Here is a 114188-nt window from a genome sequence, read left to right as displayed (position 1 = left end):
ATAAATGTATGATATTGGTTAGTATCTTATTAAAAAAAAATTATTTGTAAATTTTAAGATAAATGCTTGAACTCTTTAAAATCTGGAATCACTTTGATGCTTTGGATTATAAGATAGCGACTAAGCATATCTCTAGTGTTTTAAGTCAATTAAAACCAAGAAGACGAAGCTCATTTTATCTTATAGTTGATAACCATTTAGAATGTTAGTACACCTGACCAGACTTGGATTTGCGCCTGGGTTTATGGGAAATATCACCCTGCCCCCTTTTTCGCAATAATGGCTTTTATTTGGGGTGGGAGTGTAACAGTAATATAACTGTTGAAATACTAAGGAAAGACAACTCACAAACATGTGAAGATAACTCTTTTTGTTTCTTTCTACATTTCAAACAGTTTTTTTTTTTTTTTTTTTTTAACTCTTGTAACTTCCTACAAATAATTTAATCATTGTTTATATTAATATAAATATATACCTTAACTTATTCATGCTCATAGTCCCATCATTGTAGATTCATTGACCATATTTGTAGTTTTAAACAAATATTATTCTTGTTAGTCATTACCTTTTTTATTACTACTGTATGTTTGTGAGTGTGTTTGAGCATAATATAAAAGTGTTATATACTGCAACTAGAAAAAATTAATGCTTGTCATTACTGAGTGGTTCCATGTTTTCTTTTTGCCAAAAATGTAATTATTTTATCTAATCCATAATGCAACCTGGTATAGTAGTTGAAATGTAGATGATAGAATGTCTATCAATATATCTACAGCAGTTAGGAAGCGGTTATGGATTACCTTGTAGAAATGAAAGCCTGGGCATTAGGTATGGTCCGTACAATATCAGTCAAGGCTAGCAAGCGCCTCCTGCCCAAAGATGACTGATTTAATTAAGCCCCAGTTGCTTGCCTTTGCACCCTGTGCTGTCAGTGATAACAGGCCAGGAACTGGACTGGTTGTCATAGGCTTCTTGAGATATGTGCCATTTGAAGCATTTAAGGTAACGGAGAGTTTATATCCATTACCACCTCCTGCAATAACAATCTGATAGAAACCTTATGTATATCATAAGGAAACTGGGTGAAATAAATTTTAAGACTTAGAATCTACAGTACAGAGTTGTTAGAGGTAAACATTTAGTTTGGGAGGTTCACCAAAGAAAAAAATAAGAAAAGGTAATATCAAGTAAGGTGTAATGAGAATGATGTATGTGGTTTCATATAGGTATCAAGTAGATACAGCAAGCTTAACAAAAAGTGTGAATACGTTTTACAGACAAGAATGAGTTGTAGTTGGATAGTTTCTTTGTTTTATTTCATGTGCAGATTTTTTTTTACTTGCTCTATGAACAAAGTTTTGTTTCTTTTCATTATACATTTTAATCCCATTTTTTAAAACAATATTTTACATCAAACAAACAACCAAATTGCAACCAAATGTGAACATTATTCCCTGTTCTGTTTCAATCATATAAATGTCAACATTATTCCCTGTTCTGTTTCAACCATATAAATGTGAACATTATTCCCTGTTCTGTTGTATTTTGTAAACCAGTAAATGTTTTTAAAAAAAACTTAGTTTTTAACTGTATTCTGCATGTATGTATTGAATAGAAAATAACCATTAGCTTGTAAATCATTATCCAATGCTCACACGTGAAGAAGGATGGCTGCCTGGTCATTTGGTATACACTTCAGATCACCTTCACAATGGTACAGAGTTTGAACCTTGCCAGCTGATATCCCCTGTCCTTCAGCAGAAAGTTTGGGCGAGAATGCGAAAATCCTTTTTTTTGTTTAGACTTTGCAATCAAAGCAGATATTGTAAAGCTTGTCTATTTCTATGGGTGATATTTAATGAGGGTGTCATGTGACCAGCACCACGACCAATTAATTTTACATCTCTACCTGTACCCTGTACATGTCCTGTACCCATTAGAGTTGGGTCAACTCAGGGGCATCTTATCCAGAAATTCAAAATCCCAATCTTTACTAGGATTTAAAGTCAAAACCCCTGGTTTGGGAATCCAAGCACGTAACCACCACATCCCATTGAAGGAATGTACAAAAGTTAGAAAACAAAATGACGTCACTGGTTTCTCTTTAAGTCTGGTAGTTTTAAGTTTTAAATTTGTCACTGTAGATAGTGTCACTTTTTAACTGGTCTCTCTTTAAGTCTGTTAGTTTTAAATTTGTCACTCTAGATAGTGTCACCACTAAGTGGGTATGTGGCAATCACATTTACATAATTGTAATTGTATTTATGGACAGACCTTAATGGCTGTCTTCTTCATTTAACCAGTGGTGAACATTATGATATCAAGGCACATAATATTGGTGACATAATCAATTTGTTTCTAAAGATAAAAGAGAGTGTGTGACTGATTTGTAATGAAAGAGAGTGTTTGTCTTTCTGATTTGTTTCTAAATGAGATAAAGAGAGTGTGTTACTGATTTGTTTCTAAATGAGATGGATTGTGTGTGTCTTTCTGATTATAGTCATTGCTTGAAAGACTTTTTTTCATCATTGTTGATATTTTAATCATTTTTTTTAAAAATAAAGTTGAGAATACTGCCAGTTGACATGTCCATAATATTTTGTTAGTGACAGAGGCTTGATAGTAAATGATTCCACTTTCATGTATGTATATAATTTTTTTTTTTCATTTACAAAAAACAATCCACTCCACATTTGAACAATTTATAATGTTTAATATTGACTACAATGAGGCCTTTGTTTTTTTTTGAAAGCTTTTATCAACTCAATCTGTCGTTCTGTTTCATATTTTGAACACGTTATTTCTCCCACTGCCCAATATCTGGTCAAGTTGAAATTGTACACAATTATTCATTGTTATTAATGAAACATTTCAATAAGAAAAAAAATTTAAAAAATTAATAATTAAATAGTGGTAATTAATTACATTTGTTTGATATTGAAAAGGGAAATAAACATTACAGTATTTACCTATATGGCTGTAAATGTGGAATTCTTCCTCTTAGATAAGCTTTGTTTGTTTGGGGTTTTTTTACATTTTTTTCTTTTTTTGCTTGTTTGCATAAGTTTAAATGATAACTAACCTGACAACTATGTCATTAATAGATATAACTTTAATGGCCTACTAAGCAAAAAGGACACATTCTGCTATTTAGAGGTGAAAATATTTTCTTAAAGCAACATTGTCTTTTATCTTGTTTTTGGCTTATTTTTTAAATTGTGATTTGAAGGTCCATAGAGCTATTGATGTTCAGGTCACATCCCTTTCATAATGTGCACAGATTTCCTGTGTTCTGATAGTCTAGTCTTCTCCTGTCTACTGCATTATGCATACAATGACATCAACGAAGGTGTGTTTCTCCATACAAGATCCTCTGGAAAACTATTTAATGTATAAAGGCCCCGGGCAAAGTATCTTCCGCTTGCCAGAATTTCGGCTTAAACATCAGTCAAAGCAAGACTAAGATACTTGTCTAAAACACAAACACTGCACCTCAAGTAAGCATTAATGGCCAACCACTAGAAATTGTTGATCACTTTTGCTATCTTGGCTCCATCATATCCAACGATGCTCTACTGGATAAAGACGTCAACAATAGGATAGCCAAAGCAATGGGCACCATGTGACGGTAACAGGGTTGCAGAAAAGAGTGTGAGACAGCATATTGCTGACTAACAATACTAAAGCCCTAGTCTACCGGACCTGTGTGATGATCACTTTGCTATACGGAAGTGAAACATGGTCAACCTACTCATGGCAGGAACAAAAGCTGAATGTCTTCCACCTCCGATGCCTAAGGTGGATCTTTAAAATAAGGTGGTAAGAGAAAATAACCAATGAGGAAGTGCTACGAAGAGCAGGGTGCCAGGACATCCGCTCAGTTATCAGCAGCAGACACCTTATCTGGCTTGGCCACGTTCTTAGAATGCCAGTAGGTCGACCTCCACAAGAAAAAGTAAAGTTTAAAGTAACAAGTGGTTCAGTACACCCTTTACTCAGCCCACAAGACGTAATCATCTTATTTTTAAGTAACGTCTGTATTATATAAGATAAGATATATAAGACTTAGACTGTGTTCGTACAATCTCATCTTCACAATAGACTATTTTTTTTAATTTCATAAATATAAACAACAATTTGATGCTTGCAGCTCCCCCCCCCCCCTCGTTTATTTTTTTCTTCTTCAAAAGAGAACACACTCAACAAGCAAAGTTACACGAAGACAGAAAAGTTACACCATGGTTACACGAAGACAGAAAAGTTACACCATGGTTACACGAAGACAGAAAAGTTACACCAAGGTTACACGAAGACAGAAAAGTTACACCATGGTTACACGAAGACAGAAAAGTTACACCAAGGTTACACGAAGACAGAAAAGTTACACCATGGTTACACGAAGACAGAAAAGTTACACCATGGTTACACGAAGACAGAAAAGTTACACCATGGTTACACGAAGACAGAAAAGTTACACCATGGTTACACGAAGACAGAAAAGTATAAATACCCTAACGGCTGGACTGTATATTACAACAGAGATAGGCCTACACCTAATGAACTCAACATGGACATTGTTTGCTGACGGCCGTTGATTTGTAGCACCAAACTGCTGGTAGACAACTAAACCGCTGTAGGCGTATTAGGCCTATAGTTTAACTTGTAAAACTTAAATCACTTTTGTGAACAAAACCAAATATAACTTATTACAATATAGACAAAAGCAACTTGAGATGAAATGCAATAAATATAGTAGACTTTAGTCCAAGTATCAAAATGGTATTCTGAACCAAAATCAAACTCACTACAATAACACGTCTTTTCAGTCTGGCGTTCTAGAGTTACTCTCCTACATAAGGCAGCTGATGAAAATGACGCTTATCTTGCATCATTCACAACCAATCGCAAACCTCCTTCCACTGTCACCATAGAAACACACACACATTTCATAAGCCATAATATATATTCAACAGGAAGTCCTCGTAGGTCCACATCGTAGTGCGCTGTTATCCACCCAGTGACTGGAGGCAACGGGCCGGATATGGTCCGCGGGCAGTAGTATGGGCATTAGCTTCTAGGCCCCTGCACTCTAGACTAAGAAACAGTTAGATAATTTGACTTACAATGTATTAGACTAAAACATTACAGTGCATCAGTAAAATTACTTAAATATTAACTAGCCTGAGCCTATAATATATCAGACTTTTCGCGGTAGATCAACATTCATGCAGAGATAGCCTACGCCAGGACTGGCGAACCTTTTTCAATCCAAGTGCCAATTAATTTCAACTAAAAAAACAATGAAGATTGTTGCGTGCCCAGTAGGTCTACTAGTGACGCCGCTATATAAAAGAAATGCTACAGCCAGAAAGTGAACTGCATGTATAAAAACAGCTTAGTTACAATATTACTTGCTCCCCAAATGAAACACAGTCTTATGAAAACATTATATGGAATATGATCCACTAGCGCTTCTTCCATATTATTTACAGTTCTCGGAAATAATTGAACGTGATTAATTATGGTAATTTGAGATATCCGTGATTTTTCCAAAAAACACATTTCTTAATATCATCGTCGTCGCGTGCCAGACAAAATCGTTTCGCATGCCACCTTGGGCAAGCGTGCCATAGGTTCGCCAGCCCTGGCCTACGTGTATAACGACACGCAAGCTTCGCGCACGACGTAGTCTTCGTTCAGATTGTACTTTGTAAACAAGCAAAATATTTTTTTAAATACTTTAAAAAAACTAAAACAAAGCTAATACAAGTGACTGTTAGAACACTGTTAGGTTTCTCTTTTATTTCCCCTTGCTTTGATCAACGAAACATTTTCTTTCAATGCTAGTATATCCCGAGAAGGTCCGAGGAACAGAGTTCGTTTGAACAGCTTTGAAATTACGAACAGCTGTTCGTGAAGAGGTCTCGGCCGAGACGGTCCCAATCCCGGCTGAAAAAGGAAGAGGGTTGAGCGTAGGGCTGGCAACCCTAACCTGTTACAGAAACACCAAAACAGCGAATCCACAGAAGTCAAGGACCTGGGAGAAGATGGACCTCCAGCTGAAATGTTTAAGACAGATGTCAATGAATGCCAGAGTCATCTGGAAGCCGACAGGCAGAAGATCCTTAGTCTCCAGCAGGAACACCACACCATCGACACATGGAACGTCTGGACCATGTATGAGACTTGGAAGACAGCGCAAGTGGCAGATGAGATGAAAAGGTACAACCTAACCATCTTAGGAATCAGTGAGTCAAGATGGACTCCTTCCGGGCAGACGCGACTGACTTCGGGCGAGCTACTATTTATTTAACTTATCTTATTTTCTTCTTATCTTATAAAATACAGACGATTACGTCCTACGCGTCATGCATCTAGTCATGCATTTTAACAAATGACTTAAATTCTGCTAAGCCATTGGTTTTACTGGCTGTCTCAGGCAGAAGAAGGAGCATTTTTACAAATTTGGCCAAGCATATGGAACGAGGAATGTGCCTTTATCTTTGTGTCTTTGAAAAATATGTTTCAATGTTTTATGTATGATTGCAGGAGGATACTCACATTCACAGAAGAGCACTTATCGGGTGGGAAACGCGGATAAAAACACCTTAGAGGGGGACCCTAATGAGAGTTACCTATATGTATGTATGTTTATTGTGTTTTCTATACTGTTGTAACTGGACTGTTATGCTGGTCAGTGTAACCCTATGGGTAATCAACCGACACATGTGTCACAGGCCTGTGTACTTAAAAAGGACTGATGTAAACATTCTCCGTGTAGGTCAACAGTGTTTTTTGGTTATCTGACTATGAACTATGTGTTGTATCTAAGAAAGGTTGGGTCGGGTCTGGCGGACTGAGAGAGGAACAAGAAAGTTAAGGAAAAAGAACATTCATTGTTTACAAGTTGTGTATAGCTGTTTTATTCAGACATTGACTTCTGCCCATTTGTAAAGTATTTGATTGTTTTCTCTTTATTATTTATTACACTCATTAAAGTGTCTCGTTATATCAGAGCCCAAGTTGTCTGGTTCTTGAATTAGTCACGTTGTCTTGTCAAGGGTTTATAGAGAAACGTAACAATATTATGTCGTTCACCCCTGCAGCAGTAGGCATAATTCCTTTGTTATATTAATTAGCGCCTGTGGGACTTAATTAGCCCCTTCGCCACATGTTTGTTAACGCCACTGCTTATCTACCAGCCTAAACCCGAAGGCTTGCGTACACCGCTATAATTATACTAGCAATGAATGATAGTCTACATATCATATCCGTTATCACTGTGTTGAGCCTAATCAGGAAGCCTAAGAAAACAACAATGGCCAACCTACACATGTAACGATTGTGATGTTCGGCCTTATCCTGCGACCGGTCCAGAAATGTCGCGATGTTCGCCACTATTGGCAGTGGCCTCGGCGTTTCTGTTTGAGTATAACACACCCAGGATCGTACATATTAAGAGTAAGAAGGTTGGAGTCACCAACAGACTTCTACAACTGGGAATCATTTCTTACATTATCGGGTAACTATAGTCAGCGTGTTTATAACTGTTGTTGATGGTCGTTGACTTGTAGCACCCAGCTGCTGGTAGAGAACTAAACCGCTGTAGGCCTATTTTTAGCCCTATATCTTAACTTATAAAACGTGTAATAACTGGAATATGTTTTTTTTTTGTGTGTGAACAATAGGCCTACTAAATATAACTTTTTATTTCAATATAAACAAATTCAACTTAAGATCAAATGAAATTAAGTGTAGTAAACTTTAGTAATGATATAAAATGATATTCCGAACAAAATCTAACTCACTAAAATAACACTTATTTTCAGTCTGGCAATATGGAGTCGTCTGTCCGTCATTCACAGCCAATTATTATTATAGCTTTTATCTAGCGCTACTTTCATGCTTATAGCATGCTCAGAGCGCTTTTGGTCCAATCTCAGTTATGGACCAGTGGGGAGGAGGCGGTATCTAGGAGCTGGTTTTCCGTGCTGCCTTTAGGCGCTCTGTAAACACAACTCTGCCCGAGTCGGGTGTCGAACCTCGAGCTTCCAATCGCTAACCTCTTCCCACCGTCACCATAGAAACACACAAAAAATTATGAATTAAGTATTTTGCCTAATTATTACTCGTAAAATCTCTAAGAATATAAATCTTGAAAACGTAATAGATTTGGCTATGGTGAGGTTGGGGCAGAGCCGGATTTAGATTTAACACGACCCAAAGCTATGTATTGAGACCCCTTTCAAATCTACCACCACCCACCACTGGATACAACCATGTTGTCTACAGCACCAGGCAATTTTCCCTTTTGCCTTTATTCAAAATATCCCGATAACCTTTTTGAAAGGGTTGGGGGGTGGGGGGGGGGCTCCAAGAACATAGCCTGTGTTGCCTATATACAGGTAGATAGATCTTATGCCTTAAACGTCAGTGAAAGGAGGGCGGATCATTAGTCCTGTCCTGTCACACATACAAAAACAGAGGCTGATTCTGTTGTGTGTAAAGAATGCAGTGCCTATTATGTTTCTCCCCCCTCCCCTGCTGCGGTCACTTTAAAAAAAACAAAACTATAACAAGTTTACAAAGAGAGTTGGTGTTGTAACACTGCCCCATGGGTCCGCAGTGCAGATAGATTGAGATGTTACAACATTTTCAGCAACACGTCAAAAGAAATCGAAGTACGCCTACAGGTTACCAAAAACCACAATCGACCTTATCTTCTTATCTTATAAATTACAGACATGCCTTCAAGACGTCCTACTGCTATCTACAGGGCCGGATTAAAGGGAGGGCAGCCCCGGGGACTTTACAAGAAAGGGGCCTCCACAAAAGAGACAAAAATATTTACGAATTTCGACGGGGCAGAAACTTTTTTTTCTAACTTTTTTTTTTTTGCATTTTTTTTTACCTTAACCTTACCCTGTCCCTTAGTCTGTGGGACCGTTGGGGCACCATGCAAGATTTGTCGACCGTTTTTCTCCATTCCTCTGTCATTTGCCTTAGATAGAACCTCTTTTAATGGCAGCCCAATTTTTACGTCTGGCAAAATGTCGTGATTAAGAAGTGCACGCTTGTAGCATGCTTGTAGGCTAATACGTAAATACAGCTCTGGATTTACGACATTACGTCTCCCAAGGGCCTTACCTTCCACAAACTCAAAAATATACACCTTTTAAATCTAAAATATGCATAATAAATATTTTTGGAAAAAAGGAAAGTTAGACAGATTAAATTTAAATGAACTATATTTTTCTTCTAAAATATAGCATGCTTTTCATTCATAAGTGGATCTTAATTATAAAGCTTTCGAAAAATTGAGGGGCCTTCACACAATCCTGCCCTGGGGCATCCACATACTTAAATTCGGCCCTGCCTATCTATGTGTTAATCTTGTCGTGTAGGTTAATTCTGCATTATTTCTTCCTGGTTAATTAAGGCAACCCGTTCCATGCTTGAATAGAAAAAGGAGCACTTGTGTGGTTGTTCGAATCTGTCCTAGCCTACAGAATAAGAAATATGCAATAATCTTCAAATCTGCCTTTCAGAGTAGGCCTATTTTATTAGCTGCCCCCAAAAGCCGATATTAGTTTCGTTTTGTCTGTCTGTCCTTCCGTGCTGTTTAGATCTCAAAAAGTAGAAAAGATATTGAAAATCCAACATAATATTTTAGATCTTCCAGAGTTCTGACGCAACGGCCACTTTTTACCTATAATTGGGTGGACCACCTCAGCCGATTTTGAGTTTTTTTCTCACAAACTGTCTTTGTCAGGGATGGGTTTATTTAAGGGCTATAAGTCAAATCAGGGCGGTAGATTTGGGGGGGGGGGGTAATATTGGGGATTAGTAAAGAAAAAATTCTGAGACATTTGTGAAATTAACATAACAAAATTATAGAATTATGGCCTACTAGAAATAAAATAGGTACGATAAGACACGACCAAATGAAAAGAAACTTCTAGCAGGAGAGACAGGTGATTACGAAACTGAGTTAAGTGGCCGAATTGGATTTATGAATTTAAAACTAACACATACCTGGCCATCGTTGACCGATTACTTGCTGAGCTGACTATATAGATCTTTATGTCCTAAATACAAAATTTTAAAAATATTATTATCAATGAGGTCGTCAACATGAACCATAAATCTATTTTAAAAAAAAGAAGAAGCAAGATTAAGTAAAGAATATCTCGATGATTTGCCAAATGCGGAAGAATTCAGTAGTGAAAGTCAACCTTTTGTTTCAAACCTCGACATTGCACTAACATTTTCAACTATGCTGACAACGTCCTGCAGCTGCTCGGCAGATTATCATTTTCAGTTACTAGAGATCTACGCAGAATCTGAGAATGGAGAATTACCTGAGGTCAAGTATGACACACGAGAGGTTAAACTGGTCCACACTTTTTTTTCTATTGAATGGAATATATGTGTGTGTGTGTGTGTTTTCAAAGTAAGAACGAGGAAAGGGAGTTAAGCTAATGTAGAGTGATGAAATCATGAGCTGGTTTATCATAATTTATGTTAGAAAGTCATGGGAAAGTGATAGTGGAATAGAGACGACTCTCTACGCAAGAGAGTAAAGGCATGTATTTGTAGTGAGTTTGACTCTGGATAAACATTATTTCAATTCTTTACTATTAGATTAGATCTCATCTCACCCGGCTGGATGTGGCAAAAATAAGAACATAAAACTAAAATGTTATTTAACCTTGGTTAGGCCAATAATAGAATATGCATTCTCTGTTTGGGACCCCTCAACTCAAGAAAACATTAAGAAACTGGAACAGACAAAATAGAGCAGTGAGATTCAAAACAAGCGAATATTCACATTTGACTAGAGTAACACCTTTAGTAAAATCACTAAATTTAGAAAGCCTTCAGGATAGAAGACTCAAAAGTAAAATAGAAATTATACATAAAACTCTGAACCATAATCTTCTAATACAAAAACAAAATTTAATAATAATACTCAGAAAGACACAAAGATAAAGGCACATTCCTTGTTCCATATGCTAGGACAAATTTGTACAAATGCTCCTTCTTCCCTAGTGCTATTAGAGCATGGAAAGGGTTGTCTGAATCAGCCAGGAAAACCAGTGACTTGGCAGAATTTAGGTCATTGGTTAATATGCATGACACGTAGGACATAATCATTTTCTTTTTTGAAGTAATGTCTGTATTCTATACAATAAGATAAGAAATATATATGTAGGTCACAGCTGGGGCTGCCTAGCCACGGGACATACTGCATTCTTCATTGATATTCGGACTCGAAGACTATCTCATCTTAAGTTAAATCTGTGTCTAGGTCTATTATTAATAAAAGTTTCATTGAGCTTTTGTTCAGAGAAGTTTAATCAGTTAATTAAACTTCTAAAATTTAAAAATATAATAGATACCGGTATTCATCAGTTCAGTCGTACTAACTGTCTGGAGCTTCAAAACAACGACTCCAATCCTTTTGGTGTTTATGTTTACCAATCATTCTCTTGCCCTCTGGATTCCACTTAATTTTATGCTTGCCTATGATAGTTGTTGGCTACTTGCTCATTATGTGCCTCTTATAGCCTACCATCTCAAACATATCTGTCAACTCTTTCTCTCCATAAGTATTTTTCCACGTTTCGAAGATTCTTCTTTTTGTTCAATACTTTTTCACTCCCCTTATATGATTAAGCTTCAATAACTTTGTTGTTTGTTATCAGAAAATGTTGTACTTGATATAGAATTAAAGGGAAATGCATGCTCTTTTTATATAATACAAATTCAATTTTATAAAATTAATCAATAATTTGATTAAATGAGGTCAGTTCAACGATGGTATCGTCAATTAGGAGAGAAATAGTTAAAATGACAACAAATGCAATACCCAGCACTAAACAGCTTCATATGATTTTGTCTTTTCTTCAGTTTTGTGTTAGTGTACAAGAAAGGCTACCAAGACTTTGATACTGTTCAAAGTGCTGTCACTACTAAGGTGAAAGGTATTGCTCTTTCCAACCAAAGTCATCTGCCTGACATTGGCTTAAGAACTTGGGATGTTGCAGACTATGTTATTCCACCGCAGGTAGGGCTTGAAATCTTTACAAATATTGTAACATTCATCTCCCATGTAAATCTTTCAATAAAGTAAATGAACTCTATGCTCTCAAAAGATTAAAGATATCTTTCAATTAAAATATATAAATGTGTATGTAAATAAATAAATATATATATATAATATATCCCTTCAGTCATTCCTATATACTTAATCTTTTGTATGGATATGTTGAAGAGTTTACAAGATCCTAATAAATGTGGCATTTGATTTAAAAGTCACAGTATGTGCCTACTACATTATTTCATGACATATACTTGGTAAATCACATTTGAATATTTGTTTATAAAAGTCTTCTTTCTAAAAATGACATCATATAATTTGTTATAGTCCATTCATGTTGCACACAATTATTTGCAGGAAAACAATGCAGCTTTTGTTATGACAAATGTTATTCCTACGTTGGGTCAGACACAGTCCGTTTGCCCTGAGGTAAGCCACTACATAGTAAAGCTTATAGTTTATAAAGAAAAAAACAACTGATTTACAATATATAATTTATAATTAGTTAAACTTATATTCATTTCTCCGTACATTTATTTAAAGATGGTTTTACTTGAAAAAAATAACATTTTTTTTTGTTTCAGGATCCTTCCATTAAAGGCAGTAATTGTACAGATGATTCTTCATATTGCTCCGGATTAAAAGGCACAATATTAGATAAAGGAAATGGTTAGGCTTTGTTATAATCTCCATTAAAGTAGAGATCGTCTTATTTATTTTATATTTTCAATCATACAGTTTGAACCAACTGCTCACTGTTATGACTTAGAACGTTTGCCATTACTATCATATTTTCTATGTCTGATATCATTATGTTTCACCCATGACTTAAGTCCTGAAAACAGGAACTGACTTAAGTCATGAGGATGCATTAATAGTACTGCTACTATCAATGTTAGTTCCCTTCTCCCTGTGATCAGAAACCCTCCAAATTGTTGTATACAAGAGTCAGGCTGGTCATATTCTCCAAGGTGTTCAACAAGCTTCTGTGTATCATCATGCTTTCTCAATGGCACCGGGAGAATAATTGACATGTTGATTTGAAAGGTCATCTTATTATCTTATAAAGAGCAGACATTACTCCAAAAAAGAAGATTATTACATCCTTTGTGTATTCCTAGCATATGTGCCTATATCTTTGTGTTTTACTGAGTATGTCATAATTGTGGTCATAAATCTGAATAGAATAACTTAATTTAGATTATAAGCTTTGCTAATATAAGAATATTTTTCAATGCTCTATGAATGTTTTCAGGACCATTCACTGGTAGATGTGTGAACTCCACTGATGGTGTGAATAAAGTTTGTGAAATTTATGGATGGTGTCAGGTTGAGAATTCTTCTGGGTAAGTTTTTCTGTGTGTATGTTGTGTAAAATGGTTTACATGTTTCGGATGTTTCTTCAGATTCTGAAGATAGTTACATCTTTCCCAAATTTTCCACAGGACAGGAGGGGGGTGGGCAGGCAAGTTTTGAAGCCAGGACATTTGAGACCACCAACAGTCCTGAGCATATATGACCAGACAGCCATGTCTAGAAATGCTTTATTGTTCCAAGCTCATTGTGTTTTTATTTTAAACATGAAATACAAAGTTAGTTAAAACATAAATAGAAACAAACACTTGTGGTCTTCTTCTGTTGTTTTATTTTGATTTCTTTTTTTAATTGCTTTCTTCAGCATATTGTCATCTATAAAGTATTTATATTGACCACAGCTGCATATGCACTTCCTGAGGTTCGAAAGTTTCCCTATTTATTTCATTTACACTCAACTTTTATCTTTCCCCTTCTCTACTGCTGTTTACCTGATCTCTGGTTGCATGGAAGGCAATCTAGACTGATCTTTGGTGGTCTCAAAAGTCCTGGGTTTGAACACTTCCCTCTGCCATCCCCTTCAAGGATGTAATTATCTTCAGAACCTGAGGGAACATCTGAAACATGTAAAAACAAAACATCTCTATAATTGTCTTAATGTTCCTATTGACATTATATACTCTAAGCCAAGAAGAAATAATTTTTTTTAATGATACATTCATTTTTATTTAATCAGAATGTTTAAAAAATTAGTGGAAATTTTTTTTTCCTAGTTATTACTACTACTTTTATATTATATTTCTAAGATTAATAATAATTTTTTTTTACTTTTGTAGCAGTGGCAATGTAATCAATCTTGTAGGATCCCAAAATTTCACACTGTTTATCAAGAATGACATTGCATTTCCTAAATTTGATGTAAAAAGGTAAACATGTTTTTGTTCTTAATTTGTGTGGTAGCAAATCTGGCTACTGGAATAAAAAAAAATACTTTATAAAATTTCTTAAATCATATTAAAACAAAAGGTTGTTTTTTTTGTCAATAGTTAAATTAATATTCACCAGCTATAATAAAAACTGATATAAATAGGTTTACCAGATGTCCAGCAAATGAAGGGCAAGTCCTCCTTTTTTAGGTTGGGTCCTCTGTCTGGCAGGCATTGCCCTAAAATGTGAAAATGTCTAACTGTTACTGAAAACAGGAACTGACACAAAATAGAGCAGTGAGATTCATAACAAACAAATATTCACATTTGACTATAGTAACACCTGTAGTAAAGTCACTAAATTTAGAAAGCTTTAGGAGAGAAGACTTAAAAAATGTAAAGTAGCAATTATACATAAAACACTGAACCATAATCTTGATATACTAAAACAAAACCTAATAAAATACTCAGACACAAAGATAAAGGCACATTCCTCGTTCCATATATGCCAGGACAAATTTGTACAAATACTCCTTTCTCCATAAGAGCATGGAATGGGTTTCCTGAGCCAGCCTGGAAAACCAATGACTTAGCAGAATTTGAGTCATTGGTTAACATGCATGACTAGATGCATAGGATGTAATCATCTTCTTTTTGGAAGTAATGCTTGTATTTTATAAGAAGATATTACTGTGTTGTTTACTGCAATGGCTTAGTAACCAATGATCAAATTCAATCCTTTATATTGTCTGGTATAAACACAGAAACTCACTTAGTGAAATGGATGCAAATAATGATCAGTTGTTCAACCAGAACTTCAACTTTTAAATCATTTGTAGTACAGGAAGTGGACTCTTATTTTTACAACCTCCTCAATAAACTGTGGTCTTCATGTATAGTTAAGACTATTCATGTGAAACCTGCTTCTTAGAGTTCCTTGAGTTTGGTGAGTTATTCTTTTTAATCAAAGTACAGTTGTGGCAGTGGACACAATAGAAAAGTGTAGACTCTTCATTGACACAGAAACTTTCTTATTCCAGAGTACAATCTGAAGAAAGTATTTGCTTTTTCTGACACTTATCATTGTAATTTTACAAATTTAATTTGCTTCATCAACTAACTTGTAATCCTAATAAGTTTCATTTTTGTCTTTTATTTTTGTTGTTGTCTACCTTTGTAAGGCTTTGTCTTCTTTTCTGTGCTTCATTCCTGGTGTCTGTTAACACTAGATATTACGGAAAAAAAGCAAATCAAATGCTTCTAGAACTATTGTAAGCCTTGTTTGTTATTTACTCTTGTAGCCTTTTAACAATGTCTGGTGAGCTGTTTTGTATCAAAAATGTTCATTTTAAAAACACTAATATTTTTGTATAGAAAGATAATAAAGTCAACAAAAGAACATTTTCTTTATTCACCAGGCTTTTGTATTATTAGTTTACACCTTTTTATTATCTTTTTTTTTTATTATTTCAGACGCAACATCCTTAATATTTATAAAAATGATAATGATCTGAGTAGTTGTCGATGGAATAGCAGCGACTCTAAAGGGAAATACTGTCCTATCTTACTGTTAGGGGACATTGCTCTAGCTGCAAATCAAGACTATGACAAATTAGCTCAGAAAGTAAGCATTCACAGATTATTTTATACAGTACAATTCTTCTTTTCATGCATTTCTTCATAACATCTAGCCTAGTTGCTCTTTCTTGCTCTATTGAGGGTCTACAATGATAATGATCATTTGTTCCTATTTGACTCCTTTTTTTTTAAATTCTTATTATGAATTGAACATGTTTGACTTTATACTATTGTTTGTCCACCATTTGTCTATTACTATGATACTGTAAGGAGAGATATTAGTTATAACACTTTCTTTTCACTGTATTGTCTATTACTATGATAGTTGAAGTAAAGTTTCCCCTTTCAGACCTTGCAATCTATAGGGTAGATGATGTAAAGATCGTTTCTATGACCAATGGTAAATGAGAAGGGTTTCATGTGGCTAGCACAATGACCAACAACCTTTACTTTCCCCAACTCATTAGAGTTAGGTGGACACTCATGCCATGTCCAGACACCCCTGTGGTGCCCCGCCTAAACAGCAGAAAATCTAAACACTAACTCAAGGGCTGGTTTATTTCTCCTGTAACCTAGCTGATTCCAGTGGGCAAAGCTGGGCTGACTGGCATAGACTTCATGTCAGAAACAACATGTGGGCTGCATCAGGTAGTTTGATTGTACTTATGAGAACAGCCTGTTTCCCTATCAGTATGAGGTGGTTTAGGAATGTATCACCCCAATGACAGTTCTGACATTAAGATATTGAAAAGGCCTATAGACCCACTTCTCACAGTAGGAAACACTTACCTTTGTATACATTAGTCCATATACAGTTATGAACTTGACTAGACTACAAAACAAAGCCCACAAAAGAATTTAAATGACCTGTCTGGAATACTCAGTAATATAATATTAAAATTAAGATGCCTTTTATTTTAATTTGTCTTTCCATTTATAAGGGTGCAATACTGCAGATTGTGATAGACTGGACATGTGACTTGGACAAGAGTGTTGATGAATGTTTGCCAGAGTATAGCTTCAAAAGACTTGACAGCAGTGATTACAATGTTTCTAATGGATTTAACTTTCGGTGAGTCTCATTTAAAAGAACTTGAAACATTTTTTAAACTGTTAGTGTTAAATTGTCATATCTTTAAGCTCCATTATTGGAAGGAGGTATACCAACAACTTGAATATCTGATTGTTGTAATACCATTTCTTAAAGAAGTTATACATAAAGAAGTTTCTTATGTTATTATCACCGCATACTGAAAAGATTTTGTAATAGATCTTTTTGTAGGAAAATAGCACTCCTAATGCTGATTAAATATTTACCACAAACTATTTCTTCTTCTTCCTCATTCTCATTTTTATGTTGGAGCGTTCAGATGACTAGACCAATAAATGAGATGAATAGTGCAGCGGTATCCAAACCAGGGGGCTCTCCATATAGTTTTCTTTCTATTGAGGTGTTTTGGGGCCAGTGTCCTGTACGGACCTCATCATAAAGAGAAAAGTTTTAAAGGACATGGTCAGCATTCTCAGATGACCACAAAATATAAAAAAGGACATTTTATCATATAATTCTTAAATTTTATTACTAAACTCATCTTTAATAGTTGTTAGGAAGGTATATGGGGGAAGTGGTGGCTGAATGGTTAAGCGCTTGGCTTTGGAATCTAAGGTCCTGGGTTAGAATCTCAGTGAAGATTGGGATTTTGAATTTGGGGATTTTTAGGGTGCCCCCAAGTCTACCCAACTCTATTGGGTATCTGACTTTAGTTGGTCATTGTGTTGGCCACATGACACCCTGCTTCTTAAACATTGGCCAAAGAAACATATGACCTTAGCATCATCTGCCCTATAGATCTCAAGGTCTGAAAGGGGAAATAAAAAAAAGAAGATATATAATAAATAGCAAGGAAAAAAAAATCTTAATATGCCAGAAGGAGAACTGTAACTTTTCTTTACTTGAAAAGTTTTTCTTTTATACTAGGAAAGTGATTTTAATATTATCATGGTTCTTCCCACTTTGTGTTGTCAATCTATTGATTCTAAACATGACCAAAACTTTGTTTAAATCAATGAGATATTACTTACATTCGTGTACATCTAATGATTTCTTATAACTCTCAAGGTATGCTGATTATTATGCACTGAAAGAAAATGACACATTGAGGCAGTACAGAAATCTGTACAAAGCCACTGGTATAATGTTTGTGATCACCGTGCAAGGGAAAGCTGGGAAATTCAATGTCATTCCCCTCATTTTAAACTTCAGCAGTGGCTTAGCATTGTTGACCATTGTGAGTAGACAATCATCATTTTATTCAACATAATTCATCTTATACATTATTAAATAACTTTCTTATACAACATAACTCATCTTATACAACATATAACTTATACTACATAACTTATCTTATACAACATAACTTATCTTATACAACATAACTCATCCTATACTACATAAATTATCTTATACAACATAACTCATCTTATACAACATAACTTATCTTATACAACATAACTTTCTTATACATTATTAAATAACTTTCTTATACAACATAACTCACCTTATACAACAAAACTTAATAATAATAATAATAATAATAATCTTTATTATCCGTAAGGAAATTTGTCTTACAATTTGTGCATTACACCAAACAAAAAACATTATAACTATAAGAAACCTAAGTGTACATTCACACCAGACTCACTCATAATTTACATGTGACAAAGTTTATACCAGATTGTTCTTATTTAATGATTTGATTGCCAGGGGAACAAAAGAGTGTTTGTGTCTGTTTGTCTTTGCTATCGGTGTCTTGTATCTCTTTTGTGATGGTAGAATCACAAAATCCTGACACAAAGGGTGATTCTTTATTTCGAGGATCTTGTTAGCTTTTTTATAGATGTTTGTCTCAAACAACTGCCCAAATGGGTTTTGTTTTTTGCCAATGATTTTGCCAGCGGCATTTAGGATTCTATGAAGTTTATTATTATTTTTAATGCTCAGATTGCCTTATACAACATAACTCATCTTATACAACATAACTTTCTTATACAACATAACTTTCTTATACATTATTAAATAACTTTCTTAAAGAACATAACTCACCTTATACAACATAACTTATCCTATATTACATAACTTTCTTATACAACATAACTCATCTTATACAACATAACTTTCTTATACAACATAACTTTCTTATACATTATTAAATAACTTTCTTATACAACATAACTCATCTTATACAACATAGCTTATCTTATACAACATAACTTTCTTATACAACATAACTTTCTTATACATTATTAAATAACTTTCTTATACAACATAACTCACCTTATACAACATAACTTATCTTATACAACCCCTCACCTTATACAACATAACTTATCTTATACAACATAACTTATCTTATACAACATAACTCATCTTATACAACATAACTCACCTTATACAACATAACTTATCTTATACAACATAACTTATCTTTTACAACATAACTCATCTTATACAACATAACTTATCTTATGTATTATTAAATAACTTTCTTATACAACATAACTCACCTTATACAACATAACTTATCTTATACAACATAACTTATCTTATACAACATAACTCATCTTATACAACATAACTTATCTTATACAACATAATTTTCTTATACATTATTAAATAACTTTCTTATACAACATAACTCAACTTATACAACATAACTTATCCTATATTACATAACTTATCTTATACAACATTACTTATCTTATACTACATAACTTATCTAATACAACATAGCTTATCTTATACATAATTTATCTTATACAATATAACTCATCTTACACAACATAACTTTCTTATGCATTATAACTTATCTTATACAACATAACTAATCTTTCCTATGATTAATATCTAGAAATGTAGGCATAACCCAATCATTAAAATGTACAGGTTCTAGTTATAAATTATAGAGATAAAGCTTGTACAACTATTAGATTTGTGTTGCTTTGCATGTAAAAAAAAAATGTGCACTTTTTTTTTTCATCTCTACAGACTGTAATCATCTGTGATGTTTTGGTCCTTTACTTCCTTCAAGCAAGAAGTTACTATAGAGAATATAAGTATTTACAAGTTGAAGGGCGAGATGCTTTCCAGGTTAGCTGGTCACAGAACTAATAGGAATGTAGCTTATACGTTCAACACATGCCTTCAACACATGTGTTCAACACATGCGTTCAACACATGCGTTCAACACATGTGCTAGTTTGTCCTAGTTCACTTCAAGTTTCGAAGTTTCTCTTCCGTGTAAATGTGATATGTTGTTGTTTTTTTATTACAACTATGAAGCTAAATTGAAAAAAAAAAAATCATATTAATTTTATCTAAAGAAATGTTGATTTAACTTTTAAATAAAAAGAGTATTTTATATTTTAACCTATTAGTTGTGTCTCCCATTTACTACACATTAAACGCTTTCTCTATCAAAACATTTATATAATTCAAAAATCTGAATTATGTTTCAAAAGTTGTTTACTTTTATATGAAAATAATGTTGCTTGAATTTGAATGCTGTTGCACTAAAAAAAAACAATAAGTTAAAAACAATAACCTTAATCTCTGATTATTAATGCTGAATAAATCAGCTGTCAAAATTTTTCATTATTTTATGAGAATACTTCATTAGTATAGCAATTGGATAATATCATCTCTTTATTTTTTTAATTTTACCTTAAATAAATTATCTTACAATTAATGATAGTTATCAGGCCCAGCCTTAGGCCAGTGCAACCTATGCAGCCGCAGTGGGCCCTGCGCTCATTCTAGGAGTAAATTATAAAATTTAACCATTATATCTTATAACAAGATTCCTGCGGCCTCAATATTTTTAGGAGCTGCTGGAAATCTGAAATTGCCAAATATACACACAAAAAAAAAGTCCTGGAAATCTCCTGAAATTATTAAAATCTCCTGAAAACTCATAATAATGTCTGTAAAAATAAACAAAATTGTCATTTTGGGGTTTCATTTAAGATGGTAAACACCAGTTTATGCACAATAAAAAAAAACTGCATTTTCAGCTTTCATTTAATGTAATGCAAAGACATATTCATTTTTTTAAATACAAAATCTTAATTTTCACTTATTATCCTTATCCCTATCACTGACTCAGCCGCACGCAATCCACTTCATATAGAGCCCTGCAATGGTTAGAGCCGGCCATGATAGTTGTGTTTTTTTTTAGTAATATCCCACATCATAAGGATGTTTTGAAAGAGATAATAATTTATTTTAGTTAAATAAATTTACTAAAGGTTTTATTAAATTCTAGTATTCAATTCTTACAAAATACTTTATAAAATACTTTGACTCTTTCTCTCCATTGTTGATTAAACCTGTTATTTTGATAGGATACTCTTTCATCATTGATTCTTTAAAACTCATTTCTTTCACCCCTAAATTTTAATTTTTTTTCTTTTTAATTACTTAAAACTTAATCTTGAATAGTTTCCCTTTTGTTAAACACTCAGATTATTTTCCCTTAAACAAGTTTTGACAGTCTGTGTTTAAATGGGATGGGGGGGTTTGCTTAAATTTTCTCTAATTTATTTATTACACATTTTCCTATTGTAGTGAAATAGGATAATAGCCCTAGATTTCCATTTTATGTATTTTTACACACATTATTGTTTGAACAAAAGATATATAGCATAAAACGGCAATTTCTTCAATTTGTATCATAAAGTATTTTCTAGATCTAGACTAGATCTAGATGTCCTGTCCACATTTGGTGAGTTTAAAGTTTTTATTGTCAGAACCAAAATTAAAAATATTTTTTATTTTTAAATATAAATTGATTTGTATTTAATTTTGTAACAAGGCATGCATTTCCCTTATTAATTCTATACCAAATGTAACATTTTATGATAACAAACAAAAAAGATATTGAAGTTTAATCATAACACAGTAGTACACTACAAATGAGACATGTGAATAATTTCATCAAAATGTAGAAAATTATTATGGAGAGAAAGAGCTATAAATTAATTATCATAAAATATTCCAGGGAGGAAATTATAAAGAGTTAGTGCGAAAAAAATTAGCATATTTATTTTATTAATTGAAATTCCTCTTTGTTCTAAACTCTAGAATTGGAAGGCTGTCTTTGTTCTAAACTCTAGAATTAGAGGGCAGTCTTTGTTCTAAACTCTAGATTTTAAGGGCTGAGATAGATATTCCTATATTTATGATCACCATATGCATTATTCTCAGATCATGCCATCCTCTAAAGAGTTTACCTTTAAGATATTGGGATATTATGGCTTCATCTTCCTGGATTAGTGTTTGTGTGTGCTGCAGTTTACTGAAGGACTGTTTCCTTGCTGTCATTGTTTGTCATGTCTGTTGCTCTCAAGATTGCTCAGTGTTAGTGTACCGTAGGACATTTTTATGTTGGTCATAGGGATGATCTGTTTTTTTGAAGGAAAGAAAGTATTATCAAGGGTTGCATAGTTGCTAATTCTAATGATCCCCCTCTTTGCTCTGCAGTTGTGATAAGGGTTTATTGGTAAAGTATAGTTCTTTGTAAGCTCACTGCTTCTTGAGTGTGTCCTATTCAATCTGATGTGTCAAAATTCTTGATTACAAATTTGGAATTTGGAGGCACTGTGGCTGAGCGGTAAAGCGCTTGGCTTCCAAACCAGGGACTGGGGTTTGAATTCTGATGAAGATTAGGATTTTTAATTTCGGGATCTTTGGGTGCCTCTGAGTCCACCCAGCTCTAATGGGTACCTGGCATTAGTTGGGGAAAAGTAAAGGGGGTTAGTGATTGTGCTGACCACATGACACCCCTTATTAACGGTAGGCCATGAAACAGATGACCTTTACATCATCTGCCCTATAGACCACAAGGTCTGAAAGGGGAACTTTACTTACTTTACTTTTACATTTGAATTGATTGCTGAAACCATATTTTCAATCTAGATTTAGTTGGTGTACAATTTTTTAGAATGCTCTATATCAGTGGTCTTCAATGAGGGGGATAACGCCCCTCAAAAAAAGGGGGGGGGGTCGATTTCATGAAAATAGTAGCATTGAGAGTAAAAGGGGTAGTAGGGGCATGCTGGGCAAAAAAGGGGGTGCTGTGTTCAAAAGAGACACACAGAAAAAAAAAGTTGAATGTGCTCTGAAACAAAACAAATAAAATAAAATTATTCCAAGTTTCTGCTGTAAAAGTAAAAATAGACAAATTATAATTAGCTTACTACTAATTTAAGAACAGAAACAAGGTTAGAGAATGCATTTTTAATTTGTGTATTCCCTTTTATATATATAAATTTTTTCTTTTGATAAATAAACATGGTAATAAACTTTTTAAATTATAGTTTTTTTTAATCTACAATATACTAGTAAAAAAAAATTGTTAGAATTAATATGTAAATGTTTTGTTTTTTTTCAATGTTAAGGCTAACTTTAAAATAGAAATGTGATAAGTTAACGTTTATTTAAAAAGGAAAACTTTCACAATGTCAGCAAAGAGGTACAAGATGATGTAAATGAGGAGCTAATTTTATTTTCTGAAAAAGTCAAAACTTATACATGACACAAAAGGTGAACTTATTTTACTTTTATCCTGTTGCTAGAAATAGTAGCCCATTTATTTATTTATTTTTAAAGAGAATCGTCTTGCTCGTTTGGCTTAGCTCTTTAATAAAATTTTTGGAATTTTTTTTTTTTTTTGAGAAACAGGAGGATCATTCTGTTTGCAATGACATAAAGAAAGTATAAAAAGATTGGTTTTAAGTGACAAGCATCTAACTCAAATAAATGAAATGAACCTGGTACTGCAAGGAAAGAAATTTGCCTTTATTGATTCAAAGCTAATTCTTGGCTCTTTTTTAAGACATTAAATCTTTTTGTCCTAATGTTTCAAGAAAGTAGTTTAAAAATCTCCCAGAACTTGCTTATTGAAGACTGAATTAGGTCTGCACATGTCTATGCTACTCACCTAACAATCTTCAATGAAGTAATACAACTCGCATCTATGATGCAATAAATTTTAAAAATCAAAACATGAATGACATACTTACTGATGTTAAAATTAAACTCGCAGGAAAAAAGAGTTACAAAATAATGTCATCAATAAAAAGAATTTGAACAGAAGGCACTACAGAGTTGTAGCTGTATTTAAATGTTCCTGTTAAATACCAAAGGTCAAAAATGGAAATGTTATTTTAAGCTTTTTGCTCAACATATTTCTATAAATCAATTAAGAACATAAAACTAAAACCTTGATTAGGCCAATAATAGAATATGCATCCTCTGTCTGGGACCCCTCAACTCAAGAAAACATTAAGAAACTGAACAGACACTAAATAGATCAGTGAGATTCATAACAAATGAATATTCACATTTGACTAGAGTAACACCTTTAGTTAAATCACTAAATTTAGAAAGCCTTCAGGACAGAAGACACAAAAGTAAAGTAGCAATTATACATTAAACACTGAACTATAATCTTCAAATACAATAACAAAATTTAATAAAATACTCAGAAAGACACAAAGATAAAGGCACATTTCTCATCCCATATGCTGGGACAAATTTGTACAAATACTTCTTCCCTAGTGCTATTAGAGCAAGGAATGGGTTGCCTGAGCTAGCCAGGAAAGCCAGTGACTTGGCAGAATTTAGGTCATTGGTTAATATGCATAAGCTGAGAAAAAGAGGGATGTAGCCTTCCTTTGACTAATTTAAAGCCTGACAACTCTAATAATTGTCAAACTGTTCCCATTAGCTAAATTTCATTTTTTTAAAATAAATTTAACAATAATAATAATTATATTAAATATAAACTTAATTAAAAATTCAAGCTTAAAATACTAATTTTCAATAATTTAAAAAGGGAAATGTTGAAAACAAATCATGGCCATGAGAGAGTTATTTTACTTTTTTTAGAATAATTTTAAAATCAACGATCTGTTAGTGACAGCTTCAAAATCACTATATAAATAGAATTTTATTTTAATTTGCAATGTCACGTTTCTTTACTTTCCGGGAAGGGGGCACTGGTGTTTTTTTTAAAGAGAAAATATATAAAAAAGGGGGCGGTGGGTCAAAAAAGGTTGAAGACCACTGCTCTATATGCTCCTCAGTCTTTGTCAAAAAATGTATTCACTAGAACTTTTTTTGTTTCCTTTAAATTGCTCCGTGTTTTGTTGTTCCCATACACATTTTCATGTCATACTAATATTAATGCAGCCATAACCTTTTTTTTTTTTTGTGCTAAATTTTATAACAATTCATTACTTACTTAAAAAGTGTAGTAATTAAAAAGTGTAGGCGTAAATATCACCTTCTTTATTTTTTATCACAAGTAGGGCCTAACTGTAAAAAAAAATATTTTTTTTTTTTTAATTCTTTTGGAATCTAAAAATTAACCAATTTGGTCAGTTTTCTCTTTAACTTTTTTTTGTTTTAAATAAAAGCTTCTTTTCGCTCCAAAATATTAATAAATTCAATTTTAAATATTATTTTCTCAGATCACAGATCATAGAAACTTAAAAGTAGGTAGCCTACATTTTATATCTAATATCAGATAACACACATTCACAATACTAGAAAAATGTATTGAATAGTTTCTTTTCTATTTATTTTATTCAATTTGTATTTTCTCCTTTTTTCTTTTTTCCCCTCACTGTTAATTAAACAGGTCTGCTTTGGTTTAGGAGTAAAACCAAAATACAATTGTTTAATGCATAATGCTTTATTTAGCTTACCTAGAATAGAAAATTAATCTGACCTGTACGGTAATTTATTATCTCAGATTTTGAAGCATTGTATTATAGTTTATAAACAACTATTTATAAAATACAGGCTGAATGTTTTTTCTTTGTAGGTAAATCTTTCACTAGTAGGCTTTGTTTAAAACAAAAAGATAAAGAAAAAGAATGTGTTACAATATGTATAGTTGTATGTTAGCAGTAGAAAGATAAAAGTTTGAAAGCATTATTTGACTTACTTTTTCCATCATGCTAGCCTGAATGTCTATATTTTTTTAATGAATCAACCATGAAAACCAATGACTTAGCGGAGTCATTGAGTAACATGCATGACTTGATTGACACATGAAAAGTGTAGGCTGTAATTATCTTCTTTTTTGAAGAAACATCTGCAATATATGAGAAATGATAAGATACAGTTTGTCAGTCACAGAATTGTATTGCTTTGTATATTTAAAATCCCTTTTTATTTTTTTTATCAAATTCTTTAATTAGTGTGTCAAGTCTTTAGCCATACACGCTTAAATAGTTCAGTCTTTTTTATTCCCCTTTAGATTTGATGCATAATTCTTCGGACTCATTTACTTTTAATTTATTTCAATGAAATGGGAAAAAAAAATGAAACTAGCTGGTTGGTTAAGAAACAGTGATCCTTTAACACATTTCTAATAACTCATATTTTTTATGAACAGATATTTGATCGAGATGGTGACCATGAACATAAAGGGACATCTGTTAAAAGAGACACCAATCCCACAATAAGTGCTTCATACGATGGACATGGAACTGACACTTAAAGTCTATTAATAAAAGATGTCATCACATCAGCAGCACAGATATGAAACAAAATTCTGCTTTTGTATATTAAGAATGAAAAATTTTATATATACTTTTGTTACATCAACTTTTATATTACGAAAAAGTATCTCAACTAAACACTTCTATGACATATTACTATGCTTTTAAAAACATTTTAAATAATTAAAAAGCACAAAAAAAAAAAAAAAAAAAAGAAATGTTATTTGTGATTTTCATATTTACGGCACATTTTTTTTAGTTACATTTTTTTTTTTTAATATCAGAAAATGTTTAAATGTAAGAAGTTAAAGAGTTGTTATTGTTACATTGAATGAAATAATAAAAATTAGCATCTGAAAAGTCATTTGACTAAAAATTAAACATTCCCACCAAAGAAAACTCTGGTGATAATTGTATATATGATTCAATGTTTTTATTGCTCTGAATTTATGCATAATACAATTAATAATTAGTCCTAGACCTGCAGTACCTTCAATTTTAATTGGCAATTTTTTTATTTACTTCACACTATACAATGAGAAAGAACTCTATGGCAATTATTGGCCGCTATCTAAATGTCTTTTTAAACTTTTTTTTTTCAATTCTAAATATTTGTATCATTAAATAAATATATTTTTTTATTATGAATTCAGTTTAGCAGGCATAAATACACATACTTTACTTTATTCAAGTATATGTGTGATGTCTTAGTATATATTTCAACTTACCAACAAATAAGCTCTATAATGTACACTAGATCGTACATTTATTAGGAGCAACACAATGAATCAAAATGTCTTCATTTACATGAAAAAATGATGTAAAAAAGTAAGTGTAGCAGTGTTTGTTTATTTACAGGACTTGAAATCTTTAAAATAAAAGATTTTTATTCATTTGTTTACATCTGATTAATATGTACGTTTTTTTATGTGATCTTCTGTTTTTCTTTATGTTATAGTGCACATATAAATAATATACATTCAATCAGGTGGCCAAATTATGTAAATGGACTCTGTTGGACCGAACAAAAAAAAATCCAGCTAAAAACCCAGCTATTTTTCAATTCACACAAAAAAATCATGTATCAAATGAAAAGAAGCATTTAGAACCAATCATCAACATTTAGTTACATTTGAGAAGAGATTTGATCATGCATCTTAATCTATTAATAAGATTAACAATAATGTATTTCTAACATTGGATGACATTAAGAAGCCAATATTCACTTTTCATTTTGTTGGTTAGTGTTAAGCAACCTATGGGCTATTTTATGGCTTTAGTTACTCTGGTTTTTATCTTTTATCAAATCTTCATTGGAGTATGGTTAACAGAAAAACTGCAAAAAATCACAGAGCAGATTCAACCATGTGTAGTCATTGGTTAACAGCAGGGGTGTAGCTAGGAATTTTCCATGGTTTGGGGGAGGGCGGCTTGACCTCTTTGGGGCCCTGCATTTGTTAATATTTCATTTGTTAACATAAAAAACACTCATTTGCCCCCCCCCCCTCAAATGGGGACCTGGGGGGATTTTGATATTCTCATCCCCCCCACCCTAGCTACGCCACTGGTTAACATGGCAGATTCAGAAACAAAGAAGTCCCATATTTGAACCCCAGGGAAGACGGATTTTGTACATAGGGATTTTTAGGACGCTTTAAGTCCACCGACCTCTAATGGGTACATGACATATATTGTAAGGACTTTGCTGTGATGGCCACATGAGACCCCTATCAAACCAAGGTTATAGTAACAGATTGGTGATGACCCAATCGCTGTAGTAGCCCTGTCTCTAATCTCTTGGTTTGTGATGCGGTCTTTAAATGAGATACCTGGGATCCTTCTGTAGCATCTCAACTCCATTGCCAGGATCCTCCTCTCTAGTTCTGCAGTCAGCGCACAAGACTCACAAGCATATAAGAATGTGGCTATGACCAGGGAGCGCATCAGCTTGATTTTGGTGTTAATAATAATAATATTAAAAACATTAATATCACCAAGCACTTATATCACGTTATATATATAAATTGTTGATTAATTCAAAGTAGCACAATGAAACATTATCGCCTACATAGTCCACAACATTGACTTTGTCAAGTACACATTTCACTCAATTGTATGCTAATGTAGTCTGAACTCGTGTTCTCAGAGCCAAACCATGTTACCAGCACATACTGAACTAGAATTTAAGCAAATGAGAAGGCTGACATTCTAACAAATTGTGGAAGAACAGATTCGAAATAGTGACTAAAATAACCGAGAAATAGACAAGCTCTAATTCGAATCTAAAGGAAGACGACGCCTATAGGGGCCTATAAGCTCCCTACATGACCAACGTTCAATTTCCGTACGTGGATACAACAGAATAAGATCGTACATGTCCGGAAGCTAAAAATTGGAACTAGCTTGAAATCGAGACCATTTGGTAGATATATAACAAATGGTCTCGTTAAAATCCGCCCTTGTGGATTGTAACCAGAGAATGCTGACCATGTTCTTCAAAACTGCATTCTTTATCAAGAGGCCCGAACAAGACACTGGCCCCAAAACACCCCAATAGAAAGAAAACTATATGAAGAGATGACTGATTTGGAAACCACTGCGCAGTTCTTCTCGTATATTGAATTAATTATCTGAACGCTCCAACATCAAAATAAGCAATAAGAATTAAGAATAACCCAATCTATTTGATGGAATAGGTATTATAGGCCTACTCGATTTATGCATTTTTATCTAACAATGCCTGTGTAGGCCATCCAAATTGCACGTTGCTGTTCCAATGACTCTTTAGATCTACGATTCTAATACCGGTACTTTACAAGTGCATGTATACTGATCACAAAGGAGGAAATTCGAAACATAATATTACATTGGCGTTTGGGCTCCACGGTCCACGATGATCTGCTGAGCACAGTCAGAAAAAACTATTTATGGTCACACCACATTAAGTTCCTGAATCAGAGCTCGCAAACACCATGGAATGGGTTGCCTGAACCAGCCATGAAAACCAGTGACTTGGCAGAATTTGATCGAGTCATTGGTTAACATGCATGACGCGTAGGACGTAATCATCTTCTTTTTTTGAAGTAACGTCTGTATTTTATAGGATATAAAGACCATTCTGACGGGAAAACAATTTTTGTTTAGAGAAGAAATAGCTAAATTTGCGTCCAGTATTATTTTTGGAGTACATAGCCTGACTAGGTTTGAAAATAAATTGCGTAATTTTATTTTCGATGTTTATTTTGTATTTTTTTAAATTTCTTTTGGGGCCACCAAATTCACTTCGCCTAAAGGGCCTCGAATTATCTAAGACCGGCCCTGCAGACTAAGAAAGGGAAGTGAGCACAACATATCAAAGAATGGACTGTCCTGTCATTGGAAGGCATTCTATAATAGTCAAGGGGAAAAACAGAGAGGGATGGAGAAAGACGGTCTGGTGCACTAACGGTCCAACAGACTAAAGGACAGGGAACTGTGAAGAATCGATATATTAACTGGACATGTCCGTATGTTAGGGGCCAGACTTAGAACAGATGGTAACAGCAATGTGAAAGATATGAGGCTTCAGAAATAGCCCGATCAAGGAGTGTTGATCAACACAGTGACTGGCTTTTGTTTTATTATAGATAGATCGAATCTAGGTCTACCTATTTTTAGAATTAAGGATTTGAGAAATGACAAGTACAAAAACTGCACAAGGCAGACACACACAGTGAGTAGCGTAGCCTATAATAGGCCTACCATTAAACCGTGATCGGATAGAGTATTGAATGGGTTGCCTGAGGCAGCCAGGTTAACCAATGACTTGGCAGAATTTAAGTCATTGGTTAACATGCATGACTAGATGCATAACGCGTATGACGTAATCATCTTTTTTTTTTTTGAAGTAACGTCTGTATTTCTAAGATAAGAGGAGCTTTCAGGAGCTTAATTTATATATAGATCTATATAGGTCTGTGATTGAGACATTCTTATTTATTTACCTCTCCGAAGTTGGCAACACGGATTTCCTACTAAAAATTGTAAACAAATATCTTTATCATGTGACCAAGAAAATGTCTGAGTCCAGGATTAGTTTAGATCTGCGATCTGTATGTTCATGTGTGGCTAGTACTCTATTTGAATATTACACTCCACGAATAGTGCACATAAAAAGCAAGAAAGTTGGATTTATAAATAGATTTCTTCAGCTTGTAATTCTGTCGTATATCATTGGGTGGGTAGATCATACTTTTAACTTTAGACTACTTTAGACTAGAGTGTCTAGAGAGTAGAGTCTAGACTGTCTAGTCCTAGTCTAGTTACCTAGTAGTCTAGACTAGACTAGAGTCTTACTAGTCTTAAGTCTTACTTACTTTACTTAGTGAGTCTAGTCTGTGAGTAGTGTGAGTCTGTCTTCACTGTCTAGTCTTAGACCTAGATAAAAGAATAAACTATAAATATTAAAATAATAAAGATATAGATAGTAAGTAGAGTCTTTGACTTAGACTCTAGAGTAGTCTAGACTCTAGACATTTACATTTACTTTTTTTTTTATTATTAGTCACTATTGATTATGATTATTATCATGGCATAAAATATGGTCATGGCAGTCATAACTACATAACTCGTAGTCGTAGTCAGTAGACTCAAGACTGAGTAGTATGAGTATGACTAGACTTATGTCTATAGTCTATAGTAACTGTACTATTTTTAAGACTTATTATTGAGTATTATTATTTTATTATTATAATTATATAATTTATATTAGCATTACCAATTACAATTAGAATTTAGATTACTAGAATTCTGACTAATACTAGATTAATTAGATAGAAGAGATCTAGATTCTAAATACTAATAGTAATACTAGTGTAGTAATAAATTAATGATTTTTTAATAATGCTATACTACTAGATCTAAGTCTTACTATACTAGTAGTACTAATACTAGTGATAGTTATAGATCTACTTAGTTTTACTAGTACTACTATCCTACTATACTACTAGGACTAGATACATATAAGATCTAAATCTAGCTAGATCTAGAATAGATCTATTACGAATCTATCTAGGTAATTTCTGCATTTAGCTGGCTGAATTACATCTCTAGGTGAGCCATGGCAACCATTAGAATCTTGATTAAATATCTATATTCATAATCTAGATCTAAATCCCTAATGAGAAATCTTGATTTTGCTTACAAATTACATTCAGAAATGTCTTTCCAATTACAGTTATGTGATTGTCTACAAAAAAGGTTACCAAGAGTTTGACACGTGTCAAAGTGCAATCACAACAAAACTAAAAGGAGTCGTTTTCTCTAACCTCAGTCACCTGTCTGACATAGGTGTGCGGACATGGGATGTTGCTGATTATGTTATACCACCCCAGGTTTGAGTTTACTTTTCTTTACCATTCAGTCATTTCAAAGTTTGTTTAGAGTCATGCTTAAAAAGGTGCTGTAAAAAGGGATTATAAGGAACTAATTAAATTGTTTTTTTTTTTTTTTTTTTTTTTTGTCTTATCGGGTACCGGTATTAAACTAGTACTGACCTTTTTTTTTCTATTTGATTCATCAGGAAATTGGTGCAACTTTTGTGATGACAAATGTTATTCCTACATTAAATCAAACACAATCAACTTGTCCTGAGGTAAGTCAAGAATTTAATTAATTAATTTTTTTTTACAATTTTACCTGTTAGCTTGCATTCTCTTCATGGGTTAAAAAAAAAGTTGGAAACTGAATGGACAGGTATAATTTGAAAATGTCTCTCAATTTTTCTAGGAATTTGACAGTTACATCTTTCAGAAAAACAACATAATTGGCTACACAGTTATAATTTTTCAAAATATGATGTCTTAAAAATTAAATTTGGCTTGTACCATCTTTTTAAAATTTTTTATTAAACATGGCTTCAGCTGGGACTGCTATACTTGATTCAAATGTTTTTTGTGTATTCAGTAATGAGTTTAAAAAGACATACTTGAACATTTTACAGTCTTTAGTAGAAATAATTAGCTGAAATTTTAATAGAATTATGCAAAGCTCTCTAGAAAGACTCCTTGCTATAATGGAGCATTACAAGAGAAATAAATAGAATGAGAAACAGCTTCATAAAGGAGGAATTGATTTTAAAAAATGTTTTTGTTTCTTTGTTTGTTCTTTAAGCTAGATCTAGATGACGGAGCAGGGGACATTCTAAAGATAACTGTTTTTTCTACTTTTGTGGGGATAAGTTGCCAGAGGAGTAGAGCAATGACATGTTGGTCTCCTTCAGTCGTAACGACTATGGTTCATCTCACACTTTTTCATGTGACTGTGGAGCCCTATTTTGAAGAGACACTCCTGTCCAAATATATTGCAGGCTGAATGGCTTTTGCTTTGGTGGTAGAGGAGCCAACCATTTTTCATTTGGCGCGCTTTCCTTCCAGAGCTGAGGCCCAAGTTTTTTTTTGGCTGTCCATAGCTTTCTTGATTACCATCTCTCTCCACATAGTGTGGTCCAGGCTATGTCTTCCCAGTAGTCAGTATCAATATTTGTACTCCCATTTGATTTCATCAACATAATGGAGGTGGGGGGTAATCAGTTTTTATTGAGCCAGTCCCGAGTTGCCTATAAAAGGATGCTGTGAGCTAAAAATATTGGGTTAGAGTTTTGTTGTCCACAAAAGTAGGATAATTGTTTGAGAACTCTTCCTCAATTTTTTAATAGATCATTTTTAAGGTTTTAATGAAACATTAACTTTTATATTCACTGTAGAGTTCTTCCACTGAAAACGCCATTGGATACTAATTACAGGTTTTTTTTTTTTGTAAACTTTAGAGTTTAAATTTTAATGAAGGTTGGTGTTTCTTTAAAGCCTTAGTAATCCACTACTGGGAGGAGACTGAAGTAAAGTTCACCCTGTTTTGGTGGCCAGCCCTAAATAAGCTTTTTAGAGAGACTGTAACAAATGTTGTTTTAATGTAGTGTTGGCCACAGAAATAGTTTAAACTCAAGCCACTCATTGGAACTTAAGGAAATGCACATTGAAATTAACACTTACACTTAACAATATCTAATTTTACTTCCATTGCGCGCTGATGGCTTTCCTCTTCATTACCCTGCCATCTGAAGATTCTGCCATATGCTTGGGAGCCACAAGAAGGGCAAAAGGTTAACAAAATCTGAACACATGAAATAGAAAGATGAAGCAACAAGCCAAAATTACATACAATGCGATTAGGGTGTTGCCATCTTCCTCTGCCCACAGCTGTGTCACTGTGTCTTCTTCCCCCAAGAACACCAACTATTTCCCAAACACCAACTATTTCCCGCACACCAAATTTGAATTTATGATGCTTACAGGGAAAACCCTTTTAGCCAAAACAATAGCATATGGGAAATGTGTTTTAGCAACTAAACATCCCAACTCAGGACTTAACATTACCTGAGAACTTCCTGTATTTACTATGATAAATAGTTTTTCAATACTAATGATGCTATTGCAATGAAAACGAAAATGTTTAGTTTTCTGTTACATTCACAATTATTGTTCATTTATACTTATGTCATACTTTTATTTCTTTAGGATCCTACAATTGATGGCAGTTTTTGTATTGATGATTCTTCCTGTCCCCAGGGGAAAATTTTAGACAAAGGAAATGGTAATTAGTTATATTGTTTAGTTCAAGTACTTGTTATTGCTAAAAAAAAATGGAGTACATTTTTTAAATGTCTTTTATTCATCTTTCTTTCATTGGTATCTGGAAGCACTGGTCCATCTATTTACAGATAAAAGCCCTTGCCAAACTAACTGTGCATTATCTATTTCCTCCCCTGCACTCACTCTTATGAAATGGCCAATCATACCTACATGGAATGCCCCAATTTGATTCTCCTTAGACACACCAATTTACCACAACCCAGCATATCCAACACTCTCTACGGCAGTGCAGAACAGCAGAGAAGTATAGCAATCTACTTTCCCAAAGCTCAGACTGAAAAAAGCTGGCTAAAAGAAGTTGAAGAGTCCATGTGAAACAATAACTTTTTATATATATATATATATATAGTACAGCTAAATACTGTGATATCCAACTTTTTATATATATAGTACAGCTAAATACTGTGATATCCTTATTCCTGTAAGAGATGCTTTTAAATAAAAGAAGATTCTAAGCAAATACTAACACATTTTAACTAAAGTTTCCTAGTATAATGGATTTTTAACCATAATTTAGGCATCTAATATGCCAATAAATTAAAAAAATTGGGAATATTAGTTTGTAGACACAATAGAGAAATACTGAGAAGGACTACACATCTTTTTGTAATAAATGAATATTTGGAAACATAGAGGTTCAAATAATTTGCTGTTTATAAAAAGGTATCATGTCCACAGGAAATTAGTTTTTTAAGTTTCTGTCCAAAAAAAACAAAACTTGCTTAATTAACTTAGTAGTTATGATTTTGATTATATTTGTAAATTTAGTTTTCAACTACTTCTCATGTGTTATGAAAAAATCTTTTTTTTTTAAATTATTAAATGAGGTCCTGTATCTGCATCCATTTCAAGACCAGATTTGGAAATCTAATCATTTTTGCACTAGCTTGCTTGTTTTGACAATCAAATGATGTTTCCAACAGGACCTTTCACTGGTAAATGTGTCAACTCAGCTAACGAGAAAAGTCATGTTTGTGAGATATATGGATGGTGTCTGGTTGAAGATGATAGTAGGTACGTTGTTTTTGTACAGGTTTATATTTTCAGTTGTGTAATCATTGTCCACTTCTGACATTTTGAAAAGAGAACCACTCACTTAACTCTTTCTCTCCTAACTGACGATACCAACGTTGATCCCAACAGAATATGGTAAATAATTACGGAGAGAAAGAGTTAAATCTTAGTTGATCAGCAAATGAATCAAAGTTCAAGTGCATCCTACAAGATAAAGACTAAGGTTAAGATTGCTTTATTATTGATCTTTATTGGAAATTGGTTGCGATTTGCCCTATAGGCTGGATGTCTGAGAGGGGAACTTTACTTTTTAGAAATCTTATATCAACTCAATTTGTCTGTGTGGTAAAAAGTTTGTACACATTATTTCTCCCACACTCGTTCACTTCGCACAATTATTCATTACCGTAGACAAGACAAGACATGAATGGATAAAAAAAAAGTAACCAATTAGTGTCACAGTCTCAGTTGACATTGCCTGATTTAATGTTCACCTCGGGTTAAGAGGTTAAAAGACACTTAGAATTCCTGATGTAGAAAACAGGAAGTAGAATGATACCACTTGTTTGACTTGACTAAACTCAAAGTCAACTTTATTCAATTAATTTTTGGTAATTCATTAATTTGTTTAATAACAACAAGGGAAACTAATACTTCACTATTCACAGATATCGCTAAATATTTTGGGTTTTGTCCCCTTAAACATTTGTTAGCCATATTTCTTCCCTCACACATTCTCCGATCAAGTTGATACTTAAAACAATTATTTATTGTACCTAAAAAAACATGAATCAATAAATAAAAATACTCAATTAGTCAATTGATTATTGGTAATTAATTATTTTGTTTGATATTGAAAAAGGAAAATAGCTTGTACATTATTGGTAGATATAGTTTGAAGGTCAGAGTTGTTCCCTTTTTGATGAGCTTTGTTTTTTTTTTTAAAAAGGATTTTTTATATTTTGCTTGTTTTTAAAATATGAATAACATGTTTCTATTCTGAGATATAAATGTTATTGGCTCAAAAAAATGAAAATACATTTTGACTGCAATTGTCCACCTTAATATTACTACTATAATTGAATAGGATACTATTAATTGAATATGCTAACGTACTTCAAATGTATTTATAGTCTAGTATCCTAGCTGGTCAGAGAGAACTGTCCACCTTAATATTGCAACTATAATTGAATAGAATACTATTAATTGAATATACTAACGTACTTCAAATGTGTTTATAGCCTAGTATCCTAGCTGGTTAGAGAGAATTGTCCACCTTAATATTACTACTATAATTGAATAGGATACTAAGGATACTATTAATTGAATATGCTAACGTATTTCAAATGTATTTATAGTCTAGTATGCTAGCTGGTCATAGAGAATTGGAGACCTTAATATTACTACTATAATTGAATAGGATACTATTAATTGAATATGCTAAGGTATTTCAAATGTATTTATAGCCTAGTATCCTAGCTGGTTAGAGAGAATTGTCCACCTTAATATTACTACTATAATTGAATAGGATACTATTAATTGAATATGCTAACGTATTTCAAATGTAGTTATAGCCTAGTATCCTAGCTGGAGACTAGAAAAAGAAATTTGTGTTTGAAATACTAGAAATGTACTTTTCACATCAAAGCTGTTAAAAGAGAATAGTCTTTGCTGTTTGTTCTAGTAGGTCCTAAAACAAGACAGATCCATTTAATTATATACATACTTGGTTTGAGTCCTGGGAGAAGTCTCAAAAATCCTGCGGTGTCCTCACGCAGAGTCTGGGAGGGCATGAGGTTGAGGCTGTCCAGGCCTGAACAAACTATTATAGCTGTGGCCACTGCGGGGAAGTAGAGGCAATCATGTCTCATATTCTTTTTGACTGCCCCAGACTTGCTGATCTCCATCTCGACAAGTCTGGGAAACCAAAAGTTCTCACCTGTATGGTGACATCTATGCACTACCCAAAACAGCAGGGTTTCTGTCCAGGGCTTTTGCAAGAGAGGATTTAAACCTTTCAAAACCCACTCAAATGGAGTTTGATGATGATGATTTAATTATATTATAATTTTCATAGAACCTATTTTTCATAGCTAACAAAATGTTGTTATTTTTTCTCTGTCAAGATATAAGAACATGACGGATCCAGTCTTGTTTGGTTCACACAACTTCACAATGTTTATTAAAAACAATATTGAATTTCCTAAATTTGGTGTAAGAAGGTAAGAAATTTATGCATTGTTACTTGATACCTGAGTTACATTCTGTTAACATTACATCTAAAATCCTTTCAGATAATTTTAAAAAGTGTTTATTGATTTTGAATGATTTACTGAAAACATTTAGCTATCAATATTAAAGTTAGATTACAAGTTAAAAAAAAGAACATTTTTTTTTAAAAATCTTTTTCCTCATTCCAATATCTCTTTAAACATATAAAATATATCAGCTATACATAAAATAAAAGTTAATTTGATAACCTTTGACTCTTTTTTTCTATTATTTTTTTTTTTTGTGCTGATAACCTTGTATACTCCCCCCCCCCTTTTTTTTTTCTTTGATAACCTTAAACAATTTTTTTCCCCTTATTGTTTGTGTCCTATCCCAATATTCCCTTGAAAGAAAGTAGAGATGTTTTGCTTGTACAATTACAGAACATTTTAATCACTTTTGAAGTATCATACCTAAAAAAAAAAAATGTGATCTACTTGCAGAGAGTTTTTGTCCGTTTCCTTTTCAAACTTTCTACTGCTTGTGTTGCCCATGTGTGCTTAGAGTTCCCTTCCGCTTTCTTGAGATGAAGCGAGATAATTAAAGAAGCATATTGTGTATCTATCTTATTATCCAGACGAAACTTACCAGACGTGGCCACCAATGAAAGTACAGCCTTTATAAACAATTGTACGTACAATGCCACAGATCCGCAGGCCAAATATTGTCCTTTCTTTCGATTGGACACTATAGTTCAAGGAGCTGGTTATCCGTACAGTGCAGTAGCTGTTGAGGTATTATGATTGGTTGAGCTTATAGTCTTCACATTATTAATCTTCACAGTATAGAAGCTTTTTTTTTATTATTCTTCTATTATTGGACTAGCCAGAGTTGATGTTTTCAGTCAAACTAATTTGGTTCTAGAATTTTTTCCTTTTAAGACTAAAACTAAGACAGCTTTATTGATCTTTATTGGAATTTTTTTGTAATGACAAGGCCTCTTTTTTTCGAGTAAAAATAACAATGATGCTCTACAAACATCTTAACTTCGGTCTTGTTGTTTGCTCAGCTTCGTTATCTGTTGAGGAAAAGTGGACTAGCTAAAGAATCTAATTAAATTTTCTTTTTATTTTTAGTCTGGTGGCTCTAGTAACCAAATTCTGCAGCTTGTAAATATTTTGGCCTGCAATAGTTTGAAAATGACTCAACTTTTTTTTGTTCTGCTGAAATACAAAGCCACAGAAAAACTCTCATGGACAACTTCTTATGTTGATTTCTGGAATAAAATCTAAATCTTTTTTTATTGTGCACTAACCATTCATTTATTTTCTCTCTCTCTCTCTATTTGTATGTATATATATACATATATATATATATATATATATGTATATATATATATATATATATATATATATATATATATATTTACATATACTTACAGTTAGAGCAAACTCTGATAATATTTATATAATTTATTTAAGAAGTAATGAACAAACATGTTTATCACACACACATACGCACAATTTACTTTGATTTCAAGCAATGCTATTTAGGAGCTAATGTAATTTCTTCTATATTTTTTTTCTTTAATTGATAGCATTAAAAAGTAGATTTCACATTCTGTACTGGAAAAAAAATGATCATTAGCTTTGCTTAGGTTATTTGCGATGAGGCCACAGACCATGAAACAATACAGATGTTTTTGGAAAAAGTGTTCAGAAAAATGCACATGATCTTTAAAGCAAAATTATAATCTTTAGAGTCTGTTTACTGCTATCTGTTTATCATTTTTCTTTTTTGAAGTATCATTCTAAGTGCTGTCAATTACATACTAGCTGTAGTCTGCGAAATACAGCTTTAGATAATTAAGGTGAAAAAGCTGATTACAGTATATTTCAGAATCTATTTTTTAGCCAGGATAAATTTATGCATTGTCATGATAACAATGGGTTAATTGTTAAAGTCAGAGTTTGCTTACAATAGTAACTGTAATTCAGAACTATTTTTACTTCTTTGAGTTGTAATAGCTTTTGAAGATGCTTCAGATGGAGTTGTGGATTGGCTTTTAACTCACTTATTAGCAAAAAGCGTTGTCGTGTTGTATGCGCTTCAGACTGCCATCTCAGATCATTCCAATTTTTTTAAACCATGTACCAGCCATCATGCAGGATTTCGGAGTAGGATGTAGAAATCTTTGTTTTAGAAGGAACATCCAAAACCTGTACAACAAAACAACGAAACAAAACTGTCCAAGTGAGCACGAGTGTTTGACAATGTAGGGGAAAAAAAGTTGCAATGAATCTTTTAAAACAAAAACCCTCTCAAGCTAGTTAACAGAAATACTTGAAAAAATTGCTGACATTTTTTTTTACTTAAGAGAGTTGTTTCAAAAGAAATAAACAATGAAACGTTAAAAAAGAAAAATACCTTTTTTCAGACGAAACATTCTGGATCTGTATGCTAATGATACTGAGTTAAGTGATTGCAGATGGAACCGCACCAATGCCCTTAGTAAATATTGTCCCATATTTTTATTAGACGATATCGTGAAAGATATCAACGAAGATTATAATCATTTGGCCCTACAGGTAAATATGGGAAACTTTATACTGGTAGTCGTGCATCATTCTGTTCAATTTTGTTTTTATAAAGTTTTTGTTTTGCATTTAGTTGTTTAAAAAAAATATCCCAAGCATCAACTCTGGTTTTTATTTTATCATATTAGTTAGTATTGAACTGACATTACTAAAATTAATATATTCAAATATCTTAAATATCTGCATTTGAAATTAGTGATAATCTAAAAAAAATTTATGGATTTTTATTTACATAAAAGGCGTTCTCTAATCATATACACATTTAAAGAAGTGCCTTTCATAATTTTTTTTTTCCCATTTCTAAATAATGTTAAATGTGTTCCTGTCAGAATGTGCCACAGTAATAATAATAATAATAGTAACCGTAATAATAACAATTAAAAAAGCATTGTTTTTGAGTCACTCTAAAATCACAGTTTTTTTGTCACATCTGAAGCAACGTAAAAATAACATTGCTACTAATGTATGATTGGAGATTCTTTTACAGGTAGAAAAACTATAAATAGCAAGCTTTTTGGTAAATCCGGTGTACAAAATCTGGGTGAAGACTGGGATTTGAATTTAGGGATTTTTAAGGATGCTCCCTAGTACACCCAACTATGGGTACCTGACATTAATTGGGGAAGTAAAGGCGGTTGGTTGTTGTGTTGGCCACTTGACACCCTTGTTAATCGTTGGCCATAGAAACAAGATTATTTTTACATCATCTGCCTCGCAAGGCCTGAAAAAAAAAATGAATTAAAAAAAAATGTAGATGTGTTTGACGAGCTAGAGTTTTGTTAGCATAAATGGCCGCTTGACTGGCCTAGAATTTTAATTATTCATATATTTATTGCTGTTGTGCATTGTCTTACATTCTATTTTTTATCTCTTCATCGACCATTGATTGTCAGGGAGGTGTGATAGAAGTCGTTATAAATTGGGACTGTAACTTAGACTTCAGTGTTGATGACTGCTTGCCTGAGTACAGCTTTAAAAGACTTGATCGGGGTGACTACAGCATTTCTCGAGGCTTCAACTTCAGGTACTTACACATTCATTTTTGAAACTCAAGTTTCTAGTGTTTCACTAAAATAGTAGCCTAATAATAAAAAAAAAGACTTGTAGTTAAAAAAAAAAAGATGAAGACTTCTTGTATATTGGATTTTCTAATCTGGTGGCATCCATTTTTAAAAATCTTTCTTCAAGCAAATATAAATGTTTACTACTGGTGTGAGACATGCTTAGTAATTTTCTCTTTGAGTCATAAACTTGTGACTAATAAACCTAAGAATGTTGGTCCCTGGAAAAGTTAGACCTTTATTATATGATTAGTTCAGTTGTACTATTAGACTTTTATCCTTATAAAATCTTTTAAGAAACATTTTTTTAGTACATTAAGGATGACCTAACTTACATATTCATATGCACTTACTCGTCAATGCAAATGAACAGACATGTGAAGTGATATCTTTCCAGATAGTTCATCTCACTTTGGATCATATCAAAGAATGTTAGAGAGTCAAGTGGAAATGATTAAAGTCTTAGTTTTTCTTCTGAATAGTGAATCTTGAAGATTTTAGACAGGAAAGTTCTAGAACCAAGCTTAGTTAGAGTATATAGAGAGAAAACTTGTTCATGAGTTAGAATTTATTCCAGTACATTTCTATAGATCAAATGTTGAATTTGATCTACACTGTGCTTTATTAAGCCAACTGAAAAATGGCTGGTCCCTCTCCTACCTGCATTATATGTGGACAGAGTTATCTCTCTTGACTTGGTTTATACAGTCATTTGAAAAAGTGCTCAATGAGTTGAACCATAGTCGTTCTATCACTGAAGAGGCCAACATTACATCATTGTGGGGGTTTATTATTCCATTCATTAATATTGTATCTGGATTATTTTGTCAATTTCATTAATTCTGTGCTTCAAGTTGTCCTATTAATATTGTTTTGTTCATTGCTGTTCAGTGCATTCTGAATACATTATTCCCAGATTAGATAAGTAAGTGAAGTAAGGTTCCTTGCGATCTATAGGGCAGATGATGTTAAGGTCATCTGTTTCTTTGGCCAATGGTTAACGAGCAGGGTGTCATGTGGCCAGCACAACGGCCAATGCCTTTACTTTCCCCAACTCAAGTCAAATACCCATTAGAGCTGGGTAGAAAAATCCAGAAATTCAAAATCAGTCTTTACTGAGATATGAACCCAGGACCCCAGGTTCAGAAGCCAAGCGCTTAACCACTCGGCCACCACCCCCGGATTGCAATGGAGTATTTGTGCCTCTAGTCTTAACATCTAGAATTACTTATTAGCTATCACCACATTATACAAGAAATATTCAATATAACATATATAAACTACGTTCAATCCAGTGTTACAATAATCTTCGAAATTTCTTTGTTTTTTTTTTTCAATTGAAACTCGTAGTTTGTGCCTAATAGCCTATATCTGTCTATTATCATGCCTATCTCTAGATATGCTGATTATTATGCAGTAAAAGAAAATGATACCTTCAAGCAGTATCGAAATCTCTACAAAGCCACTGGCATTATCTTTGTTATAAATGTCCAGGGCAAGGCAGGAAAATTCAGCATCATTCCACTTTTATTAAATTTTGGCAGTGGTTTGGCACTGCTTGCATTGGTGAGTAATCAAGGTACTGTTATCATTCTGAATGTGACATTAATGCTAGAGGTTTACAGGGATGAAAAAAAAAGAATTGTAAAATGTGAAGTAAATCTACACTACAAGTTTTTACAGAGTGCCCAATCTGCTAATTCCTAGATATCTAATAGAAAATTTTAGTTACGTCTCAACTTTTCTCAAAGTTGTATTAGCATGTTTTTTTTTTTAATGCAGTTCAAGCCTGGCATGTTGTTGTCACTCTTGACTTAAGACTTAATGAACAAACATGTCTAGGTCTATTAGAGATTTAAAGACTTAATGAACAAACATGTCTAGGTCTATTAGAGATTTAAAGACTTAATGAACAAACATGTCTAGGTCTATTAGAGATTTAAAGACTTAATGAACAAACATGTCTAGGTCTATCAGAGATTTAAAGACTAAATGAACAAACATGTGTAGTTCTATCAGAGATTTAAAGACTTAATGAACAAACATGTGTAGGTCTATCAGAGATTTAAAGACTTAATGAACAAACATGTCTAGGTCTATCAGAGATTTAAAGACTTAATGAACAAACATGTGTAGTTCTATCAGAGATTTAAAGACTTAATGAACAAACATGTCTAGGTCTATTAGAGATTTAAAGACTTAATGAAGAAACACGTCTAGTTCTATTAGAGATTTAAGACTTAATGAACAAACATGTCTAGGTCTATCAGAGATTTAAAGACTTAATGAACAAACATGTGTAGTTCTATCAGAGATTTAAAGACTTAATGAACAAACATGTCTAGGTCTATTAGAGATTTAAAGACTTAATGAACAAACATGTCTAGGTCTATCAGAGATTTAAAGACTTAATGAACAAACATGTCTAGGTCTATCAGAGATTTAAAGACTTAATGAACAAACATGTCTAGGTCTATCAGAGATTTAAAGACTTAATGAACAAACATGTCTAGGTCTATCAGAGATTTAAAGACTTAATGAACAAACATGTCTAGGTCTATCAGAGATTTAAAGACTTAATGAACAAACATGTGTAGTTCTATCAGAGATTTAAAGACTTAATGAACAAACATGTCTAGGTCTATTAGAGATTTAAAGACTTAATGAAGAAACACGTCTAGTTCTATTAGAGATTTAAGACTTAATGAACAAACATGTCTAGGTCTATCAGAGATTTAAAGACTTAATGAACAAACATGTGTAGTTCTATCAGAGATTTAAAGACTTAATGAACAAACATGTCTAGGTCTATTAGAGATTTAAAGACTTAATGAAGAAACACGTCTAGTTCTATTAGAGATTTAAAGACTTAATGAAGAAACACGTCTAGTTCTATTAGAGATTTAAGACTTAATGAACAAACCTGTCTAGGTCTATCAGAGATTTAAAGACTTAATGAACAAACATGTCTAGGTCTATCAGAGATTTAAAGACTTAATGAAGAAACACGTCTAGGTCTATTAGAGATTTAAGACTTAATGAACAAACATGTCTAGGTCTATCAGAGATTTAAAGACTTAATGAACAAACATGTCTAGGTCTATCAGAGATTTAAAGACTTAATGAACAAACATGTCTAGGTCTATCAGAGATTTAAAGACTTAATGAACAAACCTGTCTAGGTCTATCAGAGATTTAAAGACTTAATGAACAAACATGTCTAGGTCTATTAGAGATTTAAAGACTTAATGAACAAACATGTCTAGGTCTATTAGAGATTTAAAGACTTAATGAACAAACATGTCTAGGTCTATCAGAGATTTAAAGACTTAATGAACAAACATGTGTAGGTCTATCAGAGATTTAAAGACTTAATGAACAAACATGTGTAGTTCTATCAGAGATTTAAAGACTTAATGAACAAACATGTGTAGGTCTATCAGAGATTTAAAGACTTAATGAACAAACATGTCTAGGTCTATCAGAGATTTAAAGACTTAATGAACAAACATGTCTAGGTCTATCAGAGATTTAAAGACTTAATGAACAAACATGTCTAGGTCTATCAGAGATTTAAAGACTTAATGAACAAACCTGTCTAGGTCTATCAGAGATTTAAAGACTTAATGAACAAACATGTCTAGGTCTATTAGAGATTTAAAGACTTAATGAAGAAACACGTCTAGTTCTATTAGAGATTTAAGACTTAATGAACAAACATGTCTAGGTCTATCAGAGATTTAAAGACTTAATGAACAAACATGTGTAGTTCTATCAGAGATTTAAAGACTTAATGAACAAACATGTCTAGGTCTATTAGAGATTTAAAGACTTAATGAAGAAACACGTCTAGGTCTATTAGAGATTTAAGACTTAATGAACAAACATGTCTAGGTCTATCAGAGATTTAAAGACTTAATGAACAAACATGTCTAGGTCTATCAGAGATTTAAAGACTTAATGAACAAACATGTCTAGGTCTATCAGAGATTTAAAGACTTAATGAACAAACATGTCTAGGTCTATCAGAGATTTAAAGACTTAATGAACAAACCTGTCTAGGTCTATCAGAGATTTCAAGACTTAATGAACAAACATGTCTAGGTCTATCAGAGATTTAAAGACTTAATGAACAAACATGTCTAGGTCTATCAGAGATTTGAAGACTTAATGAAAAAACATGTCTAGGTCTATCAGAGATTTAAAGACTTAATGAACAAACATGTCTAGGTCTATTAGAGATTTAAAGACTTAATGAAGAAACACGTCTAGTTCTATTAGAGATTTAAGACTTAATGAACAAACATGTCTAGGTCTATCAGAGATTTAAAGACTTAATGAACAAACATGTCTAGGTCTATCAGAGATTTAAAGACTTAATGAACAAACATGTCTGGGTCTATCAGAGATTTAAAGACTTAATGAAAAAACATGTCTAGGTCTATTAGAGATTTAAAGACCTAATGAACAAACATGTCTGGGTCTATTAGAGATTTAAAGACTTAATGAACAAACATGTCTGGGTCTCTCAAAGATTTGAAGGCATTTGGAATTATTTAGGAAAAGAACATATGTGGCATATTGAATAAAATAATGAAAATTACTGCTGCCATATCTTATGTTGTTCCTGATAAAAAAGGCTTATTTTATTACATTTTCTAATAACTAGCATAAGCACAAACCACATTATTTTTTTTTTGTATTTAAAAGTAGTGGTGAAAAAAAAAACGGGCCACACAAATTTCAATGTGCGACTGAAGCAGATCAACTGAACAATAGTGTTTTCAATACATTCAATTCAATTGCCGTTGTGTTATTTCAGACTACAGTCATCTGCGATCTGATTGTATTGTATGTCCTGAAAGCTAAGAAATACTACAGGGAACATAAATACTTGCTGGTTGAAAGTCAAGAGTCTTTTCAGGTATTGGAGCATTTTTTTTTTCAGTTTCTTTTTAATCAAAGAATCCTGCTAGTTGTTTCCAAGTCCATACTGGTATTACACGCTAGAGACATCCTAGATATTTCCTACTCCATCCCAGGGTGGTTAAATCATCAAGGAGATGAGAAATACTTTTTTTTTTATCAGGGGGGGTGGGGAAAAAAATCCTGTGTAATATTATGTATGGCCATGGCCAAATATTTTATACCGTACCAAATATATTTATTTCAGTTTAACTAATTGGCAGACCTCACAAAATTGTATTAACCGCTCATTTGGTTAATCACTGTTAAGATGTTGGGAGTTTCAAGCAGGGCAGGATGTATTGGCATGAGCTGTTTGGTGTCAGGAGTGGAGACAATAATTGAAAAAAAACAAAAACAACAACAACACATGGAGGGGGGGGGGGTGCTGGGCTTGACACCTGGTGAAGACTGGGATTTTTAATTTAGGGATCCTTAGTTCACCCAGTACTAATGGGTACCTGACATTAGTTGTGGAAAAGTAAAGTTGGTCATTGTGCTGGCCAGATGACACCCTTGTTAACCAAGGTCCACAAAAACAGATACATCATCTGCCCCATAGATTGCAAGGTCTGAAAGGCGGAACTTTACTTTACTCGCAAGATCTGAAAGGCGGAACTTTACTTTACTCGCAAGATCTGAACAGGGGAACTTTACTTTACTGGCAAGATCTGAATAGGGGAACTTTACTTTACTGGCAAGATCTGAACAGGGGAACTTTACTTTACTGGCAAGATCTGAACAGGGGAACTTTACTTTACTGGCAAGATCTGAACAGGGAAACTTAACAACAAACTTAAATCCAAAGTCTTGTGGACAGAAGTAACTATTGTTTTTCACTTTAAATTTGTTGGAACACAAACACACTGACCAAATACATAGATATGTATTATTCATTTTAAAGACTATAAATTGAACATATTGTTACGATTCTCTCTCCTAATCAGCACTACTGTAAACGCTGCTCAACACAACACATCTCTAACTCAAGAACTTGACAACTAGAGTTCCAAAAATAGTGTGGTAGTTGAATAACTAAATAATCAACTGCCAATACTACACTGACTTCAAGTGTTTTGTTGTACTTGACTGCCTACAAAACAATACTAGTCTCTCTGTCTACTACTGTACTCGTACGGCTACATTCTCGAGGACTCACATTGTACTAAACCGTCCTTACTGCCTTGCTGACCTGAAATGAGCTCCCCTTTCTTACACACTGTCTCTCTGGTCCACGTTGGCTCTCCATCACATGGCCATAACATGGGTTATATTTGCATGCACTAGTAATACTGTCCATTGACAGCCATTGACCTGTGTCATTTGCCTGGGTCACCTGTGTCAGTAGATCACACACACATTAACCCTATCACTCCGCCACTGGGTTTACAACAGTATGTATATAAGTTGTCTAAAAAATGCAATACCAGATTGTCCCATGTCTAAGGACTGCATTAAAATAGCTGCTCTGAAACATTTCGCTTCACTTAATTCCCATATTTTGTTAACATAATTGTTTCATAAATTATTGAGTTTGAATTAATTTAACTCAAGGATATTATGTTCAACACAGTGTTTCTTCAGCGTTTTTATAGAGGCACATCTGAACCTGCAATTGCTGCATTACTTTAAGAGGCATTAAATACCTCAGAGCGTGAAAACATTATGTGACAATATCTTTTTCTAATTGATTTTCAGTTATTATATTAACACTAGGGTCAGAAAATACTTTTAGTCTCAATTTTGACTCAGCAAGCTGTCACTTTTTTTATTACCTGTAAACTAACATGCTTGAATATTTGTGCTAAACATTGGCAACTTCCTGTAATATATGATAAAATTGATGATGTCTCTAATAAGAATGTTTTTGTTGATGATGTACACACCTTCCCTCTCCTCACTTCTTTATGTACCATTCTTCATTTCTTTTGATGCAGGCAAATTAAGTTTATTTTCTTTTTTTGGCTGTAGATGATTCTGTGAGCATTGTAACTTAGTAAATATCTGGGTTTTTTAGCTATTGATGATTTTTGTGAGCATGTCAACTCAGTAAAAAATCAGGTTGTGCCTACATTCATTGTCAGAATATGTTGGCAAGTGTTGTTTATAACAAAACATAAGGAACCAGAACTTGGTGATTCTCACCTTCACCTATCCTTTAGTCTGTTGAACCATTGAGGCACCACACAAGATCTGCTGACCCTCATTCTTCTGTCAGATCACTGCCCTATATAGTGTAACATATCTAGTTCTTCTGTCAGTTAAAATCACTGCCCTATATAGTGTAACATATTTAGTTCTTCTGCCATTTAAAATCACTGCCCTATATTGTGTGACATTATTAGTTCTTCTGTCAGTTAAGATCACTGCCTTATATATTCTTGATAAGTCTGAGTACAAATATTTTTTAAATTAAAATTTTACTACATTATGATCATTCCATAAAACAAATGTTACATATTTGGTTCTTCTGTCTAAGATCACTGCCCTATGCCCTTTGGCATTTACAAAATGAGGGCAAATTTTTCAATAAAAAATTAATGGAAATACTTGAAATACTAAATATAGTTAAAATATGTTTTACTAATGTGGCTTTTCTAAATAACTTCCTAAGTTGTATAATTTTCACCAGATAAAATGAATATGATCATTAAATTAAACTTCATTTTGATCCATATCTATAAAAGATTTAGTAGAATAAATAACAAACTATAGTCACTTGTTGAATGAAGCATGCGACCAAAGTACTATTTACATAATGTTTATAGAATACGGTATCTTCATGTTTTGTAGCCTTATTACCAAGATTTTTATTGTGCAATCCATGTAACTAGCTCAGTCCAAAGTAACTAGTGAAGGGCTTCCCAAACCTATAGAGTCAGTGTCCAACTTATCAGATAAATTGCTGACCTATACTGACCAAAGAAAACAGTAAGTCATAACAACTCATGACATACTGGCAGACTTTTGGTTGAGAAACACTGTGTTGCTCGACCTAATGGTGCCGCTTACCTTTATTAGGATGACAACAGTCATCAGAAAGGCATGGCTGCTGAGATGGTCAGCTCTCTTGAATACTTCAGGATCTCATGTTTATGAACTATAAGCCATTTATGATGAAATGTAAGTTTATATAACTTCTATGTGTTCTCCCTTCCGCAACTTAATTTAACAACACAGAGGTGACGCGCGGGAAAGGGTGAATGTGAGCTGGACACTATTTGTTGGCTTTATTCTTTCTAACTTTTAACGATTGTGATTCCAGGAATTCAGATATGTATCACATAGAAGGAATCACAGACAGAGCTTGACAGTGTGATTATTAGTACCCAACTGTACAATGCTTAGAACATGATACCTGATTTTTAAACATATAACATAATGGCTGTCCTTTGCTGCATTTGGTTGCCAATGTCAAAGTCGAGAAATTCTTGGCATATTTGCTGAATGACAAGTTTGTTCATTTTAATGTTCACTTTAGAAATGTAAAGATATTTACACATTACCTGTTCTGGTCAAACATTGCATTTATATATTATGGCCCTCACAAACTTCTTTTTAAAAATCCTTGACGGCTTGAAGATTCCCAAGAGAATTAGCAAAGTCATCTACGTGAACTTAATGAAGACATTTTCTTTCTATATTTTCGTGATTGTTTTGTGATGACTTCCTGTTACATATATAAAAGGTGTGCCGTGACCAAATACTTAACACTGGAACCGGGGGGTCTTGAGTCAAAATACAAACTAGTGCTTAAGTTTCTTAATTTGGAATTTTAGGATGTCCTTAAGTACAACTAATTGTAAAGTTTACTTAAACATCATTTGTAGAAAGTAAAAGCCTATGGATCTACTTCCAGTTGGCATGATGTTGCTTACACATCAAGTTGTTGAGCTCTTGATTTGCTCCCTGTAAATTTCAATAATGTTGGTTCAATATTTGCTGTGAAAAGATTTTATAGTAAAATTCCTCAGTCCAGCTGACTAGCAATAAAAAAGACTTCATTTATACTTAGTATGCTGTGGACTGGAGAAATTAATGGAATCCACTCAATTTTTGATATTTTTTTTTTTTTTTTACTAATTTCTTTTTAATGTAATATCATTTGATACATTTTATTTTCTTGTTTTATTAGTCTCTATTTGTGTGGGCTATTAAAAAAAATAGAATTTTTAAAGACATAGAATGCTTTTAACTTTAAAAAAGTGTATTTTTATTATTATTTTAAGACCATTTTTGTTTCTCTGCGATGTATTGTAATTTGTTTTAAAGCTTGCAGTGGCTAAGCCTTAAAGCACTTAGCTTCCAGAATGAAAAGTATTGGGTGAATCGCCGTGATTGCTGGTGGCTGTCGTTGGTTTAGTCAGCTAAGTCTTTCTGGTTACATAACATTTGTAGCCACAGTGAAACAAGTGTTAATTTATTATTGGCAACAGAAACAGATCACCTTTCTATCAATAAATATATTTGTATTTCACATCTTCATTTTGAGGCTTCTTTGATAATTTTTCATTATTTTTTAGCTTAATTATTTAGAATTTCTTATACAATTTTTAGTTGTCTTGAAGAACCAAAAAACACTATTTATTTGTTTGAGTTCTTTGCTTAAATTAAATTGTTGACATTTTTCTATTTTATTATTATAATAACTATATGTTTTGTTTTTTTTTGCAATCTATTTGCCATTATTATGAAATAGGTGTACACAGAATTAGGAATGTCTTTAAATCAAATAGATTTTCTAATCAAGCATTGTTTCATGCAATTTCAGGTGAAATAATGTATAATGTTATAAACCAGGACCGAAATGGGTTATAAATTGTCCTCTAACATCTTTTTGTTACATTTGTACTTACAACACACTTAGAGTTTCAAATAATTGTAATATTTACAGTTTAAATGGGGGGCTTGCTGGTTGATCGGTAAGCGCTTGGCTTCTGAAGTGAGGGGTCTTGTGTTCGAATCTCAGCAGTGAATGCTTGGATTTTGAATTTTATTTTTAGGATGCACCTGAGTCCACACAACTGTTATGGGTACCTGACATTAGTTGGGGAAAGTAAAGATGTTTGGTCGTTGTGCTGGCTACACAACAACCTGGTTAACTGTCAGCCTTAGAAACATATGGCCTTCACATTATCTTTTCTATAGATCTTGAGTCTGACAGGGGTACTTGACTACATTTACAGTTTAAATTTTTACTGTAGGACTGTGCTAATGTCTTTGTACATAATATTGCAGAAATTAGATGAAGATTTGACTGTTGGCGAGACTCTGCCTTTGAGTAACACCCCTTTTCATTAATTGCAAAAAATTCTTAACATTTCATTTCCAAATGTTCTGTTTTAAAAAAGAACACTCAAAAGACAATCAGATTTTCTGGTGTTGGCTTAATGCAGATCTTGTGACTTCAACAAAAATTGCTTCCATTCCAAACATTTCACAGTTCAATTTTTAACTCTTGGAATGACAGGTGCAATGTTGACAAAATTGAAGACATTTTTTTAAAAATCTTTTACTTGTGATTAGTTGTTTTTCATTGATAGAATTCCATTTGCTGTTTTGTACTTTTTTTTTTTTTTTTAAGCTTACTCTTTACTTTATTCATTTGATCAATTTTAACATAAGTTTTAGATTTAAATAGAATAAAATTGTTAAAAATATAAATGAAAGCTCAAGAGCTTACATTGTTACAAGAATTAAAACCCAACTAATTTTCATTTATTACATTCAATTTGTTACATGTATATGGCTTTATCAAGGGTTCCATAAAGGTTGAAATTTATAAACAGTTTTATATAAACAAAGAAAAAATGTCAGTAGTTCTTCTGATGCTATTCCTTTGTTGATAATTTAATTGACATAATAAATATAAACCTAGACTAACATTATATTGGTATCATATTTAAATATCGTTAAAACTTTTAAAAAAAATTATTTATTTAAAGAAATTATTATATCTCTGTACAAATAGAGTAATCTATCTTTATACCACCTCTGAGGCTGGGATTGTCGTGTGCTTCTTAGGTTTTTCTTTATCCACTGGGGGCTTCTTTCCAGCTTTTGTCTATTATAATTAACTACTTCATTAACACATCTTTCATATTCTCTAAATTATGACTGAATTGGACACATACATAAATCTAAGGTTCTGTGAAAAGAAATGCTTCTGTTACATAGTTGTTGTCTCTTAAAGGGAGACAACCTAGAGAACTATTTACAGAACTCTTGATAAAACGATATTGTTAAAAAAAAAAAACAACTTCTGTTTTATTTACAAAACTGAATAATTAGCATTAGACATTTAATTCTTTGAATTAAAAAAAAAAAGATTAATTGATTAATCTGATGATCGGACCATTTATTTAATTAGATTATCAATTATTTTTCCAAACAGCAGCAATAAATTTTACTTTTTTTTTTACTTTCTAATAATAATAATGGCAACTTTTTGATTCTACAGATATCCAAATATACAGGGATATTTTTTTAGAAAAAAAAAGTTTCTACCAAATATTTTATTCCATACTATTAAAATAAAACTTTTTTTCCCCCTAGATACTGCACGACGACTCAGACCAGGGAAGTCACAGGGAAGTAAAACGGCGGCACCATAATCCTAGTGTGGGGACATCTTATGAAGGTCATGGCACAGATACTTAGTCTTTTCTGACATAAGCTTTAAAAATATATTATTGGCTTATACAAGACTTTACAAATGAATTTGTATATGATCAGGTGTAGAGCTAGTGAAAAATAAAATATCCACCTTGTTTGTCTCTCACAATGCTGAATAATGCGATGATAAAAGCTAAGGAGTATTGTGATGTCCCCTGTTTTTTTTTTTAATGGTTGTAATTTGTACTTGCATTTATTGTTTTTAACTAGCCTCTTTAGTGTCGCAACATTTTGCGCAGTATTGTAGCGTTTACTCAATCTATTGATTGCTTGTCTGTATAATGTTTGACATGTTTTGGGGGTTCCTTCAAATTTGAAGATGATGGGAGATGGCAGCAGGTAAGGTTTGAACCCAGGACCATTGAGACCACAGAATAACAGTCCAGAATGCAAACTATACAACCAAGCAGCCATCCTGGACTTGTACATTAATTGTTCCATATTATGCTGGAACATTAAATATTGCCATTGTTTTCAAATGTGTGTATATGGAACTATGGTACCACTTAAAATTGAATCTTATGCTAATAAAAGTCTTCAAAAATCTACTTGAATTTTCAAAGTAATAAAGCTATTTATTTTGGTGTTGCTGAACCTAATTTTGTAGACTTGAAATAAAGACTTTACTAGAAATAGTTCTCACCTTTACCTATCCATTAGTCTGCTGGACAGTTGGGACACCACACATGTTCTGTTGACAGTCTCTCTCTCCAGTCTTCTGTCTTTTGACTTGACTAGTCTCTTTCAATGACAGGCCCACTCAATCTTTTATGTTGTCTTTTTATCACTCTCTTTGATTGCCTCTTTCTTTTTCCTGGTACTGTTCCCTGGAGGAAGATCTTTGTGAACCCTGAGGACCTTGTAATACGCCCATACAGTTTAAATTTACATTTTTTGACAATGGTCAGCAAGTCATTGTGGGTCCTATTGCAATAGTGATTCTGTTTTTCAATTTTCTTATTTGTGATGCCATCTTTGTAGGTGATTCAAGGATATTTTAATAATATCTTAATTCCATGGTTAGGATCCTTCTATTTAAGTAGCATCTAAATTCACAAGCAGAGCTAGATAGTTAAAGCATTTTAAAAAAACAGTTCCTCTGTTTCATTCAGTTTTTTAACAAATTAGACCTTGATTTTGATATAAAAAACAAAAAATAGCTTTAAAAAACTTATTTGATTCCTTGCTGTTTGTGCACTCATATTTAGAGGCATATTGTTGAATGTCTTTTCCATAGTATTGACGGTGGAGAATTCAAAGGGGATGTATCATATAGTTGATCAATTTAAAATTTGAAGACCAATCAATGACAAATTTGAAGGTTAATATCAATTGTATCAACAATTTTTCTCCAACATTTAGAGAGAGATTGAAATATTTTAGTTTAGCTGTTTATTTATCTCAATTGTTTACCTGTGTAAATTATTTTTTTTTTTGTAAACTTTTTGACTTTCTCATTTTGGATTTGTTTGTTTTTATTGGTGAATGAATTGACTAGTTTTACATATAGTTTTGCTAGGATAATAATTAGAAATGCTAACAACAGCACAGACACAGTTTGAGCAAAGATGTGAAGCCTATCAATATAAAATGCTGAAAAATCATTATATTCCTATTTTAAATGCCATTATTTTCATTTTTCAATCCTTACCGTCACACTAAGTTAAATCTGTGCTGTGTTTGATACCATGGTCCATTCAAAAAAAAGGAAATAAACATTGTTTATTATTATTATTAAATTATTTGTTTTGTTAAATGAGTTTTCTGCTAGTTTGAAATTAAAATGATAATTTCTAGACCATAAACTTGTTGACATTCTAAAATATATAATTGCTGTTACTAACTCAAGAGTGAAAATATATTTTTTTCTCAATGTAATTAATATGTCAATATTAAATTATTTCGTCTAGTTGGAAGAAAGATTTGTTTCTTTGTATCACTACAAACTTTTCATTTTTGAACTATTACTATTTTTCAGGAGGCACTGTGGCTGAGTGGTTAATTGCTTGGTTTCAGAATCGGGGTTCCCAGGTTTGAATCCTGGGATTTTTATTTTTGGTACCTTTAGGACGCTTCTGAGTCCACCCAGCTCTAATGGGTATCTGACATTAGTTGGGGATAAGTAAAGGCGGTTGGTCATTGGGCTGACCACAGAAACATGACCTCTTTATCGTCTGTTAATGTTATTAATATGTCACTATTGTATTATTTTGTCTATCTGCCGCATAGATTGCAAGATCTAAAAGGTCAACTTTACCCTTGCAATTTTTTCAAAGTAGAATTGGAGATTTTTTTTAATACATGGAGGCTAATCCAAAAAAATAGCAAGCTTTTTAGTATACTCTGATGTACGTTATATAAGCCAAATAATTTGTATGCACTTTTCAGTTCTGTTGAATCATATTTTTTTTTCTTGTAGCACAAAGTAATTTTTATTCATTAATTTAGTTGGCAGCAGTGATCTTTCAATATGGCTTCCTTGACATTGCTTTTTTTTTTTTTTAAATTTTTTCCCCACCACATTTCCTCCTATCACTTTCTCTTCTTTCTCTATTTTAAAGCTTAATTAAGGTAAAAAGCACACAGAAGAGTGGATTTCTGTGATTGACTTTTGGTGTGAAAATCCCCCCAATTAATGTTCAATGAAGGTCTACATTTTCATGGTGGATTGTTAACCTTGTTACCCTCTCTTATTGTACATGAGACAATGAGAGAAATGTATCATTGGGCTTGTGTCAACTTGTATAGTTTGAAAATGTGCACCTGTTGCTAGAGCTTCTCACTATTTACCCATTAAATGTTGCATGTTGCTGTACAGTGTACACATTCAATAGTGTATAACAAACTCTACAGTCGTAGCTTGTTCTATATTGTGTATATAACCTTAATTATTACTTTTATTGACATTTTGACATGTGTCCTCCATCTCATGGCTCTCACCTAATGTACATACAAAAACTGCGTTGTTGGTTTATGTCGAGTTTGACAATTAATTTGTGAGGTTGCGAGTTTTGACGCTAGGGACAAAATGCATTTGAATAGATTCAATTTTCATTTGTGAGAATTAGCAAAGTTGCATAATGATCATTTATTCCAATTTCTTATATTTTTTTTACAGTATTAATTTTTTTGTGGTGAGGAAATATTTACTTTGTCCACCGATATTGCCCCCCCTCAATAATTTGGTTTGAAAGGCTAAGATCCTGCTTATCATTCCTTCCACAGCATTGTAATAAAAAAACAAACCCTTTAAGAGTTTACGATTGGGCTTGTGTACATCATATATAAATGAAATGAAAATTAGAGTTTTGCCACAAACTTTTTATTAGATTTTTTTTTTTCTGAATTGCTTTCGTATCTTTCATGATATAGCATTCTTCGTGTGCTATGGTCTAAGTCACTTTTGTAGATACACTGAGGGGAGGAGGTATCTGGATCTGCCTTTAGGCACTCAGCAAACAAAAATCAGCTCAAGGGATATGAGCCCAAGCCCCCCTTGATAGGTAGCCAAAAAGTACATGTCACTCAGCCACAGATCCCATGTAGCTAACTATTACTTAATGTGTTTTAAGGTCACATTTTACAGAAACTATTTTTAAGCAATCTACTATTAATATTTTACTGTATTGTTCATTGATCTGAAAAGAATTCATTTTTGGATCAGACTTAGTTAACCTCATAAAGAGGGAGAGGGGGAGCTTGTTTTCTTTAAAACTTAAATTTCTATCCATTTTGAATATTTTTGCCATAGTTATAGGATTTTTACATACTGTTCAGAACCAATTTTTTTCCCTAAAAAAAAAGCAGATATTTTTCAAAGAGCAAGAATTAAAACTTTACCACATGTTTAAAATAATGATGACCTTACTATTTTTTCTTGTTATTAATGTATCTTACAAAAGTCACCTGAATGTGTCATACTTGAAAAAAGATTCCTTCTAAAATTTTTACAAAAAAAAAACCTACTTTGTTCTACAATGGTAGTTAGTGAGAATGAGGTTGTGACTGTAGTACTTCAGTTGTAACAGAACATTATGTTACAACTGACACCCAAATGTATACAAAATAAAAATATAACTGTGATACAGTAATCCTTAAATGACTTGATGTGAAATGTATCTCATATATTATGTGTACATGTTTTTTTTTTGTTGCAATAAAAATATTCAATATCAACCATCTTTGGACTCAATTTTTATGCCAAAAGTTCTTGTTTAATCAATACAATGGGGATAACTACTATATAGCTGTCTCTTTGGTGTATCTGTTATCAGCAGCAGATGCCCTGGCTGGCTTGGTCACGTTCATAGAATGCCACGGTCGACTTCCACAAGACATTCTGTATGGTGATCTAACAGAAGGCTGCTGGTCATCTTCTATTTAAAGTTACTGATGTACACAACTTGAAGCTCTTCAAAATCAAAGGAAAAAGTGGCACTGGATTTGACCACATGGTGAGAGAGCATAAAGTAAGGGTCTCAGATTGCAGATGCCATACACAACAGTAGTAGAAAGAAAGGTGAAAGTGCACCGGTGCCTGGTGATTGCAGATGCCCAACCTGTGGCCGCAGCTGTGGACCAAGGATTGGCCTCTTTAGTCACATGAGAAGTAGCAAAGGGAAAAGATCATCTCTCGAGACGTAAAATGACAGAAATGTACAGAATATGAAGTGTTGAAATGCTCTGCATAATCTGATGCTCAACTCTTTCCTAACTAGCACAAAATAATATCAATATCGAGGAAGTACTAGAGGAACCCACTGTAACAGTAGTGCAGTTAAAATCTTACATAAAAACAAAGTTAATCGACTTATCAAGCCTGTTCATGATATTCTTTTGATGTCAAGTTTTGTAGAAAAAAGAAATTTGATAAGGTTTCTCCTGTTTAAACAGTAATAGTTTTTATAGTTTTACATTACATAAACAATAAACATTACAGTGAATGTCTTTTATCTGTTTTATCTAATTATAAAGTAAATCCAACAATTCAAACAGTAATAAAATGAGAGCTTTAATGAGTAATGATATTTTTAATAGTCTTTACATAAATACATCAAGTGAAACATAAAAAGGTGACACCATTATGTTCTTGCGCTGACATCCCTCGAGTTATATATACGTCCCTTAGCGCGGAGATCTCTCACAATGCCTGGGGGTAAGTGACCAGTAACAGAAATAGCGTAGCATCCTTTAGTAAATCTCTCTGTAAACAGAATCATAAACATTTTTGTTCAGACATTATCAATTATCACTCATTCTTATCTTTAGCCCTTCAAAAAAGCTAGATGTTTTTATCTCTAAATATTATGATACTCTTATTATGACAGGGCTTCTCAATATGTGGCGCTCAATGTGCGCTGGCAAAGAGGGATTTTATTTTTTAAGGGGACAAGAAAACTATTTACATGTAGAGAGAAATCGTTTTATTTAAATATTGATAAATTAAAAACATTATTATTTAAGTTACAAAAATTAAAATAAGAAATTAGGAGACATTGATTCAGCTTCTGAATAGAACAGACTCTAAACATTCTTTTAAAAAAGACATTTTAATATGTCTATGTCAATGCAATTCTAACAGCCCATCTCAACAAATGGCAGTCAAAAATATTTTAGGCAAATAATGTTTTAATCAAAAGTCCTGAAAATATAGCAGCTTTCTAAAAGAAAAAAACAAACAAACGATTATCTTACCAATCCTTTGCCATTTTGCCACCCAACTGTCTTCTGGACTCATCATAGCTATCAACCTGTTAATCAAAAACAATATGTCAGTTTTATCAAAGAATTTGTTTTTACCATAGTTGTGTACATTATAACAGTATAATTGATTTTTAATTTTTTTTTACAATCTCTTTTCTCAAACCTTAACAAAAAAAATATGTTTTAACACTGCTAGATGAATCAAAATTGTGAACTCCTGGCATATGGCTATGACATGGACACATAACGTATGTATTTCAACAATGCAAAGAAACACCAGGGATGTATTAAGAACAAGATATATATATATATATTTAATAAAGCAAGTGGAATAACTCTAACTGTAGATAACACCGACAAAAGTTGAACTATTAAATATACAACAAACTATGAAAACTGCCTTTTATACTGTACTTCTACTATTAATTACAAAACTCAGGCTTCAGACAACAATAACAACAATCTCAAGGGCCGTCACTCCACTTTAACTAGTAGACCAATGAAATAATAATAAATAAACATAGAATTCCTTACATTTTACACCCAAGATTCTATCAAGTGTTGTTTACAATACTGTATACAAATACAAATCATCACAATCACAGATAAAATAAAAAAAGACATGATTAGTACTTATTAACATCTGAGTAAACTCTATCGGATTCTTAGAAAACTATGCAGCAAATTTATCCTTTTGATATCTCTGAGAGCACACAAGTTAATCAGCTGTATCTTAAACGCATACACATTTTAGCCTGGAAAGTTGAGTAGCTCTCATTAAAGTGAACATGTATTCATGCAAAATTGGAAACCAACACTGCCAACTTAACAAAAATATATTAAATGTTAAAGCAATTAATGCTTACCCATCAAAGTTAGCACTTGTGCACTCATAGACAGCATCTCTGTTATTCTTCATGTGCAAAAACTCTTCACAGTTTTCACAGCCATCCAACTCAAACTGCTCAAATGTCTGCAATCATAATCAGAGTTATTAATAAATATTCAGATTTTTAACGTTAAAATTAGAGTAACGGTTGCATTTCAACATTAGATTTTGCCATGGTTCATTTATCTAATCAATTATGTTAATTAGCTATTTAAATTGTACTATATATCATTATTTTTTTCTGGCTAATTCATGCTGCTATTTTTAGGCTTGAATGACAATTGGATAGACAATGGTTTAACATAACTACTGGCCTTATGATTGTTTAGTAGATATTTTTCTTTGTTTTCTTAGATACTGTATAAATTTGCTTTTAAGTATGTGTTGTGTGTCATAGAAAGCTCTGCTTGCTGCTAGTCATTCTTTTACTTAGATTCTGTCATTTGATTATTTTTTTAATGTATCATGCTTCCTAAATATTTAAACATTTCTACGTTTTCAAACTTGTGCTTCTAAAGTAATTTTAATATATTTGTTCTTCTGCCTGATTGTCTCTTGTCATTAGAACAGACTTGGTTTTGCTGTCGTTTTTTTCAAGTCCTGCAGGTCAAGATGCTTCTTCCAGTTGTGTGAAAGCTCTAGCAATGTCAGAGGTGTCTTTACCCAATAAGGCAATGTCATCTACATATATGCAAAGTATTGTAGTGATCTAGCTTGAAATCTATTCTATTCATCTTTATTTTTCATGTCATTCCTTACACAGCCCCACCCCCCTCTTTTGGTAAGTCCTCAATGTGAGTGAATTTGGATTTTTTCCATTAATTCTCGTTTTTTCTTTCTGACAACTTTTGTGGCCTTTCTTCTTGTATTGCTGTCTGGTATTTATATATATATATATATATATATAGATTCTGTTCTATAAATTCTAGAATATTTTACATCTAGAATCTAGACTCTAGACTATCCTAGAAGTAAATCTAGATCTATTTCTAAGATATAGATATTAGAGATTTAATCTATAATATCTATTAGACTCAGTATGTATGCATTTATTAACCATTAGTTTAGCGCCAGTTAAGGTAATTGAGCTCATCATGTTATTAAATTTAATATATAACCTTAAAATACAAGAAAAGTAATAATTTTTTTCGCTACATTGAAAAAGGTGCCGGTACGCCGTACCGGTGCGTACCGTCACAAAAAATGATATATATATATATAACAGTGCTTTTTTTGTAAAACAAAAATAAGTGCCGGTACTTAGTGATGGATTGCCTAACTTTTAACTACTAAGTAAGTCAGTGCCGAGTCAGTCAGTCACAGTCAGTTTCAGTGAGAGACACCCCTGAAGTGAGTCAGTCATTGACTAGATCTAGAATCTATATAGATCTAGAGTCTATCTATTTTATAAATTGTAATTTGTTTACCTTTACAAGAGAACAGAGTAAGCATGCCCTGAGATTTCTGAGTTCTTTCGGTACTGTTTCTAATGACATTTTAAAATTATTTTTGTACAATAAATAAAGATCTTGAATGTAGAGCTAGACTAGGGTCTAAATCTAAATCAGCTTTAGATCTCTAAATGTAGACTTTCTTTATAGATCTAGACTTTATATAGATTCTAGACCTAGATCTCATAGATCTATTCTAGGGGTAAGGATTTTGTTTTTCAATGCTGACAGAATGTTTGATTGTTTATTAGGAATAGAATCAATCCAGCACGCTACACTTGTTACCTTTCTCTCTATATATAGATCTAGATCTCGATCGATATAGCTGACTCTATAATGAATACATACTCGTTTAAATGCAACAAGAATACTAAAAATATAATTAAATTTATTATTATTTTATTTATGAATAAAAAAAACAAATGTAAAAGCAACATTTATTCTACATATATAATTATTAACTCTAGTTTAAGGATTAATTTTTAAAAAGCCATTTTAAAAGAAATAAGGTCACGATTGATTTTAAAGTAAAATGTATACATTTTAAGTATAGAAATTAACATCAAATATTTTTTTATTGTTATCGGCTATTTCAAAATAGGCTTTATGTCATGTCGATAAACTGTAAGCAGTGTGAAGTGTAGATGGTATTTTTTTCGAATTCAAGACTGAATTCGATTATGTTAAAATACGAGCTTGAGGGAGATGATTCCAAGTCAGTGTCAATGACTGACTCACTTCAACTTCAGGCTTCAGCTCAGCGGTGTCTCACTGACTGTGACTCGGCACTGACTTATTTAGGTTAGGACTCGGGCTATGAGACGAATGTCTGCTAGAGTCTAGATTCTAGATCGGTAGATCTTCAGTAGATCTAGATGTAGTAATGTCACGTTACAATTTGTAGTATTAGGCCTAGTGTGATGATTGGTAAATTCATAATCATAAATCATAGTCTCCGGCTGCCATTTCTCCCCCTCCCTCCCCTTCTGGGCCGCTCTCAAGCGCTCTCTCTCTCTAGATCTATTTCTATATTATATATATTTTATAGTACACTGCATAGACCCCAAAAGTCTATCATAAGATGTGATGAGTAAAGCCATTGTGATGATAAAAATGACATGCTTTTGTAAATTGACATTTTTTTGTCATCAAACAGACTGGAACATCTTTTTTCTTTTAGCTTACTATAGGGAGGTTTCAATTTGTTTAGATTTCCAACAGTCATTTGAACATGTAACAGAATAACTTAAGACAGGGAAACCAGTGAGTTAATATACAATTTAAAATGTAAAAAACAACATATGTATAATTTATTAACATGAATTAAACAGAAAAAAAAAAAACCCACACTATATGAATAAGATGAAATATTTGACACAATTTTGTCTTATCTTTCAGGTGGACTTTAAAGTTTATGGATAGGGAAAAAAATAATTGAAGAAATCTAAGCTATGGAATTAAATAAAAATCACGAGAATCAATCGCTGTGTTGTGCGGAAGGTGTTTTATCTCCTAATAAGCAATAGTCACAAATATGGAGTCTAACAGCAGGGAGTACAACACATCGGAAAAATTGTCCAGTGCTAAAATGGGATTTTGCGGGTCGAAATCCAATGCCATGAGTGTTAAAGATGGTGTCATACAGAATGAATGTTTCGTCGATGTTCTGAACATAATCCCTCATGCTCTACTCGCTTTGGTCAGCATATTTATACTGACCGTCTGGAATCATTCGGTCATCGGGAAGCTGAAGGTAAAAACATGGGTGCATTACCAGTGCCACAATCTGCGATGGATCTGCACGTTATCTCTGCTTGCAACCATCATCGTTGAGATAGCTGAGGGCTTCATCAGTGACCTCAATGACCCAGACTCCACAAACTACCATGCGTTTGTGCCGGCCTGCGTTGCGTTTCTTGGGGCCTTACTTAGCATTATATTCTACCACAATGTGGAGCAGTGGAACTCTCCCCGTTTTCTTTTGCTGTTGCTCGTCTACTGGCCCATGGCAATAGTCCTGAAATTTTTGAAGGCCTTGTCCATTTTTAGGAATGACCTGACCTTAGACCATTTGAAGGTGTGGTTGGCCATAATTGATATCACCTTCTACATGATATTGTTTATTATTGAGCTCAATGTTCTTCGCTGTCAGGTGAGTGGTAAAATATATTTTTCAAATTTAACTGTTACATAGAAATAGTGGCTGAGCATCAGAAATTAAAAAACACACGTCTTTAAGGACTTAACTCTTTCTCTTCCATGTTTTGGTGGAATTCTTTATTTTGCTAATTACTAGTTCACTACCCTGTTATGATTAAGCTTCAATAGCTTTGTTGTTTGTTATCAGAAAAAATGTTTTATTTGGTAAAGAAGTAAAGGGAAATGTATGCTCTTTTTATTATAACACAAAGTCAAGTTTAAAAAATTAAACATTGATTTAATGTAATGAGGTCAAATCAACGATGGTATCGTCGATTAGGAGAGAAAGAGTTAATGGAATAAGGAAGCTATCTATATCTATAGCGTTATGCAAAGTATCAATACAATCAATTGATTTGTTACACATTATAAGATCACATGAGACCAAATGGACACAAAGTTTTCATCTAAGATTTTTGTTTTCTTGGATGTCTCCATTTTAAAAATAGAATAAAAAAAACACTATTTATAAAGTGTTTTAATGGTTTTTATTATTTTCTCTAAATTATATCACATTAAGTATGAACATGTTCCCGTTGAAAAACTTTATTAAAAAAAATATGAAGATAAAGATAAAGTGAAATTCTTAATTCAATTTAAAACTCAAGTTTAGGTTTATAATCATAAATTAAGACTAAGTTAGTTTTAAGTTACAATACTAACAAAAACAAATTAATTCACATTTTTAACACCACCTTTAATGTTTTTTATTTCCAAAAGCAAACCAAACTACAAAAAATAATTTGAAATCTTAATTTCTTCAATTAACATATTGGACTATTTCCCTTTAAACCTTATAAAATAAATACAGGAAATGTCAATAACGTTCTAAAATTAATTTATTGCAGAGATATGCATTTTTTAAAAATCACAGACGGATGAGACCTCCGAGTGATCTAGAAAACACCAAATATTTTCAATCTTATGTGAATCTCCTGTCGCAGGCAGTATATTGGTGGGTCACTGACCTGTTAATCCAGGGCTTTAAACACCCACTCACACTTAAAGATCTCGGCAGACTTCCCCAGGTAACTTGATACATTTGTTCCGTAGTTCACATGCCCTTAAAAAATTTTGTAGCTGCTCTAAATTAGTCTAGTGTAAACTCAGTATTATAATATTAATATATTATATTTGCTTAGAACTACTCTTGGTATTTCAGAGTGAGAAATCGTCAAGGATGTACAAAAAACTCCAGCTAATATTTGAAGAAGAAAAGGTGAGACATTAAAATAAATATAATGAACTTTACATTTTTCACCACCATGATATAAGGAAAACAAAAAGGAAAACAACAATTATCCTCTGATTATAATATATGTTTTTTTTTATGAAATCACTTATTTACTTATCAAATGCTTACTATTAGTTTTATATAAATGTAATGAAATAAAGGGGTTTATCAGTATCTGGTGTTTAGCTGTTGTGATTTAGATTAGACTCATTATGCACATAGCCCTATACATGCGCATATGTACCATAATCTAAAGAAAAGATGGTTGATATTACATAACACCGTAAGCTTATTGCAATGTCTTTGGAGTCATGGGTCAAATTTTGGAGCACAATTGACAACATGTTAAAAAAAACACCATAACACAACAATTTATTAGTTTCGATTCATTACCCTCAGAATGCAAATAGATTTATTTCCAGACATTTAGCTTGACGACCTAGTAGAATGAATTAAAAAGTTAACAAAAAAAAATTAGTTGTCAGTACATGGTACAATTAATACAAATATTGCATATATGGGTAAGGGAGTATATCAACTCTGTCTTGTAAAATGAGTCTAATTAGATGTATTTTTATGTTTAGCTTGATCACAACTTCAACAATCCGAGCTACTTGTAAAAGGTGCACTAGAAGCATATGAACGATGACGAAAAAATTATTTCATTATAAAATACAAAGCAATAGTTAATGCCATGTCTCATGTTTAACAATAACAGTTCTGATGTTCTTTGTTTCAGTACAAAGCGACACAAAAGAAGAAAAAGCCCTCACTCATGCTTAGTGTTCTGAGAGGATCTTGGCAGATGCTTTTTCTCTCTGGTTTGTTCCGCTTGGTAGGTGACTGCCTGGCCTTTGTAGGTCCTTTACTCATAGAACGTATCGTGGATTATGCTTATGATGTGGATGACCACAGAGCTGCGATGGCCTCCGCTAACTATACAAGACCAGTTAAAGTAAGTTGTGGTGAAAATATTAAGAAATAGAAGTTTATTTTCTGTAACTTATATTTTCGTTCTAAATGTTGTAGTCTCATCCGCAAATTTAAAATTGAAAGAATCTTTGATAATTATGACAAAAAAAGGTTAAATTGTTGACAGCATTTTACATGCAATACATAGAAACAGTACACTACTTTTCCTTGGCACAGACTGCAAAAGATGGCTACCAGAAGAAGGACTTACAATGTACAAATAACAAAAACTTATTGGACCATGGATATGTTCTACTTTTCATTCTATGAGCTAACATAAATACTAGATCAATATTATCTGTAAATCACCAGAACTGTTAGGAAAGCTTGCAAGTCTGTCTTAAAACAGGATAATTAGATAATTTCAAGTAAAAGGATAATAAATGAGTTTTTACCTGTTATCAATAACTTAAACTAGAGAAATTTCTTATGAATTTACAATAATTTGTTTCTATTTAAATACTAGTATTAAATACTAATTATAACATAAGTTTGTACTCAGAATGTAATAAAAAAAAATCATATCAATTAAAATACTGAGTGGAATTTGTATTTCTAATCATGATTTAGAAGTTTTCATTACTCTAAAAAATGCCAGTAACTAATTTTGAATGTGTGCATGTATTTTTTCTACAGGTATATCCATTTGTGACTGTGGGACAGTTCTTCAGCAATGGCTACGTGCTCTCTGTGGTACTGTTGTTAGCCTCTGTCCTGCAACACACCTTGTTACAGAATCACCATTTCATTGTTATACGAGAGGGTATACGCATTAGGACTGCTGTGCAGGTATTGGTCTTATATAGCAATTAATTTCTCTTGCCATCTGATGTACTCATCTCACACTTACATCACTGCTAATGGGAAAAGGGAAAATACTACTACTACTATTTATGTTGTTTTGGTTTGTGGGGAGTGGACATTCACCTTCACCTATCCCTTAGTCTGTTGGAATGTTGGGGCACCATATAACATCTGTCAACCGTCTTTCTCCATTCCTCTCTGTCCTTTGCCTTGGATAGAATTGCATTCACTGACAGGCCTGTCCATTCTTTGATGTCTTCCCATTGCTCTCTCTGTCTGCCTTTTATCTCTTCATTTGTGATGGAGTCTTTGTGACACCTAAGATCTTTCTGTAGCATCTTAGTTCCATTGCTAAGATCCTCTTCTCAAGATCTACAGTCAGCATCCAAGATTGGCATGCATTTAAGAATATGGCAATGACCAGTGATCAGTCTGATTTTAGTGTCGGTCAAGATTATTTTGAATTTTGCCAGTGCTGCTGTAGACTGTGCAATTCTGGCCAGTAGTTCCGGTTTGGTTCCTTCATCTGAGGCAAAAGCTCCAAGATATTTAAAGCTACTGACACTTGTCAGCTTATCGCCACCAATGGTGTTGGCTATTGTTCATGCTTTGTGTTTTTCCAGCATTGATTTCCATTGATTATGCTGATGACATTGTAATTTTTAAAAGACTTTTTTCCAAGATCTCTACCTCTATATTTCTCTGTTTGCACATCTCCCAGAGTTTTCTACTTTGTTATACCATGCTCTTAAAGAAGTTTTAAAATCGTTTTAAACAGTTTCTGATCTCTGGCAATACTTTTCCTTGCATGCTAACCAAACAAGGCAGTTTTCTAATCAGAAAACAATGCAAACACCTTGACCCATCCTTCTTTAGTAAACATTAAAAAAAAGTTCTCCTTTTAGACCTTGTAATCTATGGGGCAGATGATGTAAAGGTCATCTGTTTCTATGGACTATGGTTAACGAGGGTATCATGTGGCCAGCACAATGACCAACCGCCTTTACATTTTCCCTAACTATTGTCAGGTACCCATTAGAGCTGGGTGGACTCAGAGGCGCCCAAAGATCATGAAATAAAAAAATCCCAGTTTTCACCAGGATTCAAAGCGTGGACCACTGGTTCAGATGTCAAGTGCTTTACCACTCAGCCACCACGCCTCCCTTTAATAAGCATCTTTCCATTTTTTGTACTGACCCCTCATCAAACAGAAAGTGTTAAAACTTGTTAACATATTCTAAAAATAATAATACAGCTTGTCTTCGAGTAAAGAGGAGCTCTGTAAGTTACAAATAGTGTTTTAATTATTTATTATTTAGTTATTTGTGTATAACAATATGTAACTTAGGGGAAGTGTTCTAGACATGTCTGTTTAGTGTCCATGTTTTTTTGTTTCTTTCTTTACTTTTTATTAGTTTTTTTTTTTTTTTTAAATCTCATTTCTGTCTTCCCTTTATCATCAGACCATGGTGTACAGTAAAGCCCTGAAGTTGTCTACCCTAGAATTAAATGGTGGCTCTACCACTGTGGGACAGGTCATGAACCATATGTCTATAGACTCCACATTTCTCATGTTTTTCTTCTTTTTTGTTCACTACGTTTGGGCCATCCCTTTGCAGGTGAGTCTTTCAATTGTAAGGTTTCAGCTAGAAAACTTGGTCTATAACAGTAGGGTTCTCACCTTTTTACTAAGTTTTAGATATTGTTTTTTATAATAGTAAAGAGTAAAGTTCCTTTTTCAGACCTTGATGATGTTCAGGTCATCTGATTCTGTGGCCTACGGTTAATGAGGGTGTCTTGTTGCCAGCCAGCACAACGACCAACTGCCTTTACTTTTCCCCAACTAATGTCAGGTGCCCATTAGAGCTGGGTGGACTCAGAGGCACCCGAAGATCCCAAAATTAAAAATCCCAGCCTTCACCAGGATTCGAACCCCAGGTTCGGAAGTCAAGAGCTTTACCGCTCAGCCACCGCGTCACCTTTTTTTTTTTTTACAATAATTGTTTTTAATGTTTGGTAAAATATCCCTTTCAGACCTTGCGATTTTTGGAAGCTGATGATGAAAAGCAATGTTTTTATGGGAGATAGTCAATGAGGGTGTCATGTGGCCATCACAACGATCAACTGCCTTTACTTCTCTAACATTAGTCAGGTATCCATAACAGTTGTGTGAAATCAATGGCATTCTAAACATTCAGAATCAAATCCATCAGTCTTCATCAGGATTCAAACTTGAGACTCCTCGGTTTGGAAGCCAATAACTTGAACCATTCCTTTTAATATTTGAAGGGCTGTTTTGAACTTATAAGATACTAGGTTACAAATATTTATTATCTGTATTGCAGTTTTCATTATAAATTTTTTTTTGTTGGTTAAAAAAAAAAAGATTTGAAACTCAGATTGATCCCTTTGTTTCAGGTGGCTTTGTCTTTGTTGATCATGTATTACAAGTTAGGTCTGGCTGCTCTGATAGGAGGTCTGTTTGTTATAGCTGCTGGTCCAGTCATGTACTTTCTAGGAGTGGCCATGTCTAATATTCAAAAGAAAATTATGGTAAAGGTTTAATTATTTTTGTATAGAACACTACAACTACTTTACTTTTATGTCTTCTATCCTGAAGGCTTTCTAAATTTAGTGATTTTAGTCAAATGTGAATATCTGTTTGTAATGAATTTTGTGTCTGTTCCAGTTTCTTAATGTTATCTTGAGTTGAGGGGGTCCCAAACAGAGGATGCATATTCTATTATTGGCCTAACCAAGGATTTTCTATTTCTTTAGTTTAATAGATCTATATAAATCACAACTCTTTGTCATTAAATGAAGAAACAAAGTTGTATCTCCAGCTGGAACCATGTCATTGTATATCAGTTCTGGTAGCAAACTGTAGTTTTTTCATCCAGGCCAATTTGGCAATAAATGGATGCATGTTAATTATGACATTTCTATGTTTCTTTAATTGCAGAAAGCAAAAGTAGATACTATGAGTAGTTGTTTTTTAGTGAAGCAATTTTTCATTAATTTGTCTATTTCCTCCACAGGTACATTCGGATAAAAGGGTAAAAAAAATTAATGAGGTGATCCAAGGTATAAAAGTCATTAAACTGCTTTCTTGGGAGAAAGGTTTTATTGATTCCATACAACGAACTCGAAAAGAAGAGCTCTCCTCACTATTTGCAAACAACGTGTATAAAGCATTAATGGGTGAGTGAAAACAAATACTATATTTGTCTACTATGGGATTTAGTTTCAGGTACAATGCAGATCACTGAGGGGATTAGAAGCAATTTATGTACAGAATTAGAAGCAATGCTTGTTCTCAGCGTGGTAGCTGAGGGGTAAAGTGCTTGATTTCCGAACCGGAGGGTCCCATGTTTAAATCCTGGTGAAGACTGGAATTTTTAATTTTGGGATCTTTAGTGTGCATTTGAGTCCACTCAGCTCTAACGAAGTGCCTGACATTAATTGGAATAAAGTTAAGGTAGTTGTTTGTTGTGCTGGCCACAGAAACAGATGGCCTTTACATCATTGACCACATGGTCTGAAAGGGGAAACTACTTGCTACTATGTTCTCTTATGATCTGCATACCGAGATTATTAACAGAAATACTGGCTTTTACTTACTTAGATCCTCCCATGTTGTTTGGTGCATTGGCTGGCAACCTGTCTCCGTAGAAATCAAGTCTCCAGTAATGTCCATATCCTCTTCCCACTGTCCACTCCCCTGGAGTCCTCCATGAAGGTGCGGCAACAGGCTATGTGAGGTGTCCTCTTCTGACACTTGTTCATGTACCATCAATTGAAATTGAAACAATCATGTTTGGAAAACTATTTTCAGTTGCAGTCTGATTACATAAGGACATCATTTTATTTTGACTAACACCTAAAAGTTATGCAATAGCTATTTGCAAAAAATATAACTTTAAATACTTTACATTTTTCCCCATATTTTGGAAAATATTTGTCAAAAGGGAAATAGAAACTTTAGACTTACAAATCTGATTTACTCTTTTGTTAGGGCACGACATGGCCTAAAGTGTGCAGATGTGCCAAAAACTCAAACTCTTTGTTATGTACACTGTTAGCTATTGATATATCCTGGATGTGGCAAAATATGTTGGTCATAGCTGGGGCTGTGTAGCCACAGGAAATACTGCATTCCTCATTAATCTTCGGACTTGAAGACAAGCCTTATTAGTATTATTATTATTATTGTTGATTATTGTTTAAAATTTATTTTGAATGTCTTTCTATAGGATTTGTTGGTATTTGTGCACCTGTTATAGGAACACTTCTGGTAATAACATTTACACTTATCTATATATTTATGTTAAGCTATTTCTTTATTGTGGTTGTCATGGACATTCTCTTATTGTAAGAACTGAATGATGTTAAACTTTTCATTGTAGACATTTGTGTTGTATCCAGTATTGGAAGAGAAACCTCTAACAGCAGGGAAAACAATGGCAGTATTAGCTTTATTTAATCTTCTGCAAGGACCATTACAAGTAGGTTTTTCCATTTTTCTTATAATTTGCATTAAAAAATAAATTGAATGTATAAACCACTTCCAGCAAAAGTCCTAATGAATTGTCTTGAAAAAATTCACCATCTCATCCCATTCAAAGCCACACCCATTTAATAGGTCTACTCATTCAAAGCTACATGCCATTTAACAATACATCCCATTCAACATTTTAAACCACTATCCCAATCAGCACCTCATCCCATTTAGTGCCACATCCCATTCAACATTTAAAACCATATCCTACTCAGCACCTCATCCCATTTACATCCCGTTTAGTGCCACATCTCATTCAACATTTAAAACCATATCCTACTCTGCACCTCATCCCATTTACATCCCGTTTAGTGCCACATCTCATTCAACATTTAAAACCATATCCTACTCAGCACCTCATCCCATTTACATCCCGTTTAGTGCCACATCTCATTCAACATTTAAAACCATATCCTACTCAGCACCTCATCCCATTCAATGCCACATCCTATTAACTACGACATCCTATTAAAAGCCACATCCTTTTCAAAGCCACATCCCTTTCAATGCCACATCCTATTCAAAGCCACATCCCATTCAACACCACATCCTATTCAAAGCCACATCCCATTCACTACCACACCCTATGCACTTTGTCCATTACATCATCAATGTGTTGGTTTTTATTGCTTCTTCAGACAGTACATTCCTTGTGGTAGTGTGTCTTGTAAAAATCTTGCACTTTCAGATTTGAACATGCGGTAAAAGAGTAACATTAGGTCTACCTGGTTTTAGAATTTTGTTGCTTTCAATAGTGATCCCTTCTATTTTGATTGCAAGATTATTATGACTAAATTTGTTACACATTTCTGACACTATTTTGACTCACTAAGCCTCCACTGCAAGAAAGAAGAGGAAACCCTGTCTCATGTTGTTTATACTTACAGTTTTGCATAATTCCTATTCAACAGGCTGGGAAACTATATACTCTGGACTTTTATTGACTAAGTGTACATTATACACAATCAGTGTGTTTTTATCCAGGGTTGATTTAAACCTCTCACGCCTTTTCTCAAATGGATTTTGGTGATGAAGATGATAATGATGTCTATAATGATACTATTTATTTTAAAATTGTATTTATAATTTCAATGATAATTCATAACTGTCATTATCTCAATGAATTCTATACTTGAAACATTAAATTTAATTTAAAAAGAAAGATGTTTGAATTGTTCCATTTTTTTTCATTTGGAAGTGACCATTCTTGTAGATTAGAAACTTTAATTTTTCAGATAATGTCACTTCTGTCTGCTTCAGTAGCCAATGCCCTAGTAAGTGCTCGTAGACTGCTGCCGTATCTCACAGCCAGTGAGGTCACCAAGCCCCAGTCTTCACTGCCTAGTTTTTCAAAGTCCTGCAGCGTTGGCTTGGACTCATCTGCGCCCTCAGGACATGCAACAGTAAGAATATTTTTGTTTCATTATTGAGGTTACATTTTATAGGTGTGTGATACAAACCTCTTCCTGTAATTGTAATGTAAAAAAACATGCATGGAATAGAAACAAAAATGTTTCAACTAAGGAAGTATATTTTATCTTATGTTCTCGGATGCATTGAGCAACCAAGGTCTCTGTGAGACAAGCAATACTGATATTCCTGTGAAGGAAAATTGACAATAACAGGTTCTATCTTAAACTGTTATTGTTAAGATATTTAATCAATTTCTTTTTGGCTTTCAAGTGACTCAGATATTATGTCTGACGAAACTGTATTAGCAGTTTATATAAAGATAAATATTTATAAAGTGGTCATAAAAATATAAGTTTCAAGAAACAACATTGAGAACAAAGTTATATACATTGTTTTAGTTTGACACCTTTTGGCAATTCAAAGCTAGGTTTTTTCTCTATTACACAATAGAGAGCAAAAGATAAAAAATATTCATGCCATTGCTGTATTTAACATTCCTATTTCCCTTATTTGAAAATTCTTCCAGTAATTTAAAATATTTTTTTTAGAGTGTTTTATCAGGTTTAAAATACCAGGCACGGCAGGAAGACAAAAGTCATATTCAAACACAATATTTATATTGTAGGCAAAAAATTTAATTCATGATTTGTATTGTGTTACTATTTTACATTTTTCAATAACTTCATTATAACTGATTAGAATTTTTTGTTCTTTCTTCGAAGATAGAAAAACTGGATTCCGTACTCTCGGTTGATGGGAAAAGCCAGTCACATCATGGCACTTTTGAACTCCTGCCACTAGATAAAGACCATCGCTCAAGTCGAATCAGCCTGAATTCCAGTGCTAGTGTTAAGGTGAACACACCCAGCCATACTGCCAACGATGGACGCGGGGACCAGAAGCTGACGGCTCACACTGGTGTACCCTTGAGCAGCAGTGGAGGAAGCATGAAGGCCAGTTTTCTGGAGCCGAAGAGGACCAATCTGAGCCGCAATGCTACCAGCTCAGAACTGCTTGATGTTAAGCCGAATCCTGCACTCATTAGGAAGTCAAGTGCCCCAGCCCTGGCTGTTTCGGAAATTACGGGTAAAGTTATTGCATCCCAGATGATTATTATTTTTAGTTATTTTTATTTCTCTTATGATTACTTTGATGCATGATTTTTTCCTAAAGGGAGTTTCTCTTCAAAGCCTAAATAAATTTAAACAAAGATTGGTAGTCTCATTTGAGAGTTGAAACATTTCTATTAGTCATGTATTTATTGTTTCTAAAACTAACCCACGTACTTGCAAGTTATTTCAAATGATACACTAAAGTCACACAGTGTCAAATTAAATTGATTAAAGTTTAATTTTTTCAAAACTCAAGCAAATACATTCTCTGATGAGATAAATTACATTAAAATAAAATTAAATATGTATTAATCCTATAAATATCTCAACAAGGTCTCTTGACTGACAGGAGGACACAATTAATAGTAACATTGAATTACAATGAACCTCCAGCAATGAGAAAATAAACTATCAACTCCTTATACCTTGCCTTGTCTAGTTTCCTATCAAGAACTTTCTAGATATTAAAATCATTCTTCACTATTCCTCCTAATATTCAGTGGAATATTTTTTTTCTGCTGGCCAGCATAATTGTTCACACAACAATCAAAGTCTTGACTCAAAGTTTCTCTGGACATCCAGAATGTTATGTTTACTTTGTATTCTTACCAACCCAAGCCATTTACTGGCTTTGATTTGTAGTCAAGCATGACACAGAGAATCTAAGAAATGAGTGATGAACTTTGAATGATTCAGCAGAACTATTGGCTTTCTCTTAATATTAAAAGAACATTTGCAAAATATATTAGATACATTTATCATAATTGATTTCCTTATTCTGTAGATTTAATCAGATCTTAGATATTTATAGTTTTATTGACAAATTGCTCATTTGTTACCTTTAGGTGATTATAAACGGAGAAGACATCACAGTCAGCGTTCTGTTGAAGATGACGAAAACGCTATTGAAGATGGTTCCATCATGGACCTGTTTAACACTGTGGAGGTACAAGGTGGGAACTTCTCATGGGATTTGAAGAAACAAGAAGTTTCCTTGAAAGATATAACTGTCAAAATACCAACAGGTGAGAACTTTGATTAATATTGATGAATATTGTTTTATCTAATGGGATTTTTTTGTGTGTATTCTTTTCTATGTTTTGTGCTGTTGTGTTGACAAAAGGTTTGCATACAGTTCTGTTTTATTTCTTTTTATGTGTTTGTTTATTAACTTTAGTTCTGTAATTTCAGGTAAACTGACAATGATTGTAGGACCAGTTGGCTCTGGTAAATCTTCATTACTTTCTGCTTTTCTGGGGGAAATGGCTCAAATATCTGGAACTATGTTTAAGCCAAGGTTGGTATTTTTTTTCTTCTTTTAATTTTGTTTTGAAATTAATTAAAAAAGATTGATGTTGCACACACAGCAGTTCCCCGCACTTTACGCAGATGATATGTCCAAAGGTACCTCATACAGTTAGGGATCAGCAGTGTCACAGGTTTTGTCAGGACATACCAATGTGTGTTTCAAGCTGCTTAAGGGTCACTGGCTCCTGACTTTTCCTTAGGATTGACTCCCAAAGCCTTTCCAATGTTTAGGTATAGTTGCAAGGCTGCAGAGGTCTGAGTTCTCCTTGGTGGGTTGCCGTCCCGAAGCCTTTAGGTGCCTTTGCCACATATGTGAGAGATAATAAGTTCGCCAGACTTAAAATCTTAGTCACTTTTAAGCCAAAAAGAAATTGATTTACTATCTTATCAATAACAGTTTGAGATAAAACCTGTTTATCAATGAGTTTTCAGTGTTACTAATTATTAATTTTCCTTCACAGGAATATCAGTATAGCATATGTCTCACAGAGACCTTGGTTGCTGAATGCATCCCTCAAAGAGAACATAACTTTTGGCAAGCCATTTGTATGGAGAAAGTAAGTAGAAAAATACAAAGCACATATCATTATCTTGTTGTTCAATGTCATTAGAAAAACACTAAATGTTCTAAGTGAATGTCACAGTGATTCTCAAACAATGCTGTGACTAGTACTCCAGCTGTGAAAGTTTTGACTTTTTTATAAATTTCAGATACAAGAAAGTCATTTCATCCTGTGCATTAAGTTCTGATATTGACCAGCTGCCTGCAGCAGATAACACTGAAATTGGCGAAAAGGTCAACCTAACATTTTTTATTTGCTTTGACCATTTTGGTGTGCCCTGATATTAATTTAATAGGGAAAAATAATTTTAAAAAATTCCTAATGCAATCAATGCATTTTTTGTTAGGTGATGATTATCCAAGACTTATAGCATTAAAAATGCTTTTAATCTCATAGTTTGAAGTTTGCAGAAAAAATAATTAGATCATCATTATTTTTTTTTTATAAATTATAATAATACTGTTCTATTAAGGGTTAACAAGTGAACACACGTAATAAAGAATACTAAGAAATATATCTTATTAGCTCTAATCTTGTATTGCTTTTTTTGAATGCACTATTGTAAAACAAATTATGTCATGGATAATAAAGATAATAATTATAATTTTTTAATTATTTTTATTATTAATAATAATTATTATTATTGGAAAAAATGTTTATGTCTACTTTGTACTTTTAGGGTGTCAATTTAAGTGGAGGCCAAAAACAGAGAGTAACTATAGCCAGAGCTTTGTATGCCGAGGCAGACGCAATATTTCTAGTAAGTTATGTCTTTGAGTCACTTCTGATTGGCTACTTCTTCAATTAAAATATTTTGTAGTTTTAATTAAAATGTGCTTGCTGTTTGCCTTGTCCAGGATGACCCGTTCTCTGCCCTGGACAGTTATGTGGGCAGGCATGTCATGGAGGAGGCTGTACTGAAGAGGCTCGTTAAGAGGAACAAGACGGTTGTCATGGTTACTCATCACATACAGTACTTGACCTATGCCCACCAGGTAATTTAGTGTGATACTTGTGGATAAAAGTCATTCATTAGGCATTAAAATCCATGGGCTTGAATCCTGGCCTGTGTTTGTTCTATTCTTATTATCTGGTTAGGCTAACTTTAGTCTGAGAGTTACTCATCACATACAGTACTTGACCAATGTCCACCAGGTAGGTTAGTGTGAAACTTATGGATAAAAGTCATTCATTAGGCATTAAAATCCATGGGCTTGTATCCTAGCCTATCTGTGTTTGTTCTATTCTTATTATCTGGTTAGGCTAACATTTATTCTAATGACCTTCAGAAAATAAATTCCACTCAACTCCCCCTTTGCAGACACTGCGCCCACCCTTATGAAACCGTAAACCATATCATCTTTGAATGCCCCTTCCTAATCCACCTTAGGCAGACTCTACTACCAATACAGCCCAACATAACCAACACCCTGTACGGCAGTGCTGAACAACTGAAGAGAACAGCACACTTTGTTTTCTTGGCACAGTCTGCAAAAGAGCTCACAGTTCAGCAGAAGTCAGATAGTTTACCAGTCTTTTGTTGGCTTACACTTTCATTCTGTATGCATGAAATATGAGTATGTATGAAATGTGACTGACGTAATTAGATGAAATAGTCTAGTATACCACAGTGTTGAGCTTTCTGCTTTACATTAGTGAAACATGGTCCACTTACTCTTGGCAGTAAAAAAAATATCCATCATCTCCAATGCTTTAAATAAAGTGGTAAGATATAGAAAGGTAGACGCCTTGGTTGAAATGGACATGTTCACAGAATGCCACAGAGTTGACTTCGACAAAGAATATTGAATGGTGATCTAATAATAGGCTGCAGTCTTCCACATCCCAGATATACTGATGTATGCAAGCATGACATGAAGCTCTTAAGAATTGACCTAAACATGATGCACACGATAGATCCACATGGAGGAATGGTCAGGGATGGTGTACACACCACAAGTAGGAAGATAATGCTGCACCATCTGGTAGTTACAACCTGTGACTGTGGATGTACATCTAAGATAGGCCTCTTTAGTCAGATAAGTTGCAAAGGGAGAAGATCTATCATGCCACTGATAGGATTATTGAAAATATATTTTGCATGGGTCTCAAGTAAAGTACAAGAAATCCATTCAATTCTGCACTTTCAATTATTTCAGCTGTTTACTTGGTAATTCAATTGTCAAATATCTGTGACAAAAACTGCATAAAAATAGGTGGAGCATCATTTAACACTGCAGTCCATTGAATCTGATAGCTGTGTTGATTTATTTAAAAAAAATACATTTATAGCCTAGAAAAGAATGCTAATTAAATGTTGTTTTTTACCAGGTCATTGTCATGTCCAACGGTCATATTCATTATCAAGGGAAAGTGGGCGAAGTGAAGAAGTTTGACCCTGACCTTTATGAAGTCTGGAGGAAAGCCATTAAAGACGCCAAGGCAGCGGAAATAAAGTGGGTAGATATAAGTATGTTGAGATGGGAAATTTAAATGTTTTCCATGACAGATTATGACAGATTAAACTGCTTAAGTGTTGTTAGAGAAGGGGATTTTTAGCTATTTGGCTGTGCAGTTTTCTTTAAAAATCAATTTACTTGTTACTTTGCACAAATATACAACTTAAAAAAAAATATTTTATATAAAAATTTTTTAATAATAATAACAAAACTAATATGTAATAAAATAAAAGTAATAATAATGGATGAGTGCAGTGCTTCATATGACTATGCAAACCAACTAGCGACCTGCATATTGAGTCAGATCTGATACAGACATAGCATAGCTGTTGTCCACTTGGGGGGGGGGGGGGGGGTCAATTTAAGTTTTCTTTTTGTCTTCTGCACCTGTCTTCAGCAAGGGCTTTTGTTTGGGCCTCTAATGTGTGTCCTTTGTGAGAGCTCTCCAAAATATATAAGATTCAACCATTTTATGTAATAGTGTTTGTTTTGTTATTGAGCTATCTGACTGGACTGGGCTAGGGCTGGAATCCTGATGTTGACTAAGAATTTTTATTTGACTTGAACTAAGTTGTGTTTGCGTAGGGCCTTGTTGCTGCAGCAGCATGAAAACCTTTTATCAGATAGCCCCTACTGCCACATCTGTGATGCATTAGCGTGACCAGAGCACACTGAGTGTGCAATAAGAGGACCCTGAAAGATTTGCTAGTACCGGTACTAAAAATAATAATACAAAAAGTGAAGTGCATATTTTGACACTCAGTGTGGTAATTTTGAATCATTCATGAGAATCAAACAGAATAATTTGACAATAATAATGAATTAAATTTAAGGAAGCCTTTCAAAACAATTTTTTTTGCTTTTTTTATTCAGCCAAAAGTTTGAAGGCGGGGATTACCTCCACCTGGAGAGAAAACATAGCGGTGGTAGTCAGGTTAGTCATGATACAATGCCTCGTCCTTCTTCCTCCCAGGTTAGTTTTTTTTTTTTATTTTCTTTTATTTCTCTCACTCATGGTGGTCAGTTTTTACTGTGTACTCACTGGTGTTGGTGCGCTTGTGTAAGTTGCCTGCTTCTTGTATGGGGGGAACAACCACCATTACTTAGATGTTGCTTTAAGTTTCTTCAAGGAAGTTAACAATGGCATTTAAAAGCAGTAATGTGGTTCACTCTAGAGAAAGGTCTAATTAAAATATTTTTTGTACATTTAGTATTTTGCGGAAATTATTTTCATTCCTTGCATTGTAATGAAATGAGAAGCTAGAGTTATTTTTCTTTAATTCAATTTATGAAAACATGCCATGAATATCTAAGGTGTATAAAGAATTAATTAATGTCATCCTGAACTTTGGAAATTTAAAACTACATTAACTAAAAACAGCGAATACAATAAATTAACAACTTTCTTTTTGCTGATCAGATCTCATTTAGAACTATGGTTTTGCCGTTTCACTTTTGGCAAAAGTGAAAGCAGCAATTATCTCCCTGCATGCTTTTCTTAGTGCTAACTTAAATACATTTGTAATAAAAAAGAAATAAAAACTTTGAATACAACTTCATGTGGCTTTCTATTAACACTTGCAATAGCGTCAACACTGACCCAATCAATGTTGTTTTGTCAGTGATTATTAATACCAAGGAAGTATAACCATTCAGTCGATAATTGTCTCTTGAGTGAAGATTTTTGTCTCTCGTAGACAGACTGTTTTTTAGGGCCACCAATAAAATTAATTTAAAAAAATTATTGGGATAAGCTAGGATAGTTTTTTGGTTATAGTGGACGCATGTTATTTAAATTTTTTTTTATTTATAATAGATTAAAAGATGACTACAGCTTAGGTAAGAAAAAAAGCAGAGTAAATCTTGATATTTTAATCCAAATGAAAGAAAAAAATACAATTAAAAAAAATTTTTTTTTTCAAGCATCAAGTAAATTCATTGCAAATCTTATTTTTATATGGGATAAAAGCACCAGTTCAAAACATATTTTTCTGCTGTAAATTTTAAAATTAAATCAAATATCAAAGTTTTTAACAATTATATTTTTTTGATTCTTTGTTTAGTTGGAATGTATTTAATTTGAGTTTGTCTAAAAAAACAACAACTTCTAACCCGTGTTTTCTTTATGGTAATAACTGGGATTCAGAGCTATTTTTATATCAGCGAAGGTTTCTCCGCAACATGTCCCACATTAGTTTGGTTCTCCTTCCTCTTGATATTTTGTCGACACTCTCTGAACTCTTTTGATTTCTTGTGGTGTAACAAAGTTGTGCCCTTCTCATCCCATAGTTCCTTAGACGTCAAGTAAGTATGACTAAAAGAAAGACAACTTTTTCTTTTTCCTCATGTTTTCTCTTTTCATCCATCCCAGGCCTGTGTTGTGAACACATTGGACGTGTTTGTGTGTTAGCACTATTTCACTTGGTGAATGCAAAGCATATGAGTGTCACTTTGTCTTCCAGAAGTTTTTTTTCTAAACGATATTGTATTCAAGTTTTTTGTAATTAGATTGTTTCAATAATGAATTGGAATGTCAATTATTTAAATGTGATACTTGTGATATTGGCATGTAGTTTTCGCTCTTAACTATTACTGTTTATGATGGGGTGTGGTGGCAGAGTTGTAAAGTGCTAAGCTTCTAAACTAAGGGTTCTTAGTTCAAATCCTGGTGAGGACTGGGATTTGATTCAAGATTTTTAGGACGCCTTTCTCTACCTTGGAGAAGTTAATTTGGTTGGTTGTTGTGCTGGCCACATGACACCCTTGTTAATCTTCGGATGTAAAAATAGTTGAACTTTACATCATCTACCCCCATAGATTGCAAAGTCTGAAAGGAATACCGTTTGATTCTATGCTATGAAGAAACAAAAGAAAATGTCAATTGTTATAGTACATTAGAAGTTTATGGGTCCCTTGTAATTGATTGAAGATAATCTGATAATGCCTTATCTTCGGATGTAAAAATAGTTGAACTTTACATCATCTACCCCCATAGATTGCAAAGTCTGAAAGGAATACTGTTTGATTCTATGCTATGAAGAAACAAAAGAAAATGTCAATTGTTATAGTACATTAGAAGTTTATGGGTCCCTTGTAATTGATTGAAGATAATCTGATAATGCCTTATTTTCATTTTATCACCAAATATTGAGTGACCTACAATGGATCAATAGTGTAGTGTCTGTTATAATGGGGAATAGATGAGAATGTTGTCAAGCTATGTTTCTATGACACACTGGAATGGAGCCTTCAGGTCTAATAAAAAAATCTGACTAAAGGAAGAAAAGAATCACCAACAATGAAGTGTTTCTTTGTATTTGCTACCCCTAGTGATGAAGTCACCATGAGCACCCCATTAAGGAACTTTTAGAAATACTTTCAACTCGCCCAAAATGTGGTTAAATATCTATGGATGCAACAGGACAGTGCATCAGAAATTGTTTTTTTCTATATTGTATGGTACTCACAAGATGCACGCAACATTGAACAAAGCAACTATTGCATCAACTTCTGCTTAGAACAATGTGCACATCCTGGTCCTTTGATCTTTTTTTAGACTTTAATTTTTAAAACCCAGTCATCTTATTCACAACTTGAGCGTGAAAAACCCCTGAAGTGTCAAGTCTTGAGTCTCATTTCCACCAGTAATTTTTGTTTTGTCTTGACTAATGCATAGACCAAACTTGTGGCATGCAGCACACCACAAGAGTTTGAAGTTTAGTCAGCCTCAACAAAAGCTGCATAATGACTGGCACATTGTTTGGCTTGAGTTTTGTATCTTTATTTGTTGATAAACTCTCCTAGGTCTGGTGTGTGACTGAAAGCATTATAAGCATGGGTCCCATGTGGCCACCACAGATGTTAGAAGACTCTGACTTCACTATACTGAGCTCCGCATGAATTCAATTTTATTTAGGCTTAAAGTGTCTCTTTTGTAATTTTTTTTAGAATTCTATCATTTTGCTTGTTGATTTTGACACATACTAAATAAATTTTGTAGTAATACAGTCACTAGTATAAAAAGTACTGCATTGATTTTTATAACAGGGATTAAACTTGTCTACTACTATGCTAATCTAATTCTATTATTCAATTCTATTATTAATTCAGGTTGTGGATTAATTATGTTTTGTCATATATATATATATGAAGAGAAACTAACAACAATAATGGTCTGTAGTTTCTAGTCAATTAATATATTAGATCTGAAACAGGGTCATGAATTCACTCTAGAAAAATAAAACAGTAACTCTTCTCAGTTGGAGTTCACAAAAATCAAAGCTAATATTTACATTTGAGTCTATTGTGGTTGATTTTATTCTAGATCATGCTTGGAATTCATTTCTCATCAACAACTAGCTAGTGATCAATTGTGCTTTGCCCTTCTTGAAATTTTTTCCATGTTTTTAAAAAAATTGTTTAATTTTTTTTTTAAACTCAGCATTTGGTTTGCATTTTTGATGACTATTAGCCCACTATACCTTAGTGTTTTATGTTCTTGTACACATTTTGTTTTTACAGATTTGAGTTTTTATCTTTTTTTTTTAAGCTTTTTTTTTAACATCTAATATTTCTACTGGTTGCTATTACTTCCTGTATTGCTTTTTATTGCAGACATATTTCTAATTATTAAACTATATGGATATTTAATTTCTGTGTTTATTTCAATTTTCTATGTGGCATATTTTTAACCTTGTTTTTCTATTATATTTATATGTTTTTTAACCAAAGTAGCTATTTTAGTTTTTGTTTCGTTTATTGTAATCATAACTTTGAATGTGGAGACTAAGAGTTGTTCATTTGAAGTGTCTGGCTTCATACTGACTCCTGATTTTGTACTGCTAATTTCAGTCGCAGCTCAGTGTGCCAGGCATGACTGCGGGATTTCCCGTCACACGCAAAATGTCGGCCATGTCTGTGATGACTGAAGCTAGTAATGAAGATGCAGGAGATCTTAGTCCCCATGATGACGAAGTGGATGAAGGTGCGGCACAAGTGAAAGGTGCTACAGGTAGATCTGTTTGAACTCACTAATAGATTGAATGAATCAACACTGTTCCAAAATAACCAATGTTTGCTTCTACTTGTAACTCATGGTAAAGACCTAGTGGTAAAAATGTACCAGTTTCATTTTTTACTTATTAAAGTTGCTATTATGTTGGTAGGACATTAATTTTAACTAGTGTTTGATATCCATAGAGCCTGAATTAAAAACCAATTTATTGTGGAGGTGCGGTGGATGAGTGGTAAAGCGCTTGGCTTCCGAACCAGGGGGGTCCCAGGTTCAAATCCTGGTAAAGATTGGCATTTTTAATTTCGGGATCTTTGGGCACCTCTGAGTCCACCCAGCTCTAATGGGTACCTGACATTAGTTGGGGAAAAGTAAAGGCGGTTGGTCGTTGTGCTGGCTACATGACACCTTCGTTGACTGTAGGCCACAGAAACAGATGACCACTTGCATATTGTTTCACTTAGGGTTAGTAAATGACATTCTATATCTGTAGACTAAAATATTTATTTTCTTTTACATTTTTTTTCCACCAGACCAATCTGAAGAAAAAGGGAAACTAATCAAGCAGGAGTTTCGAGAAACTGGTGCAGTGAATATGTGGGTCTACTTGAGATATTTACGTTCGTGCTCTGTGACCCTGTGCATATTGTCACTTCTCCTACAAGTAAATGACTTATCTTCACTGTTTAATTACTTATTTTACTGCTGGTAGCCATACTCTCAAAGAGTATTAGTGAGACTAGGTAACTTGGGAAAACAGTTTTCATTTTCCAGATAAAAGAAATTGTGAATATTGCTTTAAAAAAAATGTTTAGGTATTTATTTTAAAAAATAAAAAAAAATAAAAAACTTTCAAAAACGCAATTTTTCATTTTCCAGATTAAAAAAAATTGTGAATATTGCTTTAAAAAAATGTTTAGGTATTTATTTTTAAAAATAAAAAAAAATATAAAACTTTCAAAAACGCAATTTTTCATTTTCCAGATTAAAAAAAATTTTGAATATTGCTTTAAAAAAATGTTTAGGTATTTATTTTTAAAAATAAAAAAAAACAAACCTTTCAAAACGCAATTTTTTATTTGTTGATATCTCAAGTTAATAAATATTTTTAATTTTGTTTTTTTTTCTCTCAAACAATTGCATTGAGCATCTGTATTTACATTCTCAGCTCACTCATTCATTTCGTAATGTGACATTAGTAACTTTGATCTTTTAAAATACACAATGGACAAGTCCAGAACTTGTTCTATTCTCCACATGCATCATTATATTTTGTTCTTGTACTAATATTTGATCCTTGCTTAAGGAAATAAGGGCTTTGTGGCTGAGAGGTAAAGTGCTTGGTCACTGAGGTCAAATCCTGATAAACTTAAGGATTTTTAGGATGCCCCACTTAAGCGTACCTAGCATTGGGGAAGTAAAGGCAGTTGGTTGTTGTGCTGGCCTCATGACACCCTTGTTAGCAGTTGGTCATAGAAACCAATGAGCTTTACATCTTCTGCCTCCATCAATTGCAAGTTCTGAAAGGAGAACTCTTAACTTCCTTTTAAAAGGAAATCTCTTTGCGATGTCAAAAGTAAGTTTAAAAAACAACTAAATTGCCGGCTCATGATTGCGCTTTGCTTTTTCTTTTTCAGCTGATCTATCATTCTTTGATAGTAGCTTCCAACTTTTGGCTCTCTGTGTGGTCCAGCGATTCCAATTTTTATGCACGGAACGCAACAGCTCATGCTAGAAACAACACTGTGGATGTGGAGGTACTGCTCTGGAAAAAGTCTCAAAGAATAATCTTTATTATCTATGAGGACATTTGAGTGAATATGTTCCGACAGACATAACGATCCTAGTTGTACCATCATAATTTTATCATGATGTCATTAAAACTACTATATTAACTTTACTTAGGATTATAAAGTTATCAGGATTAAAAGGGTATTCGTTTTATGTTGCAATTCAGTATAGCATTATAATGTTTAATTACATAATCTATATTAATGTTTGGATAAATGAAATAGTTTTGGTCTAAAACAGCTTGAATATTTGTCTGATTTTTCAGAATTTTTAGGTTGTCTCTTAATCCACCCAAATCTAATCTATCATTAGTTTGGGAATGTAAAGGCTGTTGTTCATGGGGCACATAATACACTCTTTAACAGTCAGCCCTTAAAAGCAGATTACCTTTACATCATATGTCCCCATAGATGGAATGGGTTGCCTGTGTCAGCCGGGAAAACCAGTGACTTGGCAGAGTTTAAATCATTGATTAACATGCATGACTAGATTGACCTGGGGACATCATCTTCTTATTTGAAGTAATGTCTGTATTTTATAAGATAAAAAGATGGCAAGGTCTGTTATGGGCTATCATACATTATAGTCTATTATAGAATGGAGCAATTTAAATCTCTTGCTAGGCAACTTTGTTCAAACTTAGATTTTGATTTATAATGTAAAATTAAATAGAAATATTTGTTTCCATACTGCTGTCACTTTATCACATCCTATATTTTCTTCTATACATAGATATAGATTGTGGTTTTTTTTGTGTCCACAGTTTGACAACACGCCCTACCTCATGACCTTTATCTACCTGTCTGTCGGCTCTGTGCTTGCCACTTTGGTTGGATGTCTTATCATTTATCAGACAGGCTACGTGGCATCTAAGAATCTCTTTACCAACATGTTGGTCACTGCCATGCACTTCCCAATCAGGTCAGTCCATATTTTGTTTAACCCATTAGCTCCTTCTGCTGTCGGAAACGTTTTCCCGTTTTTGTCCTAAACCGTTGTAGAATGTTTCTGAAATTCCCTATTCAATATACTTGATTTAAACATTTTAAAAAGAAAATTTCTTCTAGTCTCGTTGCAAGCGTGATTACAAATCATTTTGGAGATTACCGATTCTATTTTTAATAAAATCGGGAAGATTTTTATTGCTTAAATAATTTTTCAAATGAATAGGCCCAGTGTATAAGCCCCCATGTGGGAAAATGGGTATTTTTGTAGCTTTTTTATATTCTAATGGTAGTAAACGTGTATATATTATTTGAAACTAGACATATTGTTTTATTTTTTAAAGTTGTTTGTTTGTTTATATGTATTAGATCTTAAATTTGATTATTTTTACAAAATAAATATTTTTTAGAATTTTTTTAAAATACAGAGTTATCCCTCTTTGCTTAGGGCCGGGGAAGTGTTTTTCTTAACCGGAAATAGGAGCTATTGGGTTAAGTCAGTCCAAACCTTGTTTAGTTACTGTTCTTGAATTATTCTCAAATGGGTGAATACGTTCCATCAAATACAATTGTTATGAACAGATGAGACTATTAATTATACACCAACAGACTCATCTAGAATAGGTTATGAAGACTTTAATCTTGATTAAGAAACAATAGCATGTCAATTACAACTTTGTTTACATGACGCCATTATTTAGATCCGTCTCTCCCTGCCTCCCTCTTTCAACACGCCTTCCCACCATTCCACATTCACACTATGCTGCGCACGTAACAATAGTGATCCAAATCTTATCCTCATAAGGTTTACTTGACGTAATCCTAAGCCTGTAAACTACCAGTGGAGCATGGGGCCACAACCACACCTCTCCACCAAACTCGGTTCTGAGCATCTTTCTCCATCTGCTCCCATGTCCTTCCAGTACCCTCAGCGTCGCTGAAGACTGACCACTTCCGGGTTTGCTTGGGTCTGCCCACTGTCCTCATTCCTTGCAGATTCCAGTCAAGTGCCTGCCTTTTTACATCGATGGCTGGTTTTAAGAACAATGAAAATGTCTTCCCTACTGCTCTGATGAACTAGAAAACATGAGGGTCAAGGTCTTAATAGTTTATTTTTTTAAAGATTATAGATACAAAATATTTAGAAGTGTTTTCCTTTTTTTTATAACATTTTTTAAAATGATTCATTTATAAACGTGCTGTTTTATTTCTTGAAGTTGGTAGCATACAAAAAAATCAAATTGTTTCATCTCTTATTATTCCAACTTTTCTTATTTACTATGTTTTGTTGTTGTGTCATATTTCTTCTTTTATCCTTTGTTGGGCGTTGTATTTTGTATTTATAAGTAGGGAGATTTTTTTTCTTTAGTTTTTTTTATTCATTACTACTTCTGCTGCTGTTCAACTCTGAACTTATAAACTAAATACTATTTTCATTTTCTTTATTAAGTTATATTTACGTAACCATTTTCAAAGCTTTTGACTCATTTTGTAATATTATCATAATGACTTTGTATATCTATGATGGATATAGGTTCTTTGACACTAATCCAAGTGGAAGGATTATCAACAGATTCTCAGGAGATGTGGTGGCCATTGACCAAGTAAAACTCATTTTTTTTTTAATCTTAATATGAAATGTTAAATTCTAATAAGCTAGAATACGGAAGGGGGTTAGCTGTTGTAGGTGTCCCAATGTCACTAAAGGAATTTGACTTACTAGCTTAGATTTTGAGCGAGAAAAACTTTGCCAAGAGGGACAAAACAAAATTTATTTTTTTTTCAAAATTTTAAAATTAAAGCTGATATGTTAATGATTAAGGCCTTTAACTGAAGATCAATTATATAAATGATTTTTTCCCTTTCGATGATGCTAGACTTGCATGCATAAAGAATGGCAACCTGGTCAAGCGGTATGTGCGCTGAACTAGCTGTCATTGGGTCATCTTATTAGTCCCGAGTTCATATCCTGCCCACTGCCATCTGGGAGGTTTTGGCTAGGATGTAGATTATCTTCCATTCTGAAGAAACACCCTAAACATTTTACAAACATTGTTATAAAGAAATGTACATCTCTCCTCCCTTCTAGATCAGTAGTCTTTAAAGCAACACTTACTTAAGTCAGCCATTTTTTTGTTCAGTAAGAAAAAACAGAATTACAGTTCAACCAGAAGGGAATGGGAAATAAAAGATACACTACAACAACAATACATATACAGCTTAAAAATGTTGTCAACAATGATTGTTTCATAAAACATTCACCCAATAATACTCTAATCAAAAAACATAAATCCATTTACTTAAGTACAAATCAGACAGCAACAATCATAATACATTTTTTTAATTCTCAAAAGCGTCTGGGAGGTCACATAGAGAATCTACTACGCTGTACATTTTTCACCATGTCTGCCATTATTGTCAATGCAGTGACGTCCCCTTACTTCCTTTTTGCTGCTGTGCCCTTTTTCATTTTGTACTACTGCTTGCAACGTTTTTTCCGATCAACTGCAAGGTTAGTCAAAAACATTTGATTCTTATGTTTTATGCTACTGTTATAATTATCATAATAATTATTATATAACAAGAATTGAATTTGAGTAAATCTATGTCTCACAACTTGAAATTATCTCCAGAGAACTGCAGAGGTTAGATAGCATTACAAAATCTCCAATATTCTCTCATTTCTCTGAGACTCTCAATGGTCTGGCAGTCATAAGAGCATTTGGGTAAGTGGTTCACTAATGAATAAAGATACAGTAGAGTCGGGTTAATTGGGCCAGCCGTTACTAAGACTGTAACGATTGGGTCCTAATGTGATCGGATTAACATGATTCAATTGTATAATATGATTTGTGTTGATACTTTTGGATTTGGTCAGAAGAAGCATCTAGTCCTATTGGCCAGTGGTCAGACTAACCTGATTTCACACTTCAAAAACACTACAAACGCTAGACTAAAAACTTATCAATTAATTGGTACAAAGATGAATATTTTTTTTAACATTATTAGATTGATGCCATATGATATAGAATAATTTTTGTTCATGTTTAAGGGTACAGACTGACTTTAAAAGAAGAGCATTCAAATCTATAGATGTGAACGTCACCCCATTTCTGTTCATCCATACAGCCAACCGGTGGCTCGGGATACGTCTGGTAAATGGAATTTCTAGTTTTCTTGTGGATAAATAAACTTGTAACTATTATCTTAATACCATTTTTTTTTTACTTAACTCTTTGTTTCCTAATTGACGATGCCAACATTGATATGACTCCCATCAAACTAAATTATTATTTTTTTTTTTTATTTATAAACTTTAATTTGTGTTGTAAAAAGGGTATGCATTCTCCTATAATTCAATACCCAATATAACATTTCTGAAAACAAACAAAAAAAGTTATTGAAGTTTAATCATAACAGGACAGTGAAAAGCAAATGAGAAAAATGAATAATACTATTGGAACAAGAAAAATAATTATGGAGGGAAAGAGTTAAAGCATTCAAAATCTAATGAATTGTTTCTTGTTATTCATTAATGGGAAGAGTTTAAAGTTAGCAACATGAAGAGATCTCTAGTTTTCAAAGAAAGCAGCCCACCTTGTCAACACAAGAATCTCTTTACTCTCTCATGTAATAGTTTGTGTATTAATGTTTATAGTATTGCGCCTCTTCCATGCTTCTAAAATGTGCTCAGAGCACTTTGGTCCTATCTCTTTTTTGGACATGTGGTGGAAGCGGGTATAAGGAAAAAAAGGTATAAGTTCTGCCTGTAGACACTCAGCAGACTCAACTCTGCAGACAGACAAAGCTTAGCAGACATGACTCAAAATTCAAAATTCTCAATTCAAAATTTCCTAGCTGGATTTGAACTCCCTCAGTTAGCTAGCCACTCAGCCACCCATCCCATTGTTGAAAGAGTTTTTAGGGTTGCCTTTAGTCTAGGATAGTGGGAAATGGGTGAAAACACTTCTGTCCTTTAAGTTGAAATCAGTATAGGTAATTGATTAAATGACTTCTGTTCCAACTGTTTGATCCTTTAGGATTACATGAGCTGTCTGATGGTCTTTATCTCTACTGTGGCCAGCTTGAGTTCTGGGCTACATGGAATGTCTAATCCAGCATTTATAGGATTGTGCATCACATATGCACTTATGGTAAGCTTACATGTTCCCCAGTTTGACTAGCTGTTAGATGTGTTTCCTTGAATGTACCTAGCCTCCATCTTCAACATTTTTATGGGCGCGACATGGCCTAAATTGTGCCGATGTGCCCCCCCCCCACTCCCCCCAAATAAAAAATATCTCCAACATTTATGAGACAATCTGATCTAATATCCACTATCAACTTTCAATATTGACACTGTCATCATAATATACGCTAATGCTATTGCACCTTGGTAACAATGCAAGCGGGTAACAAGTCATTTTGGTGTGAGTGGAAACACTGTAGCAGACCAAGGAAGGGCTAACATCACCTACAGTGACTTCCCATCATGCTCTGGCAACAGTCCAAAAAATAGAAATGGGAAAAGTGGTTACTAGTCCCAAAAAAAGCCAGCAGAGACTGAGAGTAAATGAAGAGCCATGATCAGGCCTGTCAGTGGTGGAGCTTGCCCAGGCCTGGCTAGGTATTTTGGTGTTTGACATATATATTTAGTCAATAATACAATTTTGTCAAAACCATACAAATATGCATACATTTTGAACCAGGTCTCAGGACAGTTGAATTGGATTGTACGTATTTCAACTGAGGTGGAGATGAGCATGAATGCAGTCGAGAGAGTCTTGGAATACACTGACATGGAAGTGGAAAAGTTAGTCACAGCCGAAGGTAGGCCAACTTTTGTCCTTAGTATCTTAGTAATTGTGTTCAGCGTGATGAGAACTATTGGGACCGTTCATCATCACATCACATATAATTAGTCAACACTAAAAAAAAAGTTACTTCAATTAAGATAGTTTAAGTGATTTATTTTATTTTAGATACAGTAGACCAATTTTGTGTATAGACAGTTCAAAGTTAATATTTTCACATGTATATTTAATTTACCTACTGCAGCTAAAGTGAGCTGAAACTATTTTGTAAGCTTGTCAGCATGCTGTTGTTTTTTATCTCCTTGTCAAGCTGCCGTCTCAGTTCCTGAGTCCTGGCCCAGTGTTGGCAGGGTAGAATTCATTGACGTCACCTTGAGCTATGCTCTGGACCAAGACCCTGTACTACATAAAGCTTCATTTGTAATAGAGGGGGGACAGAAGGTAGGGGATTATTTCATTCTGGAAGAAGTTGTTTTGAAATAGTTCAATATAGTGGTTTTCATATTTTACATAAATATTTTGTATAAGAATCTCAAGTGCACATCTGCCCAAACTCTAAAGTTGTCTAACCCTTACTCTCTCTCAAATGTTCTTACTTTTTTTTCTACATTTAAAAGAAAATTAATTTTTCCAACTATTTGGTTTTCTCCTAATGGATTGATTTGTTATTGAGTGAACAAGTTGTTGTTTTTTGCCAGATTGGTATTTGTGGCAGGACAGGAAGTGGGAAGTCCTCCACCATTCTTGCTCTTTTTCGAATGCTGGAGATTATCGAAGGCACTATCTTGATAGACTCCTTGGACATTAAGAGAGTTGACCTTGCCACACTGCGGGCTAGGCTGGCCATCATTCCTCAGGATCCAGTACTTTTTACAGGAACTATCAGGTTGGAACTTATCATTTGAATATGAAACGTCTCTTGTAGACTTCTATTAAGTTTAGTGAAACTTGCTTGAGCTTGTTATGACAATCAATAGATAAATGGGATTAATGTCTAAAATCGAATGCATATTTTTGTTGTGATTGTAAAATTTTTATGCATTTTTATAAATAATAAAAGCTTTATGGATGTTTGGATAGGTGGATAATCACTTAGAAAGACTGAATGACCAGAGCATGAATAGTGCTGTGCTAAATAGCAAATGTTTCTGATATAAAACTTTTCAATTAGTAATGCCAAATGCATACATGTAGACTATCTGTGTCTCATTTAAGTTTATTGAAACTTGCTTGAAGTAGCCTGGGAATCGAGAGTAAGATGATATAAAAATGATTCATGAATACATTTTGCAAACACATTTAAGAAACGGCTTGTTTTGATACATTTTGAGATGATTGATTTCTTGTGTATGTTAAATATCATGGTATCATGTGTATTACAAATGTAGCACTCACCAAGAAAAGACTTAATGACTATCAACAATTAACTTGATTAATCTAGACATTCAATCTTCATTAGTACATGCTGTCTCATTCAGCACTCTACTGTTCACTGGCCGACACAACACACTTTATTAGCAGTTTTAAAAGTTAAGAATAAAGGTTAACTAGTTTGTCCATACACAATAACACTGCTTGTCACTCAAAACTAACACACATACTTTGTGTGTTATTATTACTCTGACCAAGACCATTTGTTATATAGGGCCTCAACACTGACCTGCAACGTCACAACCTGTGGGCAATTTAGAACAGTAGCTCGTTGCCACCTGTCTGTCTGTACAACACGGCCACAAGGTATTGGTCTAAACTGCCCACAGGTTGTGACGTTGCAGGTCAGTGTCTCACTCTGACCAAGCTAATGTTGACTTCCCTGGTTTGGTTTATTGAGAATAACTTTCCACCACTATCTCTCTCTATGTTTTGCAGATTTAACCTTGACCCCAATAATGTCAAGTCTGATGAAAAGTTGTGGTCAGTATTGGAAACTGTCCAGATGAAAGAAGCTGTGACTGCCCTGCCAGAACAGTTAGGTTAGTACTTAGGCTATTGGGGCAATGACTAGAGTCTCTTGTTTTTTTTTTGTGTGTTTGATTATGCTTGTTGTGTTTCTTTGATTGATCTATGAGATTAGAACATCAGGTAAACTCAAAAAATAAAAGTGGATTTTTATTTTTAAACAGATGCCCAAGTTACTGAAGGGGGAGATAATCTAAGTGTGGGCCAGCGGCAGGTGAGTTTTTCTCTCTATCATATGACAAGAAGTGAGTGATTTTTTACATTTATTGAATCATTAAACCCTTGGGGGGTACAAAAAATAGTAACTTACACAAACAAAAAATATTCTTGAAAGAAACATAGGTTTTTTATAAAAATTCTATCTCATATCCTATTGCTACCACAATTATCTTTTCAATTCTGTCAATATAAGATCATTTATCCACCTCTGTAACATTCATCATAGACCGATATAACTAGTGTTTTAGTTCGGTTTCATTATTTTTACATGAACCACTAGGTATAGTTGTGGATGCATGTAGGTCATAATAATTGTTAGACAAGTAAAATTAGATTATTTCTTGAATAAGAAGCACCCATCTGCTCATCTTGCAGTTAATATGCATGGCTCGGGCATTTCTGAGAGATGCCAAGATCATCATCATGGACGAAGCCACAGCCTCCATTGACCAGGAAACTGACAGCAAGATCCAGTCCATTTTACACAGTGCCTCCCAGCAGCATAAAACTATTATAACAATTGCTGTAAGTAGAAAGTTTGAAACTTGAAGCTGAAAGGGGGAGGGAGAGGTATTTGAGGAAAACAAATGAAAAGTTGACAGACATTGAATAATTATAATACTGTCAGATAAAAATGTCCCTGCAGGTATAAGGTATTTCAAGAAACGTATTTCAAAAAATGTATTTGACTTAAAATTTCAAAATGATAAAAGTTAAATTTTAACATTTTTCATGAATTGACTTTTTTTCTGGGACATACTTAGCCACCATATTGGATGGCTGCCTGGTCATTTGTATGCGGTCTGGACTGTTTTTTGGTGGTCCCTGGTTTGAACCCTGCCATCCCCCCGTCCTGCAGGAGGTTTGGGTTAGGATGTAATAATCTTCAAGTCCGATGAAAAACATAAATCAGCATAGGATGAATCATCATCATCTGTATTTTATAAGATATATATATATGATAGTAACAAACTAAACATTTGTAATAAAAATAAATTTCCTCTTTTAGACCTTTAGGGTAGATGATGTTAAGCTATCTGTTTCTTTTTTTTTTATGGTTAAGAAGGGTGTCATGTGGCCAGCTCATTGGACAACCACCTCACTATCCCCAACAAATGTCATGGAAAATAATTAGAGGTGGGTGGGTTCACTGACATTTTAAAAATTGCAAAGCTAAAAGGCCCAGTCTTACTGAGGCTTCTCTTTTTGGAGTCCAGGAGATTTACTTGTCAGCTGACTCACATATGTAATAGCTACAATATCTTCTTATCTTATATAATACAGAGGTTACTTCAAAAAAGAAGATGAATACAATACAATGTGTTCTCTTTTTGGTTGACATTTAGTATTAAACTGGTTTTTTAGCTGGTTTGAGAAATACAAATTGACAAGATCATTTAGTGATTAAAATAATATAAAATAAAAAAATCCTCTGTCTTTTTAAGGAATCATACTCTGAAAATAAATTTAAAGAGCATTTAGAAAACCAGTTTAAAATTTTATCTGTATTCCATGTAATTACTATAAATTGTGATATCCATTATATAATCAATTAATGCTGACAATTAATGTTTTATTATTAGTGAATGTGAAATATATTTTTCCCTTAAATATATATATGAATTAACATTTCGTTTTCCCATGCTAAAACACAAACATTTGGATATAGGGTGGACAGGTCTTAAATGATATAGTAATGTTTGGTTTTTGTTTCATTAATTGAGGATGATTAGTGTTTTATTTGTTTTCATTTGTCTGTTCCATCTTTAGCATCGCATATCAACCATCATGAACTACGACAAAGTATTGGTCTTAGAATACGGTGAAGTGAAAGAGTTTGGACCCCCGACAGAACTGGCTAGCAATGAGCTCAGTGTATTTTACAGCCTCTTGCACGGGACACAAGACTCAAACATCAAATGAGCGTTGTGTGCTCACCAAAATGGAATCCTAAACTGCTGGACATATCAACCCTTCCCAAGCCTTCTTTATCATCATTTGTTCTACTGGTAACTGTCTCAACTGCATCAGGCTGTGAGTCCTCTCAGGTAGACGCAACAACAGCCGACCATATTAAATAGAATTCGTAATTGGATTAAATAGAAAATTAAATACAAGGATAATTTGTTTCCCACAAGCTCAACTAACTAAATGCTTTCTTGTAAATAAGTCTACTTTCCCCCAGGGGAAAGGCTTTGTATAAAACTTCCTGAAATGTCTTTTCCCCATTGGTGACGCTCGATTGGTTCAGGACATGATTAGATAATGTTGTTAGTGTGCGACCACCTGTACACTATTTGGGCAACTTGGCAAAGCTTTGTTAAAGCTTGTTAGATTCAGATTTATTTTTTTTTAACTATTTTTGAGTCTTGGCATGTAGATTTTTATTTGGCCCGATTGCTTGCAAATGTAAAATATATTTTTGGAATGTTTTTTATCATTTCTTACCGGTTTTTTGGTCATAACCTATTTCTCTGTTCAACAAACTCTCATTGTGTTCTGGTTCATGTGATTGAGAATTTTTTGTATTTATTACTTGGTTTTATAAACCTCAGTTGACATCAACAGACTTACCTCTGAAGCATCTTTCTAACTATGTAGCCTTCCTCTGTTAGCTGTCTTATCCCTAAATACCTACAATTCCCTATGTAGCGTTCCTCTGTTAGCTGTCTTAGCCCTCGCTGCAAGTTTTTAGGTAGCTTTTCTCTGTTAGCTGTCTTAGCCCTTGCTGCAAGTTTTTAGGTAGCTTTCCTCTGTTAGCTGTCTTAGCCCTCGCTGCTAGTCCGTACGCAGTTTTCCCATTTGCTCTTTTAGCCTCACTAAAAGCTCCCACAAGGTCTGAAAAGGGAACTTTACATTTTACTTTACAAAAGCTCCCATAGCTTCCAACTGATGGACTTAAAGCCCTGCTGTTAGATTGTTTCATCGTGACAAAAGGTCAGGGCTGTGAGAGTCTTTGTCATAGTACCCTGTTCTTTTTTGTGTGTAACTACTTGATTGTACATTATTAGATAAGTCATGAATCTATAGAGTGTGCTAGTGTATAATGTTAGGCACTTCCACGCTGTGTCTTATGCAGATAAGTCAAATGGAGGTAACTCTCAAATAATGAAATCAAATAACACAGGCCAAAGGCCAACAGTATAAGTTAATCGACGCTGATACCGAATGTTGAAGCTAAATTTCTACATTCATAAAACCTGCCTCTCTCTATAGCCATCGAAAGTAGTCTACATTACACTATTCTTCCCAAGATTCCTAGTCTTGTGTTTACTAGTCTTGTCATTGTATCTAAGTCAAAACTTTCTCTTTCTATGAAACAAATAATTAATTCCTAGTTGTACCATAATAAAATCAGATCTAACATAAAATTAGCAATGAGAAAATACTATGAGTCCATCTAGCAGGTGCAAGTTAACCATTCAAGGGAGGCTAATGTAACATTCATAATAGTTTGTGGTTGAAATCCTTCATTAGGAAAGCTATTTATTTCTGTGGAGAGTGAGACAAGTGTTTGTGACTTGGCTTGATATGTGTGTGTGTTGTCTCTAAATGTAAAAGTCAAGGTGCCAAAGAATACTTTGAAATATGTCAAACTTACAAATATCACTCATACATTCACACTGAGACGCTATCCCACTTACCAACCCACTCACAGTCTCACACACTTACCAGCCTACTCACACTGTCTCACACACTTACCTACCTACTCACACTATCCTTTACACCAACCCACTTACTATTTCTCACACACTTACCAACCCACTCACACTATCCCTCACACCAACCCACCCACACTATCCCACTGACACCATCCCGGTTTTGATCATTATTTATCAACTCTTAGCGTTTGTGACTCTCCCCCCCCCCCCCCCTCTTATTTTAATTTGAACTTCAAAGCCATAGTTACAGATGTGTTCATGTGACCCAATGAAACAAAGGTGAACAAAGTTGCTGGTAGGATTTTTCATAAGAGTTAAGAAATCACACACAAAAATTAATTCTGTCGAATATTTTTTTTTCTATTTTTAAGTTATTGTTCACATCTAATTAAAACTTTTAAAATTTGTTTTCCCCGATAATGGAATTGTATTGGATACTCTCACCATTGTATTGGATACTCTCACTGGATTTTCAAAAAACAACTGTTTTTATCTTACAAATAAATTGCTTAGACATCTTAAAATGCCAACAACAAACCTTTGAGTTGGGTCACTTTGAAATGTTATTTTAACATAATTAGTTCTTATCACTGGCATTTTAATCTTGTTACATTTTAAAATCTTGTATCAAAGCCACCACTGGACAGAAACAAAGCAATTATGTTTTTGTTGTAGCTTAATGGAAAGGCCTTTAGTTTATAACTCATGAATGACGCAACACATTGTGAGGCCATTAGTTTATAATTCATGAATGACGCAACACATTGTGAGACACCTTTCATTAATACCTAAATTTTTTGTTGAAGTTCTATTTTCGTACCAATATCCATGTTCTCAACAATATGTACATAGCATATATATATATATATACATGATGTTGATCTATTTAAATTTTGTGTACTTAACATATTTATATCATCACTGATGTCTTTGCACAATGAGACCATAACTTAGTTACAGCATTGATGTTTTTATTTTAATTGTGTTCATAGCAAAGTTGTATGATTTATACCTTTTTAAAAATATGTAAAATGTACCTGGCATATTGAGGTAGTCAGTAATCTATTGAAGTAATTAGCAATGTATTGAGGCTTATATGGCTCCCTCTGTCTCAGAAGACAATCGATACGCCCTGATGAGTCACTGGTTTTGGTTATTCTGTTGAGGTATAGTCAGAAACCTATGTGATTTTGACTCACAGGGAGCTACTGAAGGCTTGAGAAACTTTTCTTAAGTGACGATGTGTTCTTGAAGTAGTTTTTATAAAATATTTATATGCATATATAATTCATTAACTAACTAAACAGTGCTACTGTATATAAAAAAATAACCAAAAATAACAACTCCTGTGTAAGGTCTAATGTGAACTTTTGGAATGATAAAAAAATGGTTGTGGTTTCTTAAAGATGCTTGAATAGTGCATCTAATTCTAAAATTCAAATTTGAACATTTTCTTTTACATATATATAAACTAATAGTAATGTATTTATTACTTCATGTCACAGAAATACCATTTTTAAATGTCATTTTGTCACTCTAAGAAATCAGCTTAGCAGACTATTGATCTTTGAGTCATTTGCACATCTTATCAACTATCCTATGTAAGAAATGATGAAAGCCTATTGTGATGGCCTCCAAATCTGATGTAAGAGTACAATGTTTTCTGTTGAATATGTTTTTTGTGATGATATTATACTTAATAGTCCGTCATCAATCTGTCAGCAGTTTTTTTTTATATACATATTATATACACATGTATACACAGAGGGATTCTCTTAATGCTAAACCCCAGAGAACATAAAGTATTGTTTTTAAGCTCTAAATTATGAATCTTATTATGGAGATTTGAGAAGCAAAACTACTGGGGATTTTCACACTAAACTTTAATCATGCTAATCTGCTCTTTTGTTTTCACTGTTATTTTTAAGACCTGGTAACATGCTGTAAGCAATAAAATGCAGAAAGAAAGAAAAGAAAGCCATGTGAAGAAATGTGGTGGTGATAGATTGGAAGCTGAAGAAAAAATAGAAACATTGGGAAAGATTTTGAAATACACAAAATAAAATAAGCAATATGAAAGAGGCCATATTGAAATACTCTGTTTCTAGCTAAATAATGAAAATGACGTATTGTTACTAGTGAAAGAACTTAGACTTTGGATTCTATACTGCTAAACTTGCACAAAACTTAGGAAATGGTTTAAGATACTTCTCACTACTTCCTATTTTTTACACCAAAAAGCGTGCTATTTATTGGTTAACTTCCATATAAAAATCTCCAGCAATGTCATTGTGACAGCAGTCTTCTTTTGCCCTGTTAACTGATCCGTGTCACTGCGTCGCATTCTACTGTTTTCCACAGCAATGGCAAATATTGCCAGCTTCCAGTAACAATGAAAATTTTTATTTCTGAGGCATATTAAAATGTTTTCTTGGAAGATTTTTTTTTTTGAGGTTTAGCATTGTTAGAATCACACTATGTACCGATGACAAAGATATTTTACACTTATAACCTATAATTTGATCAAGAGTCTCTGTGGTTTACCTTAGGCTGTGATTGTTCTTTTCTTTTTTTTTATTACATCTGTTGTTTTTATGTTATTATGTCAAATTCAAAGACAATCTGGCACAAAGAGAAGTTTTATTTTTAAATAGTCCCAACTGTTTTTGTAATATAATTATTATATACTTATTTGTATAAGTAAAAGTGGGATTATAACCGTTTCGTTTCCACCATTTTTAGTCTACAATATTTTATTTTACTAAGAAATAATTTATTTATAACTTGAATTTCTTAGAAGGCTACACAACTTAAGATTTAGTTTTGACATTATTGAGCATTACTTTATGTATTTGTAATTTATCGGCAAATGTAGTTAAGTCACTTGACGTGACAGATCATGATGATCACCTCTTTTTAATGTTGAATTTTGTTTGGAGACCAGCCGTTGGTTGTTACTTGTCTTAAAAACTATTTGATCAGCCGTTCATTGAACTTCTCTGTAACTTACTTGATTTCTGAACTCAGTTGTTGTCAATTTGATGCTCTTGTTAAATCATGTCTTCTACACTTGTCACTCATCTAGCCTTAGTAACTCTTTCTTTGGTTAAATAATTTAATTTTTTTTTTAAATTTGTCATCTGTTTTTTTGCTCCAGCGTCATTTTGACTAAATAATTGAATGTGTCCTAGTCAGTTTGCTCAGCCCATTATCTACTCTAACACATGATTATTTCTCTGTTTTTGTATTACCTTGTTTCAAAACTGTATGGTTGTATGGTCATCTGCTATGCGCTTGACCATCACAATGGTCCTGAGTTCAAACCCTGCAGCAGTGTAGGACAGAGTTATCTCTATCTCTGAAGGAAGGTCTGAAGCTTGTAAGTCAATCAAAACTCATTACCGCTCACATTTTTCTGCAGCCATATTTTTTTCTCCTAATGCCTCCTGTTCCTACAAGCTGCATTGTTATTATGTATGTATTTACTGTATGTATTTACATTAGTTTCAGAATGAGTATCATACATTAGCATAAAAAATGAAATATTTGTTCATTTACCAATAAAATGTCTCAACAATCAGATTTACTCTTTGAATGGTATTTATTAACTTTTAAACTCAACACTTTCATATTATTAGTTAGTTTTTTGAATAAGCAGTTTGTTCATGCAGACAATCAGTAAATTTCCATTAGACATCTGATTTTGTTTCTGTAGTATTTTGTTAATGAGGATACTATGTTATCAGCACGATGACCAACCATTTTTATCTTTATCAACAAATGTCACACCGTAGTGGAAAAGTGGCTGTTGGTAAAATGCTTTGTTTTGGAACCGAGGACGTCTCTGGTTTGAATCACAGTAAGACTGGGATTTTGAATTTCATGGATTTTTTGGGATGCCCCTGAGTCCACTAAACTTTAATGGGTACCAGACATGAGTTGGGGAAAGTAGAGGCTGCTTGTCAATGTGCTTGCCTTGTGATACCTGTATTAAGTGTCAGCTTTAGAAACATATAAGCTTTACATCCTCTGCCTTATAGATCACAAGGTCTAAAAGGGATTTTTACTGTAAATGTCAGATACCCAGAAGAGTTGATAATGGACTCAACTCAATGCTGTTCCAAAACTCTGAACACAATATTTTGGTTTAGAGTCATAGAAAATTATAGACTATCCAATGACAGTTTATTAGCTTATTTTTCATGCTATTTTTATCAATCGTGAGAAACACAATGGTTGGTATGCCTTAGCTCAGCCGCCAAAAAAAAATAAAAAAATTTATATTTATCTTATCTTATATAATACAGACGTTACTTCAAAAAAGAAGATGATTATGTCCTACGCGTCATGCATTTAGTTTTAAGAATGTAAATAATCTAAATAAAGAACTAAGACCATATTATATTTTGCATTCATACATCAAAACTAAATTATTTGCAATAATTATTTTTTATTGACTATGACTTTTGAGCCAATCTTGACATATCAACATTGCTTCTTATTGTTAGATCTAGATTGTAGTTTAAATCTTGAAAGAAACTGAATGATTTTTTTTTTTAAATTTAGGTTTTAACTTACCATTGCTATAATAATATAATATATAAAAGTAAAGTAGGTCAGATGATGTAAAGGTCATCTGTTTCTGTGGCCCATGGTTAACAAGGGCATCATGTGGTCAGGTCAATGAACAACCGCCTTTACTTTACCCCAGCTAATGTCAGGTACCCATTAGAGCTTGGTGGACTCAGAGGCGCCTGAAGATCCCGAAATTAAAAATCCCAGGATTCGAACCATGGACCCCTGGTTCTGAACCCAAGTGATTTACCATTCAGCCATGTTCCTTCTATTTAATGTATGCTATTTAAAGGAACCAGTCTTCTACATGGCTATTTTGAACTAAGAAGTTAACGCTGAACAAGATTAGTGACATTTGTATATTATTGAAGTACAAAGCTTGGCCTAAGTAGTCCACTAATGGTTGGCACTAGGTTCAAGTTGCTTCTTGTTTCTCCTGCTCAAATGAAAGCATTGACTTTAGTTGCATTGGTGTTGACAAGTTGGCATATTTTTCAACATTTGTTTGATAGGCAAACTTTGATATAACTGGATAACCTGACAGCAGTTGCCAACTACTGCTTATTTTGTAATTGTTTGTTTCTTAGTTGGCAGCTCTAAAAGTACTGGTATGCTTGTTTCATTGTCTAAATAGTTTAATCACCTCATGTTTGTTGATTAATAACTTGATTGTATCATGGTATAAGGAATGCTTTATTATACACATGTACAGAATGTATATTTTAAGCACTATTTTGAAAATATTTTTGTTTAGTTACGCTGCCTCCACCCGTCCAGTCAAGATGTAGTTGGGTCAGTGTGCTTGCCTATTGTAAGGTTGAAAAAAAATGTTGTGTACAATCTTTCCTGGGTGCAAATCTTAGGTAGAAATTGGGTTTATTTCCTTAAGTATTCTTGCCCATTGTAAGATTGAAAAAAAAGTGTGTACAATCTTTCCTGGGTGCAAATCTTAGGTAGAAATGTTGTTTTTTTTAATGTAATCTTTGCACTATACCTAATATTCACCATGCTAAGTGGTTTTTTAATTTCAAAATTAATTCTTCAATTAATTAAAAACAAGCGTTTAAACGAATTACCATACACCATATAAACATAAATGTAATATTTACGAATCTTCATTTGGCTTTGTCTGCTTTAGATGTCCAACATGAACTGGAGCTAGAGTGGGACTACCCTACCACCAGAAATATTTTATCTATGGACTAGGCTTTATTGGAATGTATTGTGTGTGGAGTGTCTATCATTGCTAACGTTATGTTATTATCAGTAAGAAAAAAATGGGAGGGGTCCATGGCAAAATAAACAAGAATATAGTCTGGAAATGAATGGGTGACAGAGCCATGCTTAGGCTATATTTTACCGATTAAATTAACTTACTGGCGCCTATTGTATTTTAGTGTTGCTTCCTATGCATGTTGTATAGTAAATTTTGATATAATGATCTAATTAATAGTAATAGTTGTTATTGTAACAAAAAAAAATTAGAAGAGGAGCCTTGAAAGCATCCATTCAATTGGGCTCCGTAATTTGTAAGGCCGGCCCTGGCGTGCGAAGACAGTGAGTTATGTTAGTATTGAAGTACTACTCTAACTTTGGCAATGTCAGAGATAAGACATCGGACATTTTTTTTTTTTAGATTCACAATTTCTTGTAGGGACCTGGTGCTTAGACCAACTTTGTGTACTCTGTTCTAGATCTAGAAGTCAATGACTAATTGTTGCCTTTATTTAGCTACACAATTTTGTTCATAAGCTCTTCAAATATATTTTTTTATGTTAATGCGGTCTTATTTGTTTCACGCTAAAAATGAAACTGGTTTGCACATGTGACATGTTGGCTGTATCATGGCCAGATTTTGATGTACTCAGGAGTTGCCAGTGTGTATGGTATGAAATGTACTTAGTGTTTTTTAAATGCTCCTGTATTGCTGTCTTGCATAAATGATTATTTCATTTGAAGCTAGATTTAGGTTTGTATTCAATTTAGTGCATTTTTATCGGACTGTATTGAACATAGAATGATATGATAGAACGAGAAATCACAACCGTATAATTTAGTGTAATTTTATTCTAATTATAATCTGGGTGAATGAAACTGGAATAAAAACTGGCCAGTGAACTGAAATTTTTAGTTGATTAGTTGGATGAGTGATTCGTTTTTGTTTTTTTTAAAGATTCTATTTATTTGGATAAGATTTTTTATCTTAAGCTTAAAAGAATTTTTGATTAGCTCCATTATGTAGTTCTAGATGTTTATTTTTAATTTTGATTGGATTTTTTTTTTTTGTTGCGTTGTCTTGTAAAAAAAAAAATTGATGGACAATCTTAGACAGTTTGTATTCATGTACCGGTACTCATCATAGCATTTGATTTTCTGTGTCACCACTGTATTACTGATGTCTGGTCAACTAATAAATGACTTGTACAACTAAGGATTGATTTGCTTTTGTTTCATTAATGTATCCGTCTCCCAAGTTTTTATTGTACATTCATGTGGAAGTTATGAAGAAAAGATTCCCACCTCAAAGAAAAGACTCTAGTTTCAAATGTTTAAAAAATTGAGTGAATATTCTAGAATAGAGTCATGTGTAACTCAGCAACACTTACACTCTTCTACACAGTCCAAGAGGAGACCAAAAAATAAAATGCGGCAAACTATTGGTTCTCCAGGACAAATATAATTGATGTTCGTCCTCCTCTGTTCCTTGACTTCCGTCGTAGGGGGCGCTGTGACAGTTCGCGTCATCAAATCCCTCCCCTCTTCTCGGCCGTCTGCTGATCTTGGTAGATTATCAAGGGGCCTGTCCATTCGTTCACGTTGTCATTGTCCAGCCAGCTTTTCTTTGGACGACCCTGTCTTCGTGCTCCCTCCACTGTATATCGATGGGTGACTTTTGCATATTGAATCATTACCCCAGGCGGCGGATGGGGAAAACCCGCCAGATATGATACAAGAGAAATCAATACCGGGGCCGAACCGAAACCAGCATCAACCTTTAAAAAAGGGATGAACCTTATAGCAATAGTCATGTAATAATTTTCATCTTTGGGAGAAAACCCCAAGGAAAAATGGTATTGGAGTGGAGCTACCCACTAATGAAATACTATGACAAGGAATTGACATCATCTTCAATAAACTCATCACTTCATTGGACCTCATTCACCAATCGTAAACAAACAACATTTAGCCACGTGGTGCTTTATCTCTTCTATATAATTTACGATCTCATGTTTAATTCATGATGGTTGTCACGTGACAGTTTTTTTTCCATTGTTTTATCAATAAGATCACGTGACTAGATGTTTGTTTACGATTGGTGAATGAGGTCCTTTAACTGTTGTTGAATGTTGTCATAGACTAAGCTTTTAACGTCTTAATGTATTGTTCGTTTTATATTAGTGTAGGTTCGGGTGATATTAAGAAAACAACTTTGATTTCCTGTTATAGATTGTCTTGGTGTGGGATAGTATTTAAAACTTTTAGTTTTCCTGTTTTATAGATTGATTATTTATTTGACTTGATTGACTGTAGTTTATTCTGTGAGAAATCAATACATTATTAAGATAGGGAACAACCTTGTGTAAATGTATTTTGACCAAGACAGTGAAGGCATACTATATTGTATGTAGGCCTATATGCTTTATACAATAGGACCCCTTCTGGACTTGATCATTTCGCTGGTCCAATTAAACAACCATTTACTACATGAATGTCTCACTACTCTGAAATTCGGCCCAAATAAGCAATTGGTCTAAGTGGTGGTCCAATAAACGGGACTCGACTGTATGTAAATGTAATATTTGTTTCAGACATACAAAAGCTACAAACAAAACACATTTACAACTTTATGGCTTTTCTCAATTTTCATTTTAAAGAGTTAGTTGCTTTTCTTTTTTTACAATTGTTATATCCTGATGGTTAAACATAAAAAAATAGGCCTGTACTGCCAACATTCGGTTTTTGATGGATTCATTTTTCAGATGTTGTCAACAACACCAACTTGAGACGCCTTGGGTGACTGTGGGGGGTGATCTCTCCAGCTTAAGACCTAGGGCGACCTTTCTAACACCGATACTTCATCTGACCAATCGTTGTCCCGGCTGACATCATGGTGCTCTTTGCATTGGTTTTGGGTGCTGTTGATAAGCTCTTCATTATCGCCCATGTGCTGTATTCTTCCTGTACGGTCAAAGTGCGGTAAAAACAAAGGATAATCAATACAGTCACAATAAGCAAACTAACTGATAATCCACCTTACCCGACTACTAGATGTTCCTGTATACGAGAACATAGATTTGCTGAACAGTCAAGAAGACCATTGACTAAACAGACTTTAAGTCTCTAATTAACATGCACTAGATTAAGACAGGACGTAGGACGTTATTATATTCTCTTTTGAACGAACGTCTGTAATTGATAAGAACAAAGTATTCATATGGAACTCGAAGAGTCTTCTGAGAAATATTGCTTAGACATTTTCTCCGACTCTATTGTTCTTCAAATTGTACCTCGTGGGAAGAATGCTTCTCATTGAGTCAGTAAAGAGCTTCTCTTGCCCACCGAGTGTTCAACAGCAAATACTCTCGCAGAGTTTCTTTCGAAAAAGTTTTAAAATCTGCAAATACAATCTCATGTACTTGGTATCGTTCAGCTTTTGTAAAGTGAGCTCGTGTGCTTAAACCAGAACATCGAAGAGAGAATTCGATTGGTTGATATTGCAGTAAACAAAAGCCGAACATTTTTACATTTTAGACCAATTTCTGTAGGAGGGAGGTCAAATCCTCCATTTGCCCGACCTCTGGTACCCTTATAAAATCATAATCATCATCTGTCCCTTGACATTCGTCGTAGGGGTGTTGTGACTGGCTGTGACATTTAGCGTATCAAACTCCCTCCACTTTTTTTTTTTACCTTTATACTTATAGGTCTTATATCGTAAACTTATTATAGGGCCTACTAACTATCTACATATTATAATTCGTGTTTTGTTATTTTATTATTTGTGTATTAGATCTACTTTAAATCTAGTTGAAAATGTTTAAATGATATTTTATCTCAACTTCCTGCCAATAACGAACTTTCTATGGGAGTTGCATCTCTCAACATGTTTCCCAGCATTCATTCAACACACACAACAAGATCTCGTGATATAGTCTCGTGACAATATCTCGCGCAAATTAACGCCTACTTACTGTAGAGGTAAGGGGGGCTCTTGTGAAGTGGATGTTTAGTCATGTCCGTCTGCCAAATCAAACTGCCAATAGTTCCCTCGTCTCGCAAGGCGCAAGTGTTAGCCACACACCCCTGTGAATGTCAAAAAATAAAAAAAAATTAAGTCTTGAGAATCCTTTGCTTCCATGGACCTTTCATATAACTACCGTTAATGTGCTATTACTAGAGCTTGTATTCCATATATCGAATAGATAATTAGAATCAACTGCAAATCAAAGTTTAGATATATATATTAGTAATTTAATAAGCACTTAATAGATCTCAATATAAATCGTTCGGGCAGAAGAGGTTCATTAACTTGGCTGGTTACCTGTCTAGTAGAAGGAAAACTTAATTCAAACTTCTGCTACCTTGCAGCGATACACAAACATGGACACATCAGTTGCGAGGAAAAGAGGGGATCTGCTGTGTAGGCGTTACCGTTCCGGCCATAGATAATGGCCAGGCATTGATCTCATTTATATGAAATGTTCCGTAGTCGCGAATGAAGGCGGCCAATTGCTTGATTTCATTTACAATGTTCAGTTCATGAGCTACATTCATTCAAAGAATTCCCTATGATACTTCGCCAATTGCTTGATTTCATTTACAATGTTCAGTTCATGAGCTACATTCATTCAAAGAATTCGCTTTGATACTTCGCACTTGTGGCTGATAGATCTACGTCCACCGCTGCTCAATGTCTGAATGTTTCTAATGTCTGGAACTAGGCATTATTTAGTTTTCAATAAAACTAGATTAAATTGGAATTCTTGAGATCACAACACAGACTAGATAACATCTTGTGAGTGAGTGGATAAGTATGCACTCCTTGAGAGGGGCTGACTTATCAGGGGCGGCTCTAGTCTTGTGTAGGCGATGTGCAGAGAATGAATCATTAGCCATTTTGCTATCAAATGTCAATTCTTTCATTCTCCTGCATTGCACGCTCATTATCAACTACTGGGTCGGCTCCTGGAGACTTAGAATCACCGATAGCTTCAACTTAATAAAAAATCTCTGCTTAAAGCAGATAACTTTTGTGCAATGGACCATATTCACCTTTACGAACGGCCACGTGATAATATTGATAAAACAACGAAATAAAAACTGTCACGTGATAATATTGATAAAACAACGAAATAAAAACTGTCACGTGATAATATTGATAAAACAACGAAATAAAAACTGTCACGTGATAATATTGATAAAACAACGAAATAAAAACTGTCACGTGATAATATTGATAAAACAACGAAATAAAAACTGTCACGTGATAATATTGATAAAACAACGAAATAAAAACTGTCACGTGATAATATTGATAAAACAACGAAATAAAAACTGTCACGTGATAATATTGATAAACAATGAAATACAAAATTGTCACGTGATAATATTGATAAAACAACGAAATAAAAACTGCCACGTGATAACATTGATAAAACAACGAAATAAAAACTGTCACGTGATAACATTGATAAAACAACGAAATAAAAACTGTCACGTGATAACATTGATAAAACAATGAAATAAAAACTGTCACGTGATAATATTGATAAAACAACGAAATAAAAACTGTCACGTGATAACATTGATAAAACAACGAAATAAAAACTGTCACGTGATAACATTGATAAAACAAATGAAATAAAAACTGTCACGTGATAATATTGATAAAACAACGAAATAAAAACTGCCACGTGATAACATTGATAAAACAACGAAATAAAAACTGTCACGTGATAACATTGATAAAACAACGAAATAAAAACTGTCACGTGATAACATTGATAAAACAACGAAATAAAAACTGTCACGTGATAACATTGATAAAACAACGAAATAAAAACTGTCACGTGATAACATTGATAAAACAACGAAATAAAAACTGTCACGTGATAATATTGATAAAACAACGAAATAAAAACGGTCACGTGATAATCCTTGTTGATTAAAATTAGATCGTAATTGGTATAGAAGAGATAGAGAAGCACGTGACTCAATGTTGTTTGTTTACGGTTGGTGAATGAGGTCCACCCATTTCATTTCGACTTTGAAAACATTTACAACAAAACACTATCTGATTTTAGATTTCAAACTGAAATCTCTTGTTATGTAGTAACTGGTAATCAAACAAAAGCCCCTTCTTCCTTAGTGCCATCAGAGCCTGGAAGAGGTTACCGAATCAACCAGAACAAAACAATGAACCAGAATGTAAGCCTCTAATCAACATACACGACTAACTTAGAGATACAATATTTCAACTATTCTCCTTTTTTAAGAGAACATCTGTTAATGTATAAGAATAGATAAAGGTAGCAAGTATCAAGTAACAGTAGTTTTACTAAGTTTAAGGCAACAAGTACATAATAGTAGTTACAGATTATAACCTGCTACGTAATGCTTAGTGTGTTGAAATACTGACCTTTAACCTTCGAGACTTGACAAGATGTTTCACTGAATGTTGGTACTCATCGATGTTAGGAATTTGAGGTTGGGGCACCTGCTTTGGTGGTTCCGGCACAGCTGGCATTGAAAGCGAAATCTCGGGCGTTGGTTTCGGTTTCTCGCAGCAGACGAGGACAGTGTCAAGACTTACATTCAGCTGGGCCTCACTTACTGTCACTTCCGCCGTTTTCACGGGGCTTTCAATAGGCTTCGCCTCCAGGAGTGCAGCCTCGTGGTTATACACTTCCTCTTTTGGATCCGGCTTGGCCTCACCGAAAATGTGGTTGTTTCTGCCTGATCCAGGGCGGAGTCTTTTCCTGTCGGACAGGTCAGGAGTGTCCTCGGTCATAAACTGTATCCACTGGCAGGTCTCATTGTGTTGCAAGTATTCCCTCCCGGCGTTTCGGACGCGGCACGAGATGCGAGACGGCACGGAGCTCATGGCGACGTTCATGGCTTGGGCCATAGCTGAAGACGAGTTTTTCGTTGGGGTACCGGGACAGGATGAGCTATTGCTTTCCTTGACGGCGAAGGTCTCAAGAGGCATCTTGCTGGATCAGGTTGTCTTGAACAGGGTTCCTGCAGACAAAATAACCGAAGATGAAATGGACCTATCAAACACTTTAAGACAGATGCAGCTTGGCAGTTTCATATTTATGAAGGCCAAGATATTCAATGGGGACATGGTCTGAGTTATGAAGAATGTTCACTCACTAAAAGATTTCTTTCTAGCAGGGGCGTAGCTAGGAATTTTCCATCATTTTGGGGGCCCGGGGGCTTAAGCTCTTTGGGGGCCCCAGCATTTTGCGTAATATTTAATATTAAAAACAAATGGGGGCTTCCCTCATTTTGGGGCCCGGGGGGATTTTCGAATTCCCCCCTCCTCTCCCACCCTAGCTACGCCACTGCTTTCTAGTTTGTTTTTCTCAACCTTTTACTTCGGACGCCCCCCCCCCTCCCCCACGAAAAAAGAAATACGGGCCTGGACAGCTCGCTGTTACATTCTGGAGCGGTAAAAATACATTTTCTGACTTCAACGGCGCTTACATTAGCATAGTTTTACAAAAAAAAAGGCCTATAAAGCCAAATAAAAGGTTTCTGATATTTTTTTCTTTGTCTCTACTTGCTTAAATCCATTCAATCAAGTTCCAAAATAGCCTCAGCGCTCTCAAATCTGACGACAACGCTGTGCTTATGTGACTAAAGCATATTTTTTGTGTGTGTCTAAATTTGGTTAGTATGCATGACTAGATGCAATCATCTTCTTCTTTTTTTTTTTTATTGAAGTAACGTCTGTATTTTATAAGATAAGAAGAATTTAACAACAGAACAGAATGTACGAGACGAGACGAAACCAAATGTGGACTGGGCTTCAAAATAACGTGTTTTTTTTTTTAAATAGCTTTTATATAGGCAAGGTGCTTTCGCTGATTAATTAATTTAACTTTCATCACAAGAGTTACAGTGTTAGAGGGTCTGGTAGGGGGTTTTAAATTCAAAAACTCTGGTAGGGGGTTTTAAACTCTGAATCCCTGGTAGGGGGCCTTAAACTCAAAACTCCCTGGTAGGGGGTTTTAAACTCAAAACCTCCTTGGCTGTGCTTGGGCGAGTGATGGTTTAGTATTGAAATTTCACCTAAAATAAACAAAATTAAAGCAAAAGATCAGTCACTAAACTGAGACACCCCCCCCCCCTATGGAGGGGGATTTCATTTCGGGGGGGGGGGGGTTGAACACCCCATCCCCCGGCTACGCCCATGGTGCTATATGATACTTTAAAAAATTACTGAACATTTAATGAGTTTTTAAAAGGAGCAGCATGTAAAAGTTATTAATGAAATGGGAAATGGTTATCTAGGGATTTTAAGTGTTTGGCGATGTCCTGGTGGTCCCGTGATATACTGTTTATATCAGAAAATAGTGTACGTATATGAAATTAAATACCGCGAAAATATGACCTTAGCGTGCGGTCTTAGAACGTATCACCCACGTAAGTCAAGAAAACACTGTGTGTATTTTGTTTATTAATTTTAATTGAACTGTTAAACGATGAATAGCCTCTTAGAATCCGCGGATCATTAGATGTTGTCTTTACCTAAACTGAACGATATTTTCAAAGCAAAAATGTATGTTAACTCTTTCTCTCCGTAATTATTTACCACATTCTGGAGGAATCAACGTTTGTATCGTCGGTGAGGAGAGAAAGAGTTAAGAGCTTCAATAACTTCAATGGTAATTGGTAGCATACATAAAGATACTGGGAAAATATTGAGTAACAAGTCCTAGTTTATGAGAACAGATAAGTTTTCGAAGTTGGTGACAATAAAATCTCCGATCGCGGGCCCCCTTAAGGCGCTGGGTCTGCGGCGGTTGCCCCACTTACCATCCACTAAGGCCGCTACTGCACTACTACTATATACTATAAATAAATCTAGATTATATCGAGGTATCAATAGCTTTACATAGATTAGTTTATAACTAGATCTAGATCTTAATATAGCTCAACTAGATCTAGACTCTAAATATATTCTATAGTCTAGTACAGGAGAGTAAAATAACATGCGTGACTAGATTACATGAAATGCGTAGGACGTAGATCGTATTATGGTTATCTTCTTTTTTGAAATAACGTCTGTAATATATAAGATAAAATAAGACTAAAATAAGAACATTGATAATAGATACGATAGATTTCTAGATAAAGTTTAGATCTACATCTTGTTCTAATCTAGTTCTAGCCATATCTATAGATCTAGACTTAGACGACTTATAAGATAAGAAGATCATAGATGTAGGCTAGGCTACTCGTGATCATCTATCTTATCTTATCTTATATAATATAGACGTTACTTCAAAAAAGAAGATGATTACGTCCTACGCGTCATGCATTTAGTCATGCATATTAACCAATGACTTAAATTCAGCCAAGTCACTGGTTTTCCTGGCTAGCTCAGGCAACCCATTCCATGCTCTAATAGCACTAGGGAAGAAGGAGTGTTTGTACAAATTTGTCCTAGCATATGGGACGAGGAATGTGCCTTTATCTTTGTGTATTTCAGAGTATTTTATTAAATTTTGTTTAGATCTAGAATCTATGTAAATGTAATGTAGAGACTCAGACTGTACTATAGTAACTATAATTATAGAGACCAGAGTCTAAGCCTAGATCTAGATAAATAGATTATAATAGTCAAGTTTACCTTTCTCATCAAGACTTTCTTCGACGCAGCAGACTGCCCGAAGTGTTTGTCACACTTTTCCGGTCCTTACGTGGGTCTCAGATCATTTACAAGCGGGCGTTTTGTTTGAGTCTTTGTTTTCATAAAAAAAAGCTTGTTTGTAAACTATTTGTCAATCTCCTCTGCGGCGTTGAATGGTGTGACGTCACTTCAGCGCGACCAACGCGTATAATTGGTATTGTGCCACAGGGCACCACGACGAAACGACATTTCTTTTCGCTATTTTTAGTAGCTTGTGTTGTTTTGTTTTTAACTGCGCAAAGAATGAACCATGCAAACAAATAATAATGCGAATGATTTCAAGCCCGGGCAGGGTTAAGAAAAAGTGTAACAATTTTCCCTCGAGGATAAAGGCGTTGTTTATTTGCTGGGGGTATACAAGTCATTGTTGATTAATGTAAAATTCAGGGGCGGACTGGCTATATGGGCACTTGGGCAAATGCCCGGTGGGCAGGAACTCAAATGGGCCTAAAGGGTCTCATGAATGCCACTATGGCACGCATAAAATTGTTAAAGGTTTTATAATATTCTCTTATATAACGGCTATATGAGCGTCAAGTTAAATACATTGTCCACAGACTACAGTGTAATACTAATTTAATCTCACACATTTTCAAAATAATGAATAGCCTACATCCGTAGACAGTGCTATTAGTAGGCTTCATCCTTTAGGGCCCAGATATAGAGTATTATAGAGCATGCATACAGTTATCGATACGTCATAAAAAAAAAACACATAATGATTTTGAGAACAGATAGGCATATAATTGGAGACCCATCTAACGATATACAATTTACGAAATGTAATGTTTAGAAATGTCTGGGCCGATTTTGACATCCAATCCGCCGCTGATGTAGATAGAGATCTTAGAAGATTTGCTTATGCAAGGAGCTTCTGCAAACGATGGTGTAACTAACAAACTTGACGAATTTTAATTGGGCAAAATCCGAGAGACTCTTAGTCTCGACTAAAGGATGCCTTATTGTGTGTGGTTGGGGTTTCGTCATTGTCCTGGTCTGGTATATAGGTATGTTTGTTTCGTTGGGTTACCAAACGTCTGGCAAATGTAGTTCCAGTTCTCATTTGTGGGTCTTGTCATGCAGGCAATGGGCTAAAAGCGAAACTTGTCCTTCTTTAAATTAATTGTTTATTGCAGTTGTATTTTATCCATCAAGTTCATTAAATCTTTCACATCTTCTGGTTGAAACAAACTCGCTTATAAGTAACAGAAAGAAGGCAATTTTTATAGCCTTTATTAAACAAGGTTGGTGTTATATTCAAGACTTAAAATAACAACAAAATACTGTTGTTCAGAGCTCAAAAAGACCTGCATCCTTTCTTATGCGACAGTTCAAAGAGCGTTTTCGCTGAACAATGCACAGTGGAGAAAACTGTGGGACATTCTTCTGACATACACTGATGAGAAGAATAAGTGCATAGATTAGAATTTCAAACGTTAAGTCACTTCGTCTGAGAAATGTGATCATTATTACAGCAGTTGTATATTCTTTTGATTTAGTGGCACAGAAGAGAGCACCTGGCTTCAGGCAGCGTCGGAACGATACATCTGGAGTATTCTGTAGACCACTCGTAAACGCCGCGGAATACACATTTGACGCCAAAAGAAAATCCACTGCCGACGGCGAAAAAAATCTTATTCGACCATTGGCGGAAAATGGTTATGGATGTGGCAAAGTATGTAGGTCGCAGCTAGGGCTACGTAGCCACTTCAAATACTGCATTCCTCAATCTTAGGACTTGAAGACAAGCCTTATTATTATTATTAAGCCTACTACTGTCATGATTTATCAAATACTTTGTAAGTATTCTTTGTCCTCATTTTTCAGGCTTAGTCCTCCTTTTTGTCTTCATTTGGAGGTGTCTGGTAACCCAATCTTTACGGAAGGAATGTCAGAAAACTTATGAAAGAAAATTAAAATTTGTAGAAAAAACATGTCGCGTAACCACTGGGTTTATAGTCAGAGCTTCTAAGTGGGAAAATCTAGGTTTATAGTCAGAGCTTTTAAACGGGAGATTGAAGTAGCTCAAACCTTCACTCAAAAGAAGTTTTTGTGAGGACGACGATTATTTAAAGTAGCCTCGCTCTTTTCCCCCTCACACCTCCGCCAAGAGTATAAAATAGTTAAGTATCCTTGACCTTTATAAACAAAAACTGTATAAACTGTCGCCTTGTAGAAGTCACAATCAGTGGTGATCCAATACATTTGAAAATTAGACATACTTGAGATTATTGGGTACATTTATTAAAGTTTCTTGTATAAATAAAATTGCTGCATGAATTATTCTTAGGTGTAACCTCTCAGAATATCTAGGTCATATTAGACTAAATCTCATTGATCTTGGTCTCTGCCTCTTAAGCTCTCTATGTCTAGGTATAGATGTTTCCCATTCTTTGTGACTTGGCTTTGATGTTTGACATTATGTCTGTGTGCAGTTGTGTACGTGATTAAGCAGTCCTACCTTAAGCTATCTTATAAAACTCCCCACCTTGTTGTCCCCTCCCAGTCCCCAGCCACACGTGAGAAACGTGAGTGCTTGTCTTCAATCTCGCCTATGTGCGGATGTGTGTGTTTGTGCGTGTGTGGGGTTGAACTTCACATAAGTATTATATTTAATTTCTCATTTTCCAAATGATTATTTTAATATTATTTAATACGTCATAAACCAATACATGCTACAGTGCAGCCTCGTTCTCAATCGACTAACCCATTTAGTCTTTTACCATGGCCGAAAGCTAGAATTACTTTATTTGCTAGACTTTCAAATACTCAATTATCGCCCTCAACCGACTCAGTACTTGCGCTTTCAAAGAGCTACTTTCACATGTTTTTATCAGGAAGCACAATTAACAGCAGATAATTAACACCTGCGTTTAAACGCCTTGGCACTACCTGTGCACCGAACTCGCTTGGAAGATACTTATTA

The 114188-nt window shown here is 33.8% G+C and overlaps 5 protein-coding genes and 1 long non-coding RNA gene across 15 annotated transcripts; 3 read left to right on the top strand and 3 right to left on the bottom strand.

Annotated features, from left to right (window-relative positions):
• Positions 1-7275: 7275 nt before the first annotated feature.
• On the top strand, positions 7276-27391 carry LOC106075106 (P2X purinoceptor 4-like). Of its 4 annotated transcripts, XM_056005581.1 has the most exons (13): positions 7276-7522; positions 11914-12070; positions 12461-12532; positions 12688-12772; positions 13359-13449; positions 14254-14343; positions 15817-15967; positions 16863-16993; positions 18041-18209; positions 19967-20068; positions 23424-23521; positions 25453-25476; positions 26385-26499. In XM_056005581.1, exons 1-11 carry the CDS (start codon positions 7380-7382, stop codon positions 23511-23513), a joined length of 1281 nt encoding a protein of 426 aa, XP_055861556.1. In that variant the 5' UTR covers positions 7276-7379; the 3' UTR covers positions 23514-23521; positions 25453-25476; positions 26385-26499. The 4 variants fall into 4 exon arrangements, with proteins under 4 accessions (XP_055861556.1, XP_055861555.1, XP_055861553.1 ...); XM_056005580.1 differs by lacking the exon at positions 25453-25476 and having other exon boundaries at positions 26385-27391; XM_056005578.1 differs by lacking the exon at positions 23424-23521 and having other exon boundaries at positions 7277-7522; positions 26385-27391.
• On the bottom strand, positions 14380-30353 carry LOC129921983 (uncharacterized). Of its 2 annotated transcripts, none has more exons than XR_008773912.1 (4): positions 30232-30353; positions 28320-28437; positions 25932-26081; positions 14380-14582 (listed from the first exon to the last, which is right to left on the bottom strand). It is a non-coding gene; the product is annotated as an uncharacterized LOC129921983 (long non-coding RNA). The 2 variants fall into 2 exon arrangements; XR_008773911.1 differs by lacking the exon at positions 14380-14582 and adding an exon at positions 23831-23952.
• Positions 30354-30400: 47 nt separating this feature from the next.
• Positions 30401-56877, top strand: LOC106075112 (P2X purinoceptor 4-like). Of its 3 annotated transcripts, none has more exons than XM_013236029.2 (11): positions 30401-30706; positions 31706-31862; positions 32051-32122; positions 34044-34119; positions 35102-35192; positions 37319-37414; positions 38041-38197; positions 40894-41024; positions 42459-42627; positions 45884-45985; positions 49292-50670. In XM_013236029.2, exons 1-11 carry the CDS (start codon positions 30546-30548, stop codon positions 49343-49345), a joined length of 1266 nt encoding a protein of 421 aa, XP_013091483.2. In that variant the 5' UTR covers positions 30401-30545; the 3' UTR covers positions 49346-50670. The 3 variants fall into 3 exon arrangements, with proteins under 3 accessions (XP_013091483.2, XP_013091482.2, XP_013091481.2); XM_013236028.2 differs by lacking the exons at positions 38041-38197; positions 49292-50670 and adding exons at positions 39841-39991; positions 52582-56877 and having other exon boundaries at positions 30402-30706; XM_013236027.2 differs by lacking the exon at positions 49292-50670 and adding an exon at positions 52582-56877 and having other exon boundaries at positions 30406-30706.
• An 814-nt stretch (positions 56878-57691) lies between these two features.
• On the bottom strand, positions 57692-60996 carry LOC106075110 (transcription elongation factor SPT4-like). Its single transcript, XM_013236025.2, has 4 exons — positions 60721-60996; positions 59271-59377; positions 58396-58451; positions 57692-57904 (listed from the first exon to the last, which is right to left on the bottom strand). The coding sequence occupies exons 1-4, from the start codon at positions 60787-60789 to the stop codon at positions 57783-57785; spliced, it is 354 nt and encodes a 117-aa protein (XP_013091479.1). The 5' UTR covers positions 60790-60996; the 3' UTR covers positions 57692-57782.
• Positions 60997-61255: 259 nt separating this feature from the next.
• Positions 61256-97823, top strand: LOC106075114 (ATP-binding cassette sub-family C member 9-like). 4 transcript variants are annotated; one of them, XM_056006321.1, is made up of 38 exons: positions 61256-61545; positions 62143-62896; positions 63792-63971; positions 64106-64162; positions 64917-65132; positions 65786-65938; positions 67417-67572; positions 68372-68506; positions 68992-69154; positions 70207-70247; positions 70360-70458; positions 71747-71914; positions 72647-73010; positions 73882-74061; positions 74228-74333; positions 74806-74901; positions 75056-75140; positions 75587-75667; positions 75765-75902; positions 77239-77363; positions 78240-78339; positions 79656-79670; positions 82218-82377; positions 82911-83041; positions 84015-84134; positions 84932-85089; positions 86647-86716; positions 87467-87624; positions 87746-87838; positions 88165-88267; positions 89153-89266; positions 89822-89942; positions 90237-90367; positions 90625-90812; positions 91796-91899; positions 92050-92099; positions 92480-92629; positions 93875-97823. In XM_056006321.1, exons 2-38 carry the CDS (start codon positions 62279-62281, stop codon positions 94025-94027), a joined length of 5280 nt encoding a protein of 1759 aa, XP_055862296.1. In that variant the 5' UTR covers positions 61256-61545; positions 62143-62278; the 3' UTR covers positions 94028-97823. The 4 variants fall into 4 exon arrangements, with proteins under 4 accessions (XP_055862296.1, XP_055862299.1, XP_055862298.1 ...); XM_056006322.1 differs by lacking the exon at positions 61256-61545 and adding an exon at positions 61818-62007; XM_056006324.1 differs by lacking the exon at positions 79656-79670 and having other exon boundaries at positions 78240-78300.
• Positions 97824-104185: 6362 nt separating this feature from the next.
• LOC106075115 (uncharacterized) lies at positions 104186-111399 on the bottom strand. Its single transcript, XM_013236031.2, has 4 exons — positions 111203-111399; positions 107981-108582; positions 105534-105645; positions 104186-104520 (listed from the first exon to the last, which is right to left on the bottom strand). The coding sequence occupies exons 2-4, from the start codon at positions 108548-108550 to the stop codon at positions 104390-104392; spliced, it is 813 nt and encodes a 270-aa protein (XP_013091485.2). The 5' UTR covers positions 108551-108582; positions 111203-111399; the 3' UTR covers positions 104186-104389.
• Positions 111400-114188: the final 2789 nt, after the last annotated feature.

The sequence above is a fragment of the Biomphalaria glabrata genome, chromosome 12 (assembly GCF_947242115.1).
Source record: "Biomphalaria glabrata chromosome 12, xgBioGlab47.1, whole genome shotgun sequence".
Classification (NCBI taxonomy): Eukaryota; Metazoa; Mollusca; class Gastropoda; family Planorbidae; genus Biomphalaria; species Biomphalaria glabrata.
The sequence above is the reverse complement of the archived record's forward strand: the minus strand, read 5'-3'. Positions and strand labels throughout refer to the sequence as shown.

What these genes read in the sequence shown, in the direction of transcription:
- LOC106075112 (XM_013236027.2), top strand. Translation starts at nt 30,546, where the DNA reads ATGTCTGAGTCCAGGATTAGTTTAGATCTGCGATCTGTATGTTCATGT. An exon ending in ACAGTGCAGTAGCTGTTGAG is followed by an intron (nt 38,198 to 40,893) that starts GTATTATGATTG and finishes ATTGATTGTCAG; the next exon opens with GGAGGTGTGATAGAAGTCGT. An exon ending in TCTCGAGGCTTCAACTTCAG is followed by an intron (nt 41,025 to 42,458) that starts GTACTTACACAT and finishes GCCTATCTCTAG; the next exon opens with ATATGCTGATTATTATGCAG.
- LOC106075110 (XM_013236025.2), bottom strand. Translation starts at nt 60,789, where the DNA reads ATGTCATTAGAAACAGTACCGAAAGAACTCAGAAATCTCAGGGCATGC. An exon ending in TACTCTGTTCTCTTGTAAAG is followed by an intron (nt 59,378 to 60,720) that starts GTAAACAAATTA and finishes TTATGATTGCAG; the next exon opens with ACATTTGAGCAGTTTGAGTT. An exon ending in GGCAAAATGGCAAAGGATTG is followed by an intron (nt 57,905 to 58,395) that starts GTAAGATAATCG and finishes TTCTGTTTACAG; the next exon opens with AGAGATTTACTAAAGGATGC.
- LOC106075115 (XM_013236031.2), bottom strand. Translation starts at nt 108,550, where the DNA reads ATGCCTCTTGAGACCTTCGCCGTCAAGGAAAGCAATAGCTCATCCTGT. An exon ending in TCAAGTCTCGAAGGTTAAAG is followed by an intron (nt 105,646 to 107,980) that starts GTCAGTATTTCA and finishes TGACATTCACAG; the next exon opens with GGGTGTGTGGCTAACACTTG. An exon ending in GAGCCCCCCTTACCTCTACA is followed by an intron (nt 104,521 to 105,533) that starts GTAAGTAGGCGT and finishes TTGACCGTACAG; the next exon opens with GAAGAATACAGCACATGGGC.
- LOC106075114 (XM_056006321.1), top strand. Translation starts at nt 62,279, where the DNA reads ATGGAGTCTAACAGCAGGGAGTACAACACATCGGAAAAATTGTCCAGT. An exon ending in ATATTCAAAAGAAAATTATG is followed by an intron (nt 68,507 to 68,991) that starts GTAAAGGTTTAA and finishes TTTCCTCCACAG; the next exon opens with GTACATTCGGATAAAAGGGT. An exon ending in TGCCCTGCCAGAACAGTTAG is followed by an intron (nt 91,900 to 92,049) that starts GTTAGTACTTAG and finishes ATTTTTAAACAG; the next exon opens with ATGCCCAAGTTACTGAAGGG.
- LOC106075106 (XM_056005578.1), top strand. Translation starts at nt 7,380, where the DNA reads ATGTCGCGATGTTCGCCACTATTGGCAGTGGCCTCGGCGTTTCTGTTT. An exon ending in ATGACAAATTAGCTCAGAAA is followed by an intron (nt 15,968 to 16,862) that starts GTAAGCATTCAC and finishes TCCATTTATAAG; the next exon opens with GGTGCAATACTGCAGATTGT. An exon ending in TCTAATGGATTTAACTTTCG is followed by an intron (nt 16,994 to 18,040) that starts GTGAGTCTCATT and finishes ATAACTCTCAAG; the next exon opens with GTATGCTGATTATTATGCAC.